Below are 144179 nucleotides of genomic sequence, written 5' to 3' on the forward strand. Positions count from 1 at the left end.
AATCTTAAAAAAAAAAAAGTATACTTGGTATCTTATCTTCATTTATGTAGAGGAATATAAAAAGATCTGTGACACCCCAAATCTGAGAATGGATCGGAGTGAAGAACAACTAAATTCTGTTCTTTGAAGAAAAATAACTTTGGAAAACATGGATCTCTGAGAAGGTGAACTTTTCCTTCTGGAGAAGTCTTTGGAAGAGTACAAGCAATTAGTGAGGAGCCACCAGAATCCTTGGGATAACTCAATTTTTGCATCCAGCCACACAGCCACTTGTAAAATTGCAATACTGCCATCTAGTGTTGCATCGTGAAAACAATCAACTTTTAGCCCTTTCACTGTAGGATTGTTTTAGAATTGACTGTCCAGCTAACTACAAGAGTTTGGCCTGTATTTTTTAATGTTATTTCAAGAAACATGTACTTCTAATGTTTGAAGTGGCTTTTCTAACTTTCTTTCATGTTTAAACTCAGGGATAGAATATTAGGAGAGGGTAGGATTCCACCTATGTCTCCTAAACTGTGTTTCTCTTGTGCCATGATGCAGATAGATTTAATGCAGCTGGGGGAAACCAAATAAGGCATCTTTCTTGCTTGGATTAAGTCTAATGTCTCTCTCTGTGGTTATTTTAAACAAATAATCCATTTGTTTTGGCTCAATTTTGCATTGTTAGAATAGTAGTGAAGACACAGAGCGATCCCTTGGGCCTGCCCCCAGTTCTCCCTGTTGTTAACATTCTGCGTCTCCTCTAGCTTCACTAGGGGCCTGACACCAGGGATAGAAAGCGTCAGGGCAGAGCACGGACTGTGCGACATCGGAAATGGAAGCCCAGGGCGAGCTGGCCATGCCAGCAGACGTTCCATCCGGAAGACTAGCACTAGCAATGTAAGTTTTCTCAATAGATTTGTGAGTGAAGAAGCTTTCCATCATAAAATCCTGTCTGGTAGGAGGTTAGATTCAAGGCAGTTCCAGAAAGGAAGCATGTCAGGACATTTTCCTTCCTGAAAAGGAGAACCAAAGACGAGGACAGGGAGGGAGAGACGTGAGGACAGGACAGGGATGGAGAGACGTGCAGCATGCACGGAGCGGAACGGAGCGAGGAGCAGAGCAGCTTCAATGAGTCAGAGGCTCGCCCACCATCGGAGGGCTTGGTGATGAATCAGTGACAGGTGGAGAGAAATTCAAGTAGCTCTGAAGAACTGATGTTTAATCCCAGCAGAAACAAAACACTGCCTGTCAGCCTAGGGGCCCACGTAGCTTATTTCTGAACCTCATGTCATCAAAGTAATGCAAATACCAAATTTGTTGAAACAGAAAAGGCATGATTATGTTGGATGCATTGAGGAAGTAGTGGAAGAGAGAGTAAACTGTATCATCCAGCCATAGACTAAGAAGTCAGTTTTCTACGATTAAAAAATTATGTAAGAAGTAGTAGTAGTCTCCCAATATTTTAACAACATGGTGGTAAATATTGCAGCAGTTGAAGTGATAATCTCTCAGGGGAATGGACCAGAGATTGGTAATAGTTGACAAAGAGAAGATTCTAGTAGGATTATATAACTTTGTGAAAGTCCATGTGTTACAGGCATGGGGAAGAGATCACCTTAGTTAACACCTAAGCTTATGCAATTCTGTTAATCAAGGGGCAGTGGGAAAAGGAAGTGCAGTTGCTCACCTTGGACAAAGTGCTTGGATTCTTATCAAGGCTGTGGCCAGTCAAGTGGGATCCTTTAATCTGGCTCCCTTCTCATTTGCATATATATATTTGCCACCTGAGAGATCACTTATTGTCTGCCCAATTGCCTGGCTCCTCTGTCTTAAGGCCACAGGGCTGTGCACGCTGAGAGCTCCACTTGGCAGCTTCAGAAACCAACCATGGCTTTTCCTGCAGGCTTCGGCTGGGGGGCTGCCACTGCAGCTTATCAAATAGAAGGTAAGAACAGTGCCCACCTTGGCTTCCCCAGGGCTGGAAGGGGTCCCTTCTGGTGGGTGCTGGATGCCTGAGAGGTGGCAGGAGGAGGCTGCAGACAAGATGGGGAAAGGTTGGAGAGGCCATAATGGTATACATGAAAGAGTCACCCTTTTAAACAGGATTGGCCCATGTTTGCTTGTCTGTTTCCTTAAGCACATAGGTCATGGAGTGTGGGGGAGAAGGTCCAGAGGACCAGCTGTGGCCATATTTTCATTTAGTCTAAGGTTCTGGGAGACCTGTTCCTTTTTTTTTTTTTTTTGTAATAAGCTTCCTGGAAAAAATTCTCCCAGCTCCCCTCAAAAGGAGAGTAAGTTCTCCTAGTGGTTGTAGAAATATTGAGTGGATAAAATCATTCAGGGGGCCCTTCATTCATTAAGGAAACTGCCCCCTTTTTTCTTCTAGCAGGCACAAAGCCAAGTGTAATCTCATAGAGGTCACCTCACGCCCAGGGTCAGGGGAGCAATGGGAAATGGTGACGTGCAGGCTGCTGGGCTCAGGGCGCTGTTCCTCCCACGTGTGCCTCCACGGTGCTCCCTGACCTCAGTTTCTTCATGTGTGAAATGGGAAGTTGGCGTTTATAAATTCAAAAAATAAATTTATATGGGATTAGGGACTGTTAAAATGTGCCATGCCTGTCTGGATAAATGAGTGATGAAACCTGGAGTTAAACAAAGCCAAATGAGACTTCCAGAGTACTGTCGCCACGTCCCACCAACCGGGAGGCTTCAACAACAGAGAGGTGTTCTTTCAGAGTTTGGGGGCATTGAAAAAGGAAGCAACTCTCTAACAAAATCACCTGGAATATGGAGGGCCCTGAACTCTCTGTGGCTGGTGTGCTTCTAAGAGGAGGGAACTTTGACACAGCTAGAGATAGAATGTCAAGTGTTAACGAAGGCTGAGAATGGCACCTGCAAACAATGAACTCCAATCTGAGGTGCTTTTTGATTGCACTTCTAGAAATCGAATACTCCAACCAAATCTAACAAACCAGTTAATGCAGTAATTCTTTCAGTCAGTGCTACGGGGTCAGGAGGATGTTATGATAAGGGGTCAAGTGCTAGTGGCCATTCTAGATTCTATGATCAAGGTGGCTATCTGTGAATCTAAGGCTTGAAAAATGTGCAGGAGAGAGCCATCGGAAGAGCAGTGATCTTTCTAGGCAGGAGACAGCACAAGTTGATCCCAGAGTAACTCATGCTGCTGAGTAGTCCAGTGTCTCCTGATGCTTGCCAGGCCTGAACACATAGGAATGAGGAGTTGCTGTTACAGCAGTTGCCATGACCGGTCTGTGGAAACTACTGCAGAAGGAGGATTACACATATATGATTGGTGATACGGGACTCTTAAATGAACTCTTTAGAACAACCTGGCTAGCAAGGATTCCATGTTACTTTATCATTAAGAATATTTTCTCTCATCTCCCAGAGAGTTCTCATTAGATTAGGGTGACAGATTGAGTCAGTGGGCCATCCGGGAAAGAAAAATCCCAGAGCTGACCCTCGTTAGCTTTGTTCTCAAGGAGCAGTCACTAGACCATCCCGGAGCACATGGGGCAGGCACCGGAGCTGAGACAGCTGACTCAGCTCTGGAAGCAGCAGAGCTGGACTCTAGAGCAAAGTCCCTTAGACTCTTAGCTCCTAGCTTAGTGGCTTTAGGACATGCACTCAACTTCTTCATGCCTTATGTTAAAAGAAAAGCTTTAGAAGAACTTTGTATGGCAGTTGAGTCATGGAAAGACTCATGAATTGAGCAGTGAGGAGAGCTCCATTTGGCACTTGATGGGCAGGCAGCTTTCACAGCCAGAAAGGGGAAGTGACATACAGAAATAGGCTGATTGTTCCGACTCGGTGTTTATCTTGTTGGGAAACAGCTTAACAGCTTGCAGTCTGTGATTGGCTAAAAGCTTGCCTGCTTTAACTGAGACTCGGTTACTTGTTCCAAAAATAGCCTGTCAAGTTGCTGTTTGCTTAGATATTAGGTTACAGATGCTGCTTTAGGCAAAAAATTAACATTCCTCATCTGCAAGATGGGAATAATTATAGAATCTACTGTATCGCATAGCTATGAGGTTTACAGTAGATGATACATCTTAAGTGCTTAGTAACTGTGGTATTCGTATTTGGGAGATGGCAGAATGATTACTGAGAATACATCATTATGGAACAGGGAACTTAGAGTCAATAGACAGCCAGTTTTATGAGACGTTAATGTGGGTGTCACTTACCAGCTTCCACTCTGTTCTCCCAGGACCTGGAGCCACATAACTGGTACAGCCTGCTCTCTTCTCCACAGGCAGCCTCAGAGTTGCAGCACCTTTGCTGTTTGCCTTGAACTAGCTTAGTCCCAAGCTCTTCTGTACTGCAATCAATCTGGGCTTAGGTTAAGAACTCTCTGACTTTTAACCTGCCATTGTGCTATTAACTGTCAGAAGCTTCTAGGGCTGGTGAATTGATCCAACGTACTGTGCCAACAGTCATGAACCTGTTGTCTTTATCAGCTCAGAGTCTGGGAGCTCCTACCTAACCTTTTCTGTTGGGTTTGGAGCCAAGTGCAAGCACTTATTAGCTAAAAAACTTTAAATGACTTATTTATATTTCAATTTCCTTACTTGCAAAAAAAAAATAGAAATGGCCATGCTTATTTTGTAGATTTGTCCCAGGGATTAAGGAGTTTAGCAGATGTAACTGGAACACAAAGGGAACTGGGATAGAGCACACCCCAAATACTGAAATACTAATACTAGAGTGGATACGATCCAATTCAAGCAGGGTTATAGTTTGCCATCCATGGTTTCATGTATCAGAAGTTGGGTCACCAACATGGCAGTTTCAGAGGTGCTGGAAGCTTTAGGAGGTATGGCCTAATAGAGGCTGCTGGGTCGTTTGGGGGTGTTTCTCTTAGGAGGACTGAATAGAGTTTTCAGAGAGCTCTGGCAGTTCTCCTAGGAAGCCTGTGGTGAAGGAGCCCTCTGGTCTCCTGTCTTGCTGTGTGCTCACTCCCCCTTACATGTGCTCCTGCCGTGATGTGATCACCAGAACCCAGCACGTGTCAGTGCTGTGTTGTTGAATCTCCAGGGCTGTGAACTGACGGAAACGCTTTTCATTATAAAGTAGCTGGTTTCAGGCAATGCATTGCAGGCCCTGAAAAGGGAATGCTACAAACATGAAAGCCTTTATTTTTCTTTCTCTCTTCTGCTTTCTCTTCTTGAGAAGCAGGGCCACATCATCTGCCCCCATTTAGTGGGAATTGTCCTTTTTTTAACTGTTGCAAATTAGAACGTATTCCTTTTTTGCACATGATTTCATTGATCTTGTGTGGGGAGGGCCCTATTTGAAAGGCATGATGACAGGAGCATAGGCAAGATGGAATAGCAGGGAAGTCAGAAAACCAGCGAGTAAGGATGCCAGCCTGCTCTTTTATAACAACTCCTGCTCGTGGGAGCTAACTGTTGCTCCAGGAGAACTACCTTCATCACATCTGAGAGCCTCCAAAGACATAATCACTTAGCAGCAGGCTCCATCTCCTAGAGATTCCACTATCTCAACACCATCTCCACATTGAGGATCAAACCTCTACATGAATGCTGAAAGGACTAGCCATATCCAAACCATATCTTGACTCTTTGTTTGCCCATATACTTTTTAAAAGATTTATTTATTTTTAGTGGAAAGACAGATTTACAGAAAGAAGGCAAAACAGAAAGACCCTCCATCCACTGGTTCACTCCCCCAAGTGGTTGCAACAGCTGGAACTAAGTCTATCCAAAGCCAGGAACCAGGACCTAAGAGCTTATTCTGGATCTCCCACACAGGTGCAGGGCCTCAAGGCTTTTGGGCCATCCTAGGCTGCGAGCAGGGAACTGGAATGGAAGTGGAGCAACTGGGACTAAAACTGTCATCTATATGGGATCCTAGCACTTGCAAATGGGGGTTAGCCAATTGAGCCACCACACTGGACCTCAGTTGTACATATTTAAAGTTTATTTTACTCATTTGAAAAGCTGTCAGAGAGATGGAGGGAATCAAAGAAAGAGACCTTCCATCTGCTGCTTTATTCCCAAATGGCTGCAGCAGCCAGGGCTGATCCAGGCCGAAGCTGTGGACTGGAATTCTCCCTGGGTAGCAGGAGCTCTTGTACTTGGCCAATCTTCTGCTGCTTTCCCAGGCACATTAGCAAGAAGCTATTTTAGAAGTGGAGCAACTGGGACTTGAACCAGTGCTCTAATATGGGATGGCAGCATTACAAGAGGTGGCCTAACGTGCTGCATTGCAATGCTGGTTCCTTGATTGCCTGTGTTACCAGATGCTTCCTTCTCCCTCCTTTTTGTTTTTAATCTGTAATTATTATTCTCTTAAATTGTAGTTATTTGTATATATTTGAAAGACAGAGTGCTAGGAGGGGTGGAGGAGACAGGCTGGACTGGTCTCTCATCTGCTGGTTTATTCCCCAATTGCCAAAACAGGCAGGGCTGGACCAGGTCTGCCACGTGGCTAGCAGGAACCTGTGTTCCTGCGGTATTGCCTGCTGCCTCCAGCGATGCACGGGTGGGAATCCAGACCAGAGTCAGAAGAGCCAGAAATAAAGCCAGCACTCTGATATGGGATGTAGTTGTCCTGAGTGGAGACCAGCTGTGCCACCAGCTCCTTCCCCTGCTTGCCATTCTTCCTACTACACTTTCTGCCCCTCCTCTGGGCACTTCACTTTTTATGACTTTAAAGAAGAGTTTAATGTTTATTATATAAGAGTTAGCTGTGTGGCGCCTTGAGCTTTTTGGAGGAAAACACAATATAAATCTAATAAACAAATAATAAATACATGGTATAAGCAGGAAGAAAATTACGTGTTTTAGTTGAGTTGTAAAGAACATTATAAAAGCTATAAACTATATTTGTTAGACTAAGAGGCGGTGAAGAAAATGCACACAGTCATCACGAATATGAGTGTTTTCAAGAAGCAAAAAAGTCTCACGATTTTTAACCCTTTGTGAGTCTTTGTCCTCTGTTTTGTTTCACTGGGGAGAGAGTACAGTACAAGAGCAGCAGATCTCTCAGTGGCATTTTGTTTACTTTCCCAGCAGGCCATAGGGGAGTGCTGAAAATGGCATTTAGGACCCAGTTCTACAGCTCTTATGGGCCTGCAACTCCCAGTATGATCAGGGTTGAATGGGTCCAAGAAAATCTCACGAATCCTAAGCAGAGTCTGTACTAGGCACCTAGTACTTCCTAGTGAGATCCGACTTTGTGGATGCTAAGGAGACAGAAACAGAGTTTGATGATTGCCACTGTGGACCTTGGGTATCACGCTCGATACCAGTATAAAATGTGATTGTGCTTTAACTTGGGCTTTATGTGGACAGAAATTGGGGGCTATCTCGGACTTTGGCCATTTCTTTTTTGCCTTGACCATATCAAAGGTGGACTCATATAGTTAGCAAAGTTGTAGTTATTTTTGCCGTTAAAAACATGGGAGCATGATCCAGTTAACTGTAACAGTTACTTTTAGGTCAAATTTATGGCAGCACTGTGCTGGCTGTTTCTTCTCTGGGCCTTTCTCGAAGCTCGGCTGTCAGTTGCAGCCTGAGCCTGTGGTGTGTCGCATGTACCTGCCGTGGATGCTGGGAAAGGTTCCTTGTTGATCCCTTCCTGCCTAACCCCAGTCTAATTCAGCGGTGCGTTTTGATCCCTTTTCTTCTGACAACAGCCTTGGATTAAACATCCCAGTTTACAATGTCATCTTTTGATTGCCCTTCCTACTTTTGTAGAATGTGATTGTTTAGGTATAACATGCCTCACGTTTAGGAAGAAGAAAGATAAACTGGCTCACAGTGTGGAAAGAGGAGGAAAAGTGACTATTTACTCATGAAATCTCTCATAGCTTACACTAAGTATGACAGAACCACCCTAATATTTTGCTCCCAATATCAAATTTGAGATTCATAAGACTCTCAATCAACGTGTACCACGTTTAAATTTTACCATGAAATTAATGATGTGGACATTATTGAAGCAACAACAACACAGGCTTAAGAGTGATATTCAAATACTCCCCTAAGTGACGCACTATCTGAACTCACCAGTCAGATGTCAACTACATATAGCTGACATGGACTGGGCAGTCAGAAATGGATGCATAAGCAACCAGTAGGGCCCTATCTCCAATGCTGACTGACTTTCAGCCTTGGTCTTACAGTGGAACACAAGAAGTCCTGGGTTATACAAAGGGCTTTTTGTGAGCTACTAGAGAACTACTTCCAGGAGCACGTAACTCCCTCAAGTCTTCACATTTCTCACCTGAAACATTTTTAATCCTGTCCTCTCTTAAAAACAAAACAAAACAAAACAAACAAACAAACAAACAAAAAAACCAAAACAGAACTTTTTTTTTCTATTGAATGAATGTGCTTCATTAGTTCTGGGTTAATTTCCTCAACTTTTTCTTCCAAGTTGCTGAACTCCAGCTGTGTTAAACCTAGCTGCGTTATATTTTTCAACCCTTCCCTAGCAAAGTTTCAGGCATAAAGTCCTTAAATACTTATATTTGAAGATGTTGTGTTTTATTGTCTAGATGTTATCACTCTTCAAATATCTTTAAGAATTTTAATTAAAAATAATGAAGTTCTCAGAGCTGGTGTTGTGGCACAATAGTTAAGCCATTACCTATGGTGTATTCTGGTTCAATTCCTAGTTGCTCTGTTTCTGACCAAAATCCTCAAAATGTACCTGGGAAAACAGTGTCTTCAACTTTATGCCGAGTGCTGGTCTCTTCTCTCTGTATCTGAGTATACACATTCTCTGTTTTCCCTATTGTCTCAGTGAACTTCACAGTCACTCAAGACTGGTGTCTGCTGCTGTATTGGTATATTGAGTTATTCATTGATGAGGATTTCTGTGTTTATTGGTGTAGTCATTCATATTAGTAAATTTCTGAAAAGAGTGAAGCTTATCACATATGTTTAAAATATTCTTTTTGTATTATGAAAGTAATATAATTGTGGAATACTTTAAGAAGTTTCAAACAGGGACATATTAAAATAAAAAAATCAGCCATCTAGGTTGTTAAAATATTTGAGTACCAGTGTTCAGTGTTTCTGCACACGAGTAAAGTCACATGTGCTCTCTGTCACACACACACACAGTGTTCACTCTCACAGGAGTGCTCTATAAATAGTTTGTTTCCTTAAAACATTTATATATGTCTAGATGAGAGATAACAGGTCTGCATCTTTTCTCCCCTGTGTCCTTTCTCCCTTAACAGTGTTTCTGCAATTGCACATGGAAAGCAAAATGTAAGTCATTGTATTTAACACAGAGAAACAAGAAAAATAATTGTTTCGATTAGAGCATGTTTGATACATTAGCCCATACATGTACATGTTCTTTATAATCAACCCTAAGCTGACCACTTACGATAGAACATTTGATGGCCATTGTACAGTGGTCATGCTAAATTGGTTGTGATGCTGGCATTTCGTGTTGGAGTGTTATGTCAAATCTTGGCTTCTCTGAATTTGATCCAACTCTGCTAATGTGTCTGTGAAGGCAGCAGGTGGCTGGGCCTGCCACCCTTGTGGGAGACTATGATGGGGTTCCTGGCTCCTGACTTCTACCTGTTCCAGGCCTGGCTCATATGGCCATTTGGTGAGTGAACCAACAGATGGAAATCTTTCTCTGTCTCTACCTCTTTCTGTGGGTAGTCCTGCCCTTTAAGTAAATAAAAGAGAATAGCTTTTTCCTGCCTTTTCATTTATATAAAGGGAACAAGTTCCATGTATTTTATAAATAAAATTTTAAGAACATATTGATACTTTCCACTCTACCCCCTTCCTCCTTCCTCATCCTCCTCCTTTATTCCTTTCTTATTTCTCTTTACATTTTTACAATTACATATTTTCAGTTTACTTTATAATAGTATGCTTAACCATCCATTAAATAAAAAATTCAACAAGCTAGTAGAAAACGCTCCATTTCTCAGGAGTGCAGACAATGGCTATAAGCAGTAACAAAATCTCAAAAATGTCAGTTTTGCTTGTATAAGCTGCACATTGCTTTGTACTCTGTATATTGGTTACCATGAATCCGGGGAAAAATCATGATTATGTTTTTGAGACTAACTTAGGTTAAAATAAAAGTGATAGGCTATTTGGTTGTTTGGATGATGGTATGAACATCACACGGGGAAAATAAAAATGCCTGGAGCTCTTCTGGGCCTGCTCATGTGCTAGAGGTTCAGTTCCAAGCGTGGTCACTGATACACAGAATCAAGTGATTTGTTCCAAACTGGGAGGCCGACATTGGACCTAGTGGTTAAAATGCCAGCTGGGACAGTTGAACCCCCACCACAGGACCTTGGTTGGAGTCCTGGCTCTGTTCACCATTCCAGCTTTCTGCTAATCCACACCATGGGAAGTTCCTGCCTAATAAAAGAGTCCTAGATTGTATTCCTGGCTCCTGACTTCAACGCAACCCTACTCATTGCAGTTATTTGGAGAGTGAATGAATGAATGGATAGGAGCCCTTTTTGTTTCCTCATATTCATAATTTTAAAAAATCAGACTGTTGCAGAAAGAGCCAAGCTAGAAACACAATTCATGCCAAATGCTTATTTTTTCTCTTTTGTTTAAGCAATTCTTCTAAATCTCCTATACTCCTCTGTTCACCGTAATTGCCTTTCCTTTTCTTCTGAAGGATGTTGTCTATCTCTTCTTTTCTCTCTTTTTTCCTCATTTCTTCTTCAAGTCTATGTCTCTCTTCATTCTCCTCCAATCTATGCCACATGTTGCAGCTAGGTAGGGTGGTCTTCTCCAGTCTTTCATTCGTTCAGCTCTTGAGAGAGAGCCTCAAAATCTGGGACATCAGCCTGATGGAGTGCTGATGTCAGCATTCTCCAGTTTTGCGACTTTGGGAGCCATCTCAGCTCTGTAGGCCTTTGTTTCTTCATTGGTAAGATGGGAGCCATATCAGTGCTCTTGCCAGGGTTACTGTATTAGAAATACCTATGGATAGCGTATACTTAGAAGAGTACATGGCAGGCTGTTTATGTTCAAAATGGTCTAATGATTACTTGAGTTTAATATATTCTTAGCATCTATATGGTAATTTCTAAACTTCTTGTGAGACAAAATTTATAATTTCATCTCCAATTACAGCCCTAGTTTGATCCACTGCTATTTTCTCTATTTGTATCTTCTTTAGTGACCAAAAGGAAGCATATGTATACATTCCATGGTTTTTAGGTCTCCATCTTTGCACATACTGTTACCTTTGCTTGAAAGCACATCTGATTAAGACTACTAAAGGACAAAGATTGAGACTCGCTGTTATCCAGAGTGGAGCTTGCTCCATTCATGCCTCCCACCTCTTTTTTCTTTTTTCTTTATGCTACGATTTTTCCAAAGGTGTTATTGTGAACTTGGTAGTGGCAGTGTGGGGCTGAGTGTTCATGGGGCAAAGGAAATCTCTCCACCAAGTAAGTGTCTAACGTACATTACAATCTATTCTGGTAGTAAGTCCTTGAAGCCACGTGGATCATACTTTTTAACCGAGGACTGTTCGAAGTGACATCCTCGTCTAAAGATGATTATACCTTGAGGAGTGTTGATGTGAACATTATTGTTTTGTGTTTGCACTTTGGAAGGTGTGGGTGCTTTCCCTTCCAGTAGATGGGTGTTCCTTTTTCTGGAGGTGAACAGATCTCTTCTGGCTTTAGATCATTCTCAAGGTGTCTGCTCTTGCTTTCATTAGTGTAGATAATCACAGCTTGATTGTAAAGTATGCCTGGGCCAAATACAAGGGCTTTTAAATTTGTCTGCTGCTTTAGATAATTCAGGCCACTGATCCCTTTTTCTTAGCACGGATAATGGAGAGTGGACTGGGTTAAAGAATGCTAAGCAGACCCAATTGACAAAATAAATGAGATTTTGAAAATCCCTTTCATTTAAATAATAGAAAAATTGGTTTTAGCTTAATCTGAAAGAACTTTAAAAATATTTGAAACTGTAAATGTGTTTCATTTTAGATTGCTACAAGAGGAAAGCATTTCCCATGATGCATTCATTTGAAGCATGCTACATGTATACTAATTACAATGTGTACTTAAAAGAGGGGAAAATTGAAAATACAGACAAGAGGTCAGAGAATTTCAAATTCAATGCCAAATATTCTTTTAACAACCTATTTATGTTTTAACTAGATGCCAAAGGGTGAGAGCCACTTTAAATTCTGAGAATCTCTTGTGAGTGGAGATGGCAGTCGTTGTCTCTGATGAACACCATCATGCAGAGAAAATTTTTGAATGTGTTTCAACTAGATCCTGATTCCTGGGAATATCTAACTTCATTCACTTCTCACTTTCATCTTTCTCCATCCATCCCATGCTGGTAGAAATGGACATACCTGCCTCTTGACTGGGAATTTAGAAGGCGTTTTCCAAAGGAATCATTATGTAAATCTAGAGGTAGGGTAGGAGTCACTGAAAACCTTTCAGGTAGGCAGTGAGATAGCAGGGTCAGCCTGGGAATTTGGACCATAGGCAAGAGGCAATGGTAAGTTTCTGGGCAGGTGACACACAAACAAGGTTTTTAAAAATACTATCTGTTTTTACATTGAGAATTGTGAGACTAACATATAAAGTGTCTCACAATGCCTATAAAGCATTTAAATAGAGTCTTAGAGACTTTGGGAACCAGTGTATTATTTACTATAAAGACAATAATCTTCCGTGGAGATGCTGTAGTCCATGTCACAGATGCATACTTGGGGATTTTTGAAAAAGCAACATTTTTTCCTGATGGTCCATTACTTCATACATATCCTAAACTACCATCCAGGTCTGGATTGTGGACGCAGGTTAGAGACAGAGTATGGGACACTGAATGTTTTCACAAGAGGAGCTTTGTTCATTACCTCTTAATGTTTGCATGAAGAACAGGATATGGTGATGGATTTACTGCCGACTATAGTGTGTTCTTTCGTTCCCCAACAAGTTGAAAACTTGGTAATTGTGGGAAATGTTTGGTGTAGGCAGGCTGATGAGAGGTTCAGAGGATATTATACACTGAGGCCAGATGTCTGTACAGAATAGTCTTAGTTCTCTGACCATGGCTCAGATCAAGGCCACTGACAACCACAACCACAGCTGTGACAAGGTCAGCTTTGCTGTTGACGGGTTGCTTTTCTTTTGGAGAGAAATGATCCAAGAAGATCCAGAAAAGTTTCCACGTTGTATTTGGAGACCTGTATTCTCTAGCATAACATGAATAATTAAATGCCCTTTATTTGAATTACTGCTGTGGACCAACTTAACCGGAAGAGCCCAAAAGAACCTGAATGTTCCCATCTGGAATTGCCATTCTCAATGAACCAAAGGATGGCTAGTAAACCTTTAGGAAGCTTCTAGTCTAGCATCTTTTACATGTATTTTAGTGGGACAGAACTGGGTTTTCAGGGGTCTCTCACCCTGGATTCTAATAAATAAGACTCCAGCTACAACTTCTCTGATTGAAAGAGAATAGTATGACCATGCTTACCTACTCAGCATCACCTTCCTTGGTTCTGCTCCATTCTTTGTTCCCCTGGGAAAGAATTTTTTAAGCATTAATATAGTTTTGCTATTGTAAAAGGTCTGCAGGGGTTGACTTGGGATCAGTGTTGCATGTTCAGTAGTGACAGAGGGAGAACAAGTGGATGGCATTAATGCCACAGGAAACACAGACTCAGGGTCTTAGGACTGGGGCAGACAGTTTGAAATTTCAGGGGTCAGAGGTGATGCTTTTATGAGTTGTTCCCTTTAGGAAAGGAGTTCCCAAAGTGCAAGATTTATGAAAACATTTAGAGACTTAGCTTTTTAGCAAGCTAGAGGTAATGGTTTTAGTTGAGTTGGGGAAAGAAAATGGATCACTCCAGTATTTACAAAATTGAAACATAAATATTTTGCCACACAGTTATTGCTCAGATCTCATCCAAATTCCAGGAAGAGAGGAAGTTTAATCATGGAACTCATTAATAAGTCAGACTGCAGTCCTGTGGTAGCTATCTTTCCTCAGAACAAAGGGCTTTGTGTAGACAACATGTTTTGGGGTGATGCCTGATAATGTGTCTTAATGTGTCATTACAAAATAGCACATTCCTCTGTTAGGATGCATACTCTGTTGCTGACTAAACACTCCTTTATACTGCCAATTGGCAAATGGTAGAACCATTTGTACACTTGATCTTAGCCAAAAGGCCGAGAAGCGATAGAACCATTTGTAGCTTCTCCAATAACATTTAACATGAGGAGGCTGGAAGACTGCAATTGGAATTGTCTTGAGACAACTGGTAGAATCCTGCCAAGACTGAAGACTGACCCAATGGTTCCGGGGAGATTTTGAGGAAAATCAATTCATTTCTGAGTCAAAGAACCTCAAATTATTCTAAATGGCATTGCTACCATAAGAAAGCTCTGTTTCTTGAATGAGAAAACTGCTATACGTTCCAAGCCAATGCTCTTCAAAGAATGCTTATGGGATATAAATCTTTTTAAGTACATTTCACTGCTCAAATTGTTTCACTTAGGAAAGCTATTGGTTTCTTATTAAGTGATCTATTTAATAGTGTCGATGAGTTCTAAAATTGGAAACTGAGTATTGTTGTTTTGGGTATTTAATGGTTCCATTGTCTAATTATTTGGCATTGACTCATTTTATTGACCTTTGTTTTTTCTAATGACCTGAAAAAATCCTTCCAAAGTATTCTGAGTTGATGAAGTGGCCTTTGGTATATGTGACACAAGTCTGGGAAACACTTCATTCGAATATATGAACTGGCAGTATTGGAATGACTGGATTAGGCCCATATAACCAAGTGAATTGGATAAGTGCAAGCTTTAGAGTAATTAAACAGCTTAACTAAAAATGGATTCTTTGCCAAAATTGTCTTAACTTTTTACAGTTATTATTTTGGGTTAACAACTACCATATAATAAGATACATAGAAAGAGACTTGGAGAATTATTATGTGAAATATAAGTATAGAAAGGCAATATAAATGAGTGGTTATTATAGTTAGCACTTCTATATGCTACTGGCATAGGAAAACCAACATTTAAATTTGAAAAGGATGTGCCTTCTTTTTATTTCTTATCCTTTTAAAGAAATTTTTAAGCTGAGTAATACCTATCATTTAGAGTTTATTGGAAGTAAAATATGAAATAATTTAGGTAATCTCAGCACAATGTTTTATATTTAAAAAAACTCAATACATGTAAAACCTTATCATCATAATTTCCATCACCAGCACCATCATCATTATCAATGTCTTTATCATCATTATCACCACCATTTTTGTAATCGTGGCTATCTGGTGGTATATTATTTGTATCCTTTGAGAAAGAGTTACTAATGTGGTATTGAACATGCAGGAAGTTTGTGGGAGGAAATAAATGCTCAAGAAAGAAAATGGGAGGGGAGCCAAAAGGGGCTGGAATACACGTCTGACAAGTGAAGAGAGAGGAAGAGAGGAAAGCAAGCAAGCAAGTGTGAATGAAATTTGGCCTTCTGTCTAGTTCAGAAAGAAGTTTGACAAGATCCTCTAGGAGTTCTTGACTCAAAATCACCCATCAGAAAAGTCCCACTTTTTTCAGGAAGAGGATTGCCTTCTAGCTTTGTCACACTCAGTTCTGTGTTGGAATGGCCCAGAGAAGTGTGGCCTCAGCAGAAACTCCGGTGTGTTTTCAGGGTTCATTGCTGGGATCTTGATCATGTCCATTCTCTGAGACTGGAAATATGCAAAATGTAGTCTTGCAGTTGTTACAGACAGAATTGTGGTTACCCTAGTAAATCTTCCCATTTTGGGGGTACTTTTAGAATTTCCTATGTTCATTGTATACATCATTAACATTTGGGAAAAGTTGGTTAAATAAGTAAGTTCAAGTTTTAATTTTTCTTTGAGTAACATGACATATCTGAAACTTGCCCAAATCTCATAGTTATTGCCCAACTTTGCCTTTTGCATGGATATTCTGGTAAGCCTGTGCTGTTGGTTCCATTGGACCTTTCCATGAAAAGTTTTGTCTTTTTGTTCCAACTTTAATTTCTACTTAGAGACCTGATTTGATGAGAGTGTAAAAGTTTAAGTGTTTGTAACAGGATTCAATTAAAATAGGTCATTCTTGGGGCTCAGAAAATGGTAACTGGCCTTGGGCAAATTGGAACAAAAGTTATAAAATTCAATTGGATGCATCACAACATTTAACATCTTTAAGGAAGACATTTTGCCTAATAGATTCAATTTAGAAATATTTAGTGTAGGTCATCAGCTTAAGCACCTAACAATGTGTTTGTTTGTTTGTACCTCCCTTTAGTTATAACGAGGATCAGGGCACCTGCACTCTGATTTACAAAATAAACAATTTGTGTTGGGACCTTGAAGAAAGTCAATTAGTTTCTGTGACTTTACCAGTAGGTTAAAAAGGAGATTGTAATATTGGTGAATAATGTGCTTAGCGATGTTTGCATAAAAGATGCTTTGTCATTGTAAAGTATTATTGAATATTTATGGTCTACCACACTGAGCCAAATGGCCCAGAGGAAAAACAGTCAGATTTATGTAAACCCTGTTTAGTGTCCCAGATACTTCAGGATGGGTGCTCTATATATGAATAAATAAATAAATGATCTAAACATTATTTTAAATTTTGAAGGTACATCAATATTATCTGGGGTGTTAGCCAATGTGCCTGACCTATGACATTGAAATGGAATGTCTGCCTCTGGGTAACTATTTCAATCTCATAAATACATTTTTAAGTTGGAGGCATTGATAGCAAGTAATGTTTTCTGTCTGCAAATAATGGTAAATTACATCTTTACCTAAAACCTACAGGAAATGATTGTCTCTCATCCACAGGGTGGCTTTGAGAATTCCTAGGCTGAAATTGCATATCTTATACTTCTTTTCCCCTTTTCATTTTTCAAAATTGTTTTATTTGCAGTAATTTTCTATAACTTTATTTTTAAAATCTGAGCTTCAAAGAGATAATAACAATAGAAATTTTTTTCCATGAACACCTCTCAAGGATTTAATGGATCTTACTGGGCCATGTAATGCAGATAGATGTCTTGGAATGTAAACAGGTGATCGGAGATAAGAGGCACAGAAGCAATTTGTTTGGATTGGGTCACTGCTTAATCCGAATAGGTTCAGCAAAAAAATTCATGAAACGTGACAGTGGGCCAAAATGATCTTGCTGTGACATTCGAGATTCCTCTACCTCTTCTTGTTAACCATTTCAAGGATAACAAATCATGAAGGACATTCAGGCTGAATGAGGCCCATTCTGCAAAATGCATAACTGTTTGCAGGACATGGAGGATTCTTCCCCTTCAGGCAACAGATTATGACTCAATTATATCTCATGTTGTGCTTTTAATTTCTCTTATCCATTGATTCTGAACAGCGTGTTTGCAAAAGACAAAAGCTATGTCAGAGTTCCGTTATCACATAGCCTGACTTTAAATGCGTTTGGATATATGGCACAGATCTAAATATAGTGCAAGTCTAAGTGAGATATTTGAAAGCATAAAAATCACATGTAGGGTCTGGTGCCATGGCCTAACAGCTAAAGTGCTTGCCTTGAATGTGCCAGGATACCCTATGGGTGCCGGTTCTAATCCTGGCAGCTCTGCTTCCCATCCAGCTCTCTGCTTGTGGCCTGGGAAAGCAGTAGAGGATGGCCCAAAGTCTTGGGACCCTGCACCCACATGGGAGATCTGGAGGAAAGTTCCTGGTTCCTGGCTTCGGATCAGTGCAGCACAGACTGTTGCACTCACTTGGGGAGTGAATCAACGGATGGAAGATCTCCCTCTCTGTCTCTCCTCCTCTTTGTATATCTGACTTTGTAATAAAAATAAATAAATCTTTAAAAAAAGATCACAGGTAGAAAAACTGGCCACCTGACAATGGCAGGACTAATAACAATAACAGCTGCTTTTTTTTTTTCCCTAACAACTACTTTTTGGCAGTCACCAGAGTAGACATTTTATATACATAGTTGCAAAATTTTTGCAAGGTGAGTATAATTCTTCCCTTTCTACAGAGCAGAACATAGGTTCAAAGAAGTGAAGTTGTCTAGGGAGAATTAATGTATGGGACTGGTAGGCTTTTTTCCTAATTATAGGAGAAAAAGAAACACCTTACATTCTTGCTTCAGCAAGTCAGGAATTCTTGCCTCATTAGGTGATGGGTTCAGAATTCTTTGGGATGCTAATACCTGCGTGTGACCCATCTCTCTTCAGTTCTTCTCTCTTGTGGGGAAATAAGAATTAGGATTTAAAACCCAGAGTTGTGCATCATGGTACTCCATGAATAATTGTTGAAATGGCAAAGGAACAATTCAACTGCCCCCAAAGCCTGTGATTTTCATTAGACATAGAAACGTGTCATTAACACATTTTCAAGAATGCCACAGTGATATACGTATTGTAGAAAACATGCATCACAGCAGAGTTGTCGTGCCAACCCCAGTCTAGCTGCCCAAATTAGAAATAGATCGTAAGAGTCAGTTTGGGGGGGATTAATTTGCATTGTACACTGAAAATCTGTGATTGATAAGACTGGAAATTGAGCTATGTTTATAGAAGTCTGTACTTGATTTGCTTTAGGAATCAGGCCATGTAAGGTTCCTGAATAGCAGTTTCCTAAGGAGGGAGCATTTCACATTTCACATGATGCTACAAGATGCGACAGATCAGTACCACTTCTGAGTTTCCATGTCTGTGACATGAAAAGGTTAAAGGACTTAGGTGTTGCAAAAGGTGCTTCTCCCAGGCTAGAGGGATTTGAATGTAGGACGCTTTTTGCATTTTAAATATTGCTGTTTGATCCTTTGTCCCGTAGTTACATAAATAAGGGAATAATAATAATATTTTTTAAAGGGAATCACAGAAAAAAAATGCCACTGAGAAAAACACTTGCTGCCTTTGGGGACACCTCTTCTGCTACATTTGGTTGCAGCGCCATTCCTCCAGCCCAGGCTATGGGACAGGGTGGATACCCTTTTTCAGTTGAGGAGGCCCAGGGATATGTGGGTGGAAGCGTCAGTGCTGCACCCTTGCAGCCAGAGCCGTGGCTGGTTCTTAGAGACTAGTACTGGGGTGCTCAGTGAGGGCAGCTAGTTTTAACTGCATTAGCAATATATTCAATAGGTATTCTCAACATAAGTAGGAAGATAGGTATGGTCATTTGCATTTTACAGATGACAAAACTAAGGCACATGAAGTGGAGTTGGAGTCGATTCTCTCTGTCATGGAGATAGTAACCCAAAGAAAATCCTAAGATAATTATAGAAATATTAATTAAAAGACTATGAAGTGATAATTAAGATGATACTTTGGATTGGGGATTTGGCAGAGCAGATAAGACACCACTTGAGATAGGGCATGCGTGAGTTCAAGTCCTAGCCCTGCTTGTAACTTTAGCTTCCTGTCTGTTAATGTGTACCCCAGGAGGCAGCAGTTGGTGGTAGTTTGCTGGTTGGGTCTTCATGATGGAAGAAGTTTCCAGCTCCTGAGGTTCACCTGGTCAGCCCAGGCTGTTGCGGACATTTGGAGATTGAAACAGTAGATGCAAAGTCTTTGTGTTTCCTTTCTCCATCTCTACATTTCAAATAAATAAAAATAACCTAAAAATGTGCATGTGTGTGTCACAAAGCTAAGGCTTTTCCAGCTATATACATTTTAGTTTCATGATTTGCTAGCTCTTATAACATTCTCCAAATCCTTGAAGTTAAGGAAACCTCAGATTTCTCTTACAAGAGGATGTTAAAATCAATGATAGTTTGAAGCACATAAAATGCTCAACAAGGTGGCTGCCATTATGTGGACTCGGTACGTGTAAGCTGCTAATATTGCAATGTTTTCACACGCTATCATCCCATCCTTCCCTGTGAAGGCTCCGATGCACATGGTAGATATGGAAGCAAAGGCAAGAGTAGAGTCATACAGTGTTGGATGGATAGCCAGAAGACTGGAGGCTTTCCCATAAAGACAGAAGAAACTATTCTTCACTAGATCCTATGACCCAATGCATAAATGACTGCATGCAAAGAGAACTACCTTGAAGAGAAAAGAACTATTGCACTAGAATATCAGAGGGGAAAGTGGCTAAGACTGAAGTAAATGCTGATGGAGTTTGAGAAGTCTTTATGACTAAGGAGATTATGACTATCAGAAAATAAACATTGACAAGTGCAGAGTTGGAGTCCAGAAGGTCAATCCAGAAACGGAGTTCAAGTTTCTCCTTTCACTGCTTACTCCGATAGAGATTGTGACCTCTTGGAATTGCCACATCACAAGTTAAAGTATAATTATATTCGGTTACGTATTACACTAGCACATACTGCAAGCTACATTCCCGAGCAGTGTTCACAGAGGTAACTGATTTTTTTTCCCAGTGCGCCCCAACACTTGCTTAATGTGCCTTCTCTCCTTCAGAGGAAACACAGGTGGGATCTGCTTTGCGGGTAGCCTCAAATCCTAGCAAGTACTGAATAATTTGTCCAAATTCACTCTTTTTTCTCCTGCCCTGGGCTCTGGGAAGTCAACCTATGGAAGGGGCTTCCATGGATTCTGCTGTGTGGCCTTGATCTTGGCAGAAGCGTTATCAAGTGCTAGTCGCAGAGAGCGGGAGGAGAGAGCTGTCATTGCACTTACTCTCTGTTTTCATCCCCCCGTGCTGCAGTGGACGGACCACATACACAGGCTGCAGGCTGCAGTCCTTGGCAAACTGCTACTCCCTCCGGGTTCTGGAGGCCAATTCTGCCTCTTGGCTCTTTCTGGACACTCATGGCTTCCTGCTGTGGCAAGCCCCAGGTACCTCACCATCCCAGTGGCTTTACCCAAACTCTGCTCACAATTCTAAATCGTCTTCTTTTTTTGTTTAAATTAAATCCTCCTTAATTACACAAGTTTGAGTGCTGTTTGCTTCCTGCTAAGACCCGGGTTGACACATATAGGCACTTGATGTTTCAAAATATATACTTTATATATATAAATATATATATTTAGAAAATTAAACTGTGAAAATAGTGTAACTTTGGAATCAGTTTTAGGGTTAAGTTTTTCTTACTTGTGTGACAGGAGGCAGTGAGGTCATTTTTCTTTCCTTCCCTGCTCGTTTATTTAATGAGTGCTACCCATGGCTTCTGGTGCAGATGAAGGCATGATAGTGGCACAGACAACCTTTGAAGAAACTTCACACTCTGAGTTGATCAGATTTCTTTCTCTGATGTTCTTTTTAGTGGGGTTGAAGGGGGAGATCTTAGCGATTTACCTACAGATGATGCTCATCACTTCTGTCCAAATAGAGTCTGGAGTTTTACCTCCAGGCTGATAAAATTTCTAGTGGGCTGAGCAATGGTCCTAGAAAGACACGTGGAGTCCTGACGCCTGTGAATGTGACCTAATTTGGAACTGCGACTTGCACAGATGCAATTACGGTTCTTGAGATGAAATAATTCCAGATGTTGGCTGGATGCTAAATTTCTTGATGATTGTCTTTAGGGGAGATACAGGAGGACACAAAGGGAAGGATAGGTGACCATGGAGGCAGAAATGAGAGTGATGCATGTGGATAGGAAAAGTCTGCACTGTAGGACTGTGTGAGAATAAATTTTGTTTGTTACAGCATCTCTAAAAATGAATAAAAAAATTCTTCTGCCTTTTAAGCATCCTTGGTCATACCTGCTGCATCACCTTTGCTTTCTTCCTGCCCCAGAAACACAAGCACATCTTTTTCTCAGTCCTGGAGCCTTGAGGGCAGAGCCGGGGGCAAGCACATCCTGCTGAAGTTTTGGTTCACTTCGTTTTCCTCTCATTTTCTTTGTTTCTTTTTTCATTTTCTCTTAGGTTCTAGATTCTCATAGTGGAAGTCAAACCTACAGCAGGGGAGTCTGACTTGCTCGTTTGAGTGCTGTGTTAGTCTTCTGGGGCTGCCATGGGATGAGCCTACAGAAAGGCAACAGTAGTTTATTTTCTCACCTTTGTGGAGGCCCGGGCATCCACACTGGAGCTGTTGGCAGCTTTGTTGTCTCCTGAGGCTTGCAGATGGTTGCCTTCTCACTGTCCTCAGATGCTCTTTTCCCTTCGCATACATCCATGGAATTGCTTTCTCTTCTTACAAGGACACCAGTCTTACTGTTTTATTTATTTATTTTTTCCAGTCTTATTCTTTTACAGCCCTGTTAAAAGCCCCAGTTTAACTTAATTGCATCGTAAAAGTTCCTTCTACAAATATATTTATATTCCAAGCATGGGGGTTAGGACTTCAATATGCACATTTCAGAATCACACAATTCTATTTGCAATAGTGTATGCAAGGTGAGTAATTATCTTGCAGCTTCTACAAGGCATGAGACTCACACCACATAGCTAGTTCTCTTCTTCAAGGAAAACATCTCTTGAAAATTCTCATTAATCCCCACTCCGCTGATACATTTATACCCTTGAGGTGCAGGGCGTTCAGCAGTTGTGATCATGGTCTTATGATATTTTGATTGTGTGCAATTTGGTCTAGCATCCAAAACTTCATTTTTTATGTTGTTGTAGTTGACATCACATTTGACATCTGCTGTAGGTGTCATATTAGTAGTGTAAATTATGTATGTATACATGTCATAATTTTATATATATGTATATATTTCCACAGTCAATATTTAGCACTTTTTAGTATTGTTCACGTTAGTGACATTTTTTATTTAATCTCAGCATAATTCTCAAAACTTCAATTTCAAACCCATTAAAGAATTGTTAAGTGTGTCCAATGTCGTAGTTGAACAGGCTAATCTTCCACCTGTAGGGGTTGGCATCCAATAGGAGTGCTGATTCGTGTCCTGGCTGCTTCACTTTCCATCCAGTTCCCTGCTTGTAACCTGGGAAAGCAGCAGAGCATGGCCTTGACCTGGTTCCTAGGGCTCCTACGTACATGTAGCAGGCCATATGAAGCTTGTTGCCCTTGGCTTTGGGTCAGCTCAGCTCCAGCCATTGTAGTCGCTTGGGAGTGAACCAGTGCATGGAGGTCCTGTAGTCACTGGGCCTATACCTTTTTGAATCTTCCAGTCTTCTGAACTGTTAGCTACTTAAATAATTCCAGAACTCCTAAAAATTTTTACAATAAATGCTTTAATTTAAGAAAAATCCATTTTAACAAATTTAGTTGCATTAGAATGTTGATTTTCAAGTGTTTGCTTTTTCTTAAGGCAGGGACACATGCTTCCTTTAAAATAATTCTGCCTTTTTTTTCTCTGTTTAATGTAACAATCAGGATTAAAATAATTCCAAGGGAAGGATAAACTGGAGTAGGATATTGATGGCGTTATTTTCCCTTCCTTCTCTGGTTTACTTTTTCTTTTCTTTTTCTCTCATTCCTCCCTCCCTCATTGCCTTCCTTCTTTGTCCTCTTTTATGTTTAATCACCAGACAATGTAGCATATATGAACTCCAATAGTTGTGAATATTTCAAGGGTGTTTTAGAAAAAAAATTTTGTTACTCAATTTCTGCCTCTCCTGCTCCTTAATATGTGAATGTGAATATATGTACCCACATGCATACAGCTTGTTACATGCGTAGACCCAGATGTATGTACCATAGAGAATATGTTTTAATCTGTGTTCATCGAGTTCCCTTTTTCTGTGGCTGCATTGTGGCACAGCACATTAAGCATCAAGTGTGAGACAGGCATCCAGTATGGGTGCCGGTTAGTGTCTCAGCTGCTTCACTTCCAACCCAACTCTGCTAATGGCCTGGAAAAAGCAGCAAATGTTGTCCAGATGTTTGGGTCCCGGTCACCCATGTTGGAGACCTGGAAAAAGCTCCCGTCTTCTGGCTCGCCCAGCCCTGGCCATTGTACACATGTGGGGAGTGAACCAGTAAGCGGAAGATCTCTCCCTCTCTCTGTGTAGTAATTTTTGACATATAAATAAAAAATTAAATCTTCCCAGATTCTTTTTTCTTAGTTTCTGAAAGAATCTCTCACTGTATTAGTGGAATTTTTAATACATTCCTACATTTATGTTAGTGTTGAATCTTAATTTTCATCCCTGTATTTTACATGTGTGAAATTTCATGATTATTTTGATGAATATGGAAATACTACACTTTGTACCATTTCATGCTTTTTTTTGTTTATTTTGAAGCAGTATTGCTATATTTCCTTTCTATTTGTTAGCATTTACACGGTAAATATTTTTTTCCTAGTAACCATTACCTTTTTTCAAATAAGAATATTTGATGACATAAATTTTATTAACAATGAATAATTTTCCTCCATGTTATTAATGTGATAGTTTACTTTTGCTTTCCCCTCTCATTTTTTTTTGTTTTTTGTTTTTTCTTTCGTCCTTATATTGAAACTTATTCTTCTGTCCCTCTAATGCAGTGTTGGTCGGTCGAGGTACTATCGACAATTGGCCTGGCCATCTCCTGTTTGCACTGGCCACTTATAAATGGGTCCTGCCACCTGACATCAGCAATAACCCAGTATGGGGCAACCCAGAGGACACACGCACACTCCCCCTCGTGTCCTAGTGTTCTTGTTGTAAATCACTGCTCTCTCGTGTGGCGTTGAAGTCTAGAATCAATCTTTCTATGCTTATTTTTTTCCAACTTAGTTTTTAGTGTTTTCTTTGTGGTATATATGCATTGTTTAAAAGCTGAAACAGCATACTTTAAGAGTTAGTTATACATCTCAGCAAAAATAAGTCTTCTGTGTCACTCCTTTTAGCTTCTTATTCCTTTAGGCCAATGCTTTTGAGTTTTTCCACTATCTTTTTTCTTGTGGTTATTGCTATGATCCTAAGGAACATGTGTTTATAGCTTTTATTTGATTTTCTAGTTGAATATATGTCATACGGACTTCCTTTTTATTACATGAGTTTTTTTCAACCTGCTTATCATATAATAGTCACGCAGTAGGCTTTCTTGTCTCCATTGTCCTAATTTGACTATTGAACTACTTTTGTTTAAACTGCTACTCAGTTTTTATGTCATTTAATGTAAATATTCATTTCAACTCAACCACAAATGTGTTACAGTTACCTCTTTTGGTAACCTTTGCTTCTCCTGGGATTTGATAGTTCTCTGCTGTTATTCTTGGCTCCTCATGTATGGAATCCTTCACTAATTCATTCCCATACTATCTGTCAGAAATGTAAATTGCTTCTCAAGAAGTTTAAACACATCAGATACTTTATGAATTTGTTCCCTTTTCTGTTTTTCTTCCTCTTACTTCCCCTCCTCTTTTCTCTGCCTCCTCCTCTCTCCTCCTCCTCTGGAATCTTCCATTTTACTGTCACACGATAATCAGATGTGCTTCCATGGACATGGTGGTTTTTCCTGTGGCTTTGAACCCTGGTCCTTTCCAGATTAGCTCACGAGCAGAGCACTGCTTTTAGTTTGCTGCAATCTCCAATGTTCATGCAGGGCCTAATGCACTTGATAACTTTCAGCTGTTTTGATTTTCAAGGGAAAATGTGCAGATAGGTTCCTGTACACAATGCACCTTTCCTGGATTTATGTTTTCACCTGGATGTGATTTATTTGTGGAGAGGAGTGAGGTGTACTTGGACCTGTAACCTTTTAAAGCGCATTGCCATGGCAATAGTGACAGTGGTGCAATGTCACTTGTCATGATACCTGTGAAGTTAGGAAGCTGAAAGCCCTGCAAACCAGTTCTATGTGAGTGTTCAAATGAAAATATTCTTAATTGATGTGTTGTCTGTTTGTGAACTGTAGTAACAACAGTAGGCCACAGAGGAGGAAAACAAACAACTAAATAACAACTGATTATATTTTATATAAATATTTTAAGTACTTATTGCATTAAATCTCAAGGGAGAGAAAAGAAATAGCACTTGTTGAGTATATACTTTCTTCCATGTTTATTGCACAGCATTTTTCCTCTGGTAAATTCAATTTTTATCAGAAGCTGATTAAATAAAGGTTTTCCTGTTGCTTTCCATACAGAGAAGTCATGTGGCTCATTAAGAGGAGGAGTCAGGACATCAGGTCGTTAAGCCAGTTCTAACATTGAGAGGCTACTCTTTCCATATGCCTTGAAATGTTGGAATTATTTGATATTTGGTGGATATTTGGTGTTTCTTGTGACTTAGTAGGATGAGGATTTCAAAGAAAATTTAATTTTTTTCCAGATCATCAAAAAGTAAAATACAGAATCTCAAAATTTCTTGCCCAAAATATTGTGATGTTCCAAAATGATATCTGGAGTTCTAGTTCTTTCTCTCAACGAGCACCCTCAAAGCTACCACTGAATTATGCATTTGCCTCCCTGTTTATTAAAAGTAATAAGCTTTAAACTTACTAAGCGATTGTGAACTCTTAACTATCTTTGAATGCCTGTCCTGCAATTCCTGTAATATTTTTTCTTGAGTAGGTCTATCTGACTCTCAATAATAGAACCAATTTTTGGGTATTTAATTATTCATTTTCCAATAATGTTTTCATATGATCTCAATCCAATTCTTGCCTTATTTGTATGACACTAACTAGAGTTTGAGATCCTCAAGAGAAAATGGATATATATGTTATTTGTGAAATGTATACGTTGAGTCAAATGTTAGTTCTTCCATTTTTGTTTGTTTAAGATTCACCTGTGTTGTAAATAACAACGCTCAAGGGGTTTAATCCATTGGTGATAATAATGTTTTGCTATTTAAAGATATGAGCTATGTGGTAGTGGAAAAGTTACTTAATTTTCACATGGCTTACTTTACTTTCATATTTGTTTGAACAACAATAGTGCATCTTCTAAGTGTTGTTATGAAAAAAGCATTATTGTTGAAGTTAGCTGTTGGGATATGACTGACTTGGAACTAGTGTTCGATAAGGAGCCTTTACTATAATGCACTTTAAAATCAGTGTTTGTTTTTTTTTTTAAGATTACCTCCCTAGATTTCTGCCCATGAGAATGCACTAAAATAAAATTTTCACTGATCAATTCCATGCTTTTCTTTGTCATTTTTCCACATGAGAAAATATGGAATATGGCTAAATACACTTTTTAAAAAATATTTTGGAATTATACAAACGGAAGTATATCATTGACCTTTGCTATAGTTTACAATTTTAAACTCATTACTCTGTTAGACCTATCTTCAGACCATAGAAGGTCTCCCCAAGAGGCCACTGAACTTATCTGGACAATAAGACGCTGAACTTTATGCTAGGCAGGTGTTTGCAAGCAATGAATCTCAACTGAACTTGAACTATGGTTATGCAACAAGGTGGAGGAATCCACCATGGGGGGAGGGGTATGGGAGGGGTGGGGGGGATCCCCAGCGCCTATAAAACTGTACTACATAATATAATGTAAGCAACAATAAAAAAAAAAAATTCTGCATTTATTGTTTTTATGAGGATTTTGACCCATGATCTCTCCTTTGGGAATTTTGGTTCTGCGTCTGTTAGACTGACTGAAGTTGTAGTGGAGCTGATCTCTTCCCGCCCCACATTACACGTTGGTGAATTTCAATTGCTATGTCTTTAAGCATACCAGCCTTTCCCTCTGCAGTGTTTAATTTGCTATATAATCTTTTCCAGTGTATTATTCATGTTAGGTATTCCAGTATTTTCCTGTCCGTGTTAATTTTTTAAACTATCTGTTATGTCTACCTAAAATATTCCATCTTTTCTCTAGTGTATTGAGCTTGTAGAATGCAGATATAAAAAGGGCTTTAATGTCTTTGATTGTAATTCTAATACCTCACCCATTTTAGGATTGGTTCCAGTCATTGGTATTTTGGAGTTGTATTTTGCTACATTGTTGGAATGGAATATTTTTGTATTCCTAAAAGCATTCTCAAACTCCATTCTGGAATGCATGTGAGTTATGTATAAAGGGCTTGATGCTTTAGGTTTTATTTCTAAGATTTGTTAGGCATGACCAGAACCTAAAGAACCTTCCTCACTAGAGGCAAACCATTCTGTTTACTCAATTCCTCTTGAGGAATGAAATTTTTCAAAGGAAGCTGCAGTACATATTTTCATATCACTTAATGTGAAATTCAAAGTAGATTATAATGTGGGGAAAAATGGATAGTATGATGTAAGAGGTAATCGTTAAAGATGGCATTAATAAATGTTTATATACTGATTAATATGACATCTATTTTTAAATGTGTGTATCAATAAAATTTTGTATTTTTCTGTAATAAGTTCATATACTTTATTATACATTTATTATGTAATATTCTATTGCTATAGTAAATGTGATATTTTATGATTATTACTGTCTGGAGGATGCATGGTTTTTAATATTCATTTTATAGCAAGTGATTATTCAATTATATTGATTATCCTGATCAATTCTTTTGGATCTTTTTCATAGGCAATCTCTAGGTAATGATGGCTTATTTCTGTTTTGCTGGGCCTTATTCTGTTGATTTAGTTGCTATTTCTGTGTTTTAGGAACTCTCATCTCCTTTTTCTTGTGCCAATGAAAACCATAATAGGATAGCACCTTACAGCTAACATGATAACTACTGTGGAAAAACAAACAAAAAAACCCAGAAACTAAACGTTGACATGTTGTTAAATAGGAAAAATATTTGTGCCCTGCTTGTGAAAGAATGAAGTGCTGCTGCTGTGTACATCATGAAAGTTGCAGCATTAGTCACCATAATTTGGGAATAAGCAAGTGTCCATGATGAAAGAAGCAAAAAGAAAATGTGGCGGAGACTATGGTGGTATACTATTCCACCTTAAGAAAGAACAAAATTTTGAAGTGTGCTGTAACAGGAATGAAACTGAGACATTACGTGAAATTAATGAGTTCTCTTAAAGACAAATACCATAGTAATTCCAATTATATGAGATGCCTAGAGTGCTATAATTCATAAACATATGAAGTGGGAATGGTGGCTGCCAGGGACCAGAGAGATGGAGGATGGGTGTGCATTGTTTCATTCTTACAATTCCGATTTTGAGATGAAAATGATCTTAGAAACAGAAGCTGTTGGCATCATGTTAGTGGGAAAATACTTAGTATCATGGAACAGATCCCTTGCACGTCATGATGATGGTAAACTTTATGTTACGTGTGCTTCCACTGCAATTAGAAAAGTATTCTTGGCACTTAAAGGAGCAAGAGGAAAAGTGCACAGCTTGAATGAGTAAGCTTGGGTGGGATACAACTGAAACAAGATGGGTAGACTAGAAAAGGGTTGGGGCTGAGTGACAAGTATGTGGACTTCATTGTTCTAGTCTACTTCTGTGCATGTTGAAAATTCTGTAACACATAAAAAAATTAAGAGCAGCAAGTAATGGTTACATTTATACCTCAATTTAACTGGCCTTCCGTATACCTAGATAGCTGGTAAACGTTTCTGAGTGTGTCTGGGAAGACATTCTTGGCAGTTTAGCATTTGACTTAGTGAACCAAGGAAAGCAGGCCACCCTTAGCCATGTGGTAGGTGTTGGCCAATCCACGGATAGCCAGAGGACAACAAAAAAGTGAGGAGGAGCAAGTTGCTCTAGTTGAGATGGGCCATGCATTTCTTTGCCCTCTGATCTTGTTGCTCTTGGTTTTTAGGCTTTCATATGCAGATTGAATTATGCCTCCACCTTATTGGATTTCTTAGTTTTGCAGCATATACTTGGCAGGTGCTAGGATTTCCTGATCTTTGGAACTGAACAAGCCAATTCAAATAAAATATACACAGAGAGTAGCATGGACATCAATTGGCTCTTGTATCTTTCAGAGTCATTATTCCTAAGAACAGCATGGTCCAGTATAAGCCCTTTGCACTTTAACATCTGCTGGCTCTGGCTAAGAACAACCATACTAACTTGTTGTGTTCACATGCTAACTGCCCAGTCTTAGGCAACTTACAGACACTTATGTGGTGAAGTGAGCTTGTTCTGGCTCATGAGAGCCTACTATTCGGCTTTGGGCAATTTTATGAACTTATTCAACTGGCCATTGTTAAAAATTAAGTAACAAAAAGTTACAGATAAATAGTTTATATTACAAATTTAAATACTTAAAGGCATTATGTTAACAAACATTATTTTGCCACTCCTTACTATTATCTACATCCTTGAAGCTATTTACTATGGCGGGATGCTTTGTGGCTCATCTTTGCTCTCTGATCTCTGCTCTCAATGAACCACATGAATTCCCATTGTTGACTATAATGGGAATATTAACACTACAGAATTTGAAAAGTGCTATCAGTCATGGTTTGATTTATCTTTAAAAATTATTTACTTAACCCAAACACTGAGTGACAGAGGGAGAGTGTGAAAGACAATGAGAATGAGTGAGCCAGGCAGATTAGCCATCTGCTGCTGAGATTAGCCACATCAGCCAGATCTCGGCCAGGCTGAAGCCAGGAGCCAATAACTCCATCCTGGCCTCACACATGGGCGGCAGGGGCCCAAGCGTTGGGGCCATTATCTGCTTCCTTCCCAGGTGCAGTAGCAGGAACTTGTATCAGAAGTGGAGCTGCTGATACGTGAACCAAAACCTCAATATGGGATGCTGGCATCACAGGCATTGGTCATGATTTAATTTATTATTGTTATGTTGTTGTTGTGCAGATCTAGGAAAGTGATAGAGAAAATGCTGGGTCCAAGACTACATCATATCTACATTTGTTACTTGATGGGATACACAAATGATTAAGCAAATATTCTCACACTACTTAAAATCTGTTATGCAATTGAGCTAAGAAGTAGCTCATGTCATTAGTTTAAAAAAAATTTAGTGTATCTTCTTTTCCTTTAATTTATTTCTTAATTCAAGCAAAATTAACAACTAATAGCCATTGGAGAACTACACACTTCTGTCAGAATGTAATAGTAGGTTAGTTACTGATACAAGAGTCTGAGAAACATCAAAGACATTGTACAAGAATCAGTTGATTATATAGCCTTGATTATAAAGAGTGCAGAATACTTTATTATTTATATATTGTGAACTATAATCCTTTAATCAGTAAATTTTTTAAGTAAATGTTTTGTATACATGAGAAGACTTAAGACATGAGACTGACATGTAAATTTATCTTAATTCAAAAGCATTTTGAACTCTGCTTAGTTTCTTCCTGTTATACATTTCCAGGAGCTTTTTGAGGATTCATTCACATAACCCAGTAAATATCTGCTGGTAAACCATAACTTAAACTCTTTGAGATTAAGCTTCTTAACTTACTGAATCAATTATTAACATATATTGGTACTATAAATGAAGTAATGAAGTTAGATGTCAGTATTTATATTTTAATATTTCTATCTGTTCTTTTCTAAGATTAAATACTCATGTTCGTTTACGCTTATTCCTCTGAATCACCTGTGGAGACATGAGATGAAAGTCATCAGAGTGTTTAAAATGTTTCATTCTCTGTAACAACAAGGCTCCAACATGCAACACATTTCAATATTCATGACTTCTAAGAAAATTAAATGTGTAATATTTAGCTCTGTCTGTTGATGTCTACTTGCTTGTAGGTACTTACTACCTCTCCATCAATGGCTACTTTTGCTCTTGACAGAGAGGCCTCTTCTTTGCAGCCTCTTTCCTCCTATTGCTGCTTATCTCCCACATGTCCTCTTGTTGGATTGGAGACCTCCCTCGTCCTCTTAGAACTGAGTGTAAAACAGAAGTAAGACCACGAACTTCCTGTAACTGATTTTTTTCCTGCTCTTCTGTAACTGTAACCCCTTTCCTTATATCAGAAAAAATGGAAAATAACATGCAAAACTATCTCTCATGACGTTTTTTTCTAATTTAAAGAATGAACTAGAAGAGATCCTTGTCCTGGGTGTTACTTCTCATTCTCCCCCAGTGTAACTCAGCTAAACCTATCATTCCCAAGCAAGTAGTTAGACTCTTGTATCACGTGTGTACGTTCTAAAAAGATAGGGGTTGTCTTATATGTTTTAAATGCACAAAACATAGCAAATGTACCATAGGAGTTCTTTGGACTAAATTGGTAGACTGTATATTTTAGAACAACTTTAGGGTTATAGAAAAATTGAACAGCAGGAGACTTTTGCTGATTCCAGCCCATCTTTGATGAATGTCCTTCCCTGGTTTCTGGAAAGACAAAAACCTTTGCACTGTTATCTTGCAGTATTAGCCAAACTCCCCAAGAAGTGAGACATACCAAGTTATGCCCTGGGGTTAGCATGGTGCCTGACAGATGACATTAACAGAAGTATGAATGAATGAATGAATGAATGAATGAATATTGATAGAAATATCATTTCAGCAATAGTAAAAACCAGTCTTTTTCCAAGATTAATTGGGCATCAATCTCTGGTGTCTGATAACAGAAAACCAGTTCAAGTGTCAAGGGTCAGGGTGAATGCCCCAACTCTCTGTCAAACACAAGGACAAGGCTTTTAATAGGTCATGGCCATCGAAAGGGAGTGTTTTCAACTCAGACTTTCCTAAGCTGAGGCCTGCCTCTGTTTACCAGCTGGGAGATCTTCAGATAACGAACCGTGAAAACCTGCTATGCTTCAGCACTATGCCATAATTTTTCATTTGCCGCTACTCAGCTTTAAGGATCAAGGACAACTAAACACACAACCTGCTCATGCATGTTATTTTAAAGGCATATTTTAAAGTTATAAATATGGTACACTGAGTTAATGAGGTATGTTCTTTCGGTGACAAATATTTACATTCCACATATGCCTCTTGATGTCAAGAGTGTAACCATTTCATTTTCTCTCTTTTCTCAGGGGGCTGGGATGCAGATGGAAAAGGCCCTTGTGTCTGGGACACATTCACCCATCAGGGAGGAGACAGAGTTTTCAAGAACCAGACTGGCGATGTAGCTTGTAACAGCTACACTCTGTGGGAGGAAGATTTGAAATGTATCAAACAGCTTGGATTGACTCATTACCGCTTCTCTCTTTCCTGGTCACGTCTGTTACCTGATGGGACGACAGGTTTCATCAACCAGAAAGGCAAGTATTTCTTAAAAATAGAAGGTTGCAGCTTTAATTCAAGGTTATTGCTGCAGTCTGGCATAATTAATCCAGGATGCTATTCTGCAGTGTAGCTTTGAAATTGCAAGTTTTTAGAGTGATTTTAGGATGAATTCTTTGAAATGGCTTTGCATTAGCCTTTGCAGGCATATTTTGCTTTTTCATGGCTGTGGAGATCTTTCTGCGGTTGTGGGGGTAGCTGGGCGGGATGGAGATTGGCATGTTTTACTTATGGAAAATACCATCTGAGTGTTAGCCTGAAGGTGAATTTCTAGAAGTTGTTGTAGTATCAAACTGTTTTCAGTTGTGTAACCCTGTGCTGGCTTGCAGACATCCCTGGAGAACTTCAGATGATTTTGAGCAGTTCAGTTTGCACGGGATTAGTGGAACTAATTCCCTAGCATAAGGCTTACTGCTAGGTCCCTGGAGTCCACTTACTTAAGTACCAGCTATATCACTTATCATTTATATAAACATATCTTGGGCATTTCTGAATGCCTCAGTCTCTCTATAAGTAGAAAGAAATGCCGTGACTTTTGAGAATTTTGGAAGATTAACATAATATATTTATTATATGTTTAACATAGTATCTAACAGATTATAAGTATACAATAACTTATTATTCTCTTTCTTTTAAAGTGATTGATTTATTCATTTGTAAAGCAAAGCAACAGAGAGGCAGAGATTTTCCATTCACTGGTTTACTCTCCAGATGGCATATCAGCCAGGGTTGGGCCAAGCTGAAGCCAGTAGCCAGGAACTTCATCCGGGTCCCCCACGTGGATGGCACGAACCCAAAGACTTGGGATATCTTGTGCTGACTCCCTAGGCGTGTTGGCAGGAATATCCACTGGAAATACAGAGTAGCTGAGGTTTGAAGTAGGTCCCCATATAGAAGAAATGGGCACTGCAAGGAGTGGGTTAACCCACTGCACCTCCTTATTAGCCTCTGATTATTATTCTATTATGTCTTGTAATTACAAGGACTATTGACCAGGCTGTTACTTACTGGGCATTTTAAACACACCTTCTTTAAGCCTCACTATCAATAGTCAGAGTATTATGGATATATTTTACTTACGTATCTGTCCACATCCACCTATTTGGTAAATGGTGGATCTGAAATTTAAATCTAAGGTCCAAATAGCCCATTCCATATAGCAAGGTTGTAAACTATGACCTGAGGGCTGAATCTGGCCTACCACCTGTTTATTGGAACACAGCCATATCCATTTATTACACTCATCTAGGGCCCTTCCTCCCAGTGTCACTGCACAAGTGGGTAGCTGGAATACAGACCATATGGCCTACAAAGCCTAAAATACTTACTATATGGTCCTTCACAGGAAAAGTTTGGCAATCTCTCCGCTGCAACATACGGCTTCTTAAGGAAAAATAACCTCTGAAGAAAGGTTTTTACCTAATTCACAGGATCAGGGCTAGGTGAGCTGGTGAGGTGCCAAAGGTGTATGTCTGAGGTGTGTAAGTACCTTCGATGGCCTGTCTCCTCTCTCAAAAGCAGAATGGGCATGCCCTGAGCTGAGGCGGAGGGGGCACTGCCCTGAGCTGAGGCGGAGGGGGCACTCCCTTGAGCTGAGGCGGAGGGGGCATTCCCATGAGCTGGGGCAGAGGGGGCACTGCCCTGAGCTGAGGCGGAGGGGGCACTCCCGTGGGCTGAGGCGGAGGGGGCACTCCTGTGAGCTGAGGCGGAGGGGGCATTCCCATGGGCTGGGGCGGAGGGGGCACTGCCCTGAGCTGAGGTGGAGGGGGCACTCCCGTGAGCTGAGGCGGAGCGGGCACTCCTGTGAGCTGAGGAGGAGGTCACCCGCATGTTCATAGTCTCTGTGCTCTAAGAGACTTCACTGATACAGAGGAAAGTTATGTAATTGACATGTGTACCAGCCTGTTCCAGTCATTCCTACTGGGTTTTTGTAGTTGCAAGGATTGTTTTTCATGAGGTGGGGTGGCATTGTGGAGTTAAGTGACAATGAAAGTACAGGTCCTGGGCTCACAGGTTCCCTAGCCTTCCAGTAGCCTCCCCCCCTCAGCAGTGCAGCATCAGCGGGTCTGTTGCTTGATTCTGAAGACATTAATTTGCTGTGATTACTCCTGATCGAATGCTTACTTCTTTCCTGCCACTGGCCACTTTATTTTTTTTTTAAAGATGTGTTTATTTTTATTGTAAAGTTAGATATACAGAGAGGAGGAGAAGCAGAGAGGAAGATCTTCCGTACACTGATTCATACCCCAAGTGACCACAACAGCCGATCCAGAGCCGGAGACAAGAGCGGGTGCAGGGTCCCAAGGCTTTCCCAGGTCACAAAAAGGGAGCTGGATGGGAAGTGGAACTGCTGGGATTAGAACCAGCGCCCATGTGGGATCCCGGCACGTGCAATGCAAGCACTTTAGCTGCTAGGCCATGCCGCCGGGCCCTTGCCACTTTATTTTTAAAACAGGATGTGATTTGCTCTCCATTTTAAAATTGAATTCTTCTCACCTAAACATACCTACCTTACTCTTCTTTCTCTGGTAACAACATCTCCCAAGATTTAGAAAAGTAAAAATGCTTTGATTTATTCATTTTTAAAGTTTTAATTCTTATTTGGTTGCCAAATTTGGCCTGTTGTACAGATGTTTTAGCTCTTTCCCTCTTAGCCATACTCACAAAGGACTTTTTGATTTGCCCTTGATTGTGGATCCACCTTCTCTCTCTGCTTTTTCAGTTGTGTCTATAAAATACCATCACAGCGATTTTCCCGAAGCTTGGCCCAAGTTATATTGGTTTAGATCATCTGCTAAAAGCAAAGCAAGATAAAAAGAAATTAGCCATTTAAAGCTTTCATATTGTATGCTGACTCACCCTTGAGGTTCTGCAGGCTGCACTTCTCCCATTCATCTGACTTGTGTAGTTTCTCCAGGCAATCCCCTATGTATAAAGCTGCTGTTAATTAAACATACATATTTTCACTTACGTAAGAATTTGCTTAAGCCTCGCCTCTTGCCTCTAAGGGTCTTTCCTTAACACCTGGCTCTGCTAGGTTCCCATTCAGGCCTGGTATAAATGATTACTCATCTTTAAAGCTTTTGTTTATTGCAACCCCAAAGAAATCCACTCCCCGCCCCCCGCCCTTTTGTTTCCCTATCTTTTCCTGTTACTCTTAATACAGCGCTTGTTTTGAGAGCACTTGGAGTTTAATTCAATTCAAACAAAATGGTTCATACTAAGTAGCTTTAGCAGAGGTATAAAAGAGAAATTTTTTAAATTGCTTATAGTCTATAACTGTCTAGCTCAGCCCTGCAAACTAGTCTATTAGCTTACAGGGAAAGAAGCAGTAAGTATTTTGGGAATTTGATGGTGTTAGATCTCAAAATATTCCTCAGACATCACCCTACATGCAGTGTCTGCAGCTTGTTGCACTCAGTGTTTCTTTGGTTTTGTTAGTTTGATGCTCACAGCAGTGCTACAAATGGCAGGCTTCTCTAAGCAGAAGGAGTCAATAGGAACTTGGGATATAAGGCTAGGTATACATTTTCTAAAATCACAGAATTAGTTATGAAAGACTTCAGCTTAAGTCTGTCTGACCTAACAGGCCTAATGAACTAGACTATTATCTAGTCTAATGCTCACTTCCAAGTTCGCCTAGTAATTTATCTCTCTGTGCTATAATTTCCTTGTTGGTAACATTAAATGGAGCCCCACCACATCACTAGAGCTCTTCTGAATATCCTAGGAGTTTAGGGTTTTCACTGAATTTTCACTTAGACGGTTAACAATGACAAAATACTCTTGTAATATGGGTCCACAATCCCTTACGTAAAATTCTAAATTCCAAAGGCACTTACGTGGATTTGTGTGAAACGAAAGTGTTAGGAAAAGGTGACCTGAATCAGTGTCTTTTTTTTTTTTGGCAATTTTTTTTTTTCAGTTTATTCTACTTGCTGAGAACATTTGTATATTTTACTGTTGAACTATTACGAGGTATTGGCCTAGATCCACTGGAATTGTTCTCCTAGGTATGGCACATGTTCTGTGTTTCCATTCCAAAACCTCCAAGTCTGAACACGTTTGCCTCTGAGATTTTCAGATAAAGAATTATGGACATGTACTGCTGTGTCAACATGCCGTGCTTCTGGAAACCAATTTAAGATATAAAGAGGTCCTGAGAGCAAACTGTGGATCGGCCACCCAAGAGCAGGAGAGCAGAAAAACTCCTCGGTGGAGGTGGCGGCCTCGGTGACTGGGAGAATCACTGAGGAGCGGGGAAATCACTCACGCGACCCTCACGAGGTGACCACGTGTCTTGCACGGCGATCCTTGTGCGTGGTCCCCGCTGTTGTAAAGCCCTCACTGATGAATGCAGTGGACTCTTCCTGAATAACATGGCACTCCAAGTTCTTCGAGGAGATGGAATTTCAATAAGCAGTTGCTCACTCTTGTGCAGTGATCTGTTGAAGCAATGGAAACTGTTTTAACCCAGAAAGGGCATCATTTGTTTTTCTTTTATTTAAACATTTTCTCAAAGAGCATGTGAAGAATTAGAAACTCCCATCATTGGCTTTTGCAATGAACCCCTTTTGTATTTGTGCTTGACTCTCATTTTATAGGATATTCAGAGCACTGTAAAATTCTATGTCCCAATGTGGGGAGACTGTTTTACAAAACGGCATTGTTATACATACTCTTTGTTTTTCAAAAGCCAAGTTTTCAATCTTTAAAAAAAGAAGGGATTGAGCTGGTCACCAAAATTATGAAATCATGTATTGTGGCATTTCTGAAATGGTCAAGCACATTTTTTTTTATCTGTCATGGAAGTAAATTTCAGATGCGTGGTAGAAAACTGAAGAATCAGAAATTAAAAAATAAATCATTACACAGAATTTCCTCTTCAGTTGAAAGTTTAAGATGTGAACAAAGGGATGGGCATTTGATGCAGTGGGTAAAACCCTGCTTGAAGTGCCCAGATTTCAGATGGGAATAGCTGGCTTTAGGTCCCAGCTCTGCTTCCCATTCCTGCCTCTTGTTGATACTTGCAAGCAGTAGGTTGTGACCTAAGTATTTGAACTCCTGTGACACATGTGGGAAAAGAAGATTAAATTCTTGACATCTGGTTTTTGGTCTTAACTTTGGCTATTGCAGGCATGTGGGAATATGTAAACCAGTCAATGGAAGATCTGTCTGCCTGTCCATTTTTTTTCCTTGTCATTAGGCATCGCAAAGTTTTTTAAAAGACAAATGGCAAAAATTCTATAAAAATAAGTAAAAATATGTGTGTAGTAAATAAGCAATTTACTTATTTCTCTGGTAGGTACCATAATAGGTTGAATAATGGCTACCCATGTCCCTCCCTCTTTGAATTCCTAGAGATTGTGATTATATAAGTTTACAGAGTAAAACTGATTTTCCAGATGTGGTTAAATTAACAGTTTCCTGGGACCAGTTCAGTGGTGTAGTAAATTAATCCTCTACTTATGGTGCCAGCATCCCATATGGGCAGCAGTTTATATACTGTCTGCTTCCACTTCCAATCAAGCTCCCTTGTATTGGCCTGGGAAAGCAGTGGAGAATGGCCCAAGGCCTTGAGCCTTTTAACCCATGTTGGAGAACCGGAAGAGACTCCTGCCTCCCAGGTTTGATTTAGGCCAGCGGTGGCCATTGCAACCATTTGGGAAGTGAGCCAACAGAAAGAGGGTCTCTCTCTCTTTCTCTCTCTCTCTCTCTCTTAACTCTTTCAAGTGAAGTGAAATAAATCTTTTAAGGAAGTTAAGGATTTGAAATGAAGAGATTCTCCTACCTTCTTTTGGTGGTCACATTGTCATAACATGGGTGCAAATACGAAGGAGGCAGGAGGATCAGAATCAGAGAGAAGCAATGTGAGGGTTGAGCAGAGGTCAGAGAGGAGGCCTGAAGATGGATGTGCAAGAAGGCACTGTGAAGAAGGCAATGCAGGAGGCGTCTGTCACTAGAAAAAGACAAGGTCATCAATTCTGCTTGAGAAGTTCAGGAAGGAATATAGGGTTGGTCACCTCCAGATTTGAGCTCACTAAAATCTGTGACTGTAGAATAATAAACTTATGGTGAGGTCTACTGCTAGACTTATGACATTTTGTTAGAGCAGTCATAACAAACTAACACAGGCAGTTTAGAAAGATGACCTTGGGTACTTAAAGACACTGGTGATGTAAATCTCAAAAGGAATAAACCCAGGGGAATGCTTGTGTACTTGACACTCAGCAAACACTTGATTAAAATGACCATCATGTCTGCAAGTTTCACGCATGTCCTCTTTTAAGGAAATTTGGCCTTTTTTTTTTCTTTCTTTTTTTTTTTTTTTGCGTTCTTTTCCCTCTACAGCTGATTGTTCAACAGGAAGTCTTTGTTCCCTGAGACCTCATTGGAAATGAGTTTTCCTAGTTCTTTTCTTCTCGCAAAGACGTTTGCAATTGACACCCTGTGACAACGAATTGGTTGATGGGTGGCATTGGGGCTTAGAAGCAGCTGAGGTAGATAGAATGGACAGTTTGAAACTATGGAAAATCAGAAATAAAACCAGTTCTTAAAGAAAGGGAGAAGGCATGGAATATATATGTAAAAGAACTGGGAGAAGAGATATCAATTTTTTTCCTAAGAAGTTAAGGTTCTTCTTTGCTTTCAAGTTTTGATTTGGAGCTGCAGTTGTTACCTGTAATAAAAGATGGGACATTTCACTTTCATTTCAAATGATGACCATTGTGTTCCTGCCCATCACCCAACTGTCTTCAATGATGCTTTCTCTTTGCTTGAATCTGAGATTGATTTATCAACTTCTTTTTACTATATCCCAAATGCCCTTAATTCAAACATACCTCAAATTTTCAAGGCTGAATAAATAGAAACAGGCTTGATTCGAAAAGATGGGGCATACATTTGGCCTGTGGTTAAGGCTTGGTTGATCTCTGCCTCTTGCTCCTGCTTCCAACTTCCTGCTAATGGGGACCCTAGGAGGCAGCAATGGTGGCTCAAGTAGTTGTGCTCCTATTACATGGGAACAAGGATCTTGTTTCCTATTCCCAACCCTTGGCTTCTGTCTCAGCCCATCCCTACCTGTTACAGGTCTGTAGGGAGAAATCAACAGATGTGAGCTTTCTGTCCTTCTCAATAAAAGAAGAAACTCTATGAAGACTGCTGTAGAAACGCCGTCTTTAAGAGAATCAATCCCACCCTAAATACCTAGTGGGAGATCACAATCCAAATGACTGCTCAGTGTTTCTAGATGTCCACATTGCTGGCCATTTAAAACTATAAATCTATTCAGAAAATTTGAGAATTAGTTATCACTGAATTGCTCTAGTCTGATAACAACGTACATTAGCTTTGACAATATCTCTAATTTCGTCTGTCAAACATCCCTGAAAGAGATGTCACAGGATCTCAAGCTGTTGGAATGTGCCAAAATCTGTTCTTCAAAATCCACCCTGCTGCCACGTGGAAAAGTTTCATTTCAGCATCTAACAAACAGAACAAACCAGAAGTCAAGTACTTGGTTATGGGATATTAACTATTAGTTATGCAATGTTCTGTTACAGACCATGATGAGGAGAGAAAATTTATCTTAAAATTAACTAATGATTATCCTGTCATTTGAACTAAATCCAAAGAGCTAAACAAGAAACGAACAAGTAAAATCTGACACTGTGAAAAGGTTTGAGTAAGTGATTGTAAAGGATAGTCAAAATAGTTATGAATTTCTGGTTCAGAAATGAGAACATAAGAGAAGTGGTCCAGTATGTTATGGTGGGGACAGCTCTGAGTTGTTACTGAACAGACTGCCACTTGATGATGTGGAAGCTTTGAATCTGGTTCCCCTTATGTTTAATGGGAAAAAAATGCTCATTTCTTGGGTTCAGTGGTAGGGTTAAACAAAACATGTGACATCTGCTAGTGTAGTACAAGACTGTAGTCAACTGAAGGTAATATGTCTTATGTTTAAACCCAGTGAAATGTTGGTTTTGGAACCTTCACACATATTAATGTTAAACCTTCTCCAATTCAGGTACAGGAGGTTTAATTATTGACTGTGACACCATCTTGTCTTATTGGAGCACTAGTTCAGGTCCTGGCTGTTCCACGTCCAGTTCAGTTCCTTGCAATGTGCCTGAGAAAACTGCAGAAGATGGCTCAATACCCAGATGGAGGTCCCAGCCACTGGATACCAGCTTTTAGGAAGTTTAACAGTGATTGGAAGATACCTCTGTCTACCCATCACACCCTTTTCAAATAAATGAAATAAGTGAAATAAATCTTAAGATTATTCCATCATACCATCTAAGGACTTCTTATGTACAAATTACAAAATGTGGGCATCCAGGGGATGCAATATTGCAATGCTCTCAGTAAAAAAAAAAAAAATTTGATATCTCCTGCTTGCTAGTATCACAAATGATCACAACCTTAGTTGCTTGAACCAACGTATTTGTTGCTGTAGAGTTCAGTAGGTCAGAGTCTGACTCGGTTCTCCTCAAGGGGGAAAAATAAGTGTCTGCAGTTACAATTCGTCCAGAAGATTCTCTGGAAAAGCTGCTTCTTGGGTTATTCAGCTGGTTGGTAGAATTTGGTTCCTGTGGTTGCATGACTGAGATCCTTATCCCTTGGTGCCTATCAGCAGAGGCCCATTTTCAGCTTTCAGAGACATTCTACATTCCTTGGCTTGTGTTCCCTTCCTTGTCCTCAAAAACAGCAATGATGCGTTAAGCCCTTCTTAAGTTACCACCCCTCAATTTCTTCTTGTTAAATCTTTCCTAACCACTTTGCTTTCTTACTGCTGAACTTTTAAGGACTCATTTTAATAGTCGGGGAAAATCGTCCCATTTCAAAGTACTTACCTTAATTGCATGTGTGGAGTTCCATTTGTCCTGTAATAACACATTCATTCCTAGACATCCATGGGAGAAGGAAAAGCTGTAATGGCTGCCAGAGTGAGAACTATCATTCAAATATCTCTTCAAGTTTTGGAGTTATATTATATGCTAGCTTGCAAAATGAAGAAGCTGTTGTTTTTAAGTACCCTTTTAAATAGAAAACATAATTGTGTTTAATTTGGCTTCTGTTTACCCTGTTCCCTTCTTCCCATTCTTTCTCTTCTGATAAGTTGTGCTTTCTCTGCTTACAGACCTTTCAGCTTTTTGAAAGTTCCAACCTCTTCTAAGAGAAGGAATATTCAAACAGTGGCCAGGTCAAATAAGACTCTGACCTACATAATAAGCCCAGGCAGCTAACCTCTGCAAGCCAGCAGAATAGTCAGAATGTGATCTAAAGTACCAGCTGCTCCATAGTTTTCTCCTGTTTCCCCTGCTTCCACCTCAAGACAAATCAGAGGAAGCCAACCATGTCCCCCGAAGCAATTGCACAGGCGGTCTCACTTCTAATTACCCTGTCTCCATCTTCCCAGCCAATAGGCCCCAATCAGAGCATACCTGAAATCTCCTTTTTCAGGTTCTAAAATGCTTTCTCTTGTCTGACTACCTGTGTAGAATCTGCCATGCAATATGTGATGGTGGCTGACTTCCTTAGTGTAGCAAATTCTAAATAAGCATCCAGTTTCTCCTGTTTGGGGGGCGTGGAGCTCTTGATTCCCATATCTCCTTTGGTCTTTTCATTCTTTTTCTCAATTCCTGACTTACTCTTTCCTCCTTGCCTTTTATGGATTACTTGTATTTATCTTTTAGTGAATCAGTTTAGATGTTCATTAATGACATCAGCAACGAAGATTCTTTTTGCTGGAATGATTGCTAGTTTGTACCGAGTCCTTCCTAAATGCCAAGAGCTTTGCTGAGCATGCTCCATTTATCAATTCATTAAACAGTTGTGACAATTCATTGAAGTAAGTTTCTAGTATTACCCACATTTCACAGATGGGGGAAGATAATTCAGAGGGTTCAAGTAGCATTTCCAAGGTCACAGAGTTCGTGGCTGAAGGTACTGTGTTGCAATATAGGTTTTACCATAGTTCACTGATAAATCCATTATACTCTGTAACTTTCAGAATGAGTTTTCAAATGCCCTGGGTTTTATGCAGACTCAGGATTCTCTCATTATGGGGAGTGCATTAATATAATCGTTTATGAATTTATCTGTAGCCTCTCTTAATAATCTTGAAGACAGATGCGTTGCCTACTAGGGTAACAGGTGGGTACAGCACTCTAGTCACTGGAAAATCTATGTCTCATATTGGAATTGCTGGGGTTGAGTCCTGGCTCTCTGACTGAGCTTTCTACTAGTGCATAGCGAACATGGTAGCACTGAAGGCTCAAGTAACTGTGTCCCAGTCACTCATAATGGGAAACCTGAAATGGGTTTCTGGATCCTGGCTTCAGCCTGGCTCACCATCCCTCGTTGCTATGGGCATTGGAAGTGAATCAACAAGTGAATACAAAAAAAATTTTTTTTCTGGTTTTTAAATATATAAGTAAAAATCTATGAAAATATTTTTGCTTATGCTCACATTTCCTTCCTAGCTTTTCTATCAACATGAATTTAATGAATGTACAAGTGAATGATCAAATGAAGTACAGTCTGAATTATTATTTTTTAGAAGTTATTTGTTTTCTCAACTGTGTTTATTTTAGAGACAGGTTAGAGAGAGAGAGAGGAAGAAAAAGAGAGAGAGTGTGTGCTTCCATACACTTAATAATAAGATCCTGGTAGTCACTAATATCAGCTTTTCTTCATAAATTTCTAAAGTGAATCATTGTTAGGTCAAACACAATATCTTCTCAGCATTGGGTTTGTTCAAAATAATCTTCAAGTTAGTAACATTCATCTGAAGTCTAACAGTCCTGAAACACTCCTCTCTTGCATATGTGCAGCTGTGTAGAGTCAGCCCAGAGCCAGGAATGGCTATGCATTATTGCAGTCTTGGCAATAGCATCAGGTGCCCTTAACACCACGCGACTATGGACTACTGAACTTGGAACACACTGGGACAGAGGGAGAGATCTTTTCCACAGGTGTTTCCAGACTATGAGAATAACACGTCTGAAAAAGCATTGAGAGAGTCATCTGGATTAAGTCTTTTATTGCATAGGGCCTTACATTCATTCAACAAGTATTTACCATCTAATAAATATTGGGCATTCTTCCAGGATTGGAAATCCAGAAATGTACTGGATATATTACACTTGTTATCATGGAGTTAGTATCCTAGAATACTAATTGAAAAGATATAACTGAGTTTACAAAAATAAAATAATTTCAAAATAAGAGTGCCTATAATGCAAAGTTAGGGTGCTAGCATTGTTGCATAGGGGGGCTACACATTTTCCTGTGACACCAGCATCTCATATGGGTGCCAGTTGAATCCCAGCTGCTCCTCTTTGGACCCAGCTTCCTGTGAGTGTACCTGAAAGAACAGTGGAAGATTTCCCAGGCCCTTTGGAACCTGTATTCATGTAGAAGACAGCTGGAAGTTCCAGGCTCTTGGCTTCGACCTTCCCAGCCTTGACTGTTACAGCTATTTGAAGAGTGATTAGCAGACAGAAATGTCTGTCTTCTATTTCTCTTCTGCTCTGTGTAACTCTACCTCTAAGATAAATAAAAATTTTAAAAAATCAACCTTTACAAAAGTACAGCTAGGTGATGGAGGCTTGCCTAAATGGACTCATTTTAGGTGAGTTTCAAATCATGTTACTTTGTCACTCTCAATCTTGTTTGAAATTCTAGTTCCTCTCTTTTTTTTAATGAACATTATTTATTTACTTGAAATTCAGATTATATATAGAGAGGGAGAGATAGAGAGAGATCTTTTATCCACTGGGTTCATGTTCCAGTTGTCTCTAACAGCCAGCTGTCTCTTTATCAAATCAAAGCCAGAAGCTAGGCGCTTCATTGAGGTCGGTCACATGGATAACAGAGGCCAAATTTCTTGGGCCATCTTCTGCTGCTTTTTCCAAGCCATTAGCAAGGTGTGGGATTGAAGTAGAGCATCTCAGGTGTGAACTTGTGCCCATGTAGGATGCCAGAATCACAGGTGATGGCTTTATGTGCTAGGCCTCAGCGCCAAGCCATCTTCCATTAAGTGTTGCTGGGAAGTAACATACTTTAGTTTGAATAAAATTCATTTAAAATTGCTTCTGATTCTTTCCCTTTGACAATGTATTATAAATGGTCTGAGAATAACTTTTCCCTTTTTTCTTTTCTTTTAGGAGTTGACTATTACAACAAGATCATTGATGATTTGTTGAAAAATAAGATTATACCCATGGTGACACTCTTCCACTTTGATATGCCTCAAGCTTTGGAAGACAAAGGAGGTTGGCTGTCAGAAGCAACCATTGATGTCTTTGACCAATATGCTCGCTTTTGCTTCAGTACGTTTGGGGATCGAGTAAAGCATTGGATCACCATGAATGAGCCTAATGTTTTTGCCATTCTAGCTTATGACTTGGGTTTCTTTCCTCCTGCAGTACCCCACGTTGGGACTGGAGGTTATCAGGCAGCTCATAACTTGATTAAGGCTCATGCCAGAGCCTGGCACAGCTATAATTCTTTATTCAGGAAAGAGCAGAAAGGCCTGGTGTCCCTGTCATTTTTCACTGTCTGGTTGGAACCAGCAGATCCCAACTCAGCATCTGACAAGCAAGCTTCAGAGAGAGCCCTTGCTTTTGAGCTGGGTGTATTCGCTAAACCCATATTCATTGATGGTGATTATCCTGAAGTTGTCAAGTCCCAGATAGCATCCATGAGTAAAAGGCAAGGTTACCCATCATCCAGGCTTCCTGAATTTACAGAAGAAGAGAAGAAAATGATCAAAGGCACTGCTGATTTCTTTGCTGTGCAGTATTATACAACTCGCTTGATCAAGCACAAGGAGAACAAGGAGGGAGAACTAGGCTTGCTTCAGGATGCGGAGATCGACTACTCTACGGATCCTTCTTGGAAAGGAGAGAATTGGGTCTTTGTGGTACCATGGGGTCTGCGTAAGCTACTGAAACATGTGAAGGTAACTTCATGGTTGAGTGCAAATACAGTTACATGAGGGTGGCAAAACACACATAGGGATTTGTGTATATGGGACTTTAAAGATGAATTTTAGATAACAGTGTATATGTATGTTCACTTAGAAAAACCAGGTTCGGACTTGAGTGAGAGGAAAGCAGTCTAAAAAATCGTGGTCTGAGTTAGGACTTACTGTTTAAGTCAGATATAGGTGGGAGAACAGGTTAAGCTTATATTTCATGCTCATGTCAGCATTGTTGCTATGCAAAGGTATTTTAAGGAATTGGGTAACAAGAGCCTCTCTGGGACTCAGCAAGAGTGGATGGTGTCCAGCTAAAATTAAAATTTTAAGTTACATCTTTCTGGACCCCCTCTTATAAGACAGAGAGTGTAGGTGTCTACAGGACCAATGGGTTAAAGAGCAGTGACAGTTGAAAGATGCTGATGGAAGAAAGATATTTCTGTCTTCTCATTATAATGACAGTCATTTGACTGTCTTCATGGATATTTACACAGCTTTGCTTTTCCATTGTTAGTCACAGAAGGTCAGTGCATGGGAAATTAAGTCAATAGGGTCACTGCAATTTGATGGAGACTAGTTTGGGGTTGTGATTTAGAGAAGATAGGGGTAAGTCACCTGATTTGATGAGCTTTTCCTTTTTTCCCCCAAACATCTGTTTTGTTTTAGGATACGTATAATAACCCTGTAATTTACATCACTGAGAATGGATTCCCGCAGTGTGACCCCCCATCTATTGATGACACTCAGCGCTGGGAGTGTTTCAGACAGACGTTTCAGGAACTGAGCAAAGGTACACTTTGAAATGATGAAAGATCAATTGTACAAGCTTAATATAATTTTCTCTTGTGTCCATTTGCATTCAGCAAAGACCAATGAATTTTAAGGCTGAAATTCATGTAAATCAGTGTAAAGCCATGTAATTAGGACAGGAGCGAAATCTGTTTAGGAAAGAGAAGTGTGAGGGTTTTAGCCCAGCTTCAACCGTTTTGAAATCACATCAAGTAAAAAGTAACCGTCTCTGTTATTCTGACTCAAGGGTGAAGCTGACAAGGGTAGAAGGAGTGGTGGCTGTTGGATGAGAACATGAGTTATTACAAAAAGATTAACTCTGATCAACTATAGCATGCTTATTTGCATATGTTAATGTCCTGTCTACCAAGACCTGAACTGAAAGGGCCTTTAAAGGACCCGATTCTGTATTTGTAGAATCAACTTGAACACGGTGTGAGTCTTCTGTCCGTGTTTGTCTCATTTAAGCTGTAACTGAGCAGTCCTTTTCCTTTCTTGCCTGCGACACAGAATGTGTGAACTGTATTTCCAGACAATATTGCTGTTATGATAACACTTTTCACTCCACAGAACGCTTTTCAGACTGAGAATGAATGTGAAGGAATCAACCCTACGTTGTAACACACGTTTCTAGACCGGTAGCTCTCCCGCTTCCTTTAGCCAACTCTTGGAACATCAATGCTCACTAAATTTAATTTTTCCTCTCTCTCTGCGAATTATAGGGTGACAGCAAAATCCAGTGTGAAATGAGATTTGCAATTTTCTCTTTTTTTCCTGTGATAGTGACTCTGATCTTTTATCATTGGAATTGAAAAGTCCTGGGATTATTCTCGCCTCAATTATTCAGTCTTAAACTAGAAGCAGCCAGAAAGAATTCTGGAATGGGAAGAAATTCACACACTCTTCCCAAACCTTGAGATCTTTTGACTGAATCCTTCACTTAATAAGGAGCAGGTGGACTCCCACAGTTTCCCCCAAGAAAAGTAATTCTTTTGTATTACACACAGACTGGATTCTTGTTTAGTGGAGACTCTCCTTCTGAGAGAGATGTCTAGTGTTCTAGTTCCTGCCCGTGTTTTCCGGTGTGTGGATCCTGTTCATTGTCGGTCCGCAAATGTTCTCAAGCACAGGGCAGCCGGTCACCACCAGGCAGCCTTATGGGTGGATACAGGAAGCACAAATGACGTGTCTACAAGTCTTCCGTGTTTTGTGGGGAAGAGAGGAAAATAGAAATTGGCTTTTCATTCTCAACTTGGTGCTCTTTAGTGCTAATCACGCGAGGGTGTTTTCTTGAGTTTTTGAAATAGTTTCGAATACAGATGCTCCTTGGCTTAACAACAGGCTAATGTCCCACTTATCCTGACTCAAAAATGCCTTAACTCCTCCCAGCTTACTAAGGATCGCAGCTTACAACAGTCTGCTGTGCGGAGCAAGTGGCTTCCCCTGGGGGGTCCATGGCTCATGCCCTAGCGAGGGACAAGCCCAAAATTCAAAATTTGAAGTAGAGCTTCTACAATCTGTATCACTTTAATGCTGTTATAAAGTTGAAAATTGTAAATTGTATCATAAAACACCAGGGATCATCTGTACTTTATTCCGTTTCTTAGAGGTTTTAAAAAATAAGATCTGTTTATATGAGGGTAGATTTGTGGAATGTGAGAAAGGAGAGGAAAGAAGAGGAGCTGGTTCATTCTGCAAATATATGCAGTGGCCACAGCCAGTCCTGGCTGAAGCAGGGCCTCAAGCACTCGAACCATTTTCTGCTGCTTCTCTTGGTGGGAAGAAGGGAGCTGGATCAGTATTGGAGCCTTTGCGACTTGAGCTGGTGCTTGTTTGGGATGTTGGTATTTGGTATTACAGTGGTTTTTTTAACCCACTGCACAACAATGAAGGCCTCAGGTTCTTGGATCTGCAATGCTAAAAATTCAGTGGTGGCTTCATACACCAAGATGATTGAAAGGCAGAAAACTAGCCAAGAAGAGTGGAAAATGTAAGATACATGTTTCTCAGCAACAGGAGGGTAGACAGGTTAGCAAACAAAATTCTATTTTCAATTGGTTGAATTTCTATTGTACCTTTAAAGTGCTTGGTGGAAACTAATTGATACACATCTAAAGCATTATTCTTATCATCTATCTTCTGAACCTTAAAAATAGAGGATCTTCGTTATGGGCACATACTACTGCTTCTATTATACTTTTCAATCAAATATAGCCATTTAAAATGTGGAAAAATATCGACATTTGGCCAAAATTCTATTTATCAATGTATCTATTCTGAATTGGGTATTGTGATAGCAAAGAGCTATCATATATTCATGTATTCTCTTAGTCAACCCTGCTTATTTCTTCTGTTGTGAAATTCTCTCTCATAACCAATCCCTTCCCACTTTTCCCCCCATGTAAAACCCTTTTCTATCAACATGCATACCACAGAGATCCAAGCATGGTGTAAAGCACTGCTTCTTATGGCTGACTGTCTAGTCTAGATGTAGGGCATGAGGTTGGCCAGTCACCGTTCTATCCCAGCATTCAGAACTTGGATCAGTTAACTCTTCTCTTTGCCTGGGTAGAAGGGAATGTAATTGTGTGACTCATTTTCTGCTTAGCAGTAGAGAGAGGGGAGATACTCATGCATATATGGAAGTGGGGACAGGAACAAGAAGACCATCTAGATGGCATCTGAGTGTTTGCTTCCAGTTCTCCCTCACGGGGTCAGTATTGTGGTATAGGATTAGGTGTCTGCCTGTGACACTGGATGTGGGCACTGGTTTGTGCCCAAGTTGCTCCAGTTTTGATTCAGAGTTTCCCAGTTACTGGCCTCACATCCAGTTGCATCCATATTCTTCAGGGACATTTCTTCCATTTACAGTAAAGCATCCTTTTGCTTATCTTTATGCTGATTGGGATTTTATCACTTATACAGAAAGTTTAAATTGATACCATCTTCTCATTTCATTCTCAACACTCGATAGCGATAGGAAGACATTACTTGCTTTGAGTTGGTGAAGTCATTCGCCTGAGTACAAAATTACTAAAGAATATTTTCTGAAGCAAGGCAAAATACATTTATTATGATGATAACAAATTATTTTGGTGTTCACTGTGTATGACCTGTGAATTCAGGGCTTTTGCAGTCAAAGTACTTGCTTGGGCTATGACACAGAAATGTTCTTTAGGTTTAGTGCTCTGGTCATCTTTGAAAGTGCCTCTTACTGACTCTGAAGGAGCCAACAGGTATGACCTTAGACAATGCCAAGACACCTGTATCCCACTTCTCTTCAGGAGAGTGGGGGCTAAGCTCACTGATTTCCTAAGGCTTTTCTGGGGAACCCTAATGGTGCTAGCTGGCAAGAAGTGTAGCAGTGAGAAACGCCATGGAGCAATTAAATATTGTATCCTCCAAGGAAGGTGATTGTGGAAGAGCTGCAGGTGCGAGCTCACCACAACCTGGGGAGTCAGGTGCTTGATGGCTCTGAGATTCCCACAGATGAAGCCTTCCCTCCAACATCACACATACAGACAGGCACATAATGACACTATAGTTGGATCAATGGCGTCTGCCTGGAAGGCTTACTGATCTCGCCAGGTAAAATCCCACAGTAATTAATTGAGCAGTAAAAAATAAGCTAATGTTTCTGCTTCCTTTTGGGAAAGAAAGAAAAAAAAAAACAGAAAAAGGAGGAAAACGTCATTTTAAGAAAGAAAAGTCAGCTAGTGTCTCTTTTTAATAGTGGCATTGTTTAATTGTATTTAAACCCTCCTTACATTGGCTCAATTTTAATTACAGAAGAACAACACTAGGAATGTGAAATAACATAATTTGGCTCGCAGTTCACCTTTTCTAATGATTCAGTTGGGGTCGTTGACATATTGCTCAGCTTCTCTAAACCTTGGTTGGGTTGTGAAAACGCAGATAGCTCTCTCTGACTGAGTTGTCTTAGATTCTATTGGACGAGTCACTGCGTAAAAGCCCGTCAGCGGTAGTCTGGTACAGTTAGCTTTTTAACCAATAGTAGCTGTCATTATTGTTCTAGAATGTGCCTCAGTGAAAATTTGTTTATTTCCTCCAAGTTATTTTCCTTTTTATAAAAAAAATGCCATTCCCAGGCTTTTTTCTCCAGGGTATAGCAGAATATGTTCCCTTGTTCCCTCTATCATTGTTTTTAAGGGACCTGAATCGAAGTTGTAACATCAGCCCAGTGGCTATTTGCTGTCTGAGCCTCTGGAGGAGACACAGCAACTCCAATCAATGTTTCCATTGGGGAGGTTAGCAGATTCGGTGAAAAATCAAATTGTTGACAGCAGAAACAGCTTTCAAGGAACCAAGCATTTTTCTGCCACTTGCATTTTTTGTATAAATTTGGGATTCAGTGGCATTCAAACTGGTAAGTTTTTTTTCCCACATAATATGATACTTCATTATATTTATAACATTTATACCAGTCCTTGACACTCCAAGGCCTGTGGGCAAGTTTGCGTTCACCTGTCAGCAAATGGATACCTGTATCATGGGGTTTTTAGGAAGATGAAGAAGTTTGTGAAGTCAGGGGAAGTGGCTTCCTAGATGTAGTAGTCTGCCCAGGACCCAGCTTCTCCTTAACAGAGATTCCAGCCTGAGCTCGAACTAGTATGTACACACACACACACACACACACACACACACACACACTCCTCCCCCACCATGGTCAGCTTCAGTTTAGCACATGATTTTTCATCAGTCTGGAATTCCACACTTTTTGCCTTCTTCTGCCTCAGTCCTGCTATTTATGAGTGTAGAAGGATAAATTTAAGGACGTAGATTGCAGACCTTGCTGTGTCACTTCAAAGCTCAATAGTTCTGGGAAATTGCTTATACAGATGAGGCTCAGTCATGCCATCTCTAGAACGGGGATAATAAGAGTATTTGTGTCCTGTTGGATGATGGAAAATGAACAAGCCAATGGTTAGGAGGCCTAAACATAGTTTGGGCATTTCACAAAGGATTCTGTAAGTGATGGTTAAATTTTGGGGTGTTCCATGAATTCCTTGAAGACTGCCGATGTATATTTTTCAGTTCCCAACCTATCAGAAACTAATGCTCTCCAAATGTTCATTGAATTTGTGTCTATCAGAGGAGGATTGGTTCATAGAAAATGAGAAATAAATGATTACATGAGTAGGAGCTGTATTTTCTTTCCCTAAAGAAATATGTACTCTACACAGGGGGAAAAAAAAAGCAGCAGCCGCCTTCTGGAAAGTTTTTTGAGGCAGCCCAACTTTCCAGTGAGATCCATGCCTGAGTGAGCACAGCGGGAGATGATCGCAGAGCTGGATTGTTAATGACCAGCTTTAGGCTTTTAATGACAAAACCCCTCAGCAAGATGTCATCGAAGTTATTGAAGACTTCACTGGAAGTGTTGAAGCTGATACATTGTAACAAGAAGGTTATAAATCTTGCAGCTTGGATATACCACCAAGACAAGATGCTGAGCACAGAATCACCCTGCTGTTGTCTGTCAGCATCTCCCTCCCCCTTCCTGTGGAGAGCCAGTAGAGGAGAAATACATCCATTTCCCAAACTAGTTCAGACCTGGCAGCCACCTGCCTATGCCAATTTCAGATCACAGAGGCCCATTTAACTGGACAAAATGTGTTAAGCACCTGTGTTTATCTAAATGTGCATAGAAAATCTGTAAGAATTAAGGAAAGATCTCAAAAGTTAATACACTGACCTTTGAGCAACACTAGCCAATTAAAAATCCATTGGAAACTCAAAGAGAGCCTCAGAGATTTGCATGAGGAGTCCCACTTCACGAATATTGTTTTATTCCTTCTCAAGAGAGAGACTCGTCATCTTGGCCTTGGGAAATGGTTCATCTTAGAGCTTACCAAGGATCTACATGACATACACTTGTCCGGCTTTGTGTGCATGTGGGATTGGACTGACTTGATAGTACTGCCAAGGCTGGTACCAGCTACATTGGATCCTGTTATCAAAGGAAGAGCCAGGTCAGAGCAGAGAACACAGAAGGAGTTCAAGGCTTTGCCCAAGAATGGCCAGTGTGCTAGTATTTGTTTTAATTGACAATTAAAAATTAAATCTAATTGTTAGCTATATTCTGGGATGGCTAAATTGAACTCAATAGTACATGTTACTTCACATAACATTTTTGAAGGTACTTAAATATTTTTCCTTACATCTTATTTCCAAGAATATAATATTTTCAAGAACATGATATAGTAACCATGCTATATAAAAATGTTCTTGAACTTGTTTCTTATAATTTTGTATACTTTGTTCACATCTCTGCCAGACCTCCCATACACCAGCCATACGAACCTTCATTCTACTTTGTACCTCTGTAAGATCCAATTTTTAAGATTTCATGTGTAAGTGATGCCACGCTATAGTTGTCTTTTTGTGCCTTGCTTATTCGCGTAACATAATGTCCTTTGAGGTCCCCCATGTAGTCACAGTTGATAGTATTTTCCTCCTTTGTAAGGCAGAATTGTCTGTGTACATTTTCCTTATTCATTCATCTCTCAATAGATATCTCAGGTATTATGATTACTGAACATGGAAATACAGCCATCTCTTCAACATAATGACTGATTGGATTTTCACTGTCCACTGGTGGGATTTTTTTATGGTCATTCTATTTGCCAAATTTCAAAAAGTGATGAAGAAGATAATTCCAGCATTTGTGTTTGATTAACCCACACACTTAGACCACCTGTAAGATGAAATGGATAAAGTCAGCAGAGAAAACCAGATGACCTTCCTCCTTTACTCTATGGCAAACTTACTACTTCCTCTCCCTTCTCTGTTTCTGAAGCCTGGAGACTAGAAAGTGTGGCAGTAGGAAATCTGCAGGGTTCAGGGTCTAGGGTCTGGAGAGGAGTCCCTAGGCTGTCATGGTTGCCTTTAGGTGGCCTTGAGGACTCTTGACGTCAGCCAGCCTCCTCTCCTCTAAAATCGGACTACTCTTTATTAATTGCTATTTTGCCTAAATCAAAGTTGTGAAAATGAAATGAGGCTATGTTTGTCTTTGTGATTTAAATGATGTAAAAAGTTAGCTATTATTCTCATGTTTGATGTTTGTCCTTTACACTTCTGTTTTGGAACATCTCTCACTCTACTAAGATATGTCATCCGGATCTTAGTTTTCTTCACTGCTGAGGGAAGTGGTTGGGGCCAAGATGTGTAAGCTAGAGTTCACAGATCCCGTGCTTAGCTTCCTGTTCATATCGCACTGCTTCTTACTGCAATCAGGCCAGAGTTTAAAGAACATGTATTATTGTTAGTAGAGTGCTCAATAAAACTAAAAAACACGTACACATTCACATTTTTTTTTTACAATTTTTATTTCAATCATAAACATTTGCATATCCATGGGATAGCAGATAATGTTGGTGTGCAGGTATATGCATGCAATGCTTTGGTCAGGTTTCACATGTCCATCTCCTCAAATGTTTACTGCTTTCTCGTAGTGCAATATTCAAAGTTATCTTTTAAGAGTCTTTTCAAAAAGAAAAGTGTATAAAGTACATTACTGTTATCTGTAGAATCTCTCCTGTGAATGGAGAAACCCTAAGAACTAATAGTACAGCTGTAACCCATTAGTACCCGTTAGTCAACATATTCCCCTCTCTCCCTCACACCTACTTTTTCCAACCTCTGGTAACCACCATCCACCTTTTACATCTGTGAGAGCAACATTATTATATTTTACATCTGAGTGAGATCAGCTGTGTATGTCTGTTTCTGCTTTCTTTCACCTAATGACCTTGAGTTCCATCCATATTGCTGCAAGAGATAAAAGTTTGTCTTTTATTTTTTTAACATGCATATATTCTTAGGGAACTGGTTACATGCAGTTGCCCTTATGAGAAAGCAGATCAATAATATAAGCAAGCACTTATTTTTCTGCCCTCTAATTGGACACCATTCTTCATTCTCTGACTTAGCCTTGTTATACCCATGCTATCTTGAGATGCAGGACATCCTCTTTGGCTTGTTTTTAATTCATTTTCAACTGCTCTGTGAGGTAATTTCTTCAGGTCCTCCACAGTCCCAGGCCCAGTGAATTTAAGAAATACTGCAAATCTATTTTTTTCTGCTAATTCAGATAATTGCATATTGGAATAATATAACTTATGTAAGATAATTCAGATATTCCATAAAATCTTCTTGGTAATTTTTGTGTGACATAGCAGCAAACAGAAACTCAGTTTTATTTTTGTGATTCTAGAAGAGACCTGTAACTTAAAGAAGAAATCTTTTCGAATATTCAAGTGGACTGAATGGAAACTAGGAAAAAGGGAAACTATAAGACATATTTAACCAGGATTTAAAAGAATTGTTGTAGGAGAGAGCCCTGTTTGGATATTTAGATGACTGTTGGAATTGAAGAAAGGTGAATTTATGTATTTTGCCCCAGAGGATAGATGAAGTGGCCCTTGAACATCTGTCTACCTGTGCGCTAATGTTCTGATCTCCGAAATATTCTGATTTTCGCCTGGCCTCTGAGTTACCGTGAGTGAAAGGGCACAGCTTCACAGTGAGGGTAGCAGATCTGATCTTAATTTGATTGGCAGGGGTTTCCCAGACAAAAGAGTTAAGGACTCTGGTGGACCCTCGAGGGCTTGTGGAAAGATTGGAGAGAGATTAAGTGCCAGGTATTAACCATTCCTGCTCAAGGAAACTAACATGCCTTTTCCACTGCTTGTAATGAGATTTTCTGCATTAAACATTAATATGTTGACATTATGTTTTGCAAATGAAAATCTTGAGTTTGTCAGTAGGGATAAACTTGGGGTGCAGCCCAAAGAAATAAATTTCTGGACTTAGAGTGCTGACTGTCATGCCCTAGGTGGTAGTGATCCCACCCTTGGGTGGCTACTTTCACTCTTTCTTTACTTTTTCATGACTTCAGGACTGCCCATGCTGCCTAACTGCTCCACTGTGAAGTAAAGATTGCTTCTACCAACTTGCCTAGATTCATAATTGTATGAATTACTGGTTAACTGGATTCTGTCTTCCCCCCCATTAGTGAATCTGATACCACATTGAACACAGCAATATTATGTACATAAACAGAAAAATCTGTGCTGCAACTACTTCACGGTATTTCTGCCTTACTGCATGCTTGTTGCAATTAAGTATTTGTTGAGTAAGACAGTTCAATAGATTGAACATGAGTGACACTTTGATTCTTAAAGATGATACCCATTAGAATCCCTGAAAAGAAGGACGAAATCCATTTTCGGGAGAAAATGGAAGTTATTAAAAGGTATAAGCACTTGTGGGCAGAAACAGCATACATAAAGATTTCAGTCACTGTTTTTTGAAAGACAGATTTCCAACTGGAATGAAATGCTGGAGTTTTGAGCTGTGTCCTTAGTTTTCAGTAAATGCTCAGTAAGTGTTTAATGAGTGATATCGAGACTGAGCCTAGGTGAGCAGGGGAGCTGAATTGCTTCTGGGAATTTCAATAAGAAATTGGATTTCTATCACCATTGTACTTCATTTATAAAGAAATGGTGAATTGTGTTTGTATGAGAAAAATTCTTGGGGATTGTTATCATACATGGATTTTTGCCCTTCGGGTTAGTACATTTGTTTTTGAGGTGACAATAATTTTCCAGGATTCCTGAACTCTCTTTGTTATAATTATTTTCTAATTCTATGTGGCTTTGTTTCTTCATTCAGAAAAGGGTGAACTATTTGATATATTGGGATCTTGCCAGCTGAAGAATTCCGTTACCACCCCCCCACCCGAACAGTCTTCCTACAGAGGTTGTGTTGTGGTTCACATCTTATGAGAACTCTTGACAATTTCTCAAGCTCTAAAATTAACTCCAAGGAATTATAATTAATGATCTCAAAAAAAAAAACTTTCTTCATTCTCCTTTTCCAGCTACTTAATTTGAATTTTAACAGCTTTGTTATATGAACATAAAATTAGATCTTGCTTGTCAGTACACAATTTCTTACGATACTGATTCAAGTTCGAAATCACCTTTTTTTGACCTTCAGTCTATGTGCTTTCTACTCACACGTTGCAAATGAGCTTGTGCTCACTCTTCTTACTTTGAGCAAGCTATCATTTGGAGTTCACAGAGCTAGTAGGGCATCTCAGAGTCACATTTAATATACTTGATATTGAGAGCATTAAACTTCAGAGAGGAAGTTGGGTGAACAAATTACTGGGTAGTATTGGTGTAAAACCCCCAGTGGCCCAACTCTGATGCAGTCACCAGTACTGAAACATTTCAAAACATAGTGATAGCATATACATCAAGTTGTAGGGCAATTAAGTATAATTTCTCAAACTTTGCCACACATGCATAATATAATTCGGTGAACAGAGCAGTAATTTTAACTTTCCTTAACTTTGACTTGAGTGTGACATCTTTGTCTCAGGTGAGATCCTGAATTAAGAAAGATCTAGTTACATTATTTTCACAACTGCCACTACCATGATCCTGTGTAGAAACCTCACATTGGGAATGCTTGGTAGGTCTTCCTACCTGCCTACGCTCCTTCTTCCTTCTTTCCTTCCTTCTTGCCCTCTCCTTCCTTCTCTCTTTCTCCCTCCCTTCTTTCTTCCCTTTCCCCCCCCTTTGTTTCATACCCCTTTCCTTCCTTTTATTTTTCTCTTTCCCCCTGTTTCCCTCCCCTTCCCCTCCTCCTTTTCCTGCTCCTCTTCCTCCTCCCCTTCTTCTTTTTCTTCCTCTTTCTCCTCGTATTATTTCTTTCTCTCTTCTTCTTTTCTTCTTTTGTTCTCTGTTATGCGCTTTCTTTTTTAAGATTGTGCTTTCTAAGCACAAAATACATTCCAAACAGAGCTGTCTATTCCAACTTACTGTTATAGAGCATTTTCTTCAAAAATAATGAAATCATCAGTGTAGACTAAAGATGAAAGTAGTCTGTTTTGGATTAGAAAGTGAGTCTTCAGAGTTACCTGGAAGTGCTAGTGGTGGAAGAGAGACACCAATGCCTTTGCACAGGCTCATCAGCCATGAGACAGTTTCCTGTGTGTAAATGAGATGAGCTAATGAAATCATGTCATGATCTGAGGCTGCTCTGTGCTATTCTGAAGTTCTTCTATGTACTCCTCTTTGCTTGTGAAAGTCCATTGTAAGGTAGCTTCTTCCTTTAAAGATAAATGACAGCATGTTGCATGAATAAAAAACATTGGAACTCTAGAGAATTTTAATTGGTCTTAGTGTGACACAGGGAACAAGAAACCAGAAACGATTCCTTTGAAAGCAATGGTGACCTGGGAAGTAAAGTGTAGGTAATGGAAGTAGGATGGAAGGAGGAACATATGGTACCTCCTGATGAAATGGTTCCTTTTCTCTCTTGAGAACAGGTAGAATTTATTCCTTTAATATATTTAAGTGTAACCAAAAATCTTTTTATAAAGATTCATTTATTTTTGTTAGAAAGACATATTTTGTTGAGAGAAGGAGAGACAAAGATCTTCCATCCACTGATTTACTCCCCAGATAGCCGGAACTGTGCCAATCTGAAGTCAGGAGCCAGGAACTGCTTCCAGGTTTCACATGTGGATGGAAGTTCCCAAGACCACAAGTAGGGAGCTGGATGAGAAGGGGAGCAGCTGGGACACAAATTACAACACAACTACATTTTATAGTTAGAAATGAGAATAATACAAAAATTAGCTTTTCCTCCAAAACATGAGCAAATGGATCTATTTTAGATATATACATGTATGAGTAGGTGATTTTTTATGTGGTTGGATCATAATGCTTTAATTTCTAACAAGCGTTTTTCTTCTACAGATGTTCAGGGTATGTGTTGATCTCTTGAATAAACAGCTGGCCTTTTTACTATTTAAAGAAGCTTCAAAAATATTTCATGGCCAGATTTTGCTGCCCTCATGGGTGTACATATGATAGCAAAGTCAAGGATGGCTTGGGAAGAGCTTTCAGTGCTTCTAGGGCAACAAAGAGCACGACCCCTTGATTGTGTGTAAGTTTAGAACATAGAGTTGGAGACTGTTGTGAATACTTTTTCTTTATGAAATTTGCTCATTTCACATACAGAAATAGTGTGTGCCTTATGGAGAGATCTGTGTTTAAAACTTGGTCCTGACATTCTTCCATGCTAAGAGCCTTGGCCAGGTTGTTCTACATCTATGAATATCAGTGTATCATTTCTGAACATTTGTTCTGGGGGAGAATTAAGGACAAACTTAATATCCTCAAGAAATGCTTAGCACATAAATCTTCTAAATGATAACTATTGCAGCAAATTCTTTGTTACCTAGCATCTATTAACCAGGATTTCAGAAACACTGTGACTTCCTGCATAGTCATCAAGCACTGATAATTTATGCGTTGCTTGATGACCCTGAAATGCATTCTGAATAATTTGAGAAAGATTAAATTATAATCAGTTTAGTTTCAGTGTTAAGTGTATTTTAATTTATTCTCATTCCTTAAAAATTTATCTTTCTGCATGTGTAACAATTAACAAAAAATATTTGATTAGCTGGAACACTACACTTCCTGACTATCTGACTGATAAAGTGCTTATTGTATATTTTTGGAACCTAACCTCTATGCTGTGGATAAAGTGGGCATCTCCAAATGGATGTCACACATCCATTCCAAGAGCCAAGAAGTTGATTCACTGGTTGGTGGACCTTCTAGATTTAATGTTTAAACAACCAGGAACACAGACTCAGTCTATTCAAGGTTCTCCTGGCATGTTATTTTGGACAGATATAGACAAGGTTCTAGTATTGGTTTTCCCTTCTTATTCGAAACAGATGAGTAACTACATCTTCCAGCCCTGAGGTTGTCTGTTCTTTTCCTATGAATTTCTACAAATATATGTCTTCATTGACATTAGTGATCAAACTGTCTTGATATTTTATCCACCTTTACTCTTACATGGTTGTTCTTTAGACTTCTTTTTCTCTGTTTTTGTTTGTTTTTTGCTTTTTTTTTAGAGTGCATTATTTTTCTGATGAGAACTTCCCCTTGCCATTTCTCACTTTTTGGTTCTTCTTTCCACTTTTATGTTTTTCCCATTTGTCTCCTCCATCTTGTCAATCCCACACACTGCTTTAAAAGGTGCTTTAGCATCCAATTTGTGTTAAAAACCAAATCCCTTAAAAACTTATTAATACTGTTTCATTGTGAACTCATTTTTCTTGGTACATTTCCAGGCAAGTGTTTGGATTTTTTTTTGTTTGTAGTTCCATTGATAAACATAGAAGATCTTAATAAAGTTCATGAAAAACATAGTGATTAGGAAAGAAAAACCCACTCAAAGTTTTGTTTGCACTGAAATAAATATATCTTTTAATTTCCATTTTCGACAAAGCTTTTTGAAGTGTCCTGATAGTATCCGTTGCTATTCATTGGTCTCCACTTGTCTCCTTCATCCTGCCATTCCTTTCTGATGTCCCTTTTTGAAGCTGCCAATCTTCTCTGGTCAGACCTTAAAGATACCAGGTAACATTTCCAACACTTATGTGGGATTGTTAAAGAGAGGCTTTATAGGGGAAGCAGGAGCAAAGGCGAAAATTAGCTGTGAAGAGTTAATTTTGCCCTGGAAGTCCAAGCAACTCTCGCTTTGGTAGGATTCAGCTGCTGAGCGTATGTGGAAGCCTGTCCTGGTGATGACTGCATGAGAACAACCTGGGAGCCCGGGTGCCTGACCAGGAAGCAACAATCCACATTCTACTCTCAATTTGTCATTTCTGAGACTGACCTCACTGGGTAGTTGAAGTTGTTCAGCTAAGTTATCATGGTGTATAATTGCTCCCTAAAGTGATTTTTCTCATTTTATGTTAATATCTACTAAAAGTCAGTAACTCAGTTTTGTAGTTAGCACTATTATCTCACAGTTGCAAACTTGTATCTGTCCAACCGCTGCAAGTATGTTTCGTGTTTCACTATCTGTATTTACATTAAGGTGTTCTTTCAAATTACCTGGGTACCTTGATTTTTAACTTGAATGGGTTTGGATGGTTGATTACAATGCTTTATTGAATATGCTTTTAAAATAAAATGTGACATTTTTATAAATATAGAAAATGGTTGCCAGGTAGAACAAATAAATTTACATTAATATAAAATATTACAATTTAGAAGATTCATGAGATTAAAGTTAAAATTTGTATGGTAGGTTTCTCTCATTGATGCTTGATCAGTCACAGAAATACCATGTTAAACATGTATCTTGGGCATTAGCTGCAGGGTATTTGTAAAGGGTCTTTAACTTTTGAGAGTTCCAATGCTGGATTCCCTTGTAAATAATATTCTTAGTAATTTTATACTTTCCTTTTACTCAATGGAGATTTTCTTTTTAAAAACTCTTTAATGTTTCTATTTTTTAAATTATTTTGGTTCACAGAAGCAGTGTGAAATCTTTGTTACTTAGATTAATGAAAGACAGGACAGTCAGGAAAACCCAGTTATAGCTGGTGGAGGTATTAATTTTGTCAATTATTGAAGATGGTCCATTTCATTACATCCATGCTGTTGATAAAAAGGAATATCAGCTAGTCAGCCAGGAGCATGGTAGAAAAGGGGAAAGGCACAAGTGTCCTAGCTGGAGTTACTGACGCAAAGCTTGAAGACTGATCATAGCCTCTTGGTGTACTCGCCAAGAAAGACTCACTCAACTCCAGCTGTCAGGTTGCCCTTGGAGCAGCCGTGTGTGTCATGGGGCTGTCTGTGGGGACTCTGTTAGCCTGTACCAAGGGAGAACCGGGAGGCAGGGCTTCAGGGCACCTCAGCCTCACTGGTTGCATGTATTAGGAAACCAGGAAAAATATCCACTTGAAAAGAGGACTGTTGCTAAAAAAAGAAAAATTGGAGAACCGTTGAATAATAGGGAACTCATTATCAGAGCGGAAGAAACACAGGGACTCCTTCGGGAAAAGGAAACTGAACTTTTTCTTTTCCTTAGAAAAAAAAAATTTGAAATATACAAAAGGTTCTAGGAGCCCATATACCTATGGCCTAAATTTGACAAACCTTAGTGTTTCCTCACATGTATTTTACATTAAGAAAGCATTAGAATTCAATATAAATTGATATCATTGCAAGAAATTGAAATGCAGACACAGTTTTTCATGACATGCATTGTTGTGAACTTTCTAAAAATCACCCTGAATCCAATGGTGCATTAGATGCATACTTGCCTACATATTTTATATGCATATCTTCAATCTATTTATGTGTTGTTTTCTCATTTTACTATTTAGATCAAGGTGGTGTGTGGCACGTATCTGTTTTCAAAATTATATCCTTTGAGATTTGCTTTTTTTCTCTAGTTTTTTTCTTTCCATTGGAGTTACAATATTTTTAGTTTATTACATTTTACATTTTAAAATTACTATTTTTAAATTTTAAATTATTAATTTTTTTGAAAAGAGTTACATAGGTGAGAGAGAGAGTTTCACTTGCTGGTTCACTTCCCAGATGCCCCACTCGAGCTCCAGGCTCTTGGCTCTCACCTGCTGCTTTGCTAGGCTCTTTGGTAAAGATCCGAATGGGAAGTGAGCAGATGGGTCTTGCATCAGCAACCCCATATAAGATGCCAATGCTAGTGGTACAGGCCGTGTCCTAATAGTCTGCACCACAACAATCCCAGAGTGACAGTATTGTGGTATTTGAGTAGATCATATATGTTCATTCTGCTGGTAAATATTTGGTGATTTTGCATTTTTTAAAAAATTTGCATTGGTGCTACACTGAATCTTAACAGCATTTCTTTCATGAGACTTTATGAAGAACCCTGCTGTGAACCCACAGGATGCCTTTGTAACTTTGAACAAGACTCCTCGTCCTGAAAACATTTGATGTGCTCCCCAAAATGATTCAAACAGCAGGAGTCTGCAATGACATCCTATCAAGAGATTTTTCTAAAGTGGTGCTAAGTAAAACCTGCATAATCATGAGCATTATATGTAGGGGTGCTATGAAACAACACAGGGCGGGCCCGGTGGCGTGGCCTAGTGGTTAAAGTCCTCACATTGAACTTGCCAGTATCCCATATGGTTGCCGGTTCTAATCCCTGTGGCCCTGCTTCCCATCCAGCTCCCTGCTTATGGCCTGGGAAAGCAATTGAGGATGGCCCAAGGCTTTAGGATCCTGCACCCTTGTGGGAGACCTGGAAGACGTTCCTGGCTTCCAGCTGTTGTGCTCACTTGGGGAGTGAATCAGTAGATGGAAGATCTTCCTCGCTGTTTGTCCTCATCTCTATGTATCTGACTTTGTAATAAAAATAAATAAATCTTTAAAAAAAAAAAAGAAAGGACACAGGGTTTGGAGGGTTGGTTTAACAAGTGAGAGACTGATCTCAGCAAAATATTTGTGCTTTGTCTTTACCTTGGGTGTTTTTTTAAGCTAAAGCCAGTGGCGGAGAAAATGTGCCTTCACCTATCAAAAAATTCTCCATGTTGTAAATGGAGAATATAAGGAGGATGAAAAATCTTTTCATTTTTTTTTTTTTAATTTCCAGTTCTCGGAAGTAGTGGTAGGGCCAGCTGACATGATGTGGGGCTCTATCCACCAGTTTCCCTTTTCTTATTCCACCATATTCCTTTCAAGAATCCTAACTTCGAGTTCTTTCTGTGTGGACATGCATAAATTGAGGCTATTATTGGTCTTTACAATGTATTACAGAAAAAAAGTGCTTGGGGAAAGGCATGGATGTCCTTGCCCTTGGGGAGGAAGACTGAATGGCGTCCAGGGCTTCGCAGCCCACAGCATCTAGTGGTGCAAGGTCTGCTTCACTTAGAAGCAGCTCCTTGGATTCCTCTAGTCGTCAGCAGGCAGCTTTGCCAAAGGAGGGATACCACCGCACGGCATGCAGGACAGCCTCGTCTGTGCCGAATGCAAGATGGATAGAGGCAAAATTGTATCCTTCATTGTGAATTTTGAAAGCATATTATTTGCTTTGCCAAGCCCTTATAATTAGCTGTTACACAAAACAGTCTAGTAAGAATTCTCTAGCTGCCTAAAGTCTCCTGTCTTCTTGACCTTGTCCAACACAATATTTTAATCAATGATTTGGGCGAAGGTTGCGGAAAAGCAGTTCAGATTTGCATTTGACAACATTTGCAGATGTCAAAACGCTTATTAGAAGAGAGCTAAAACATGCAAGCTGCTGCTTTTATTATAATCTGTGCATTTTCATCAAATAGATCTTAGTTTAAATTTCACTTTCTCATAGAGCTTTTCAAGAGGATGTAAGTATGGACCCCATTTTCATTCCATTTGCACTCATCTTCTTTCATTTGAAGTGAAACATGCATGTGTTTACTGGTTCTCTGATGTGTCTCTATAGATTATAAACTCTAGGAAGAAGTGAGTCTTACATCCCTCTTATTGTTTGGCAGCCAGGGCCTGGGAGCTTTCCTAGCAGGTAGCAGGCCATTTATGTTCACATTTGTAGCTGTCCTCAGAAGGCAGCGTCTTGAATCCACTTGTGGAAGGAGAACACGTCTTTGTTGACATTCCTTCAGAACTAGCAGGTAGCACACTCAACAGACTTATTCTGTATTGTTGTGGAGCATAGAACTCAGGCCAGTGGGGGTTCCACACAAGACAAAGATTTCTAACAATTAAAGAGGCCATGTAAGGGAATGAATATCCTCAGGAGATCATTAGGCACCTGCCGATAGATGATGTGGAAGCAGATGCTGGGTGTCCATCCGTCAGAGATGCTGAGGGGCCATCTGCTCCATGGGGTTGGGTCATTCTACTGGAGTGTGCAGTCACCTGATACCTACTGACTACCCAAGCGAGGTGTGGTGTACTTCTGTGTGGATCCAGAAATACAGAAGGCACAGCTGCTGTCTGACTAGCTTCACTTCCAATCTTAAATTCTGCAAATCTCAGGTAGTTTTAGCCAAAACCTGGATGAAATTCTCACAAATTCCGCATTAGAGCAGTTTCCACTAATGATTTCACATCACTTTCAAACTAATGGTAATTCTTTACCTTTGAGCTAGCACAGAGAATATGATGCACATTGGCACTTTGTCACCACGTCTCCCTTTTCCCCTGTTTCAGCTTTGTGTCATTAAAGATTACAGCACATAAAAAGATAGTTTCTTCTCTTCGGTTCATTTTTTCCCCTTGTCTTGAAAGTTAATGACTTTTGAGCTCAAGACAATGTATGTTGGCTTTGCTTAGTCAAACTCTGTCAAGGTAAATATTTTTGTATATGAATTGCATCTCTGTTTTTCTCACTGATGACTAAAGCATGAATTATAAAGTAGAGAATTTGTGGAAATATAGGTAAGCACAGTTAATTTTTTAAAGTCAAGACTTTCCCAATCAGTCTGTCATGAACTGTTTGACTTGGAAGGATTCCGTACCAAACAGAACATTAATAAATAAATATCTGATTGGAAGTTTTAGAGGTAAATCTGAAAATCATATTTTGAGTCTAGCATTTTGGTTTGAATCCTTGAAACCTTGTCAAAAATATGACCTTGACTGCTGCATGGGTAAGTCCTGTTTGTCTTTCCCATGCTTCAGTAACAAGAGTGTTGGAGTCCCACTAATGCATGCAACACCTCCTGGAGCTCGCTGATCCACATGCTGTCACAGTAACCTTGATCCTGAGTGGGCAGCTGTCTAAGATATGTAATGTTTGTTTACATAATCATACTGACAAGTATACAAAATACTTGAGTACCTCTCTTTTAATTAAAATTTTATTTTTGGAACAGTTGAAGTTCATCATTTTGTATGTATATAATGCGAACAAATTGCATGCATTTGTGTATACAAATTTAAGAGCATACTACTTCCTATATTACTCTCCCTTTTGCCCATTCTGTGCTATGTAGTCTGGTGACTTAGTTTTTCCTCTATTGGCTGAAGTTTCCTTGTGAATATCCACATTTTGTTCTGAAATTAATCCAAGCTAAGCTTATGCTCCTTACTTTAATTCAGATTATTCTGAGGACAGAATGCAATAGAGCTGAGTCTGTGATGAAAACAGCTTTCCCTAGCCATAGCTTTTAGTTGCTGAGTGATATCTAGTAGGGCCAAGAGTGTCTACGTAGCATGGCATGCAGTTATGTAAGCAGAATCTTAGCTGCAAGGGCAATCACTATTGCAAGCTGGTGATATTAGGGTGCAAGTCTGTACCTCCTAGCTGGAGAGAAAGCATTATCCTTCTACTGCTGTTTTGAGTTCTGTTCTCTGCATTATGTCAAACAAAGATTTGCAGCATTGTTTTTTTTTTTTGCAGCATTGTTTCTTAATCTTGACTCACATTGGAATCATCTAGGAAGACTCGGGACATAATGACACCTTGTTGCATCCCCAGTGATTCTAATTTAAATACATTGGGTACTTTCTGGGTTTGGGAGATTTTGCAAGCATCCCTGAGACTCTAATGTGCAATAATGCTGATATTTTAATAGCTTTAAAGATCTAATGTTGAGCAGAAATCTAAAAACTTCTATACTCTTATTTATGGAGTGTTGCTTGCATAAAACCCAGATTGTCTATGGATCTGATATTCAAAGTAAACATCAAACAAATGGTCAATTTCTAAGAGGTATTTCACCTTAGTGTTCTTATTCCTATTGGGTAATTATGAAATGATAGATGATTTGTTATCCCAGGCTTCGGGAAGAGTAAAAGGCAGGTATATTGTTTTCGTAGCCTTTCTGAAATGCGTTCTTATAAGTTCTAAAATTCTGGTGTTGCGATGCAGCTTGTTAGTCTACCACTTGGAATGCGTGCATCCCATATTGGAGGGGCCTTGCTCAAGTTCCAACTCATCTGCATCCTACCCAGCATTCCTGTAAATGCATCCCGAGAAGTAGCAGTTGATGACCAACTAGGGCCCTGCCATCCATGAAAACCCACATAGAGTTTTAGGCTTCTGGATATGGCCTCGCCCCCAGTCTTAGCTGCTGTGCTCTTTTGGGGTATGAATCAGTGAAATGAAAATCCCTCCCTCCTTCCTTGCTTCCTTGCACCCCTCTGTTTCCCCTCCCTTTGTTTCTATACTTCAATTAGGTGAAAATAAAATAAATGAATAATATAAAGATTCTCAGGAAAAACAAAAAGATTTAATGTAAGAGAAGCGACATTAAAGACATAAAATGATTTAGCAAGTCCAATATCGTGTGTGCAAGACTGAGTTCCTTTTCCTCATACTACTCCTCTTACCTCTTTTCTTTCCTCAAATTAAAGGTTTTTTTTCCCATTCCTTCTGGACGTTAGTGTCCTAGATAAGTCTGCGGATAGAATGGATTTTGTTTCTTTGATGGTGGTTAAACATCTATTGTTTATCCCTGAAATATAAACAAATGACTTTTGTCTTTTCATTCATGTAGCCTGTAAGAAAGTCATTTGCAACAGTAATTTCAGGAAAATTTGATTCTATTATGTCTTAAATAATTAGGCTTGCTCATCTGTGACAGAATCTCAGAATCTATTTTTAACATATGTGGTTTTTTTCACTTAAATTTAGGTTTTTTTTAACCCTTCCATGAGATTTTTGGACATACTCGGCATTTTCTAATTTTCAGCTATGCCTGATTTTCTGATTTCTGTCCATGTCATTATTCTTGATTTAGTAATTTATGTTCTTCATGTATCCTTTCCTGGTTTTATTATTTTTTACTTTAGTTTTATAAATTCCACCAATATAGACACACTTTTGAGATGAAAGAATGGAAATTTCCCAAAGCATGTATACTTTGATTTCAGTAAGTCTCAGTTAAAATGCAGTATTGCGTGTATTTGCAGGAGTGTTTTTTAAAAATGAATTCACTTTTAACAGAGCAGTGTCATTGCGCTGGGGAGGAGTCCAGCCTGAGATGCTCGCGGCGCTGGTCTCCATGCTCCCTGTGGTCTTCCTTACTTCCTGTCTACACTTACCGATCTCTAACGGTTAACCAGAGACCTCAAGTTTTCCAGCAATCAGAACAAATATTTCATGATTTCTAGAATTAATGTAATATTACTTGCTGTATATTTTTGAACATTCTATAGCAATATGGAAATTGGGAGAATTAAATTCTTATGTTCGCACCAACACCTTATTTAAAGTCATGATAAATCTTTGGAGAATACATTTTGATTTAGCTTTGGTTTATGTCCTTAGGATATAGTTCTAGAGGGAAAATTACTCAGTTAAAGGTATATACTTCTAAAAGGTTTTAGATATCTATTTGTTCAAGTTTTTTAAAACACATTTTCATTAACTTTTGTTAGTATAACTAAAACTGAGTGCTTTTTTTTTTTTCTAAAGATTTATTTGTTTTTACTGGAAAGAGGAGGAAAGACAAAGAGGAAGATCTTCCATCTGTTGGTTAATTCTGCAAGTGGCCCCAATGGCCAGAGCTGCACCAATCCAGAGTCAGGAGGCGGGAGCTTCTTCCGGGTCTCTCCTGTGGGTACAAAGACCCAAGGCTTTGGGCTATCCTCAGGTGCTTTCCCAGGCCACAAGTAGGGAACTGGATGGGAAGCAGGGCTGCTGGGATTAGAACCCAAATGGGATCCTGGGTATGCAAGATGAAGACTTTAGCCACTAGGCTACCGTACCAGGCCCCTGAGTGTTCTTTTTAAGGCACACACATACACGTAGCATGTATTTTTGTAATTTGTAATGATAAAAGCTTTTCCTATATCTTTGTGTTATTTTGATTTAAATTCAGCTTACTTACAAAGAAGACTACTTACTAGTGAGTTGAATTTTTTCTGAGGTGTCTGTTCATGTTCTATCGCCATTTTTTGAGTTTTTTCATTAGTATGTTCTTTAAGAAACCAGCAACTATTATTAAAAACACATGCAATTTCTACCAGCAATCCCCAGGAAATACTTTAGGCATAGTGATGATTCTGATATGTGGTGCAAACTCTTTCATGTTTGTAAATGTTGAAACCACTCACTATAATTTTGGCTGTGGTTTTATTTATTTTTGAATATGACAATGAGATGTTAAAATTTTGTTATGCTGTTATCATATCAAGGCATCCAAAAGAGGATGAAGTGAGAGAAAAGAGCTTATGTTTCTTTTTTCAAAAAATTAATATAAAGAGGACCGATTTCTTGCATTTCATAAATACAATTCTAAGAAAATAATCACATTTCTTTTCTTGTGTTTTTTCTCCATCAACCCTTCTTCCTTGTTTCTTTCTAATTTTTGCAAAAACATGATTTCAATCCAATCTATAATCACAGGCTCACCGAACCAATTCCATGCTGTTTAACAAGCAATAAGTATAAAGACCACAATTCTAGAGGAGTGTAAGGACTAAAAGCAAAAATCAAATTATGGCACATTGATAGTTCCATAAAGCTCACATTAAAAACCAAAGTTTTTGTTAAAGTGACAAGCATCTGCAGCTGCATAGGACTGTGACATGGTTCCTTTATTGACTCCGTAATTAATTGAGTGACCATGATGAATGGAAACACTACATGTTACCTCATTAAAAACAATATTTTTTTCATCATTCCTGAACTGTAGGCCAAATTTCGCTTTAATCTTATAGACATATCCTGAATAGAAAATAAATATAAATATGTTATCCTTTTCTGTCTGTGCATGATCTATGGGGTCTCTCTGGGCCAAAATAGATTCATATGATTTTTGCAATTGTGACAAATGTGAGGTGTAATGATACAAACTAGAATTTGGAATAATAAAGACTATGGAAATTAAAGCTTCTGCTAGCGTTCCAGTCATGCTATTTGTTTTCCCCTTACTTTTTAGTCACTGATTCATTTATTTCACTATTCAAGATGTGGAATTACATTTTTATTTTTATTTCCCTTACTTATCATATGATGATGCCTTTATTTCCTTGGTAGGCTTTGCTTTTCCTCACATACCCTCCTGTGTTCACTGCTATTCCTTTACTCCTGCTTCTCTTCTGGCTCCAAAATGGGCAAACTATAAGACCCGTGGCTCAATTCAGCTTGGTTTGGAACAGCTTTGTATAAATAAGAGAATTATGTTATATGCTATTCAATCTTAAGGAAGAAAAATGATTGTCACCTTAGTGAAAAGAAGCATCGCCATGTTTTAAAATTATAGGCTTTTAGAGCTGGAAGGAGCCATGGAAATCATTGAGTCTGTCTTTCCTGGTTTATGAATTAAAAGTGATCATGCAATCATTCTGTCGTGAGTAAACTGCTCTCGGCACTCTTGGGCCTGCATCATATATCCCACCTGTCATATGTCCTCAGATGAAGTTTAGTCAAAGCATTTTATCCTTGAAATGCAATAAATATTTGTTCTCTATTTGGTGAAGGGAATATATTGATTAAGGCCTCAACTGTGTTTTAAAATTTAATTCACTTCACAATAACTTTTACTCCAAAAAGAAAATGTAGGACCATGGCTTCTGGTGGTTCTAATAATATTTTTGGTGGTCCTGGTGCTCCACTGTGATGCAGTAAAAAAGCCTTCCTCTTAAGAATTTTAAGTTTTATTTTTCACTATAAATATATGATTCTAATCGAGTCATTTGACTTCTCTGAGATTCTGTTACCATCTGTGAAATAGGAACTCATTGAGTTCTCGAATTCCATGATGTGCTTTGAATCCAGGCTACTGTGTAGGAAGAAGTCCTGGCAGCTGGACATACAATGGTTTCTTTGATATTCCTAACCAAAGTGGAGGCAGATCCCTCATGGTAAAGTTGACCCTGATGATCTGATTCTCTGGTACAAATTTGGGTATGCAATGTAACACCCACGAAATTGTTTGGTTAGGTGCCACCAAGGCAAACACTGATGGTCCTGGAATTCAATAACTTAATAGTTTTGATTTTTAAATTGATAATTCTGTATGGCCCATGGGGAAATAAAAGATTCTCACCCCTGGAAGGAGTGAGCATACCTGTGGTATTTGGAGTACCCAGCCAGATTTGGACATTGCTTTTTGGAGGGCATTGTCATAGCCAACTGTTGGGCACCAACTAATAGCATTGTAGCCTAGTACCCAGCTACGCTCAGCTATGCTACCATGGCTATTTCTTCTTGGGAGCACAAAATATTGTACTATCTATGTAGGGCATGTAATCCTTGCATGTGCTGCATACACAGTGACAAGCTGCCCAATTTCCTGTCTTCATGGTGGCCTCCTAGCCTTAGATGCAGCCACACTTTCACTTTGGTTCTAGTCAGGTCTGTCCTCCACTGAGATAACCTGGGCTGCTCGAGAGATCCCTGCAGTGTCTGCTTTATCTACTTCGTAGGTGGGTGATGCATTGGTCTCTCACTGAGTTCTGGACATGGCTTTGTCCCGCTGTGCTGTGATCACATCATACTGCAAAATCCGCTCTACTCTATATTTTGGCAGTAACAAAGCACATTATTTGCCAGGCCCTACATTCCCATGGCATGAGATTTCCTTAGACCTAAATGCTTGGGGAGGATACAGGAAAGGGATGGAGGCAATGGAGGGAAGTCTGAGGGGAGTGGCTACTTCCAAAGCCTGATAATTTGTCTTTGCTTTGTCCTTGCTGGGCTCAGCCCTGGAGGAGGGATGCTTTGTGTTCAGTAACATTCCCACTTGCATGGGATTCTCTTTTTGCAGATCTTGGGTATTTTCTCCCCTCAGGGAAAAGTGGATTCTCCAGAGTATAATGAATTATCTATTTGGCTAATTAGCTAGGACATAACAAAATTCCCAAGAGGATCACCCCATCTGAGAATTGCTATAATGTATGCTTGTTTTTGCAGAGTCAATCTCTGCTCATTTTGTAGCCTGTCATCCTACAGCTTGTGCCCCACAGAGAAGACAAAATTGTCAGATAGGCAAAACTTCTTGTTCTTTACCTTTCTCTCCTTGATGTGCTTGTAACTTCTGGTCTCGTGGGGGACATACAGACTTGATTCCTTGCATTTGGCTGCTGTACTAGTAGTGGCCAGTGCAGAAGATGTTGTAGCCAGGCTTCCAGAATTCACTGTGACTGACACCCTCTGAACATTCTCCTTTCCAGGCAATCAGTAAGTCTACCAAGGTCTTGGGAAAGTAGCGGATGCTTAAAGCAGTTTTGTGCCTTACTCTGCACTAGTAGACATCTTTTTCCTCTTCAAACTGCATTTCAATTTTTCCTTTTGATTCGTTCACTTTGTCCCCATTTCTGCCACCTACTTTTGCAAGAATGAAGTTAAACCCTCAGCTCCAGAGAAAGGTCCTGAATATTTCAAGTCAGTCATAGAACCCCATTTCGGAGACACTGTGATTGGGCATGCGAAGGGTTGCAGTCCATGCAGAGGTGATGAGAGGCAGGAAGACATTGCTGCTGTTTCCTCAAAGTTATGTTTCCTTGCTTCCATGGGAACTTTCTTATGTGGTGTGGAAAGGAGAAAAAAATTCTGGCGGCTGTGGGGTGGTGGTGGGTAGCACATGCTGCAGCTTTGGGGAGCATTGAAATAATTGTGAACGTGAAGCAAATACTATGCAAGTCAGAACAGAGACATAGGAAAACTGGACTCCTGGTTAGATTGTCCCTCTGAGCTGCTGAGCCACTCTTTGAGCCAGAATGACACTGGACTTTTAGCTACCAAGCTAAGTCAATTTTCTATGGTCTACGTATCTGATGTTCTTAAAAGAGAGAGTTTGAGAAGATACTCAGATATCATTTTCAGGAGTGTAGTGAAATAAAGCAAAAAAAATTCCTCCTTATTGGTGACATTATTCATATATTATAGCCATCTTTGTAGTATCCCTGTATTCATATTATTATATGTGCATCAAATATATTGTTGACTTTGATCTCAAGGAAGGAATTGTATACAGTGCATCTCCATAAGAACCGACACACAAATATACCTAGTAAGAAAGGGAAAAGTAATTGACTTGCCACTCATTTATTATTATTATTATTTGTAAAATGTGGGTAGGCACAGACGCTACTCATGGTGATTAAGGAGGAGCAGCAGGAGACGAAACCAGAAATGATGAAACAGAACTTATGGCAGCAATGGAGGTGAGGAGTGTAGCTACACATGGCTTCTAGTCAGGGACATTTGGGGTAAGAAAGCTGTCAGAAAAATCTCTTTGGTCAGCTTTACCTGTGTCTCTTTGGGATAAGCAGAGGCTCTGGCCTCTTTTGTGGATTTTATGTCCCAGAGGTACACCATTCAAACCCTCTATAACCCATGCACTCATGATAGGCTTATTCTTTAATCTTCAAAAGCTCCAGAGCTTAAGTTGTTTTGAGGATGAAGGGAGGATCCAAGTTCTATTTTGCCCACCAGTGAGATTAAAAACAAAAGTAGTCTTACCTCTTTAAGACTGCATTTCCTGATTTTGCATATGAGGATGATATAGTTGCAGAAGACAGGTTTGTGGTTCCCAAAGGCTAGGTGGAATGGAGAATAAGAAGTGTTTGCTTAATGGATATAGATTTTTCTTCTGTGGTGGCAAAGACAATTGGGAACCAGACAGAAGAATATTGTAAAATTATAGCATGCGTGTTCACTTTAAAAATGCTTCCATTTGAGTTGTAAGATTTTCACCTCAATAGAGAAATAGAGATAATACGAGTGCACACCTAACAGTGTTCCCATGAGATTTACAGATGTTTACTGCACATGTGGCTGATAGTTAACACATGGTAACCAAAGAATGCAAATCTCCTTTTCCTCCTTCTCCGACCTCTTCATCTTTCTCTATTGTTATGGTTGTAACCATTTCTCCATTCATTCTAGGAAAAACCCTTTCTCAGGAAACAATGATTTCTTACATTCACTGTCACTGGGAGAGGATCCTTGGAGATGTGATGAGATAGGTTGGGACTTCTAAGTACTGACTCCGGAGGCCCTATATGCATACAGCAGGCAGCAAAGAGACATGCCACATGCTTGAACTAGAGAGCAAAGGGAATCCAACTGTGCTTGAACCAGTGATCCTGGGAGTCATACATATAGTGATTGCAGAGGGAAGGGCATGGAAGAGGGATGTGGCCAGCAGGTGATACTCCACAGGTTCCTTCATGTCATTTTCTTATTTCCTCCTCAGTCAGCTGGGATTTGATTGGGTATATAGCAAACACTTAACAAATACTTGTAGATTAGTTATTTTACACTTGTTTAATGCTTTCCTTTGAGGTACTTTCAGTTGAGATTACTTCCACAAATCACTTAATGCAAGATAAAATACTATATATATCTGTCCGTTTTCTCTAAGACTGTTTTCTAAGCGTTCTATGTGCTTGGTTCATGGACTGGGTGTTCAGTTGCTGGAAAAATAGAAATCACCCCATTAGTCATGCTCTGCAAATTTCACATTTTATATTCCAAGTTCTGGGGTAGGTGATATTTAAAACTTTATTGTTATTATTTTGCTCGCTATTGTATCACAACTTGTATATTGCTTGTGGATATTTTGTGATCTCAGATCTGAGAAAAATGGTGATGTTCTGTTTGTTATCACTTTGAACAAAACACAACAAGACCTTAAAGAGGGAAACAAAGCTTAATTAGCACATTGGTGATTTATATTACCCAGTGTGAGATCTCCACTGGTACCAAAGGAGGAATCAAAATGAAAGGCATCATTTGTATTTTTTTTTTTTACTCAAAATTCACAACCTTATTTCCATGTCTTTAATGTGCACAACTGAAAATGTAACATCATTGTCTCAGTGTTGTCACATCTCACAGCATCAAGCGAAGGAACTCGGCTGCTTATTGATTAGTCTCCCAGGACGAGGTCCTCTTTATCACTTAATGTGCGGCTTATTCCTTGATCTATATAATATAAAAACTCTTAAATATTTTAGAGTTTCAAAACTTGAAGGGACTGCCGACATTTTCTAATCATACCTTTACTGTATATTGATTGAGAAAACGCAACTAAGGATACGAAGAAAGTTTTCAACCAATTTATACTGCACTCAACAGATTAAAAACAAATCTGCTCTTGAAAATACAAATTATTTCCACCTGGAAGTTTTGATACTCTGCTTTCTCTGCCTGGAATGTCCTTGTTCTAGATACTTCAAAAAATTCATGGGCAATGGAATTAATTGATGACTTTATTGTGCAAAATTTTTGAAGTCCATACATGGTTTTTCTCAATAAGCATTTTCCATTTGAAGATAATTTGCATAAGATTCAAAACAAAGATTTATTTAGTGTTCTTAATTTAAAAGGCAGAGTGACAGAAGGAGGGACAGGAAAAGGAGGTTCATTCTTCAAGTCGCTTGTAGGCCAGGGCAAAGCCGGGAGGCAGAAGTCCATCTGGAACTCTCCCATAGGTGATCGGAGCCCTGGCACTTGAGCCATCTCCTGCTACCTGCCTAGGCTCATTAGCAGAAAACCGGATTGAAAGCAAAGCAGGACTTCAACCACGCACTGTAGTATGTGGTGTGGCTTTGCCAAAAAGTGTCTTAATTGCTAGACCACAATCAATGCCCGATGATGTAACAGTGTTAAGCATTTTCCGTGTCTGTAAGGCGTAACCAGGTCTCTTCCCAGATACTGAGAGGGACTCACGGGCATTGGACATGTGCATTTACTTCTTCTCAGCCAGTGAGGCTAATTTTTCTGTTCCACATTTTTACTCCTACACACGAAGCATAGAGGCTATACAGCCAGCCTGGCGAAGTGCTGGGTTCTCTTTTTGCTCTGCAGCGCATGACCGAAGCATCTTTTCCCATTCCATCCTCCTCAGTGTGTGTTTCTCTGCAGACTCGGTTCCTTTCTGCCTCATCTGTATTGTTCACCTGCTCAGTAACTTGCAGATGAGACTGTTGTGGCCCATGATTGGAAGACTGATCCCGTCTGTGTCTTTCGCATGTGAGTAGTGGCAGCTGTGCAGGCTGCTAATTTAGGAACACGATTTCGCTGGTGTGAATCATGTACTTAGTGTTCACACGAAGGCTTACTCGAGGCGTTCAGTTTGCATCTGCAGAGCTGTGTGCAGTTTTGGGCTTTGAAGGCCATTAAAAATGGCTTCTCTCCCCTTAGTCAAGGAGATTTGCCGAGGTGATTTTGCAATTAGTCTTTGAAGCCGAAGCTGATGACAGGAAACCAAGGGACATGACTTTCTCCAGAATCATCACTCACCATTATTTTCAGACTTTCATTCTTGGCATAGAATTTTAGTTGTACTTTTGCCTAAAATCAATACATTTAAATTTGTTTTGGGTCTAGTAGGGTTTTATATATATATATATATATATTTTTTTTTTCGCTTTAATTCATGTGCTGTGGGAGGAAAAGACTTGAAGGCTAGGTAGACATAATGTTTGTATTGAGTACATTTCTAGTAAAACAAAGAAAAGAAAAACAAAATAAAAGCCAGACTCGGAATTGGAAAGTTTCTTTAGAGCTAGAATTAACTTGTCTTGAACATGATAAATATCATACTTCTCAAAGGTTTTTTTTATAGAATTGATTTTTTCCCTGTGTTTCTAGTGGTTTAATTTGATTGGCATAGCCAACTATTGCTATATGATGTAGGAGAAATTATTTTTAATGCACAGGACTGTAGGTGTAAATTTTATTTGTGTTAATACTGTTGAATAAACTGCATTTATGTACTGGGTTTATTTCTGGCTACTGTGCTACTACATAATTTGATTGTCCGGTTTTCAGACATGGATTTAAATCTCTATGCAGCTGGGAATTAACTATAGTCAGGTTGCATTTTCTTCTGTTGCTGAGATCAGGAAAATGGCTACAGAGGAACTTCTTATCTTTCATAAAGCACTCATGCCTGTCTGCAGAGGGGCACGAGTTTGGCAGTGCACTCAAGGCGTTGCTCGGGACATCCACTCTCTGTGACGGAGTGCTTGGAGTGGAGTCTCAGCTCCACACGTGATCAAGCTTTCTACTTCTGTGCATCCTGGGAGGCAGCAGGTGTGAGCTCAGGACGGCTCCCTGATAACCTCCCGGGAGATCTGGGTTGAGTGACCAGGCACTCATCCACTTCCTGGCCACTCCTTGCTACTGAAGGCATTCAGAGGATGGGAAATCTTTTTGTTTGTCATGGTCTCTTTCTACCTTTCAAATGAAATGAAATGAATGAAAGAAGAATTTTCATAGAAACTTGATTATAAAGAATGACTTAACCCTCTCCTCAGGACTGCTCTGGGGCAGGTCAGAAGGCGTAGTGCTCTGAGTTTCCCATATAATTGCTCTAGATACTTACTGAAGTGATATTTACATTTTTTTTTCTTTAAACAAATCAACTTGTTTTGTTTTCTGTAGATGAGGGCACAACTCATGGAACAATGTGTGATTGTGTAAAGGGAGTCACCGGCTCCCTTGTCTTCTTCTGACAGAAGAGAATGAGATGAGATGTGTCTCTCCAGATACCGAACGCCAGGCTCCGCTCATGCAACTTCGTGCCTCATCACTTATTTCATTGGTTTTGTTTTTTATTCACGAAACCGAAGATTTTCTTTGTTTAATTATCTTTGATATTTAAAATACAACGCATGGAGCCACCACAGTAACAACCGAATCCTAAGCATTCCCACAGTGTTTTGGAAGGCTGGCTTTTCTGGGACTGGACACCAGACAGGAGGCCTCTGGGTCCCCTGCGCAAAGCAGTGCTGTGAGGAACACACATAGAAGGGCTGCGTGTTTGGGCCCAAGCAAACAGTGCACACAGCAATGCCATAGTGTACTTGTATCATGCATGTTTGATATTTTAAAGAAATTAGTCAGACTTGGGTATTTCATTACAGCAGCATGAATTTACTAAGATATCGCATGCCTTGTCTATGTTTAATTTGACACCAAAACATGGTTGGAACTTGCAATGGTTACAGTTTTTCGATCTCAGGGAATTATATGTTGATAGTTGGTAACAATTTTGCGGCCAGCGTTGAGTTGAGTTGATTTTTGTCAAAAATGACATAAATTCACTCAGGCATATGAGTGAATAGAGGGGCACTGGAGGGGCACCAAATTACATGGGATGCACCATCAGGGAGAGAAATAGGATCAAGTAGATATGATAATTATGCTGAATGCATATTCAGGGCTTAAGTAGATGAGAAGCTACTGTCATGAAGTTTGTTGTATCATTGTTGTTTTGCTACTGTTTTCATTAGATGATGTTATGGAAGGAAGATGGGATTGGGAGAGTTCGTGTTGTTTCTTTCTTCCACTACTTTTGGGAACTTGAGCAAGTTGCTTGCTTTCCAAACTCCATGAACTCATGCCAGTTGAGAGACACACTCATCTCCTAGGAGGTGTTAAAAGAAATAACGAAATCATTTTATCTGTGAATTTCTTTTTTAAAACTGGAAAACCGCATATTCATTATCACTGTTCATTCCTCAAATCTGGTCTTTCCATTGAAATCTCTTTCTTATTAACCTATTTGACACAGTGGTAAAACCAGAGTTGCTTAAGCTCTTCTTCCCAATTAGATAACTCTTCAGATATGATAATCATCTCTAGGATGGGATCCCTTTCTCTTGTCTCATTGTAATTGCCTTAATGTAAGGCTTTCACCGCCTCCAGTCTGGCCTCCTGGCCTCCAGTCTTGTCTGTTGATAGAATGATTGTTCTAAGCACAAATTCAATCTTCTAATCCCCTTATTTAAAACTCTAATGGTCTCTGCCTGGTTGCAATATAAAAAAGCAGTTTCTTGGCACGGCAGGCAAGGGCATCCATGATGTGGCTTTTATGCACTCTGCCGGGTCACTCTTGCTCTGCCTTTCTCCGTGCCTGTGTCATACCAAGTGCTGTAGGGTGCCCAGCTGTTGGGATCTGCATGAGATTCCTGTCTGATTTGTGGACTGAATCATAAAAATGGCCTCTCCAAGCACATTGGCTTCATCCAATGTGTTGAAGGCAGGAATAGAACATAGGAGCTGAATAAAGGAGAATTTTCTCTCTGTTTTACCATCTTTGAATGAAGACCTTTATCTTTACCTGCCTGCCCGCTGCAAAATTTGGGATTTCTCGGCTTCTAAAATCGATGAGCTGATTCTGCATACTAAATCTTTCTCTTGTTTTTTTTTTCTTTCTTTGTATGCATCTCTTTTCAAATTTTTTTTCTTATGTATTGGAGAGCGGAACATGCCTGCATACATGGAGCTCACATCTGCTGGTTCACACACTAAATGCCTGCAAGAGCCTGGAACTTCATCTGGCTGTGCTATGTGTGGGGCAGGAACCTGGGAACCCATGACCTACTACCTTCTAGTCTGCATTGTAAGAAGCTGGATTCCCAGGTCCACCATGGTAGCTCAGTGGCTGAAGTCCTTGCCTTGCATGCTCCGGGATCCCATGTGGGCACCGGTTCTGCTTCCCATCCAACTCCCTGCTTGTGGCCTGGGAAGCTATGCTTTCCTAAAGATTTTGGGACCCTGCACCAGCCTTGAAGACCTGGAGGAGGCTCCAGGATCCTGGCTTCGGATGGGTTCAGCTCCAGTCGTTGTGACTGCTTGGGGAGTGAATTGTCAGCTGGAAGATCTTCCTCTCTGTTTCTCCTTCTTTCTGTATATCTGACTTTCCAATAAAAATAAATAAAATGTTTTTTTTTTTTTAAAGAAGCTGGAGTTCCACTTTCTGTGTCTTTAACATAGATCTCTTCTTGGCACGAGAGAAGTCTGAACAACAGAATATTCCTGGCTCTTACTTGTGCATTCTTGCCTTCTACCCTTGTCAGCTTTTTCCTATTGTGGAGGTTATTCCTGCTTTACCTACTCTAACATAGCCTTCTGCTGGCATTGCCACTCACCCAGCCACCACCATCCACCCTGCATTTGAGAGCTTGCTTCCTCTTTGCCCTCAGGCATGCATTAATAGCTTATTACAACATATCACAGGAGAAACCCTTAAAGACTGGGTTTGCATCCTAGTTTTTTAAATGTATTGCCAGTAGCTGGGAACCAAAATAATATGTGTTGGTTGAATGAAAGAACAAATATTATACTTAAAGAAATTAAGGTTGGGCCCGGCGCGGTGGTGCAAGTGGTTAAGGTCCTCGCCTTGCATGCCCAGGATCCCATATGGGCACCGGTTCTATCCCGGCAGCCCCCCTTCCCTTCCAGCTCCCTGCTTGTGGCCCAGGAAAGCAGTAGAGGACGGCCCAAAGCTTTGGGACCCTGCACCCGTGTGGGAGACCCAGAAGAGGCTCCTGGCTTCGGATTGGCATAGTGTCAGCCGTTGCACTCACTTGGGGAGTGAATCATGGGACGGAAGCTCTTCCCCTCTGTCTCTCCTCTCTGTATATCCGCCTTTCCAATAAAAAAAAAATAATAATAAAAATAAATCTTTAAAAAAAAAGAAATTAAGGTGAGATAATTATTCTTCAAGAAATTTCTCCAAGTTGTTAATCCACTGCTCTGTAGAAAAGACAATACTTGAAATCTTTTACCAAATACACAGTTTATTGCAAATGATAGAGCATCGCTTTGCCTCATTTTTCTTCTTAAGTGGGAATAATAACAACATCAACCTTTTGGGATTGTTGGAAAGAATAAATGAAATATTCATATAACACTTGAAGCAGTGCTTGGTGCCTGTAACACCGACTGCATGTGAATTTGTCCTGTCTTATTCACTTTGAAATAAGGCATATCTCCCTCAAATATTCAAGAAAGTGGCTATTAGAGGGGATCAGTGAAAGTTTGAAGGAAGCGGGGGCGGGGCTTGTAAGTTTCCCAACTCCTGCGGAGTAGCTTGTGATAGAGTGGATCTATTCCAATTCAAAGCCAGCATTGATAAGATAAATTAATGACATGTAAAGGTTCGAAGTCTTGGCATGACTGGGGCAACCCTCTGTTGATGACATACTTCCATTGCCCGATGGCTTTCTCTCCCCTGCAAGTCTGTGCAGTGAAATAGAAAGTGTTCAGTCCCTGTGCCCTGTGTATGTCAACTACTCTCCCCCATGTGCTTGTCACTGACAACATCATCAGTACTGCCAGTAAGTGGCAGTTACTTCTTTACTGTATCTTCATGTCTGCCATGTAATTGTTAAAAACTTGATTTGCAATGATTGAGTCTACATTCCTCATTTTGAAGACCAAATAGGTTATAATCTTTTGATGATACATTTCAAGTACTCTTTGAAAGTTGAACCATGGGGTCAAGGTGAATAAGACAACATCATAGCAGGCCAGGCTCAGCCACTGTGTCATTGTGCATGATGGTTATGCTGACGTTTCTTATATAAAATCCATTTCTAAAATCTCAGTACTTATAAACTGTACTATTTGTGTAAATTTAGAAATGTTAGCAAAGAACCCTGAAAAGATTCTCATGTCATGTCATCCATTTCCAACAATTCATTTCACCAAGTGGACAGTCTCAGACACCTGTGGCTGTTGGCCCGAGCTGAGTAGAACAGAGGTATGTTGGGGCTTCCACATGCCTCACCCTATACAGGGCTTGGGAGATTCCAATGAAATACACAGAAAACCACATCTAAGAACTTGGAAAAGGACATGGAAACATGGAATTAAAAGATCAGCTTGATTTGGTATAAAATATTTTTAAATCCATGCTTAGTGGTTTCTTCTTTTTTCATAATACATAGTTTCCACGAACTTTTTGAGAAGCTCTCTTGGCTCTAAATCATTCACAGCACTGTCTTTACTTGCCAGTAAAACCTTACACATCTTAGAAGTTTCTATTCAGACATCTGTCTCTCGCAGTGTGCTCTCTGACCTCCTCAGGAGAATCACAACATCCATTCTATTGTCAGGGCAGTGTGTTCTATAACCCACGTCCCTCTGCAGGCCCCAACCAGTGCAGTTTTCGGTCTACTTCCTCATGATCCTGTCTGTGAACTCCCTGAGGACACGAACTGCACAACTGGCCTCTCAGTCTTCACAGTAGGAGCAAGTCTGGCACACAGTAGTTGCTCAATGAATATTAGCTGAACGACTAATGAACAAGGCGTGCTTCTCAAACACTGGCCAGGAAAAGGAGTTATGGGCTCGCTTTGGAAAGACTCCTACGTCCATCCACCCTGCCACAACCTCACAGTTGTGTGAAGGCCAGCCTAAAGTCACATCAACCATTCTCCTGTCTTAGCAGGGCCCTCTGACTGAACTGCTTCTGTCTTTCCAGACTGACTGGGAGCAACATTGCTGAAGTCCCCAAGGTGGAGAAGGAGAGATAATTCATGGCCCTCACTCTCAGAGCTATGAAAGTTTTATTTTCTAAATAAGTATTGATCACAGTTTACAAAATACTGTAAACCTGTATAATTAAAATGAATGAGACCAGTCATCACTGGACAGTGCGTGGCAAAGTACAAGAGAAGACATATTCTTCAGGTGCTTGTGGTGTTATAATTGCACTTGCTTGGAAAGCTTATTAAAAACCTTGCAGGTGCGATGTTTCATCACAGACTAGTGAACCTTTGAAAGATATGCATAATAAACAAAGTTTGAAATATGTTTTTATTCCAGGCCATATGGTCCTGTCTGGAGCTTTCCTGAATCTTTGGGTCAGTTCATTGTTGAAAGATAGGCTTGCAAGGACCCACCTCTCGGCGCAGCTGTCAGAGCCCTATCAGAATGAATCTGCTTTTGCCTGATTATTTATTTTATGTGGCTCTGGAATGAGCCCAGCCTCGCTCAGTAGCTGAAATGTGCTGAGCAAAGTCTCTCCCCTGAACAGCTTGTGGCCGTATCACCAGGCAGTGTCCTTCCTTGTCCTTAAAAGGCAGACGAGCGAGACTTGTGCATTAGGCCAGGACAGGCGGTCTGGGTGAGGCATGCCCACCTGGGCTTGAACTTGGTGCCAGCAAAATATACACGGTCACATTTTAAAGAGGTGTCATGGTTCTCCTTAACTCTGTTACTAGCTTTCCTGAATCTCCCGACTCCTCGCCGTTCCACTGGCTTTCCTTCCTAAGTATCAGTAGCCATTCTGCGAACTGTCTACTCCTGTGATGTTGATAATGTGTTCGCTATCTTACCTATTTATGTAAATCTGGTCACTATGCAACTGTCCCTCAGCAACCTCTGTGCTGAGATTTGGGAGTGTAGCATCCCAAGTCCTCAGCCAGCTCAGCACCCAGAGTGGAAGGCTGTCACGGAACACATGATTGGCTCCGAGTTTTTCATCTGTTACAACAAGCAAGCCAGAATATTAAGTGAATGTGTGTAGCAGCAGTACCCAGATGTGGATTTGGATTTATCATTCCCAAATGACAGCTATCCTGATAGGAACAGTAGTATTTATGATATTTATACAGTAATAAGATGCAAGTGGGTTTAAAGGAGGACCAGAAAAAAGAAGTTGAGAAAAACGTGTTAGGATTAGTCTAGTAATTCAGGGTTCAGCTTAACAGTTACAATCTGAAAATCAATTTTTAAAGATTTATTTATTCATTTTTATCGTAAAGTCAGATTTATAGAGAAGCAGAGACAGAAAGATCTTCTATCAGCTGGTTCTCTCCCCAAGTGGTCATAACAGCCAGAGCTGAGACAATCCAAAGCCAGGAGCCGGGAGCCACCTCCAGGTCTCCCATGCAGGCGCAAGGCCCCACGGCTTTGAGCTGTCCTCTGCTGCTTTCCCAGGCCACAGGTAGGGAGCTGGATAGGAAGTGCAGCAGCCAGAATACAAATTAGCATCCATATGAGATCCCAGTGCATGCAAGGTGAAGACTTTAGCCACTATGCTATAGCACTGGGCCCCTGAAAATAAGTTCTTTAGGTAAACTGCATGTTTTCTTTCATCCCTATATTCAGTGTTGCTTTTTCTTTTTTAAAAAGTATACCCATGGGAGTTCTTGCTACTCCTAGACTGGTGGGACCAGAACTTAGCCTTTAACCCAAGTATGAAAATATAGAACTCTGATATTTCTCCCAAGGGAACAAGTACTTCCTAAGCACTATTCCTAGGTGGCTGTGTTGGGTAGAGATAGGCTATTTCTCTATAGAAGTAGATTAATATTTTTACAGACAAAAATTCTATCTATTTCAAGGTGTATCTCTTGATCAAGAGATAAGATCATACGATGGAAGATGCCTTCGTCAGGCGCTCTAGTTGGTACCCTAAGGGACTCTTGCAACCAAAATCTCACCAGGCAAGTTTAGTGCTGTGCCCAAATAGGGGGAAGGGAGCACCATCTGAATCTAGAATGTTCAGAGTTCACAGATCCAGGGGAAACCCTCAAGATGACTGCCCTGGAGAAACATCAGAAGTCAGTGTCATCAGCCAGTGCAATTGTTGAGAATACCTCCCATGGGAAGCCAGGGGAAACTGGTGGGAAAACCCTGTCCTGAATGAATGGAAACACGAGTAGTTTATTATTCAGATTCAGATGCTGGGTGAAAAATTCGGAATCCATAGCCACTGAATCCATAGTCCATTCGGAATCCATATCCATTGTTCAGCCTGCAGATGCTGTGAGTCCAAAGCCCACAACGAAACAGTGACAGCAGAGTCTCATTTAGATGTGGTTGGACAACTCATGCAGCCAGCCTAACTTCCTTCTTCCCCACCTCACATGTCTCGTTCCCTCTTCTAAATGCTTCCTAGGGAGGCATTTGGAAGAGAACAGACTAAGTCCTTATTTGTCTTCATGGGACTTTCAGTTTTATAGGACAGATAGACAATAGAAAAATGAGTAAATACATAAATAAGATATTTTCATGTAATGATTTAAACCACAAAAAGTAGTATGTGATGACATGAGAGAGAATGAGGTGATTGAGAATAAAATGTTTGAGATTAATAAAAAGGTGTGAATCTGAGTCAGGACTTGGAAAGAGCCATCGGTGATGACTGGGAGCAAAGATCTAAGCTGATGGAGAAGTCGGTGTAAAGGCACAAGCTCAGCATATTTCAAGGAAAAAGAAAATTCCAGCGTACTGGCTCATAGAGGACAGAAACATGGAGGAGACTGAGCAGGGGTCTGACCATGTTGGTTCCTACATACCCCAGCAGGATTTCTGTTCTCAGGGTACTCATGGTTCAGGTGCTTCTCCTACATCCACTCACTTTGTGGTGGCCATGTGGTCCAGCTGTGTGCTTCCCGTAGTGGCTTTGCCTCTCGAGTGTCACGTACAGTGCTTGCATCCTTGGTTTACAATCTTATTGTAACATCCCTATGGAAAGGTCATGTGCCTTGCAGTCATATATAACCTCAGCTTCCATTCCTGGTATTGTTTTATAGGAGGGGTGGCTTTTACAAAATTATATCCACAGAAAGTATCTCTTGTGTTTTTTGTGTTTTTATCATTGGGATATATGAGGCATTTATGGCTGCTTATTGGTGTCATTGGATTTGCTTATTCCTGAGTGTTGGGGTGTTATAAGGCCTCTTTTCTTCAAATTCTGTTCCTCAGCCGTGATTTCAATTATTCTATGCAGAATTTACATGGTCATGTCACAAAATACTTTGAGCTCTGTGCCTTCTTCCTAAAAACTTTCCAGTTCTTTGAAGGTCCTAGAAAGCACAGGAAAGTCATCGAAAACAAGGCTTGATTTATTAACTTCCGTACCACTCTTCTGACACATGTCTATATCCAGTGTTTTGTATCTAAAAGATTGACAATGCGATCCGTTAACTGGTGCTGACTTTGCTTGCTCATCTCTTTCAGCCCCGATAGGCCAGTGAATTGTGAAAAGCCTGTTGATTTCCCGGGTCTGATGGTTCTGACTCTGTCCTTCTTCCCTTATGCCACCCAGAGCTGGCGCCCCCTGGAGTCCTCGTGATTTACTGCAATTGCTGTCAAAGATTTGATTTCTTCATACACCCAAATCTATTCGTCATGGAGGTTATGGTACCCTTTCAAACATGAAAATTACCTTAGGTCTTTCCATGCTTAAAAATCATTAGTGATTTTTCATATTTGGATAAAGCTAAAAAATCTGTGACATTTTTGTAAGGAGTGCCTCTCCTGGGTTTGTGAGTTTCCCTGTTACTTTCTGTGATTTCCATCATGTTGTCCTTATCATGTACCCTGCACATAGTGTAAAATTTCAAACATCTGAGCTCCCGCACATGCCCTGTTGTTTCTTCTTGTATTGCTTTTGTCCATCTTCATTGTGTGCCCCGGATATATGTCACGCTTTCTGGCTGGCTAATGTTTGTTGAATATGCTTGTTCCTCTGGAGAAATGTCCAGACTTTAGAGTTCTGTTGAGCTAACCTACAGGTTGAGAGTTCCTGCCTTTCTCTGGACCAGTGTCACAGACATTGATTAGACTTATCCATGTGAGTGCAAAATTCAAAGGTGAACAGCTTTGGAAATTTAGAACCCAAGGGCTGGTGAGAAAGGCTGCAGATACCCACTGTTAACAAAAACTAAGAAAACAGATTTATTTGAAAAGAGATGTACTGTGTGAGAGAGAGAGGGAGAGATACATACGTGGATAGGCTGCTAGGGATTGACTGGTTCACCCTCCAGCTGTTCCCAACAAACAGAACTGGGCTAGGCTGGAGCCAGCAGGCTTGGACTCCATGGGGGCTTTGCATGTGGGTGGCATGCTTCTTTCCCAGATGCTTGGGAAGGGAACTAGATCAAAAGTTGAGCAGCTAGGACTTGAACTGAGGGTTGCTGTTGTTGTAGGCAGAAGCTTAACCCTCTGTACTACATGCTGACATGCACTTTTTAAGGATTACAGTATCTGTGTGGTGTCATTTTTGGTACAGAAAAAAACCAAGGTTCTAATGACTGCCGACATTAGAAGAAAGATGAATTTTGGCAGCAACATGTAGTAAGGGCGTAGTGCTCGCTGGTTGTTTGCGGCTGAGGCCCCTTCTTCTGACAGCCAGTCCCACGGTTTAATTTTGTGTACCTTTGAGGTGCTTTGAGGCGTGCTCATTTCCTCAGTCTGAACCCTTTGCTACTTTATTGGTCAATGTCGGCCTTTGTTACTTAGAGCTCAGAAAGAACCCTAGGCTCTTGTTGTCCTTGGGCCCAGGTTATATATAGTCCACTGCGGAAAACTCCCCTATAATCCCATTTGCCCCACCTTTGCTGATCAGGAGACATCTTCCCACTACAGTGTACGGTCAAGACGCAGAATGGTGTAGCGTAGTGACTCAGCAGGAACCCTGCTTATCTTGACTTAATTTGATGCATGGATTTTTCCAACGTTACCTAACTTCTGTGTATCGATTCTCTTATCTGTAAATCAGGGCCAATCATAACATCTAACTCCTAGATTGATCATAAAGATTAAATGGTTATTGCCCGCATGGAACCCTTGGACTGGACCCACATGCCCAAAAAATGTTGGCAGATGCATTGTTCTTCCTCTCAGTTCCTACTTGCTTCCTTTCATTCTACTTTTCAGGCTATCCTTCGGCACTTACAGGGTGATGATCAGAGATATGCCTTCCACATAGGCTGTAATCTCTATCCAAGAGGAGCTGTTTGTTTTGTTCGTTGTTATGTCCCCGGTTCCTAGCACAGTGTATGTTTAAACAAACACAGGGTGAGTATTGTAGGATTTCAGGGACTTTTGACAGATGCCTTCTTTATTCCCGGCACACCAAAGCAGGGGTACTTCGGGCTGTGTTCCTGGCAGCGTCTTGTTGTTTTCCCTGATGATCTTCCATGACCCACAGCTGACCCATTGTCACAGCGCACAACCCTGTCCCAGATGCAGCCCTTTCCCCTGCCTGCCCTGATTTTTCTGGTTCTCAGCACGGAGCATTTAGTGCTGACTCTACACCCTCCAAAAGCCGTCTGGAGCCAGATGGGAGGAAGAGATAAAACAGATTTCATTCATTGCCCTCCCAGACTCTGAGTGAAATCCCAGCAACAACAATAGCAATGACAAAGTCATGCATATTGAGTGTTTACTATAAAAGAGACATTATTCATGGAGCTTTATATGTATTTGTTTAATGCTCACCAACAATCCAGCAAAGAAGATTCTACTGCCCTCATTTTGCAGGGGAGAAAGTTAAGGTGAGAACGGAAGGGAAAGAGGGAAGGAAGGCAACTTTCAGGGTTAGGAGAGAGCTGGCCTTCCTGAGAAGAATTTTAATTCCCATAAGACCTTGTCTGCTGGAGCAGAAGTAACTGTAAAAGTAATATTGATGGAGAAATTATAGAAGATGGCATGGAAGTGTACCGATTCTCAGAGCAACTTTACAATTGAAGTATTTCATTTGTTCCCTTTCAATGGCTGGCTACTTACAATCTCTTCCCAAGCCCAGATTCCTGTAAGTAGTAAAAATGGTACACGTAATTAAGGAACCTGTGGAGCTCATTTCTGGCTAATTGGCACTTTCCTATGAAATATTTAAAAATGAGCTTTTGGTTGTTAAAAACTCCCTTTGAGGAGAATTCTAGTTGCCACCAGGAGCCCCCATCTGCACTGGGGCCTTCTGTGCTGAAAGGATTTGGGCATCTTCACAGATGCTGTCCAGCCACCAGTATTCAGCTGGAGTTAAGGGGCTTACGGTGCATTTTCTATGTTTAGATCTTCCTGATGTTTTTATTTTGGTTTTCTGAAGAGAGGAGAAAACAGCCGGTGTGCCACTTCTCTTATGGGAACTGCAATACAGCTAAAGATGTTCTCCAAATGGAATGTTCCTGTGCCTTCCAACCAAACGTGGAGAAGTACATTTCCAAAGTTAGCATGGGGGCAATTGCCAGAAAATCAGCTTCCGACTGTGTCCCTGCAAGGCCTTCTCTCGCCTGCCTTGACAGACTCAGAGAGAAGCTCATTAGCCCCCAGAAACATCAGGTGGGTGGTTTGGGACTTGCAGCCCAGTGGGTGACCACTGTAAAAGAGCATGCTGCATTATTTCCCTGTGGCTTCCATAACAAATTACTGGAAACCTGGGGACTTAAAACAATGAAGAGGGGGGCTCTGTCACAGTGGTGAAGGCCAGGAGTCCAACATTCCAGTGTTAGCAGGATCAGTTGATTCTAGAAGCTTTGGGGGAGAAATTCTTCCATGTTTTTCTACTCATGTCTGGTGGCTAGTGAGAATTCTCGTTGATCTCTGGCATGTAGCCGATGCATCCCTCCAAGCTCCGTCACCTTCTTCCTTGTGTGTCCTCCGCTTCTCGTTAAGGACAATGTTTTGTATTTAGGCTCAATATTATCTTTGGCCATAAGAAAACCAGTATTATGTCACCAAATAAGGTTTCATTCACAGGTTTTCAAGTCCTCTCCGTTGAGAGGACTTCTTCTGATCCACCAGGCATGAAGTTAGCCTTCAGCTAAGCTGTGGCCTGAGTATGCAGCAGCCCCATGGTGCCTTGATGTTCATCCATGTATGCAAGTGGCACAGCCCGGACTCTTTATATGTATGTTCAGCTGTATCATTAAGCACAGAACTCCTGGCCTACCACTATTAGAGAAGGAATGAGGGTGATCCTCCAACATTAAAGATGTGTCTGAGGTTGGAAATTATACATCATCTCTCACAGCTTATCCTCAGCTTCTGTGTCTCAAATTTGATTGGGTGTAAAATCATTCAGGGACCTGAAGCAGATACTCTGGGTCCCAGTCTGCATTAGATTCTGTGTACTCCCATAACAAAACCCTGTAGCTGTCCAGCTTAAACAGAGACTTGCTTTTCTGAAAGTCCCTGGTCAGGCTGTCAGGTGGTTTGGCTTCACCTGTGGCCTCTCATTGCCCTGCAGATAATTACCTCTTTGCTACAACCACACACCATCTTTCTTCTGTCCACAAGCAGCCCTAATTCATTTTCTCTCTCTCACACACACACTACTACTACTTTTTCTTCTTCCTCTTCATCCTCCTCCTCTCCTGTTCCTCTCTCTCCTTCCCCTCCCTCCTCCCCACACCTTCTCCTCCTCCCCTTCTTCTCTTCTTTCCTCCTTTTCTTTCTTTCTCTCTCCCTTCCTTTCTGTTTATTTTCTTCTTGTTCTTATTCATCTTCCCTTCTTTTTTCTTCTCCTTCTTCTTATCCTTCTCTCTCTCTCTCTCTTTGTCTCTTCATCTCTCTCTGTATCTCTGTCGTCTCCCCACTCTTTCTCTGCAGGGGCCAGATAGTAAAAAGCAATAGAAATCCATCATGAGCTGTGGGCAGTGCCATCTCATTTCATCTTTACCATAGGCCCCGGAAGGCAAAAGGAGCATTTCTAGAATGTTTCTGTAGCTTACTTTGCAGAGAAGTAAGAGGTGCCTTTCAGCGAGCAACAGTTGCAACTGATTTACAGTACAAGCCTGTAGTGACTCCTTTCCCAAGTATATCACATTGGGTTTTGGAGATCCCTAAACTTGAAAAAAAAATTTCCATGTTTGTTAAGGAATACATAATTGTTACCTATGATTACATTTTGAAATATCTGCAATAATAACTGGAGGTGCCTCCCTTCAAAAAGAAATTGCATGTGCACCTGCCAGGCACTTGGGGTACTACCAGAATGGGAACACTTGAGTTCAAGATCCACACTCAACATTGTTGAACCACCATGTGACTTAAGATGTTCCAATGACTCTTTAGTTCCTGGCTCTCTCACTATTAACTCAAATGATTGGTCTTTTGCAGGTGTTACTTTTCTGTGCCTAAGGGTTCTTGCTAGATTTCACATTTAGTATGCCTTTTGTTTGACATATTCTTCACCCTAGGTGTGTTTCTCCTTGTCAACTTGCCTAATATTGGAAAAGGCCACAGAAAATTAAGTGCTGTGTCAGTGGGTATCAAGTCCACGTTTCACATTTGCCCTCATAATTCTCTTCTAAATTGTCAGCTATCTATTGTCTTGAGGAAGATTTATTTTCTTAAAAGTATGTTATACTTTGTACTTATTTTTATTAGGGGATTTGCTCAAATAATGAAACTGACCATTACCTGATTGCAGAAACCTAGAGCATTTATTTTTTCCTCTGTTTCATTCCTGGGGTTTCTCTTCTATGAGCCAGGTGCCCCTTGCACTGTCCTGAATCGTTTCGCAGATTCTTGTCTTAGCAGCATGGGAGTGTGGATACATGGCTTGTCTGAATCTTGCCGCATTCATGAGTCCTCCATTGTCTCAAACAAAGGCTGAGTCTAGGGATTGTGGAAGAGGTTTCACATTGGTGTTGAGCTTTGAAATGTGACAAACAGAGCAGACAGGGTTCATAAGCCAGAACGCGAGAGAAGCACTATGAAAGGAGGAGTTTCTTTTCTTTCTTTCCTTTTTCAAATAATAAATTAATCTTATTTTTTATGATGTTTACATACTTGAGGTATGCATGCCCATGTGGACCACCAGTTATGGTGGGGAGGGTAGCAGCGTGGCTCTGCAGGGGCTGGACTGGGCAGGGCCAGATCAAAGCAAAGCACACTAACATTTTCAGGAGCCAGAACAAGGTGCAAGCTGGTTGAGCCAGGCTAGGCTATCACACCTACTGCTTTGCATGAAAGTCAGGGATGGGGACAGGCTGGGCAGGGCTAGGCTGTAGCACCCACCAGCAAGAGTTGGGACTGGGGGCAGGCTAGGCCAGTCAGACGACAGCATCTGATGGCAAAAGCCAAGCTGGGTGATGGATTATGCTGGGCTGGGTCAGAGCAACCATTGGCATGCACAAGATCTGTGGCTGGGAGTGAGCTTGATCAGGGAGTTAAGGTGACACCCCGGCAGAAGAGCTGGAATATGGGTGAGTTTCTGAAGTAAATGCATGTTGTGAAAATTTTGACTTTGTCTCCATTGTGATGTGGCCCTTGTTCTCAGATCTCGGGAGGTAATCTTTGTTACCCTCAGTAAGAATATTTTTGCTTAGAGAGGTGGCTGCTCATCCCAGGAAGGCCAACTGGAGGATCTGCAATGGCTGCTTTGTGTCACCAGGTGTCACATGGCAAGGGACATGTACTTGTTCATTGTTCACATAGGCAGTCAGTTCATCGGAATGTAATATCGCCCCCAGGAGTGATGTTAGACCCTGATGCCCAGGTGTGCTTTTTGTGGCTGCCAATGTGTGCCATCCCATGTCAACACCAGAAGTGAAATGCATTCCAATTTCAAAGGTAGAAACCAAAGCTAAGCTTATGCTTGAAACCTCTCTGACCCTGTTTTTGGCATTTCTTTAGTTGAGTCCTATCTCGGTCTTTGCCTATAGTAAACTATCCTTACAGGTATAGAAGATTACCATGAGTTTTCTAAGAAATTATCAAGATTCAGCATGATGTTAGAAACTGCTTGAACTTGCAGTTGGTATGGTCTTATAATTGAGAATGTGTCTTCAGTAGTTTCAGTTTGGTGGTGTGTATATGTGTGCGTGTGCAGAGTACTACACCAGCATGCATTTTGATCACTAGAACAACCTGACAGTTATTAACATCCCAATAAGCTTAGCTCTTTTTGTCCTTGTATTTTTGCATCCAGCCTACTGACTGTGAAGCCCTTTCCATTGGCCTTATAATCTATAATCTGAGACTCTAGAATGATGTCATTTTATTCCAGCGTACTGTGCATCCAGCTAAAGCTCCTGTTGGTCTGTGTTTATTTGGCCTCTGATTCTGGTTTAAGACAGAAAGTGAAGTCACATTAGCGTTTTTTTTCTCTACCAAGACTTGAGACCTTATAAATCATGGTGACAAGAAATGTGATGATGTTGCCGTACGTTCCTGAGGAGATTGGAAGAGGAGAGGCGTGCAGGTTCCAGTGTGGTTTTGTAATTTTTCCCAGGGGTGGCACGGTGAGAAGGATTCCAGCAGCCTAGTTGCTCAGCCCTAACTAGGTAATTCTCTACTTGAATGTTCCTGCAATGAAAAGGCACAGACATCTACCAGTGTCATTCAGGCAGTATAGCATTTGCTATGGAACTCCTGGCAGTTAACAGTGAAATTGTCAAGATTTCCTTTTTGTTCCTTTCCAGGCAGGCAGGGCTCCGGTTTTTAATCCCCTGGTTTTGCACATGAATCAATTCTTTTCTGTGTGATCAGTGGGGTTGTATTTGTTTTCAGAAACTATCTGACTGTACACCTGGCAGACTTCCTCATGAGGTAGTTCTGCAAACAAAAAAGAAAATACGCAGTCACACACGCCCAAGTTGAATCACAAGGCAATGGAAACAGTTGCTTTGGGGTGACTATTTAACCTTGACTGTTGTGATGCTTATATGTATGGCCTCCTGGAATTCAAGGCTAGGTTTTTGTAAGTTAGAAAAGCAGCTTCACCTTGATAGAGAGTGGAAGACACATGATCAACAAGGTAGACAGGCAGGGAAAAAACACAGATTGACACTGAAGAAGAATTAAGACGCACCCTGTGTTGTGGTATAGCTTGCAAAGCTGCCACCCAAGATACTGGAATCCAGTGAAGGCAAGGTTTGTATCTTGGTTGCCCTCCTTCTGAGCCAGCGTCTTGATAATAGCCTGGGAAAAGAAGCAGAAGATGGCCCAAATACGTGGGTTTCTGTCACCCATGTGGGAGACCCGGATGAAGCTGATGGTCCCTGACTCTGGCCTGGCCCAGCTCTGACCATCGCAGCCATCCAGAGAATGAACCAGCAGGTGGAAGCTAGCTTACTTTACTGAACTGTTCCTCTCTCTGTAACTTTGACTTTCAAGTAAATAAATTAAAGAAAAAAAAATTTTAAGAAGAAGAGTGGAACTTACTATGCTGGGCATTTATCTAGAGGCATCATTTTGGTTGAAAGCAATTGTCAATATAATTAAGGTCTGGTTTATCACATGAATGTTCATTTCCACACTGCTTACTTAGGATATGAATAACTTGTAAAGCAAACTTGTGTTTTCACTTAATTTTTGCACTGAAAGTATTTGTCCTTCCCATAGATTAGGTTTACTTCTTATAGATCTAAAAAGGACATGTTCAATGCAAAGAGTTATATAACCTCAGAATTTTGCAAAACATAAAATAGGAAGAAAAATGAGATCAACTCATGGATGGAAATGATGGAAGGCAGCATATAGCACTTTGTCACTTTGACATATCAACTCCCAAATCTGTGGATGGGCTCTTGGGTAACCCATAAAAAGTGATATAGAAAATTTATTTGGGCACATATGGGTTTGGGAAGAGATGATCGTTGCTTTGGCTCTTTTCTTTATAGATTTATTATTTTATTGGAAAGACAGAGTTATAGAGAGAAGGAGAGACAAAGAGAAAGAACTCCTATCTTCTGGTTCACTCCCCAAATGACCACAACAGCCAGAGCCAGGAGCCAGGAGTTTCCTCCGGGTCTCCCATGTGGGTGCAGGTTCCCAAGGCTTTGAGTCGTCTTCCTCCGATTTCCCAGGCCTCAAACAGGGTGCTGGATGGGACACAGAGCAGCCAGGACACCAATCCATGGGGAGGGTTAGCCAATTGAACCATTGCACCTGGCCCCATTGCTTTGGCTCTTGAAGTACTTAGAGGTCATTCTTTTTGATGTGGGGCAGAAGGAATTTGCTATCTCTGATTCAATGGAATTAAGAGGTGAAATGGGCGCCGGTTTGTGACCCACTAGCCCCACTTCTCATCCAGCTCCCTGTCTGTGGCCTGGGAAAGCAGTCGAGGATGGCACAAAGCCCTGGGACCCTGCATCCACATGGGAGACCCAGAAGAAGTTCCTGGCTTCTGTCTTTGGATCAACTCAGCTCTGGTCATTGTGGCCACTTATGGAGTGCATCAGCATACATGGAAGATCTTCCTCTGTCTTTCTCTCTGTATATCTGACTTTCAAAAATAAATAAATAAATAAATAAATAAATCTTGAAAGCAAAAAATATGTAAATCCTCATGAGTGAGATCCATGCCCTTCTAAAAAAGATACACAAAGGAGATGTTACTCCTTCTTCCATGTGAAGAAGAGAACATGGTCACCTCTAATGAAAGATGCAACTGCTCTAAAGATATCAAATGTGTTGCCATTTGAAGTCAATGCCTGTTGTTGACAAGGACCCTGTGTGTGAAGTTTTGCTGTTACAGCAACTCAAGCCGACTCACATGGGATGCCACTGTGCTTTTGTCCCTGCACAGTGTGGCATATTTACTGCCTGAGGTTTGTGCTGAACCTTCCAGGGAGATTCTGTTTCCAGAATCACAAAAGCTGTCTCAGTTTGGCCATGGACATGCATGCTAAACACTGGGGCTTCCCCTAACATGATATATCCATTCTTCCAATCCACCAGGGACATTCTAGACAGTGTCTTCGCTTAGTAAACTAAGTACTAGTGGAGAACTTGTGTGTATGAGGGGGGTGTCTGAAAATTGGGAGTTACTAAAAAAATGCACATCAGATGCATTCGAGCAGAAAACTAGAAAAAGAAATTCTTTTACAATTAGTAAATAGAAATGATGGATATTTATAGTTTAAAGCATGATGCTTTGATTTGTTTGTACTCTAAGGGATCCATTAAGCTAATTAACACAAGCATTACCTTACATTTTGTTTTTTTGTGGAAAAGAGAAAAACTAAACAGGTCTCATCCTCTGCCCTGTTGAGTGGAGAAGGAGGCCTCACCACATACCAGTTGATCCGTCTGTGTTCCCAGGAAACTGTCCCAGAAATGCTAACTTTTCTTCTCTCTCTTTTTAAAATTCCAGCTATCCAAATTGACAAAGTCAATCTTCAAATATACTGTGCCTGGTCTCTTTTGGATAATTTTGAATGGAATGATGGATACCGCGTACGGTTTGGCCTCTACCACGTTGATTTTGAAGACCCGGCTAGACCCCGAGTCCCCTACAAATCAGCCAAGGAGTATGCCAAGGTCATTCGAAACAATGGCCTGGAAGAAAAGCCATAGGAAGGATGGCTGCCAGCTGCCAGCTGCCACCAGAAGAGGCTCCTGCTGTTTGAACGGAGAGCTGCTCCGCTCAGAAAACCCTGGTTTGCCTCTGTCATCTCAGTGGCCACTCTTCCCAGCAAATCTGTTGTTATAAAATCTGAATCTGTAGTAGTTGGCCATGTACTTTGTGAGAGTCTGTACTTGTATTTTGATCAGTGAGGCTTTTTAAAAAGTAGAATGTTATGACTGTATTGATTTCTTTTAAATTAAAAATCAGACTTGGAAAATTCAACTTAGAAATTTTTCTAGGAGAGGAAGTACAAAAATACTTGTAATTCTCAACTATAACAACAAACTACAAGTACTGCAGGAATACTTGCTTAGGAATCTGCTTCTCATTACATAAACTATGTTGGTTGACAAATTGTGACATGATTCATCATTTTTCTAGTGCTGAATCAACAGTAAAAATCCAAGGTTAAAAATTAATTGTGTGATTTAGTTATGTATTTCTTTCAACAAATTAATTCATTGACAACCTTTTTAATGTAATGTAGTTGTCCATGCATGAGGCCTACATTTACCTATGGTTGAACAGGTGCATCTTATTATTGGCTAATGAAGCTTTTAAAAGAAATAAAGGAAGTTAGACTTTCACCAAAAAGGTGTTTGAGAGTTGATGTTCAGCAAGAAAAAAAATTCCAATAAGAAATTGGGCATTATTTCTGTGTTTGGACATTTCTTTAAATTTTAGGTACATAAGAAGATTTAAAAACACACAGATTGGTTGGCCAACAGGAGTGTCTATCAAGATGGGGTCGGGATAACCTTTGTTGAAATATCTGGTGTGTGTGGAGCTTGCAAGAATGGGAAGTTCTGCCCTGCCTCCCCACTAGGGTCAGTAACAGGTAGAATGTTCCCTCTGGACTTGGTGTCTGTCTCCAGCAAATTCTCCCAGTAGTTGACTTGGGACCCTCACAGCCCTATGTCAATAGCATTGACTAGAAAACCATGTTTGCAATGGGCTTAACACTAGAAGGTTAAATATTCTGCCCATTTTGCACAGTGAGAGCCTGAGGCCTTTAGGTCATGTCAGTCTATTAGTCCGTCCTTCCTGGACAGCAGCCCTGTGTTCTGTCCAGCCCACAGCAGATGGGGGGCTTTGAAATCCTGACAAGGGGGGAAAAGGAGCAGTGCGCAGGAGGACGTGGGAAGGTGGTTGTCTGTATTCTCACTACGCTTCTCCCACGATGTTGCACATGCTTCGGCATTCTTGTAAGGCTCTGGCTGTGAGCAGACGCTATGTCATTTTTTCTTTTATACACTGTGGTCGATTTCTGGATCGTTTTCATGTTCATAATCAGGGGATTATTTACAGCGAAGAACACTCTCTTGGTAACTTTGAACAAAGTGAAAAAGAATTGGTCATAGTAGTTCAATAAATGTGAGTGCACTGGGGAAAATTATATGAAGATTAAGATAGTATGCACAGGAAATTCCATTACATCTTTGCCACTGGTTTGTTATTTTTATTGTTCAGTGAGACATTATCTCACAATTTGTGTTCATTTAAGAAGCACATTTCCAAATCTTATTTCATTCCTCTCCTATCTAGCCTGTCTTTTTCATTTTTACCATGTATCTTACTTACAATTGATGTGCCCTCTTGCATTATCTTGCAAGACAACTGACTTTTCCTTTTAATTAGGATGCTGCTTTGAGTATTACTCTTCCTACAGGGTATCATTACAAGCTTTACAACAATACAAATGAGCACTGTATTTTTGTTACCAAAACTCAAAAATGAGCATTCATCTTACACATAAAACAATCTGTCACATTTGTCCTAGCAGGTGAAATAAGCATTTTAGCCGCTGGTGCCTGAGCGTTCACATTGTTCTCTGGTTTTCTGCTGGTTTTAAAGGCCAGCTCTTGGTCCCAGAGATGGATCACACGAGCCGTATCCTTGTAATTAATTCTGTGAATTTGTATCGCCAGGAGGTTCAGGTGAAAGAAACAGAAGAAAATGCCAGCAGCCAACACCCTCACAGCCCCTTCTGCATGTCAGTTAGTGCTATTTCTAATTGCTTGGATTAGCATTTGAGGAAAAGATTGATTGGCTTTTGCCTTTCAAAGAAGAGGAGCTCAAATTTTTTTCAACAGAAAAACAGAATTTGTTAATTATGCCTTAAAAAAATCTAGAGACTGTATTTAGACATCATGGAGGTCAGCTGAGATGTGCAAAGCACAGATCGGTGTCTGTTTTATCAAATGTGAAATCACAACGATGGGTTGGATCTTCTCGTTTTTCTTGCTCTACTCTTCTCTTGACCATGTTTTTGAGAGTGTGAGCACATGCCGTTTAGATCTTGGGAATCACTTTTAAGAAAATGGTATTAGTTTTTTGGAATGGTTTTTAATCTTAGGGCAAGTCATTACAGAATTGCAAAAAATGCCTAATCTGAGAGCAGGCCACTTCCCTTTTTGATGTGTAGGGCTGTAGTTTATAACTCCTGAGGGTACCAGGAGGAATTGTCCAGCTAAGCTGTTTATTGATCAGGAAAGTGCAAGTTCTCATTAAGAAACCTGTAAACTAAGAAGTTGGCAACCTTGGCATTGGCAATGGGGTGCTGGTCCATTTTTTATATGTTCTGGGAATTCGTGCTTGGCCTGGACCTTTAATCATTTTGGAAACCAGAGAATAGTGAAAGCATTTGTAATAAATTGACAAAATCTTCAAACATCCAAAATGCAAATTTACATGATAATCCTTAAACACCATTTCTAGTACTCAGTGCTGGGCAGAAAGAGAGTAAATTTCTGAGCGGTATTACAGAGAGAGCAGCGTGTCAATCAAATCTGACGAAATTAATATTGTTTAGTCGCCAGCAGCACACCTCACTTGAGGTCACAGATTCTTCGCTGATACAGAAGTTTAGGCTCTAGCTGTTCTAAGATGGATAAGGTGCAGAATGTAAAGTATGATGAGCTTAAAGAATGAAAAGTGCGGGAAGTTTTGACGTAGTTGCCTTAAGATGAGTTTCAGAAATGCAGGTGTGCACAGGAAGGGAGAACAAACTTCTTACATGACAGTAGCAGGTCAGAAGGAAGGCGTGGTGGAAGTCCCCAGGTTAGAATTGTAGGGAAGGTCTATTCCCACTAGGGCAAGTTGAGGGGTACTTCTTGCGGGGAGCAAGCGGGGCCAGTTTCCCAGGCTTCCTTGCTGTCTGAATGATGACTAGTTTAGGGTATCTTTTCTGAGTGGCTGTGGCATCTCTGACACAAACGAAGTGGCACTATCGTGAGTGCAGGCTCCTAAGCCAGTTGACCTTGGCTGCAGATCTAGCTCTGATGCTTCTTCACCAACTGACAAGCAACTTGCTGAGGTTTCTAGTGCCTCACTCTTCTCCTCTGTCCAATGGGTGCTGCTTTCCTCATCAGGCTGTTGGGAGAATTCAGTTAGCCAGCGGATAGAGATATATCAAGGTTCTGGAACACAGCAAGTTATGGGAAGACATTATTTGTAACCCAGAATCTATTCACTGCAAGCCTCTAATGATTTATGAAGTACAGTTTGGCTTTTCCTCGGTTGTGCCTTTTCTGGTTTCTGCAGTTTTATTGCCAAGGTGACTGTTCTGCCAAGCTGGGATTCACTAGTTGCCCGTCTGCCTCACCCACCTCAATGGCAAAGGATTCCCCTATTACTACTTCTGGTTGGAGTAGTACAGATATGTTTCTTCTTGATAATGTTTTCACATATTTTTCATATTGAGCTAATGTTTCATTATCAGGAAGACATTTTTAAACACAAACTCCAACATGTAAAGTGATTCAGTGAATGCTTGGGTAAAGGAAATGGCTATGAAAAAAACAAACGCTTAAGGAAGTGATTAAATATTCAACAGAAATTGGCCAATATATACTTTGCTGTATCTAGGTTGCACATGATGACAACAAATATTTGAAAATACATGTTCAGTTTCAGGTATTTTTAAACTGATGGCTACCTCTAGTCTACAAGCACTAGTTGATGCATCTGTCTTCAAGATGATGTCTTTTTGGCCAGTATTTTCCAACTCCTTCCTGCAATTACTTTCAGACACTGATAGTCCTCTTCTTAACCTCTCTTTTATTTACCCAACTTGTTTAGAGGTCATTCTTACATGACAATATGTGGTATTTATCTTTTGTTTCGTTCCTGGCTTGTTTCGCTTCACTTGGTGCCCTGCAGACTCATCCGTATTGTCCTAAATAAAACTGTTAAAGACTGAATGTGTGTGTATATGCCCTGTTTTTTCTTTATCCTTTTATATGTTGTTGGACAATTAGGCTGACATTGTATCTTGATTATTGTGAATAATGCTGTGATGGATATTGGAGGGAAGACAAGTCTTTGGGCTACTTACTCTACTTCTTTTGGATCAATGCCCAGAAATGGGATTTGGGGGTCATATTGTGGTCCCAGCTTTAACTTTTGAGGAGCTCTGTGACATTTTCCATGAGAGCTGTCATCATTTGCATTCCCATCTTTATTGTACAAAGGTTTCTTTTCTTTATATCCTCATCAGCATTTATTTTCCTAGTCTTTTTGGAAAAGACCCATTCTTTCAGGTTTAAGGTTGTACATACAAGGTTTAAAATATTTATGTTTCATTTACTTCAGCAGAGAGATAGTTGGTCTCCTGTACTCGTCCTGTGTTAGAGATGTGCTAATTGATGCATAGAGGAGATAACTAAATTGTGTAAGCTATAGTGTTTACAAATGTCAGGTAGTGAGCAAATCCATAAAGCTTGTCAGTAGGCATAAATATATGTGTGCTTTATATTCTTTCCCAATAAAGCTGTGGCAGAATCAGGCATGGCATGTTGTTTTCTACTTGCTATAATTTTCCATGGGGCGTTCTCTGATATGCAAACTTCCTGTAGGTCCTTCCACAGCCCTTCAGTAGAAGATGCTCTTTATCTCTAACAGCCCCTTCCTAGCTAGCTTTTTTTTTAGAGTGAAACGTGTAATTTGTTCACTTCCTAAGACTGCCATTGTCCACACCAAACATCACTTCCTTTGCCTCTGCACTTACACAGACATTTTTGTGTTTGATTTCTGTCTTCTAATAAGCTTGTTATACTTTTCAGCAGTAATATTGTCCTCAATCAAAAACTCCTTCGTGATAAAATTTTGCAGTATTACTCAGCAGTTGAAATATGTGATGGGTAAACACGTGAATAGTGTCAAATAAACAGGGTTTGCACCTGTACATGTTGTGGAGCATATGACCCTAAATAACTTACATCATTGATTTGTTTTTGTTTTTTTTTGACATTTGTAAAGTTATATAAAAGTAAAACTATTTTATAGAACTCTAGAACTGAGATGATATACATATATATATATATATATATAATTTGGAATATTATCCAGTAAACAGACATTGTAATTCACTTCATAAGGTAACTATTGTTAGTAGTATTATATACTCACTTTAGTGAAAACACTCTAATATTGGGAAAGTAGTTTCAGACAGTCAATTCTTGCTACATACCACCTTATCTGAAAGAAAGCAATGATTATTCCTTCCCTCTGAAACAAAACAACCGTTTCGTTGAAAACAGCTCATCCATTCTTCAATGAAGTTTCTTTCTTTGATGGACTAGAGTTCTAATCTAGAGCTAAATGCCTTGATTACTTTTCCAAATCTACTTTGACTGCCTAATGGTGATAAACTTACAAGTCTACTGCCTGTTGGATGATATCAGAATTGTCCTGCATAAATAGAATTTTGTGGTGGGTTCTATGGGCCTTTTCTGTATTCTGAGTTCTTGCTGTACAGAACTAAAAACATTGTTCTATCACTTGTACAGCAGTGAACTAGACTGCCGGAGAAATCACAGTGTGTTCCTTGTTTTCCTGCAATTCTCTTTCCTCACCCATGCCTCAGTGTAAACTACAGTGCACAGTTTTTATTACTTTAATACACTGCATTGATTTGCGTGCAATATGGAGCTGTTGGAAGGTTTGGCTGAGAATGAATTTTTTTCTCTTCTGTTTCATTTCTTTATAGTGGATTGCATCCTGGAAACTCTTCTGCATTCTCTACCTTCTGATCATGCTATTGTAATTCTGCCCCATGGCAAACTTCTCCTTATTGACTCTAAATTACATTTAATCCTGTTAGGATCGCCTCTTCCTCCCCTTTATTGAAAGGCATGTGTGTTGATGGCGTTGACAGGAATCCAGAAACTGAGATGCCCAGCTAGAGGAAAAAAATCTTGGAGCTCTCTGATGCTTGTCGTTTTCATGCTGGGTCCAGCTGTGTAGCCTCTTGAAGCATGCAGAGGAGGGGTTCTAGGTGCAGCTAATGGTGGCTTCCGGGTGGTACAGGGGGCTTTCTACCTCAAGAAACTAATCTTTTGAGCCCAGTGGACAAAGAATCAGAGCCCATTTTGAGCTAAGACAGTATAATTCTATTAGTGACAAAACCCTTGCAGGGGGAAGTTGCCGGTGTTAAAATCTGTGCACAAATTAAAATAACAGGGCTAAGGGGGGACTATGTCTAGAAAAGGCTTTGTTACTCTAGTGGATAATAATATTCTTGTCACATTAGGATTGTGGGACCCAAAAATACAGATTTTTTTAGTGCATATAGTGCTTCTTTTCTCAACTTTATCCTGTGCAAGCAATCTGCTTTGGGGGCTTATTTGATGAATTTGAATGCTGTGCCAAAAAACACTATTGTTGCTTATCAAGAAAGTGTAGGAAATCAGGTCTGTATATCATTGCTGTGTGCTGACATCTCATAAGATTGATGTCATCTCAAAGCTCCATTTTGGTTAAATGCATTGCCTGTGTAGGTTCTCTGTAATTTGCATGAGATTTTTTTGTGGCAACAAGTCCCGTTAATATTGCTGTTTCGATATTGGCTTTAAATTTGCTTAAATACATACCTCAGTCTAGAATAGACTCATTAGAAAGAGGCAAATCCACAAAAAGCTGGCAACACAAATGCTGTCCATTTTCTAGAGTAACAGAATTCCAATGTCCTGAGGACTAGAACTGCCGAACAGCTAAGGCCACATATTGGAGTCCTATCTGAAAGCAGACATTCCTCACTCATCGAATGGGCAGAAGCTCAAGCTTAAAGCTAATGCTACATTTCCCTAATTCCATGGCAAAGACAACACAAGCAATAGATCATCAAGTATTTGAAAATTGGTCTGTGTGAGTAAATAAGGACACAGCTCATAATGCTATAACAGGATAATGGCAAAAGCATTTATTATACACATTATAATGGAACAGGCATTTCTTTGAGCTTTAGCAATGGACTGTGCATTTAGTACCAGCACACTATCTCTCTCATTACCTACAGCACAATAAAGATAGCATTCAACTGTGTCATTTCTTCTTGCCCTTCCTCCCTTGATATTTTCTGCTCCCTTTTCTTACCTTCATATGCTCTTCCTCTTTCTCCATCCGCTCATTTGCCACTTAACCACCCACTCACTCACTCACTGACTCCGTTATTCCATCACATTTTTAAAGAACACATCTTGTCTCAGGCATTGTCATGGCACTGGGTCTAGACTTTGAAAAAGACATACTTAACTTTGATCCTCAGAAAATTTACAGGTTATGTGGAAGTGGTGCCTGTGTATTCCCTGTGAAGACCAAGTTCATGCTTCAGGCACCAGCAAATGAGGAACCAGTCTGCTCTTTTCCTTTTGAAATTAAATTTTAGAACATCAGTGAGATGGATATTGAGAAGGTCCTGATTATCTTCTCCTTACCGCCACACACAAGAAACTTGCAAATGGTATATTAACAACCACATTTCAACCAAAATTATTAAAGAAGGTGACCACAGGGCAGGGTTCCACTCTATGCCACCTGCTGACCTCAAACTTCTGAGTGGCCGATGCATGTTCCCTTCTTTGCAGCTGTTGAACCCTTCTGTTAGGACTGACCTTAAGTAATGCTCTGACTGAGTGATTGACACCTCAGAGCTGAATGTTTGTCCTTCTGGTGCTGCATTTGAGGCAGTTCTGTGCCTGTCCATATCCTCAGGTCCTGTGCACCCCTTGCCATCAGAAGCTCCTAGTCAAGGCAAATAGAGCTGCTTTGCCGACAACCCCTCTCCCTGAAGGATGCAGAGGCTCTGCTGACCTGTGTAATTCATATTTTCTGCTGTTGAACAAATGCAATGCCTTTCCCCCAGGAGGTCAGCGCTTTGGTCAAGTTCTGTTCCCTGAAACTCCGGATGTGCAGTCACTCTTCTCTGACTTCCTATACCTGAACGAGCACCCACTTGTCTGGGCTGTTGAGGGACTCTCATCTGAGGAGCACAGCTACTCTGACCGGTGCCTGCAACCCTGGGCCATGCCAAAGCAGCATCCTGTCATTCCTAGGTCCTGACTGCAGCTACAGCTCAGGGTCTAGACTTGCTCTGAATCCTGTCATCCAAAAACCTGGAGTCACCACTTCTGGGGCAGCATTGGACTAATATCCACATTATAGGAGTTGTTCTTAAAGAAATGATGAAAGTGTTGGAGAAAGCCCTTATATGTAACTAACAAGCTTCAATATAAATGGGCTACATTCTTCAACCACAAGATATACAGTGGCTGAATGGTCAAAAAATAGGATCCAACTTCATGCATTCTACCTGAAACCCAATCAAGCTTTACCAGTACATTGTAGCCTGAAAGTAGAGGGATAGAAGATAGTTCATGTGAATTATTACAAAAATACAGCAGAGGTGGTTATAATGTGATAAAGTAAGCTTCACATCGGAAACTTTAGTCAGAGACAAAGAAGGCCATTATTTAATGATAACGTTGTCAGTTCTTCAAGAAGCCACTACCACTGTAAATATATGATGATATATTAAACATCACAGCATCTATAGTTCTAAAGCAAATATTGGATATTCAGGTATAAATGGCAATGCCATATAAATTGGGAACATTAATATGCACTTTCAAAACCACAGACAGATCAACTAGATTGAGAAAGAATAAGGAAGTGCTTGACTTGAATTGCGTTTTTTATCAGCTCAGTCAATAGATATGAGCTTCCATCCCACAGCAGCAGAACACACGTTTCTCCAGCACACATGGAATAGTCTACAGTATACGCCACATGTTAGGCCACAAAACAAATTGAAGAAGATGAAAATCTTATCTAGTATCACTTTAGAACCTAATGGTAAGAAACTAGAGATAAATAACAATAGTGAGCTTGCAGAATTGACAACTATGTGGAAATTAAACAACACTCTCCTTAACACATAGTGGGTCCAAGTAAAAGAAAAAAGAGAAATTCGTGAGGGACACACTATTGAAACCTATCAAAGGTAACAACAGCAATTCTGAGAGGTAAGTTTATAGAAGCAAAAAAAAAAAAACTCTAACATTATAATTGAAGAAAATAGAACAGATCAAACTCAAAATTGACAGAAGGAAGGGAATTTTAAAAATTAGAATAGAAATAAGTCAAATAGCAAACAAGACAATCCAAAGAATCAACCAATTAAGAGCTGTGTTTTGATAAACTAAGTGAAACCGAAATGCTTTCAGATAATCTAATAAAAAAGAGACCTTTGGGTATGAGATTATTACTTGAATCAGTAAATTGAGTCAATCTGAGTGGACTTCATGCCGTCTATTTAAAGCATTTACAGCATAAAAGAGTGGTATTTTTTCTTTACTTGATTGTCTTCAATCTGGGACACTGATCTCAGCCTTTTTATTCACATTTAATTTTTTACTATTGGCTTTTTCGTACCATTGACTGTCTTGGAACTGAAATTCTTATAAAATTGTAAAAACCAAATTTTCTTTGTGTGTGTGTGTGTGTGTGTGTGTGTGTGTGTGTGTGTGTGTGTGTTTGTGTGTCTATGTAGTGGGATAAGGGAACAGGAATGAAAGTCTGTACATGAGTATACACTCCAGTTTGTTTGATTTCTCTGAAGCACTTTGACCAACACAATAAGCTTTTAATCTTTTTTTTTCTGTAACCTATAACATTATATTGTCTACTATAATTAGGCACAGTTATTTTAAAAAATAAAAAGCAAATTTAGCATATGCTATCAGGAGCAAAGCCTTGAAACCGTCATGATGAGTAAAATAAAAATCCTATTTAATTTCTTAAACTTATTTTAAAGTTTTATTTATTTTTTTTTAAATTTCAAAATCCATCTGGTGTTGAAGAAGACACCATTATCTTGTCAGAGCTTAGAGCCTCTAAAGTCTTAATAGAGAACATGTGGGGAACAAGCAATTAGGCAGTGACATTGAACAAGTAATTAGAAATGTGATGAGTACTGTAAAGAAGAAATACAGAGTGCTTCACAGCACAGACAGGAGGACCTTAACTTCCCTTCTCTTTTCTGTCTGAAATCCAAGACAAACATTTAAAGCCAGAGCAGAAGAGAGTGGTTGAAAGGGTAGGTGTTTACAATGCCTGGAGTGGGTGAGGTGGGGGGAGGTACTCATTTTGGCTGGACAAAAACACCATCTGTGTACACGGGAAGGAATCGAAAGCCCCCAAGAAATGATGTGGATACAAACAGATGTTTTGTCCTACAAAAATTGAATAGCTAGATGATCTTTATTTCAAGAAGTAAAAATATTTTTTTCTATTTTCCAATACTAGAATTACAGGAAAGAGAATCTACAAGTAATGGCCATGGCATCTACATGTGTTGGTCTTCGTAACTAGAAAGTTTTGTGGAGCCTTGAAACACAAACTATTTCAGGGCTAGATTTGCGTCACCATGAATCAGAAATATATTGGATGGTCCTTGGGAATGTTGACATAAAATTGTACATCAATTATAGGATCATCTTGTTATTCAGTCTCCTGGAGGGCTTGTTTTTGACTCAAGTGGCCTGATATGGGCCTTGAGGATTCACTTTTCTAGTAAGTTTTCAGGTGCTCCTACACCTGCTGTTGCTTTCTTTGAGAGCAGTTAGTGTACGTTACCAAGTGATCTGGTCTTAATTGTAGGGTTATAGAAAAAGATTGGCATAAGAATCAGAAGACTTGAGTAGAGCTTCCAGTTCCACTGTTTAAATGCCTTGATAATCTTAATCTTGCCTTTGAAGTTCTCCAAATATTTACCCTCAGGTCAAGAATGTTATTATACATGTTTTGGTAGTATTATCCAAGGATGAAAGGAAACAATATATCTGAAGGCATTTCATAAGCTAGAAAAATGGAATTGAAATCTTTTTTTTTTAAGCTGCCCTAATTATGTCTAAATAAGGTGTCTACCATGCAATTGACTGAGGATGGAGGAGCTGCAGGAAAAAAGCCCTGTCCTCCAACAGACAGGATACAAGAATCAAGTAGCAAGTACAGTTCAACTGCTGCAGATCACACAGTAGGAACAATTTGTTGTAAAGTAACGCCGGTATATTTGAAAGTTTCTGTTATATTCAGTAATCATTTCTTTATTTTCTTATTGCAAATCAGATCTGTAAATTTCATCAGTCTGTTAGAAATCTTGGTGGATGGGTTTAACTTTGTGGCTAACCGTGGTTGAGTCTCCTTCAAGAGTGACAGAATGTCAAGAATGAACGGAAAAGTTGAAGTACTGAATGCAAACAGGAAGCTATTTCAGGCTATGTAGTGCAACTCCTTGTCATTTGTACTTTTTTTTGTACATATTTCATTGCCCTGATTCTTTTATATAAATGTATTAAGGGTTAAAACATTAACCTTAATCTGAAAAGCTTCCTATCCGTATTAGTTAAATATGTGGCACTATATTTTATTGACCTACAATAATACCATGTGCCTCATCTTTCGTGCTATCTGAGCCCTGGTAAACGGGACACATTCCAAGAGATACAGGTGACTCTGAGCTTGATGAAAATTTCAACATCAATGTGTCCTCAAAGCAAATCTGTGACATGTTCTGGAAGAAGAGCAAAATTGAGAGTATCTTCCATGGTGTTTCCAGACATCCTTTATTTGGCTATTAAGCTGTTCATAGAGTATATCACTTTTAAGCAGTGATAGAAAATTAATGAGAAAGGTACGTTCTGTCCAGTAACATTGACAAAGAAAACATTGCTGCCTGTAAGTTACCCTCATGATGTTTGTTCTGAGCCATAGGTCTAGACCATGCAATTTGCTATGTTGCCTTTAAGACTGTACTTGAAATATGGTCTTCTGCAAGCTTTGCAGGTACATGTTTACCTCTGCTTTAATAATTATGGCTGCAACATCTCCCATAGGAGGCTGAATTGTTCCATAGCATTTCCAAGGCAGAATAATAGATGAAAGAACAAAAACATATTAAAAATAGTCTGGGACTGAAGGACTAAGAAGAGACCGTTGAAGGCAGACTTCAGCTCTCAGAAGAATGACTTGTGAGCAGTCAGAACTGCAAGTCCGATTAAGTAGCTTGGACTCCAGAATCCAGACATTTAGGGTCACCTTTTTTTCCCCAATTCCCTAATCTGGGACAAATATAGTTGTAGATCTTCAGATTCTTCCTTTACAAAATTAGCTTAAACATACTTTCTCACATAGGCACTAGAGAACGAAGGCTTTGTCCTTACATTAAGAAATGCTGTGTTGAAAGCCTGCTATGTGAAAGACCCTGGAGTTGTCTGTTATTGGCTGCATGCTCAGCAGGTGGTTAACCCTTCCCTGTACTTGTTGAATGACTTACAGGAAAACTTCCCATTTTCTTCCTTTTTGAAAATAGTACAGTGCCAATCTCCTCCTTTATTCACATCTCCATAACCCTTTTAAAATATGTACAATTTTTGAATGTGGAGAGCCATTACAAATAAATGGTAAAATTTCTTCCAAGACATTCCATGACATATAATTTCCTGGGGACATACTTGATTAAAATTTGACATAAGAAATGTTTTATTTTTTTACAGGTTGTAATATATGCAAAGGACTGTGACACTGTTTCTATCTCAGCTTGTATTCTTGATATTTGGATCTTTTGATTTGGGTATTTTTCCCCCCCAATGAAATATTATGTGCTATAATGTAGCGGCTAATAAGAACTGATACAGTGACTTTAAATTGAATTTCATTAAAAAATAAGAGCATAAAATGTCTCCCTAATAGTCTTAATTAGCAAAAATGGAAGATCATACTATTTCCATATTAATGCACTACTTAGATAATTGGGGTAAAATGAAATATATGATGAGAAAAATACGAAGCCTAGAAGCTAAAATAAAAATAAGCTACAACCTTCCAATTTCCGGGGTTTTGTTTTGTTTTGTGTGTGTGTGTGTGTGTGTGTGTGTGTGTGTGTGTGTGTGTGTGTGTGCTGGACCAGGAGGGCTCCCCAGGTGTCAAGGCCTAGCTAGCATCTTGATGTAATTAGTCATTTTCACATATACAAGTCAGTGTTGTCCGCACCCCTTGTTTAGCCGTTCTGGAATAGGCATTGTTCTGAATCTTACTGCTTCAGAATAACTGCCACTTGTCCTCCTGATTAGGGCATTGTATGAAAGCAGTGCATTCACGGCAGAGTCCTCACTAATCTCTCTTCTTTCATCCAGCCTCTACCGGTTTCTCGGAGAGCTCTGCCTTTGCATTTTTAATTGAATGTTCCAAAAAGTTGATATTCATGTATTCTGCTTGCCTGAAATTTTAGCTCATACCTCTTTCTGAAGGTCTTATCTTTCTCTTTTATATTTCATTCTGGTTGGTGAGTGAAATTAAGCTCAGTTCCCTAATTGGGAGCCACAGGAGGCACTACATGATGAGAGCTGTACCAGAACTCAGGAGCCAGCCAGTATTCCGAACAGAAGGGCGCCATTTTGTAAAACCAGAGAACACGCTACTGGGCATTTTTCAGAATTGTCAATCAGGATAGAATGGACACTAATTGCTTCTCCTACAGCTGTTAACATTTTTCTTTTGTAGTCAAATGACTTTTAAGACAGGAACAAAATTTCTAAGACATCTGAAAATTTTTATACAAACTTAAGCAATGCCATCTTAGGGGACATCTGTGATAAGTTGTCCCTTATCCCAGATTTTGTCTGAGCATAAACTGAAGTCAATATTTCTGGACAAATATAATATTTTAGAGAGATCAGGTTCACTTCAGAGCATATAGTGATCAGGTAAATGGAACTGTCCTGTGTACATAATTTTGGGCAGTATTTGTGTTAGGATGTTATATGTTGCTCTAGAACAGTGTTATCCAAAGTTCACATGGGCATAATCTACCTCTCCACGAAGCAATTCAGTGAGATATGGGAGCAAGCTATTAGACTGCTCGGTATACTTTCTCAAATCAAAGATTTTAAAAATACATAATGAACTGATGCAACTCAATAGTGAGATGCAATCTGCTTTAGAAATGTATAAAGAATTTATTGTTATCCAAATTGAAATAAAGATGACCAGCCGGTATATGCTAAATGGTCAACATCAGTGATGAAAAGAGCATTGTAAGGCCATAAGGTACTGTATCATCAAGAGTCATTTAGATTGGTTCTATATTTTGACTATTGTAAATAATCTTGCAATAAATGTAGGAGTACATACACTTCTTGGCTTCCTTTATGCAGACACCCAGAGGTAGGATCATTGGTACAGGGATTCATTTTTTGAGAAATCTCCACACTATTTTCTGCAGAGACTTTACTGAGGTATATCTCCACTGACAATGTGCGTGGTTTTCCTATTTGCTACATCCTTGCCAACACTTATCCCTAGCCTTTTCCAAATAGTCTGCTGGCCAGGGCTGTGTTTATGCTGAAAGTGAAAGTAGGGGAGGATCTGTCTCTGACCCACCTTGTTGTGGACAGAATTCAGTTCTTTGGAGTCTGTTGAAATGCACACCTCTGTTTTCTCACTGGCTGTGGGCTGGAGGCCTTTCCCTTTCCTTATCACATCACTATGGTAGCTCAGAAAAGGGCAGGTGGCTGTGAAAGCATTCCTTTGAGAAGCCAAAGTCTTTTTAAAATATAGACATATATATATATGACCCTGCCTCAGAGGCGGTACTAAAATATTTTTTGTCTGGCAAAGAGTGTTGCTTCTTCTGCTTAGAAGAATTGAATAGAAATAAGTCTGTAGATTAGTGTAGAATAGAACGGAACAGGAAAGCCATTAAATGCAGCTCATGCTCAATGAGAATAGATCACAGGAGGGTGTCGATGGACAGAGGGATCACCGATCGTTTCTCAGGGATCACATCAGCATGAAAGTTTTGAAATCCATGAATAGTTTTTTTTTTTCATAATAATCATCTTCTGTGAACTTCGTGAGGACTATTGATTGTTAGGACAGGCATCTTGTTAGTTCAAGAAAGATAAAGATGACTGAGTTAGCATCTTCAAAACGTGCATTAATTTTTCCAAAGCTCTGAACTTAAGCATTATGATTTCTCACAAAGGAGACATTTGGAAATGACTTACTGAATGAGTGTTGATTAAAAAAACACAACCCTTTGAACCATGTGGACATATGAACCTAGAATGACATTTCTCTCGTGTGTGTGTGTGTGTGTACACATGAGTAAAAGTAACAATGCAATCAGCTATGCCAACGTTGCCATAAATCTAGATTTTTCTGAGCAATCCAACCAAATTTATCACTATTACAAATTAATAAGATTAAACTTTGTGCCTCTGAAATTCTGAGATTTATATTAAGCCTGCCACTTTAAAAATAAACCTTGTGGATTCAAGCTGATGTCTTTCCACTAGATGGTTTGATATCACTCTGGCTTTCATCTTTGCATAATAGAGTATTATCTGGTTACAACACATAATTCAATTAACACTATCCTTTCAATTTCTCCCTCCTTTGTTGAAATGCTTAAATTTATTCCTCTTTTATCCTTGCCTCTCCTTTTTCAGTCCTGGAAACTACTGTCATTAATCTACATCTTTCGAGGTTATCATTTTGCTTTAGCTAGGAAACGTTTCGTTCTTATCAACATCCACAGAGCATCATAAGGGCTGTTCTTCTTTATATTGAGTATTGCCATCAACATTTCACCCTTATATATTTTTAATCTCAGTCAAGAATGTTGTATCATCTTCATTCTGGTCAGATAAAATAAATATTCCCCTAGAAATGTAAATGATCCTGTAAGCCAGATGAATTTAGAAGGTTTCACATTCAGTGTTGAAAAAAGACCTTTATCCTTAAATCAGACAATATGGAAACAAACGGAATGTTCTATACTAGCATATTTTTAGATGCAATTTTGTTTCCGCTCTTCAGAAAGGAAAAATGGCATCTGCGATTTCAGGTTAACTCTGGAATATGAGATCCTTTTGCTCCTTACACAAAAGGCATGTCTGGGGTACCAGGGGAAGCTCTCCAGCCTGTTCCTCTCTGCCCCTGACTGGTATATCAGGAAGCAAAGGGTGCCCCAAGGCAGCTTGGGAAATGGAACTTTAACTGGGATGAATTGAATCTGAAATGATATCTGGTCCAATCCTATTGTTCTTATGTTGGGGAAGCTGAGTATGCAGGACACTGGTGTGTAAAGGAGTCCTGAATTTCTTTTTTAAAAATATTATTTATGTATTTTTTATTGGAAAGTCAGATTTACAGAGAGGAAGATCTTCTATCCACTGGTTCACTACCCAAGTGGCTGCAATGGCTGGAGCTGAGCCGATATGAAGCCAGAACCCAGGAACTTCTTCTGGGTCTCCCCTGTTGGTGCAAACGTCCCAAGGTCTGGGGTCATTCTCCACTGCTTTCCCAGGCCACAATGATGGAGCTGGATGAAAAGGGGAGTAACTGGGACACACAGCAGCACCCATATGGGATCCCAGTGCTTGCAAGGTGCTTTGCACTGGCTGGTAAACTGAATGCAGAGCTTCCTGACACAATTAGTGTTCTCTGTACTTCATCACATCTTGGTGCCTGCTCCAAGTTTTGCTAAAGTAATGAAGTAAGGCCTTCCAGAACAAATTACACTACTTAGGGACAGGTGTCCATTAGGAACTACCAAGAATATCAACGCAAAGCAGACCTTGAAATGATGACATGTTTAGAATCCTGAATAATTACAAGCTTGTAAACCATGGGAAAGGTGAAGCTATGAGCCCAGGTGCATCACGGTGTTGAAATTACTGGTTACATTAAAACATAATAAAGTCTGCAGAAAAAGAAAGCACAAAAAAAAAGGTAGATTTTTTGAAAGATTTAACACCCGTTGGTGCTTCTGCTGAGCGGCCTAATCTATCCTCGTTTTAATTGCATTTTAGGGAGGTTTTTAAATGTTTTGGAAACTTTAAAGAGAAACAGCAATTTCTATTTAAAGTGATCTGAATGGTACCTTCTGGTTTTTTTTTTCATTTATTATTAAAGATGTGAGAGAAAATTTCAGTGCCAGGATAGAGAACAAAAGATGTGAAGATCAGTAATAAGAGAAATAGAAACTTATTCAGATTACTACGAGCGCTGTAACTTCCATTTAGATTAGGTCTCCATGAAAATTGTAAACATGCAACTTACATTGCAGTCTTGGTTTCTCCCTTCATACCTGTGTTCTGCCCCTTACGCATTCTTTAGCTCTGTGACCTCCAGCCGGGTACCTTTCCTATCAGGTTAATTAGTACTTTAAGGTTTACTCAACGGTCATCTCTGCTCAGCTGCCGGTCAAAAACTTGACTGTAAGTAGAAGTGACTGTACAGTACCAACATTGAGTGTGTCCCAAAACAGTTCCTCCATTCACAAAACAAGTGTATCAACTAGCCAAGGAGGACTAGAACCCAAGACTTTGGCTCCTGTTTTCCTGGGACCTGGCTCCTCTTGGGTTTCCCCAGGATATCGTCATTTGGACACTGAATGGGAAATGTGGGACTCTTCAGTTCACTAACAGTAAGTAGCATCACGCTTCCTAGATGGAAGCTTATCAAGGAATTCCTGTAACTTGAGGGGTAGAGTTGAAGGAGGGACCCTGGGGATGGCATTGTGGTCTTCACCCTGCCTGGCTGCCCTTCTCCTGGGGGCAAAATGGACACTCTTTGTTTAGTTTTTCTCAGTCAGCCCTGATTTATTTTCCCTTTGCCTTTATAATTGTGTTTCTCTGTACAGAATGCCACTCTGCTGCTTTTCTGCTTGGCTAATTACTTCAAGGTTCAGGTTGGGATCCAGATGAAAAAGTTGTATATCCCTTGCCTATTTTCCAGGTTGTAACAGTCCCTGAAACAAATTGTATGCAGCTCCATGTACCTACAAAATTACCTTAAAGTACTGCAAATGATTGCATTAAAATATAACCCTTTAGCCCTGAGAGAAGACTGTACAAATATTCAAAAGAGATTGCTTGTGGTTAGCAGGCAGTACAGTGCAAGCCAGCTCTTGTTTTTTAAATGTTATGCCCAGAAGAGATCTTTGAAATTTTATAAACAGATGGATTCTTTTTGCTTGATTCACTAATGTTTCACAATTAACTAATTAACAGGTTTATTGCCAAAATTAGCAATAAAAAGTGTTCGGGAGCTTTCACCAAAGCAGTCTTTTGCAATTACATAGACACCAAAACAATTTGCATGATAGTTTGAGGCTAAACATTGCTCAAATCTGAATTTCACCTGCTGTTTTCAAATAAAAGTTGACAAATACAAAAATGAACCCTGTAGATTTCCATGCGCCTTTCATATACACGAGCCTCTGCCTTAATTAATAATAATTACAGGTAGCACAAACGAGAGTTAGAAGGCCTAAATGGACCCAGATTGCTTTCAAGTGTGCAAAATTGCTTAGCAAACATAGTTTTGAAGGACTAGCAGGAACTGTTATTATGTGAAGTCCATCTGCAGTTCTTTAGCTGTAGGACCTTAAATGACTTATTCATGCTTATTTCTTGTGATTTCCTACTCTGAGTCAGGTCAGTCCTTGGCTTAGAAGTCATTATTTGAGGGCTATTGTGGCATCGTAATGCAAGCCCCTGTAGTACTCAACTCCAGCACTTTCCTGAGCAAGCCACACTGGATGCCGAGTTGGCCTGGTGTGCCCAGCAAGCTTCTTCAGGACTTAATCTGGGCACTTACCTGTTGGCTGACTGACTCTCTGAGACACTTGCTTCTGTTTAGGAGGAGGTGGGAGGCTCTCCATTTGGAGTTCTTTTACCGAGCTGTAAATGACTTCAGGTGAAGACTCTGCTGTTTTTCTTTATATTTCTAGGCTCACGGAATACTAAGAGAGGGAGGGAGGGAAGACTTGTTTTGTTTAATGTCGACATCCTGAATTGAGCCGGATCCCTCTGCCTGAAGCCCTTGAATTCATTTCTTCATTTACCTTTCAGACCCTTGGAAGTTTACACCAACCATTTCCTCCTGTGTTTTCCGGAGCCTTGTTTAGCTCTTGGTTTTCTGAGGCCTGAAAAGCCTGCTTCATCAATTAGGTCATAAGCTTCCTAAATTCTCTGGTGTCGGGGAGCCTTAGTCCTCCGGATGCTTAGAGACCTGAGACCTGACATCTTCGCACTGTGAGCATCCCTTGCTCATATTCTCAGCACTTGCTAAACTGTCCTGAAGACACCTTGGTACTTACCCTTGGTATACACTCTCTGTATATGATCTATCAATTAAATATTCCTCTACTTGATGCAATTCAATCTGCTCTTATGACATTATTGGTTTATTAAATTGACTGTTTTTGTGTTTCTACTCTGTCATGATCCAGAAATTATACACAGTTGGATCCAAGTTGATTATCACCTCCTAACCTTGGGCTGTGACCTGAACTGTGAAGTAAATGCAGAGAATATTCCTTTATTTGCTAAATTCCAGGATGCAATTCAGTTGGTGCATATTTCTGGAAGCCTTTCCTGACTTACACGAGTTGGGTGTTAATCATTTGCACTTCTGAAGCACCACTGTGCAGCCCTTCATCACAGCACTTGACTGGATTTTGTGTATCTCCCCTTCAACTCCCCTCGGTTTAGGCTTCCGCATTGACAGATTATGGGGACCTGGAAGATTATGACAGTTTTTTCTTCTGTGTGGTATTCCTCTTCTAACTCATCCCCCCGATGAGGTTGGAACTTCATGATGTATTTAACTCTCAGCCTCATCTCCACTCATTCTAGGAGCTCTGCATCTTTCAAGACTTCATTACCCATTACCTGTATGCCACCTTCTACTTGGGATGCAATCTTTCCTTTCATTCGTCTCTACGTATTTCTTCACTTAGAAGTATCCTGTCTGCCCTTCAGGATTCAACTGAACTCTTACCTCCTGCTTGCTGTTTCTGCAGCACTTATGCATACTCTACCACATAGCCATCAGTTTCCTGACCCCTCAGCAATCATCATTATCCTGCGTTTTTTTCTCTCTCTATGATAAAATGGGGTGTGCCAAATGTGACAATTTGGATGGACACATTCTAGGATATTTTCGCTTGTGGATTTCTCACCAATTTAATGTCAATATTTCAGCTTAACTGCTAGTCATTTTGCATATCATTTGTGAAAATGCAAATGACTCTTGGTAGAATATTCATAGACCACATTTTTCAGAGCTCTACATTAGAAAACCCGCTGTATTAATTCTAGAAGCTGAAGATATCTTGCTGTCATCATTCTAATCTGTTTTTTTTCTTTCTTTTTAAAGAATTCCATTCTTTGGCTTTTGTACTTTCCTGTAGTTAATTTTGGCATTAACATTGTCTTTGACATTGTATTAGTCATAATGCTTTAATTTTTTCACATATTGTGTGGAGAATTAGGTACACAACTTTCTACTGATAATACTAATACTGATAGTGGCAGCTTTAATGCTCAAAGTCCTTGCATATTTTATTAAATGTGTACCATTATTTCAACCTACATCCTTCAGGGAGCTGAGTAGGCACTATTCAAGGAACTTTAGAAGAATAAAGCCTTATTAACTATTATATCTTTTGTCAAACAATAATCTGATGCTCTGCTTATCACAGAGGAAGAGATGCAGCCCCCGAGGAATGAGCACTGAAGTATTCATGCAGCTAACAGTCTACTGTTCAACACTGCAGGCATTGTTGGAGATGGACCCATATCCGAGACTCAGGGACATTCTACACAGTCAGACCAAGAGCTGAAATTTTCCTAAGATTTCTTTCCTCTGCTGGCCTCCCCAGGTGAGCACATTCACACAGATTCACCTCTGTGGGGGCGGGGGGGGCCCTCTTAGTGTCTCTGCTGAATCACAGTGCTTCTCTGGAATGACTGATGTCCTGCTTTTCTTCATTCTTTTCCTTCCCTCCGTAGCATGGGCTGACAACCCGTGCTGGCTGACACTCCCGGCATTGGAACATCTAGAAACGCTAGACGATGCTTTCTAAAAGCCTGTTTGTGTCTTTGATTTTTAAATGAAATACATCATTTGTACAACACTTGAAACTATGATTCCTTTTAAGAACAGTAACAGAATAAATTTCTGGATACCCCACATTCAGATTAAAACAGAAACCCACATCCTCCTTATCCTTAACTCCTTTAGCAGCCTGCTTTCTCTTCAGGGTAATTATCTTGAAAGTACTCTCTAAATTTACTTTATAGTTTTTATGTGTACACTTCAAACATATAGTGCTTCATTTTACTGCTCTTTAATCTATATGTAAGTAAAACGATATTATATATATTCCTCTGAGACATACTTATTTTGCTAAACATTATTTTTTCTCTTCTAATATTTTTCCTTTTATATGTTTCAGAATTATATGCCCACTATATTTTCTTTTGTCACCCTAAACTTTTAGCACACTTAATTAGTATCAATAATTTATAAAACTAATATTATACTGGATATTCAAGGACCTAATTACTTTAACCATGACCACCCTTTCTTCGAATATATATTTTGTTGCTACTCTGTATTTTAATTGTTTTGTTGCTGCTCTGTATTTTAGTTATTTTCCATTTATCTCCTGACAATTTGGAATTTTTACAGCTATTTTTGATCGTCAATATTGATTTAGATTAACTTCCATATTTTGCATTTACTCCCCTTATTCTTCTACCTCAGAGAGTGTGTCTGAGATCACCTCCCTCTGTTTAAAGCACACCCACCTGGTTATGCTCCAGGGAGGACCTGTGCTGAGTTGAGCTTCTTATGTCCTGTTTTTTTTTTTTTTGGTCTGAAAATATTTTTACTTTCCTTTTTGAATAATAGTTCCCATTTTTTCCTCCTCATTATTTTGAAGATATTATTCCAACCATATCTGTCTTTCATTCTTGCTATCCCTGAATCACTAATGTCTAATTTCCATTCCTTTATGAGCAATAATATTTTTGAAAATGATTTGTTTGAGAAACAGAAACACACACACACACACACACACATATACACACACAAACAGTGATAGGGGCTGAAAGAGAGAAAGAAAGAGGAAGTCTCCTGTGTTAATTGCCCAGATGCCCTGCAAGTCTGGGCCTGGATCAGAGCTAGGATCTGGCACAGCTGACCTGGTGCTCTACATGAACAGCACGAACCCAGTTCCTTGAGACATCATCTCCGCCTTGCTGGTTATGCCCTGGCAGGAAGTCGGGATCAGGAGCTAGAGATGAACATCAAATCCAGGTATTATTTTCCAGGGCCTGGGTGTCTTAACTGGAAGGTTAACACTTGCTTCCCAACGATCTCCAAAGAACTTACTCTGGTGTTCTTTGGGATGGTTGCGCTGATTCACATGTAGAAATGTTTTTGTCTCCTTGAAATCGGTCTCAATTTCTAGTTCTGAAAATTCATGTGGTGAAGCAGTTGCAGGAAATTCTTGACAGCTCTTTGCTTATCCACCACCATATCCCGATTCTGTATTATCTCTGTGTTGAGGAGACAGTCCAGGCACATGATTAGATGAGCTTTTCAGATAATTACGGTAGGGTTAGCTGACTGGTTCATGAACAAGGGAAAGTATGTAGGAAGATTGCTTGCCTCTTTCAGATTTGATGAGTACATACATGGAGTTTGTAAGTTATCAGCCATGTGTGACTAGAAGAGTTAGAATGTGCATGGATTCATAGGAAGTGGTGGACAAGTAATCTGGAATGAGAAAGATTGCAAGGATACTGACAGAACACTCCAAGATACACGCCTGCAGTATGCAAGTGGAAATGAGTACTAATTGCAAAAGTTTGTAACATGTATTAATGTGTGCCATGTGTCATTTTTCCTGTAAAAGGTAGGGAATAACCAAATATTCAAAGTGATTTGGCTGATTTACATGAGTCAAGTTTCTGTTAATGACTTTTCTACTCTTTGTGTAATAGACACATACAGGTCATCTATGAACTCAATAATGTGAGCTTGCATTTACCAAACCGATATAGCATCGCCACGGCTGATTATTCAACTGAGTAATAACAGACCCCAATGATGAGCTTCTGATACAGCACCATTCCAATGAGGCACTTTGCTGGTAAATTGACAACACCGAGCCCTTCCTACAGATAATTCTTACAGAAGCAGGTACGCATCTTGTCTCCACATTTTCATTTTCTTGATGTAGAACTTCAATCAGCACCACTATCAAAGTGCTTAAAGATCATTGATTCACTTGATCTGTCCATGTAATATGACCTTAGGCCTTGTGTTGTATTGTGGTTGATGGAAACATTGAATATTAGTAGAAATGATTGAAACATTTAAATGGTTTAGAGATCATTTGCAGAGGAGGCAATTATTTTCCTACTTTGTTCTTCTAAGTTTTCCAGAAGAAGTCCATCAAAATTATGAATAAATTATTTCAAACATAGGCTAAGAAATACAGGCTAATGGGTGATCAAGGATGTGTGTTATCTAGATCTCTTTTAGTAAAACGATTAGTCCCATGTGGCTCTATTAGCACAGATCCTTTAGATAATAACCTCATCACATAATTCAGTGACTTCAGGTAGCCATTTCCATTATATCACAGCCTTCCAGGGGTGGCTCCTATTCCTGTGTGATTAAAGCAGACAGCCACTTAAATACCAAGTCATTGTGGCCCATGACGTGACAACTCTTGCATAATTTAGTGCCTGAGTTACCTGTGGGGAAGATGGAAGTTACCATAGACCTGCTTCGTGCTTCACTTTCTCCATGAGTTAAATTCTGTTGCCTTCCCTTCCCTTTCATAGATGTTAATCCCAAGGTCATTCCTTAATGAACATCCTGTATGTTAAACTCCATGTTGAAATTTCTTTTTTGGAGAACTCGACCTGTGACAATGTGATGAAAATATAATTTGTTAAAGAGATAGAGCCACTCTGTAAGCATGCTAAAGAAAATGTAGCAGTGCTAAAATTTTACACACCTTTGGAATTGGAAAGGCCAAAAGAGCTGAAATGGTAATTAGCAAAACTTAATAGTAAATAAAATGATACAGTCCAAAATCACATTAAGAGTGTGACCATTTATTGTCCCAGATATTCTTAAAGTATCTTGCATTAAAATATGTAAAGTATGCGATTAAAAAAATAAATTATATATGAAAACAGTGTCTCTGGGAGTACTTGTGTTGAAAGTGCTTCTATGTGTAACTGAGTAAAAACAGAGATCAGAATTTACAAAGTTTTTAGGAAAGTTTTACTGACAAAGAAAATTTGAACTTTGATTTAAAAAAACCAGATGATTTTAACCTGTAAAACAATGGGGCATAAAATCAGTTTTGAATTTTATGAAGATTCCCGCAATGATTGATTCCCAAACTCCATTTCACGTGTGGCCAAGAAGGATAACTAAAAACTAGCAACTTTATACAGGCCTTAGGAGTCACAAAAACAATGAGCAAGGAGTCTTCAGAAAAGGAAAATTAGGCTGAAATCAGCAGAATTCTCACTTTAGAAAAGAGCAAGCAAAATGTTTTAGCCCAGGAGATTTCAGATTTCCTTCCAAAAGGTAATTTAATAAAAATACTTTGCTTTTGTTCCAGCACTGTAACTTGGATGGAATGGCGGAATAATGATACATTTTTATTTCATAGATCGCAGAAACAGGAAAAGTTGTATCTTAAGACACTAATGTGGGTGACACTCAAAATTTCTGGATTTGACTGAAAATAGTGGCTAATGTGAGGTAGGATTGTGACTGAATGTGTTTTGTGTGTAGGTGAGTTGAACTGAATGATAAACAGAGACAGAGAACCTGCTGTGCTTTCAACGTGATATTTTAGTTTCTGAAACCACCTAGCTTTCTCTTCTGATTAGCAGCAATCACAAGTGCCACTTGTTGAGCTGGAGGATCCCTGTTATGACAAGGAGAAAATTTCCCTACATAGTTGTATGTTCCATATGGATTGAAAGAGGTATTGGTCTTATATTTTGCTTGAAGGTTATGTTATGTCAGAGAAAATATATGATATTTGCCCTTTCGAGATTGACATACTTCACTGAGCAAAAATGTCTCTATTAGGGACCATTTGGTTGCAAATGGCAGATTTTCATTCTTCTTAATGGCTGAATAGTATTCCATGGAGTAGATGTACCACAATTCTTTACCCACTCCTCTTTGGACATGGATCTAGCTTGTTTCCATGTCTTTGCTATTATTCTTTTTTATTTTACTTCTTTTTATTATAATAATTTTATGATATAGTTCCATAGGTCCTGAGTTTTCCCCTCCCCTCCCCAATTCCCTCCTTCCTCACTGAATTCCCCTATATTGTTACTAAGGCATAGTTCTTCATACACAATCAAATGTCCATTATTGCAGGCATGGACAATGGCAGAGAGTCCAGCATCCTATTATCAAGAAATAGTAAACAGTTTAATTGGGGGTCCATCTTCATCTAAAAGTGGAGATGCATATTGCATTGTATCCTCACATCTGGATGTGATAGTCTCCATTACACGTTTGATTGATAAGTTTAAGACATTTATATTCAGGGTTAATACAAACAGGTGGCATTTTGGTCCTGTCATTTTAGCAATGGGTTGTTCATTCAGTCTTCTGTTGTCATTTTACTGAGATGTTCTTTACATTTGCTTTGGTTTTGGTGGATGCTATTCCTTTTCTCTGTCAAGAGAACATCTTGAAGTATACTTTGTAGGGCAGGTTTGGAGAAGCATATTCTTTTAACTTTTCTTTACTGTGGAAAGATTTTATTTCATTTTCAAAGACAAAGGAATGTTTTGCTGGGTACGTTATCCTGGGTTGACAATTTTTTGCTTTTAGATTCTGGAAAATGTCACCTCATTCTCTTCTTGCCTGCAAAATTTCTTGTGACAGTTCTCCTGTGAGTTTAATTGGCATTCCTTTATATGTCAGTTGATTTTTTTCATGTGCACATTTAAGGATCTTTTCCTTATGTTTGATTGAAGAGAGCTTCATTGCCATGTGTCATGGTGAAGATCACTTCTGGTGAAGCCTGTTGGGAGTTCTGTGCCCTTCCTGGATGTTGTTTCCCAAATCTTTCTGTAAATGAGGGAGACTTTTCCTTATTATTTCATTAAATACATTTGTAAACCCAGCTTCTCTTTCTGCACTTTCTGGGATTCCCATAACTCTTATATTTTGCCTTTTAAAAGTGTCTTTCAATTCTGGAATACTTTTTTTGGCCTGATTCAGCTCTGCTTCAGTTTTTTGTTTGTTTCACCCTGGTGACAAGAAATATCTTCTGATTTTGAGATTCTTTCTTCTGCTTCCTTCATTCTATTTTGGAGATACTCCACTGTACTCTTAATTTGCTCCACTGTATTCTTCGTTTCTGATATATCGGCTTTTCTTTGATTCATTTCCAGTGTGACATATTCCTTGAATTCCTTGAATGCCCGCTTCAGGTGTTTCTCATTGCTGATAAGAAATTTTATAACAGGTGTTTTGAATTCTGTCGCTCCAATTTTCTCGATGTCTTCCTCAGTGAACTCTGAGGTTGGCAAAGAGTTTTGTTCCTTTGCAGGGGAGTTTTCAGTAATATTCATTGTGCTTCTGTCTCTTCTTTTGCTCTTGGTCATTGTACTTCTGGTTATCAGATTCCTCTCCTTGGGGAAGGCTTCTAAGCTATGTCACCCACAGGTCTATAGTTCAATTTTACTTATTGCAGTTGATACACGGCTCTTTGCAGTCACTTCTGCCACAACCTCCAGCGAGTTCCAGGTCTGGATTCTTACATTAGATTTCCACCATGGGCTGCATACACCCAGCTCCTGGCTCACCACTCTCCACCTTCTGTGATACCATGCTGAGGTTGCACCATTGTCTGTACAATCTTTCTCCCACTTCTGCTTGGATCAGGTCCCAGGATTAGAGAGACACCAGGTATCCTATATAGCTATGTGGTTGGTGGTGCTGATCTCACTGGAAGCTATTGGCTATTTTGATCCATACAATGCCATAGTCAGTATTTTTTTTTCCTGTGGGACCAGTGCAATGCACTGAGCTCAGTGGGTTCTCGCCAAGCTCTGCATGCACAGTCTTAAATTATGTGCCACACTATAAGAAATGGCGTCTGATGTGCCACTACTAGAGTTCTTGATCTGCTGGCCATCAGGTCTGGGTGGACCTGTCTTGGGTGGAACCTGTAGGATGCCACGTTGTTGCAGTTCACTAAGTCAGAAATGAGTTCACTCCAAGGTTTGTGCATGTGCAATCCTGCCCCATAGCCCTTGCCTCCTTAAATAAAATGATACCCAATACAGCTCTAGGAGGTGGACTGGGCTATGAAATCCACCCTGTTCTCTCACCACCTATCTGGGACTTGCCACTCTGTCTCTGCTCCTTGTCAATTCAAACAGACCAGCAGGATAGGCAGTTTTTTGTCTGGATTCATCTCTGGAGCTCCCGGTAAACATCCCTTCCCACCCTGTTGCTGATGGAGTTCTGGCTGCTGGTGGAGTTCAGATCGCTTCTTGCGGAATGCTGCTGGAGTATCAGTCACCACAACATCACTCAATTGTGTTTGGTGCTTTCCTGTGTCTATCAGTCTGCAGGTACCCCTCTGCTGTTCTTCTGTCCTTTTCTATTTTCTGGAATGTGCCTTCTCTGCTTCCCACTGGCTGATACTTCTCCATCTGTTTAAATGTGTCCTTATCCTATTCTGCCATCTTGATTCTCTTGTTTTTGCTATTATAAACTGAGTTGCTACAAATATAGGACTATAGATCCCTCTCTCATATGCAGATCTCACATTTCCTTTGGATATATTCCTAGCAATGGAATAGCTGGGTCATACAGCAGGTTTATTTTCAGTTTCTTAAGCACTCTCCATACTGATTTCCATAGTGGTTGTACTAGCCTACACTCCCACCAACAGTGAAGGAGGGTACTTTTCTCCCCACGCCAGCAGCAATATTAGTTTTGTAATACACTCTGTTTCTGGAACTTCAATCAGGTTTACACCAGATGTTGTACCTTTAAGACTCCATGTTTCTTTTCTGTCACTCTTTGGTATCTACCAAAGGTAATTTATTTAGATTTATCCATTTACTAACACTTGTCATTTGTCTTTGATTTGCTATTAATTTAGCCACTGTGCATTCAATTTCAATTTTTTTCAGATATTTGGTTATAGTTTAGGATTTTCCCAAATCTTCTAGGTTAATTTAATACTCTATTTGTGTATTTGAACTTCCTGGTTTACTTTTTAAACACACTGAGCATGTATATTTCATAATATGCATTAGATTATTGCTATCACTAAATATTTTCAATTCTTAAATTGAAATCTCTTTTCTTTTTGCTCATTTTCAATTTTATATTTCCCATTGTGTTTTGAAATTTTTCCCATGATATGCTCATTTTCCTAACACTTCATCTTTGGGAATTTATTGAGGCCAATATTGCTGGATTTCTTCAAACTACATTTGTAATTGTTAAAGCTGTGTGTGAGTCAGCATTATCATCTTGGTATCTTAACTTTGGGATTTTGTTATTCAAAGCCAAAGAATGGACTTGTATTATAAATCTTTATAATGACTGCTTACTGGTAACAAATTCTCTAATAAGATCTCTTTTTCTTTTTTCACTCATTTCTCTTTTTTTTAACCTTGAAGGTGTATTCTTGTGGAATAAGCCTTCTGGAGATGGTCTTTCTAGGATCAATCTTTTTTAGAATTTAGATTTTAAGTCTGGTTACACGAATCCTTCATAATCTGAGAACAAAAACCAAACCACTCTGTGTTTTATCAGAAACTTCTGATGTAATCAGGGATTGGCAGGCATTCTCTTATCTCTAATAGTTCCTATGTGCAGCTTGGTTCCTATGAATTGCTTCCTTTTGTGTCAGTTAGCAACGCTTTTTAGAATATGGGCTAGACATACATTACACAACATTTAGTTGCTTCAGTTATAAGGTGGCTGAGACCTATCTAGTTTATCATAGTGATGAAATGGCTGTCATCTCAGGCTGCCTTCCACATCTCCATTCATCCACATACATCTCTTCTAGCCCAATGCATGCTTGTAAAATCAGCAGTGCTGTCAAATTTGCTTATGATTGGTTTTTTTTTTGGTATATAACTAATAATTTGTAGAAAAGTTATCTTGATTAAGCAAATGAGTGAGATATATTTTTATGAAAAAATGATGGCCACTCTTGGTAGAGACAAGTTGTTTAACTCACAAAATAAAATAAAATTAGCCCTGATGAAATTCACAATGAGATTAGTAAGTCTGTGTTCTCACCATACTTAATAATTCTAAATTATTTCAGCTCCGTAAAGAAGCTTAAATGAAACTTGATTCTGTATTATAGGAATGGTTTATGAAAAAAAGATCCAAGAAGGCCAAAAAGAGGATGGTGAGAACTTTATTTTTTTTTTTTAATATTGTACTTATATCCAATTAGTAGCGAAAAAAGTATTGTCACATGCAGAGGTTTTAATGCAGTTTGACTATATGCTTTGAGGTTCCTAGGATAGTGTTTTTGTTTCCAGTGTGATGGTACTGGAAGGTGGTAGAATGTGGGAGAACTGGTGTCTGGTAGAAGATAGTTAAGTCATTGGGGATCCTGCCCTTGGACGTTCTTAATGTAGCTGTCATAGAAACAGCAAACCTGAGCTGTGAGTACCTCTTGCTTTCTTTCTTACCTAGGGCTGCTTTCCTCCTCTTTCAAGTGCTCCTGTCATGATGCAATCCAACAGAGGTTGTAACCAGACACTCTCTCCAGAAGCTGAATGGAAGGGGCTTCCTGACCCTGGATTTTAACCCTCTAGACATTTTGAGCTAAACTGACTCTTTTCTTTTAAAGTATTCAGTCTCGTGCATTTTGTTATAGTAACAGAAAATGTGACAATGTGTGCATGTGATCTTTATGATTCTTTAATAAAACACATTTTTAAAATGATTTTTCTTAAAGTGGGAGTTATAGAAAGAGGGAAAAAAGAGCAAAAACAAAACCATAAGAGATCTTCCTTCCGCTCATTCCTTCCCCAGATTCCAGGCCCAAACCAGGAGCCAGGAATTTCTTCTGGGTCTCCCATGTGGGTGGCAGGGGCCGAGGTGCTTCAGCCATTTTTTTGGCATTAAGCAGGTACTTGATCAGAGGTAAAGCAGCCAGGCTGCAAATTGGTAATCATATAATGAAGGATGGTGTTTTCACATGCAGTTGCTTTGCCTGCTACACCACAATATTGATCCTTAAACCTTTCTTTCTTTCTTTCTTTTTTTTTTTTTAACAATCCTGGCCACGGAGAACAACAACAAAAAAAAGGCTTCTAGTAATCTTTAATACATATGTGCATTTTAGTTCACTGATCTGAAACTATGTGGATAACTCAGTTTTAAAGTGTTAATTTTGTTGTAGTTTTGAATGTAAGGAACAGGAGCCAGCTCAGCCTTGTCCACCAGACAACTTTTCATAGGATGTTTTACATATGTTTTCTTGAACAATTTAAAATTAGTTTCTCTTTAATCAGTTCCTGCCCTTGTTTGAAAAAAACTTTTCCTATTTCTTACCTTCATCGTAGATTTTATCTTTTCTTATTGAGTCTTTCCCCATTCTAGGACTTTGATGTTGTGCCAATATTTTCATAGCCAAAATCAATAATGGCTCTTTTCACTCCACAAAGGCAACTTTCATACTTGGAGAATTTTGTCTTTAACTTTTTGTTTATTACTGTTATATGTTATCTATTTTGTGTGATTGTAATTTGCTCATCTCTTCCATACCTATCTTATTGAAAGCCTCAAAACAATACTGTCAGAAAACTTTTATAATTTTCATTGCATAGATAAGAAAAGAGACAAGCAGCAAAGTTTACCTGCCCAAGGGCATAAGCTGAAAGTGGTTGAATTTAGACTTGTAGTCAGAGTCACCTGACTCTTGAGCCTTGGCTTTCTTAGTACAACACCCACTGTCATTTGCTTTCTTTGGACCCACAGGAGCCTAATCCAGGTATGTCTGGCTCTGAACTTCCAGCATTTTCCAATTTCTTTCAAAACCAAAGTGAATGCAGGTCAGAAGATCCACTTTCATTAACATACTTTGGAGAAGACAAGGCAAAAATGTTTCTTGTAAAATGATAGCTTTAGTTCACATGTTTAGTTTTCCTTCTTATGATCACAAGAATGTTAGTGACAGAATGATAGTCCTTGTCTCTTGTTGTCTGTAAATCTCCCATATCTCCCAGTGTGACTGGCATGTTGTAAACATCCATGTTGACCATGTTAAGTAACTTGCTTTGTCATCTTGTTCCAATCCAGAATCTCCTCGAGACTTTCCTAACTTTCATTTGCTCTATCGAGAGCCTACTAAGACAACTTGGCCTATATTTTAGGATTTATATCATTCAGACTCAGAAAATTCTGAAAAGTTTTGCTGTTTGTCAAGATATGATAACCAAAAGAGTAAATACTGGAAATTAAAGAAATGCAAGTGGAAATTAAAGTGGTATCTTACCTCCCAGGGTATCAAGAATTGAAAGAAGATTATGATACAGTTATCTCTTGGTGCCAGTGAAGAAACTCGTTCCAGGGACCTTCAAGGATACTAAAATTTGAGAATGCTCAAATCTCTTATTTAAAATGGTCTGGTCCTTTCACAGAGCCTATACAATTCTTTCTGTCTCCTTTAAATCTATCTAGATGGCTTATGATATGTAATACAATGCTATGTAAATAGCTGCTTTATAATATTGCTTTAAGGCATAATAATAGAAAAATAAATGTACAAGATATTTGAAGATTTACATTTCACCCCAATATTTTTAATCCATGAAAATATGAAATGGTGGGTACTGTGAGGCAGGTGTGCTCAATGCTGGCAAGGCAACAATGAAAGGAAAAGATTTATATATTGCTACTTGAACCATTACGTGTACGACCATTTTTCAAAAGGAATTTGTCAATGTGATGGTCACAAACTTGGAAGATTCTAACTGTGGTCTCATTAATTTTGATCCCTAGGAGAGAAAAAAATTTTCCATGCAATGTCAATCATCATAGCGTGATTCATAATATTACAAGCAATAAGTCAACTAAAGCCTAGAAATGTTAAAATCTTTTTACATAATCTATGATAATTCATGTTGGTACAGTACCACAAATTTATTAAATTATGTTTGAGTAATTTGTGATAATGTCCCCCAAATACCATTTTTCTCAGGCTCAAATGTCATAAAGTAGATCTGGGCTGAAGGTGTGTGTACAGGTGGTTTCTTCAGGAACAAACCTGGAGCAGGTGTGCAGAACACAATTGAAGACAGGAGGGCTTTGGTGTGGTCCATGGATGGCAGAGAAGTGGTATACAAGACCCTCATAAAAGGGGAAAGCAATCACCCCTGTCTCCTGCCTCTCACTGGTCAAGAGTGGCCTCCAGGTTGTGCACGGGCTCCCACGAGGATCTCTGTATGTAGAATCAGAGAAGCCTTCAGACTGCAAACTGAAGTCTGCATGAGGTCCCCTCCCACTGTGCCTGTGTGAAGCCCATCAAAGCCTGTGGGGGACCACTGCTCCTGCAGTGCTTGGAGTTACTGGAAGATTGAGGGAACTGTGGAGTGATGGATGGTCCACTAACTGCAAGATGCCTTCATTGCATTGTTGCAGCTTTGTAAGAGAAAAGTTAGAGTTGGAGAAACAAGCGGATGCATTTAATAATCAGAATGCTGGATAGGTCCCAGGTTCTGTGAGAATCAAAATGTAAAACAGAAGCTCTTTTTTCCTTTTAGGAGCACACTTTCTAGGGCAGGCAGGGGTAGGAAGTGGTGACAGTAAACAGATAAGCAAAGCAATTGAAGACTGTGATTAGTGGCAGGGTAGAGATGTTCAGAAATAAACCAGCAGTATAGCAATGCTTAAGAAAGGTCAGTCAAAAATATTTCAAATGTTATTAGTGTTCTCCGGATATTAGAGCTTATTCTAGGAGAGTAAAGCATTTTCTGGTTTTTCTATAATGGGCCTAAATGTCTCTTAATAAGCAGAGAAACTACGTAATACTGCTACTAAAATTACTGAAAGAAAGGCTAGCATTTGGTAAAGGTGCTGAGCACAATCTCTGTGTCTTATATTGGAGAGCTTAGATTCGCTGCCTGTCTTTGACTTCCGAGAGCCTGGCTTCCTGCTAACACGCGCCTGGGGAGGCAGGAGACACTGGATTCAGAAGGCGGGCCCCTCTGCCTGGGTGGGAAGCTTCAGCTGTTTCCAGCATCAGCCTTTTCTAGCCTTGGTCATTGTGGGTATTTGGGAACCAATCAGAAGATGTGAGGTCTATTTTCTCTTTCTGTAGCTTTTTCTGTCTCTTTTGCTGCCAAATATATCAATAAATGTGAGCAAGGAAAATAATTATTAAAAGAAAATAAAAAGATTCCTCATTATCCAAGTGGCCTGTGGAAATGACTCCATGGCCTAGTGTGCATCTAACATTCCTTCTGTGTCAGTTTGGGCTTAGTTCCTGCATGCGTGTGTATGTGTAAGTAAATTCCTGAAAGCAGACAATTGCAATATTGCCTTGCTGCCCTTAGCAAGGACTTGGCCAGCCAGTACTTTTCAAATATAACCTCTCCCATTTGCCACTTGCTAACAGGGCCGGTGATCCATGAAGTTGATTCTTTTTTTGGGTTTTGGTGTCTGAGTGCTTAAATTAATGGTTTGAGAGTAAAGTCTATTACTCTACATAGCACAGCCAGCAATTGCTTAAATTCAGGGTAAACTATAGATAGATTTATGCTTTCAGTTTTCAAGGTGCCTACTTAGCACCGTGATTGGCAACCCAACTTTGCTTCCCTATTACAAAGTGTTGCCAGGAACACAAATCTATAAGTGACTCTGTTGCTTGCCATCTGCTCCGTACTCAGTGTCTCCAAATGGCCCCAAAAGGTGGTGGCTGTCTGAGCCCTCCAACTTTGGAATTGTATTAAATACAAATCTGAATTTTCTATTTGGCTGACCTCTAAAGCACGGCAGAGGAGACCTGCGCAGACATCAAGTGCCTGGCAAAGGAACCTTCGGGGACACTAGTCGCTCCCTTCCCGGATGCCAGTGTGACCAATTCAGCAATTGTGTCTTTCCCAGGGATAAAATGAATACTGTATCAGTGAAGCTGGAATGATCCGAGAGTCAGTGAGGAGGAAGGTGCTGACCTTGGAGAGGTTAAAGAACGCCTTACGAATAGCTATCCAGAACATAATGAAAGACATTTTAACATCATAAGCCTTGAAGAATGCAAACCGTGATTGCTGCACGCTGGGAAGTGAAAGATATTGCTTTTATGGCTGTAGAGCTTATGGTCAGAGTGATATGCCATATTAGAAATGTGACAGTTTTGTAATAATTTTTTATTCTTGCTTATTGTGATAATTTTCATTTGCAGCTTTTTACCTTTGAATATCCTGAATTGCATTAAGCCTGTCTCACTCTCTTATGAGCCCTGAAATACTAGAGACTGGGGTTTTAATCTGAGGAATTATAGCCATGGCTACAGAACAAGCAGATAATGCTGTTTACAGTGCTGATTATAAGGGACTAAAAGTTTTGAGTGAGTTTGTTTTCCAGTTAATAAAAGTAATAGAGCCCTGAGTGAAATACTGCCTCTTCTTTCTGTTTTTTTATCGTCACTATTTCTTCTTCTTCTGTCCTGTTACCTCTCCCTGTTGCTCTGCCCTCTTCAGTAGCTTTCTATTTTGGTTATGGCAGCAGAAGGCAGAATTCCTTTCGTCAAATAATCTGCCCTGCTCTGCATTTTACATATCCTCTTCCCTGCCATGCCATTTATGTCATTTTTATTAAGCAACCCAAGGTAGAATTGCAGTAGATGTCATCGTCTTTCAGTATTTGTTACTCTCTGATGAGGTAAAATACAGTGACAAGGTTCAGGAACTCAGGAACCATGACTAGTTCCAACACCACAGGAAGAAGACTGAGCGTTTGTTTGGTGGAGGCAGAGTGGTAGTACTTCATGTAGGAGGGGCTTTCCAAGTGTTTGTCAAAACTGGATTTTAAAGATAACTTTATTGGGGCTGATGCCATGGCCTGATATGCTGAGCTTCTGTTTCCCATATGGGCACTGGTTTGTGTCCTGGTTGCTTCACTTCTGATCTAGCTGCCTGCATGTGGATTGGGAAGGCAGAAGGGGATGGCCCAGGTGCTCGGGCTCCTTCACCTACGTGGAAGATCTGGAAGAAGCTCCAGGATCCTGGCTCTGGATCAACCAGAATTTTTCCAGATTTTTTTTTTTTGGCCAGATTTTTCCATTACCCTTTTGTTTTTCCTTTTTATTTTTATTATTATTTTATGACACAGTTCCATAGGCTCTGAGATTTTCCCTACTCCCTTCCCCAAGCCTCTTCTCCCCCATTGGATTCCCCTATATTATTACAGTAGTCTAGTCCTTCATAAACAGTTGTAAGTGTATGCTCACATTGTAGCATATGGACAGTGGCAGAGAGTCCAGTATCCAATTGCCAAGACATATTTAACAGTTCCATTTGTTTTGGAAGTAGAGCTGAGTACTGCATTGTATGTGTTATCCTTTTATCCTAGGATATTTCCTAGTTGATGATATTCCTGCTTATGAAAAAGTTAAAATTTAGTTGTGAGGTTAAGCAATTAAAATGAGATCAGTTCAAAATTTATTGTGTACTCATTTTGTGCTGTGCAAGATACAAAATAATATTGAATTTATGATCAAGCCAGGATCCAAATGACTAGTCACTATTTACTTATAAATTCCTGGAAATACCACCAGCAATGGTTATGAGCCTATTTATGCAAAATTTTATGAAGGAATGGGAGCTATTCAGCATTTTTGATTTGTTTTAACCTTCCAAAACATTTTCCCCAAATGTAAAGCCACAAGGAAGTTGATACAGATTCGGTCATCAATTAATGAAACACTTGATGGCCACATCTCAGGGGACTACACCTGACCATCTGTTGATGACTGGCAGCTTGTTCTCCCTTTTTCTAAGAACCTGTGATTCTATGAAAGTTTATAAATTGAGTGTTCATAAATGAGGAGATTTCTGAACTGGATAAAAATATTTAAAGCAATATTCTGTCCTCTGGAATAAAGAATCTCATCAAGAAAGCAATGTATGACATGAACAACTACATAGATATTATAGTTATGAATGATCACATTTCCAAGATTTTCTTCTGATTATTCTGTAAGTTTATTGTAAACTGGCTTCTGATAATCCCAAATTTGTGGTTTGATTTCCACAATTTTAGCTATCTGTGGTCAACCACAATGTGAAGCTATTGAATAGAAAATTCCAGACATAATCAAATCATACATTTTAGGTAACTTTCATTGCAGCATATTGTTATAATTGCTCAATTTTATGAGTTATCATTGTTAGTCTCTTATTATGCCTCATTTATCATTTAAACTATCATAGAATTATGGCTGTAAGAAAATGATATATGAGACTATTTGAAAGCTTGTGAAACTGGAATTAAAAGATAAGTTTATCTTTTGTGCAAAAGATTCTGGAAATCTATGAATAGGTTTCTTTTTTCATAATATGTACTTTCTGTGATTGTTTGAAAGACGTCTTAGATGTGTGAGTTTTAAAGTTCTTTGCACCAAACACTAAAATTATCTATTATTTTTGTTGTTTATTTTGTTTTGCTCCTGGAGAACCTAGAAAACTGTATCATGTAAAGGGGACTGCTCAATTATTCTTGCAGGTGGCTTTCCTCACGGCAGATGGGGCGCTGTTCTGCTCCTTTTTCTCCTCTTGGTACAGATGTGCATCCCATCCTTTTCTTGATGAACTTGATGGACCGTCTGTCCTTGGAGACCCTCAGCAGCTCCATGGAATGGCGCTCACAGTACAACGCCACATACTTCCCAGGTAATGTCCTGCAGGAAGTTGGTGTGCTTGATGAGGTGCCAATATTGGCTTCAGCTTGTTCATGTACTTGGTCATCTGGTATCCTTTGTTTGGGCAATTGCCATTGGGTGGAACAGGGTGTGGCTTTCCAATGGCTGCAAGGGCAGAATAAGAAATTGTTTTTTAGTGACACTTTCCAGGAACTTTTTGGAGTCTTCACATACACAAGCTTTGATGTTATCTGGTTTCAGGCATGAACTAGTAGGATGGGGAACTGACCTAGAATGTATCCTTCACTATATCAATAACGAGGAGTGTTCTAAAGTAAGAAGGCCAATAAGTGTGCATGGACATCCCCCTGTGCTCAGAGCAGAATCATCTGCAGAGACAGGCAAGAGAATGAGTGTTTGTTGCGCCTTAAATGATAGGTAAGGTGGATTGGGTGAGAGGACAGGTCAGTCATTCCATCTTCATGTTCATAGAGGTGATCAAGTTTGCCACAGCAGGAGCAAACCTTGCCCTGTCCTTCACCATCCAGCCATGTGGTGCTCATATGACTGTCAGATCTCTGCTTGCTCCTGGAAACTGTGCTGTTGTTACAGGAGTCCACTTGCTCACTTGCTTTCTGTTATATAGAGAAGTGCTTGTGATAGGGTCATTTGTAAACATGGAGATTCACCAAGTGTGTGCTTCTGGCAGCCTGGAAGCTGCCAGCAATGGTGGTAGCATCTGGCAAGTCTTTCTGCATCACAGCGTGCTGGAGGATGTCACACAAGGAAGAGCAGACTGGTCAACTAGTTTCCTATTCCCTTTTCGTAAAGCCATTGATGCTACCATGGATTCCTTAACCTCACAATAGCATCCAGCCCCAAGTATTCTCAAAAGGTCCCACCTGCAAATACTGTTAGCTTATATGAATTTATGGATTAAGTTTCCAACACATAAGTCTTTGAGAGATACATTCAAAGCATAGCAACCCTTAAAGGGGATAACAGGGTCTGTGTGTAATTTGTTTTCATACAGTAAGCAGATCGAGACCTAGCCTGACAATTTGAAACATGAGTTTCTTTCCCCTTCTTAACCTCTGGCTGGGTGGCTTCCTCAGGTCAGCACCTCCTCCAAGTATTTGCCTCCCATTCTTGTCTTCTTCTCGCCTGTTTCTTTCTAATTCTTCCCTTTATCTTTCATCCCTTGCCCTCTTCCTTCCCTGAAAATTGAAGTTAAGAAGGTTATATTTATAGCAAGAAGGAAGAAGTTTAAGGACAAGTTTAGGTTTCCAGAAAAAGTCTAATTAGCTCTGATTCTATTATCTAATAGAGTAAAATGGCATGGGGAGTGTGGTGCTGCTATTAATTTTGCAACTTTTCTTTTTAATATTTATTTATTTTTGTTGCAAAGTCAGATACACAGAGAGGAGAGACAAAGAGGAAGATCTTTCATCTGATGATTCACTTCCCAAGTGACCACAATGGTTAGAGCTGAGCTGATCCAAACACATGAGCCAGGAAATTCCTCCAGGTCTCCCTTGTGGGTGCAGGGTCCCAAGGCTTTGGGTCATCCTTAGCTTCTTTCCCAGGCCACAGGCAGGGAGCTGGATGGGAAGTGAGGCTGCCTGGATTAGAACTGGCACCCATATGGGATCCTGGCATGTTTAAGGTGAGGACTTCTAGGCATCAGGCTGCCACACTGGGCCCAAATTTTTCAACTTTTAGATTCCAAATATTTTACTTCTTTTTTTTGTACGAGGAGACGTGGGTTACATTTGAGACTTTTCAAGTCATTTACTATCAGATATTATTCTAGTTCCTAGTTTCATTGCAGCGTATTTAATAGTAGAGTTTGTTGTGAGAGAAAGCACTTCACATTTATCTTTGCTATATCAGTAATTTTGGAAATACCATGGGACTTGACTATAACAATTGGGTTGGCCTTAAGAGAGCTTAAATGGTCATCATTTTGTTGACATTTTATCTCTAGTGTATTTGACAATTCATCTAAGTGACTAAGGTGTGATTCTTCTGAGAGCTCCGATGATTCTCAGTCCCAGGACTGGACTGTCTGGGGGTGGATGTGTGTGTTTGTTCACAGAAGCCCCCTTCGAGTTAGCATGGCAGTGTCACTATGATTTATACAGCATCTAACTGTTAATGTGGACACTCTCCGTTTTGATTGATGTTGTAATGGCTTGTAAGGACAAATGTTCAGAATTTAAAGTTGGAAGAGCAGACAGCAGCCAAGCTACACCCAGAACAGTTTTTCGCTAATTGTGCTCTGTGATACACCTGTTTGAGAATTTACAATGGTGCATGTTAAAAACAACATTTACTTTAAAATATATTTTTAAATTTTATTTTTGTTTTCTTATTGGAAAGGCAGATTTACAGAGAGGAGAGACAGAGAGAAAGATTCTCCATCCGCAGGCTCTCGCTCCCCGAGTGGCTCCAATGGCTAGAGCTGAGCTGATCTGAAGCCAGGATGTAGGAGCTTCTTGTGGTTCTCCCATAAGGGTGCAGGGTTCCAAGATTTGGGTCATCTCTACTGCTTTCCCAGGCCACAGGCAGGGAGGTGAAAAGGAATTGGAGCAGCTGGGACACAAACCTGCACCCATACGGGATCCTGGCAATTGCAAAGCAAGAATTTAACCACTGGGCTTCTCTGCTGGGACCAATTTATTTATTTTAATTTAGATCTTTTATGTGCATATTTTGGAAAAGGTGTAAGAATCTACACTTTAAATGTGCTCGTTGTGTAATCACCATACTACTCAAGTTTAAAGGAAGAATGTTCTTAGGCTGCAATCTGTGTTAAGCCTGTGTAAGGAAATGAGCGGCACCTTGAGATCATGCACAATTGTTTAAACCCCAGACCGAATGCCCCAGGCCATGTTTTGTGATATGGAATCTGTCTAGTTTCATTAGAACATTCTTTCAATAACTTTCTTCATAACATCCATAGTGGCTTTTATATGTCTGTATTTCTATTTGCCTAAGGGTGATGGCATTTGATGTTAACAGTTTTAATAAATTTTCCAATCACTAATTCTTTAAACTCAACATATTTAAAGGCAAGCTCTTGTTGTAAAGTACAATGGGTAGCAATTTATGCATTAGAAATAACCGCAGAGTATACAACTTCTATAACAAATATTTAAGTAAATTAGAAAGACTTTAAGATATTTTGATAAGTCATGAAATGGCTTGGTGCATTGATCTAAATTCTTGACCAATGTTTCATTTTCCAATGAGTGGCTGCTTCATTTGACAGGAAAATGCCAGATAGGTTTTAGTTTTCCATTATGTTTTGTGTCACCATTATCAGAATCGATTTGAAGCCATAGCTAAGAGCTAAGCTAACATTTGATGCAGTTTGGCCAAGATAATAAGATGTCTGCTCTCTGTAATGTTGATTCTTGAGCATATTGAAAATTGTTTCACAGCACTTTCCATCACCCTGCTCTACTTGTATTCATACGGAAATGCAGTGCTTTAGAAACTAATGTGCAGATGAGCAGTAATTTTCAATAACCATGCTTTACTAACTGATACAATATATATCAACGACTCAGCACAGAACCTCACACAAGGTAGAATTGAATTAAGGAGCAGTTACAACATTTTTTTTTCCCTGAAAGTTAATTAACTATTCCCAACTTTGCATGACAAGGCTCCAATTCAAAAAGAGGCAAATAATCACTTTCAGAGGAGAATTTCAAGCCCTAAACTAGCCACATGAAAATCGCAGGAGGTGAATCAGAATGTCCGAAAGGACTGTTGACTATCGGCATTGCCAGCCTATGCCTTCCTTTCTCTCAAAGTTCACCTTCCACAGTCTGCAGAGGGCTCTGCTTGCTGGCCAAATGTGCCTGGGGGAATGGCAGGTGTTCCAAGCCAACCACATGGCTTAGGACACTTGACCAAGAAATCTTTTCTTAAAGTTACTTATATTTCAGCTATCCTGGTGCTTGAAATCAAAAGCATCGTTACCTGACAACTCAACACAGTTTGCTTTCCTTTCAAGTATAAGCTCTATGAGTGCAGGTACTAATTTGAATTCTGGGCAAATTACGGTGACATCAACCTCGTGAAAGTTTATTTCTCTTTCAGCAAACATCTTAGTTGCTACAGTGGTTCTGTGATTTTTTTTAAAAGGGGGGCTTCTTTATTTATTTGAAAGGAAGAACATCGATGAGAGAACAGGAGAGACAGAAAGTGAGAGCAAGTGTGAGAGAGAAAGCAAGAGATCTTCCAGCCATTGATTCACTTCCCCAATTTTGCAGCAGCGAGGCTGGGTCAGGCTGGAGCTAGCAGCCAGCAGAAATTCCACCTGGATCTCCAGCCTGGGTGATAGGAGCCCAAGGAATTGAGCCTTCGTCTGCTTCTCTCCTAGGCACATTAGCAGGGAGCTGGATCAGAAGTGTAGCAGCAGGGACTTACGTACGATGTCTGAGTTGCCTGCAGTGTGTTAGTTTGCATATTCTGCCACAACATTAACCGAAGCTGTGCACTCAGCCCACATGAGCAGTCTTTATTACTATTATTTGTCCTTTTGCTCTGCTCTTCCCAACTGTTAAGCCCAGATGACTCCCTACCATGTCTGCATCTAGCCAGCAGGAAGGAGGACAGGAAGTCCATTCCTTACAAGCTGCATACAATTGCTGGTCTCAGTATATTCCTGGTTAAAGCATGGCTGCTGGCTACCAGGTCTAGAATTGCTGAAAAATACAGTCTTTATTTTTCTAAAAGTTTCATTCTTACATTTGAAAGAGAAGATAGATTTCGGGAGCAAATAACATTTTCAATCATGTACTAATTGAGTAAAAGAATAAGTGAGTATTAATAACTGGGCCAAGTAGATTGGAAAGAGCAAAAATTGGCTTTGTTTTCCACGTAGGCATTGTGTTAAGAGCTTTTGCAAGATTTTCTCATTCACTCATCACAATAAACTTACTGCCTAGAGAGTGTTATTAGTTCATGCTGTACAGAAGGACAAAGCTTGAGGAGTTTAAGTAAGTTTTCCAAGCCCACCCATCCCTTACTGATAGAAATTGTATTTACATTAAAGTTCATGCATCCATGCTTTCTTTGAGATGTGTCTGGCTCACTTCCAACTCTCCTAGCCCCAAATGCCTTGCTGTGATTTCATGTTCTGTGTGAGGTTCAATACCACTTCAAATTTTGCTTGTGAGTTCCAAGAGTTTATTTTATTTTTATTTTATTTATTTTTATTTTATTTTTTTTAAATTGCTGGCCTGTTTTCCAGTTCTGCTTCTCATGAGTTTTACTCTCTGTTCTGTGTCTTGGTAGCTCCAGTCCCCAACTGGTGCACACCTCTTTCTATTTTTGACCATGCCACGACCAGGTGTTAAGTATTTTCTCCCTCTTTATCCCCCTTTGTGATACTGGGGCTGGTACTCTGCAATCAACTTTCTTTCTTTGCTTACTGCTCCCTGTTCAGTCCTTAGAGGAGATGCTTGGAAGGCAATTGTGAGCAAAGTTACAAGGGGAAAAAGAATGTAGCCATTCTTGCTTTTCCTAATTGGTCAGCAACACTCAGGAGATGTCCTTCACTGTAGCAACTAAGTCTTCGAAGATGCTAACCAGGCTTTCCCAGTCTCACCGCGTTCTCTCACAGAGAATAATTCTATCTTAGAAGCGCATGTTTCAGTCTTACCAGGTCTTCTGTCAGGCTTTAATGACACCAACACTGCCATTAGTTTTCTCTGTCCTAGTTTGGCAGCTTCTACCTGTTGCAACCTCTGACTCCATTATACTGGTAGTTCCCAGGTCATCTCTAAGTTCTCTTTCATGACTTGATAGAAGGTCCTAGTTGCTTGAGTCAGTTTGAGTTAACTTTCACTGATCAGTAATACCAGAATACTCCAGAAAGTATGTGAAGTGTGGATTTTAGAGATAAATCTGAGTCCAAAAACATTGCGAAATCCATGAGTACTCAGTCTTCAAAACGATCTTACAAATCACTATTATGAAAAACAAAAAAAAATTTGTGTTTTTTTCTAACCAAAATAAACTTTAAGAATCCATTGTTTCTTGAATTTTTTGAAGTGTTTTCCTGTGATAACTTGATTTTATTTCCCTAGATAGTTTCATGTTTCCGTTTTTTTGAACATTGCGTAGACCATCTTTGATGGAGTGCACGATCCCATTTCTGCACCTTTGCTCCGTGTGCGGGCACATCCTGGGGATGCAGTGGGTACTTGATAAACATTGGACATATTTGTCCAGAAGTTGATGAGCTCAGAAACACTTCATAAGCATGTCTTTTGCTCAAGGATCTCTCTGATGAAGGAAAAGAGCATGCCAGACCCCATCCAGTCAACAGAAGGGAAACTAGGATTGAGCAAGGAGGTATCCAAGCTTTTAGGTCAGACTGTGGCAAAGACAAAAATTCTTGGATTGGTTTCTCTTTGATCCCCTAGACCTGCAAGGACAAAAATGACCTTTGGACAATAGGGTTCTTTCTTTTCTCTGACACTTCTTATTGATAAGTAAAACCCTTTCTGTTCCTGGCCTGCTATGTTGGCATTTTTCCACATACAATTCAATTCAGAAAAAGAAAATAAAAGTGAGATCAAGGGCTCATATAATTTCACTTCTCAGGGGGAGGGAAAGCCTCTTCTAGCCTCCCTGCTTCCCAGGAGCTAGCCAAGCTATCCTGCCTCTGTTGCCAAGGATGAGCTGGAATCAGGGGCGAGGATTTGGTTTGTCTTTCTGCAGTCACTAATGATCCCAGGGGTGACTTGGGCAGCCAAAGTAAATAACACATGAAAGCACTGAAAGACAAGAGGGAGCTGTGGGAGAGCCACCAAAGACATGGGGTAGCACACGGATGCCCTTGCAGCTTGCAGCAAATTCAAGCCCTGTGTTTTGTTCAAAGTCCCTGTTTGGATCCTGATGGCCAAAAGCCCAGGTGTGAAGCTTTAACCAGGTGATGTTCCCTCCCAGGTGTCTGGCACCGGGGATACCAGGTCTTGGCAATAGATTGATTGCATCTCCAAATCTAGTATGTAAATCAGTCTGTTTTTATTTCTTCTATGTTTTGATCATGCCCCACCGGGGGAGGCAGGGAGGGCTGATTGATATAATAAGTGGATTTGTAGATTTAATGATATTTAATATTTTGAGTGACTGCATTTTTCAAAGCATTTGGGATCTTCAAGGACATGCTACATGTTTGAAATGGGATGTCTAGGACTGCCACAGCATAATTGACTGTGAAATAAGCCCCATGGAAAGGACAATTACTCCTGGGGCCTCCTATGTTAGTCATCTCTGGTCACAGTGAGAAGGGAGGGTTCTGCTCAGTTTAGTCAGGAGTGAAAGTTTACTTCTCAGCATGGACTGGTGCCTGCATTATAAACTCACCACCTGGAACTGCACACGCACAGGCACAGCCCAGGCAATCAACTAGTAGTAACTCACAATGTGAACAGCTGTTAATGGACAATCTGCCCCATCCATCCACCCATCCATCCACCCATCCATCCACCCATCTATCCATTCTAAAATTAAATAACTGCTCAAAAACAGCTGAGAACCCACGGTGTGCCACATAAACATAGTACTAGAAATAAAGTGGCACAGAGGGTCTGAAAGGATAAGAATAAGGTGAGTAACAAACAGCAGGGTGGGAATGTAAGAGAGAGGTGGAAATGAGAGAAATTAACATTTATTAAGATACTTTACACTAAAATTACACCTCTTATGAATCCTCTTTTTTTTTTTAGTAAGAAAAATTTTACGTAAAAGAAGCATTTTATAAGAGGAATGTCAAGTCTGCTTTACAAAAGATGAGACCGGACTTTTGTGCAGTAAAGTGCCTGGTGTCTGGTAGGAGCTACACCTGGGATTCAGTCCCGTTCAACTGCGTGCATTGTTGCCACCCTGCAGGTTCCTAGCAGGGAAGCTGAGGATGCCACATGAAGGGACTGAGACTTTGTCTCTCACTGTCACCAATCTTGAAATTTTAATGTGGCAATTTCTGCTACTTTTAATAGAGGAAACCTATCTTTTGTCTTAACTAAGGGTAGACTCAAAGAACTATTCATCAGGTTTAAGCAAAAGGTGCCTGTTGAACTCACATCAAGTTAAATGAAAATGTACAGCGACAGTTCACCAAGACCCCAAGCTGAGGCACCATCTTGAACAATCTCCACAGAAATGTAAACTATTGCGTGACCTAAAACTGCAGCTGATAGTTGAAATGCCACATTAATTCAGGAAATTCCATGGATGCCTGCAGAATGCAGCAAGCTGCAGTGTAAGATGACAACCGTAGGCAGCCCTTCTGAGCTGAGGGAGCTTTTTGCTTATCAGCATTGCATTGTTCCCTGCTGGTAAGAGCCCTTCTCAATAGTAAAGCAGTTTTCCTAACACACATACCCCACACACAATGCCTGGTTGGAAAAATATTTCAAAAATACTTTTGTTCCCAATGTAGTGTCTGATTAATACTTAGTTCACGATATAAAGTAACTTCTTTTTTTCTGTTGATGTTGTTTATGCTGCATTTTCTGTTTTCAGGCTCTGGTTGAATTATCTGTTTAATGGCTATCTGGTAAAATTTCCCAAACCACACTTTAATATTATAATAGTTTACCTAGATATTAGGTTTGAATTGCTGACAACTCTACCTTTTTTTGTTTTGATGATGGAAATTAACAGGCTGGAAGTTTCATTTCCCACATTTCATTCTAGAAGGTTTCTAGATTCTAATCCGATTCCACTCACGAGTACTTGGGGGTAGTGTTTGGAAACTGTCTGAGAAGCAAAAGCGAGTGCATGAAGACATGGCATCTCTGTGGCAGCATTCCTAGTCCACAAATGGCTGTCCAGGCACCTGCAGGAAGTCAGGGTTTGTATACTGAAGAAGTGACCACTTCCATGGTTTGTAAAAAAAAAATGATACAGTTCCACAGGCTCAGGGACTTCCCCTTCCACACTCCCCATTTATCCTCCTTCCCACCTCCCCCTGTATTATCACAATATATAGTATAGTATAGTATAGTATAGTATAGTATAGTATAGTATAGTATAGTATAGTATACTTTCTCAGCAAGTCACATGTCCGTCATTCTTCTCTTTAGGTATATTATGGTATTGTAGGTGTAGATGATGGTGGAGAGTCCAACATCCTTTTGTCAAGATATATTTAGCAGTTTCATTGAAAGCCCATTTTTTTCTGGGCGATTAGATGCATACTGCAATATATCTTCACCTGATGAGATAGTATCTATTATACAGTTCTTTTAGATGAATTTATGTATAGCCATGTTTACCTGTGTATCTTTTGATCTTGTATTTTGCATAAAGGTTGCCTTGTATCAAAGAAGTGATGTTTTTCCTGTTGGGATTGGCTTGTTTCATTGCGCATGATGGTCTCTATTAGGAACCATTTTACTGCAAATGGTAGAATTTCATTCTTTTTAATGGCTAAGTAGTACTCCTTAGACAGATGTACCACAGATTCTTTATCTACTCCTTTTTGATGGGCATATGGGTTATTTCCATGCCATAATTATTGTAGATTGTGCTGCTATAAACACAGGATTACAGGTCAGTTTCTCATATGCAAATTTCATTCCCTTTGGATATATTCCCAGAAGTGGAATAGCTGGAACATATGGTAGATGATTTTTCAGTTCCCTTAGCCCTGTCCACACTGCTTTCCATAGTGGCTATACTAGCCTACACTGACACCAACAGTGAAGTAGTGTATTTTATCCCTACATCCTTGGCAGCAGTTGTTATTAGATTTCTGAATGTAGACTAATTTCACTGGAGTTGGGTAAAACCCTCAATGTAGTTTTTATTTGCATTTCCCTGATAGCCAGAGAGCCTGAACCTTTTTTCACCTTTCTATTAACCATTTTGATTTTTTTTAATGCCTGCTCATTTCCTTTACCAGTTTCTTCACATTTTTTTTCTGCTGTTGAGTTTCTGATACTCTCTTTAAATTCTGTATATTAGTCCCCTTTCTGTTTTTTAGTGTGTAAAGATTTTCTCCCATTCTGATGGTTGCTTCTTCCCAACAACATTCTTTTCAGAAATAGAAAAGATGGCAAAAAAAAAAATCATCTGAAAACACAAGAGACCCTAAATAGCCAAAGTTATCCTGAAGAATAACAATAATGCTGGAGGAATCAAACTTTCAGACCTCAAGACATATTACAGGGCAGTGATCATCAAAACAGTCTGCAACTGGTACAGAAACAGAAGATCAATGAACAGAATAGAAACCCACGAAGTTATCCCACACATGTACAACCAAATACTCTTCAATAAGAGAACTGAAAATAACCCAGGGAAAAAGGTGGGGCTCTTCAACAAATGTGTGGGACAATTGGATAACAGAAGTAAGACATGAGATTCCCACCTGTCACATTTTAAAAAACAAAACAAAGCAAAAAAAAAAAAAGCTCTAAATCTCTAAATGGATCAAGGATCTAAATCTCTACCAAGAAATCATCAAGCTATTTGAGGAAAATACAGAATGTGCTCCACAAGATCTAGGCGTTGGTATGGATATCTTAGGAAAGTCTTCAAAAAAATAGGCAATCAAAGCCAAAATAAAGAAATGGAACTGCATCAAACTAAGAAGCTTCTGTGCAGCAATGGAGACTATCAACAAAGTGAGGAAGTGATCACTTCTTGATCCTGGAAGAGTCCCGATGTTCTCACACACAGCAGCTCTCCTGGTGGCTGTGGTATACATAGATACAGATGATGATCATGGAGGATCAACCTAGAATTCACTTTTCCTGCAGTTCCAAGAATCCCTTGGGGGCTCCAATTTCCTGCGTTAGATCTCTCAGAACTAAAGCACCTGGCATATGGTTTCTTTTCTGAATGAAGCCCTGCTTGATACTGGAGACTGGGAAGGCAGATTGGGGTCACTTCTTTTGGCCACAAAATGTCTCCAGGTAACTAAGCTTTTATTCTTCATATTAAAACAGCTATTTTTTGATTTTCAATTCATGATTCCCCAGTTCCATGCTTGTACTCATTTGCTTGGAACGATTTTTGAGACTTCCTTCAAATCTCAGTGTCAATATCACCTACCTATAAGTTTTTTTCATAATCTTAGAGACAAGGGAGATGTTTCTATTCTCAATGCAGTTTTTTGTTTGTTTGTTTGTTTGTTTAAAAATGTTTACTGTATCTATTTGAAAAGCAGAGTGACAGAGAGAATGAGAGGGAGATAGGAAGAGAGAAGTATACTTTCCATTTGCTGATTCACTCTCCCTGGTGGCTGCAGAGCTGGAGGCTAATCCAGGGCTGATCCAGGATCCTGGGAGTCTATCTGGGTCTTCCACACATGTGGTAAAGCCTAAGATATTTGGACCATCTTCTGTTTTACCAGGGAATTGAGCTAGAATCAGAGCAGCTGAGACTTAAAATGCCCTTCCATTTAGGATGCCAGCACTGCAGGTGACTGCTTAAGCCATTTCATCACAATGCTGACCCTAGATGTATTTCTTCAGAAATTTGATTCCAGAATGGTCTAGGAATTTGAAGACGAATGGCACCCCTCAGTCTGAAAGTGGAGGGTGGTGGGCTTTCAGGCTTGTGTGAAAGACTGATGGAAATTTAGCACATTCATGCGAAGAGGTTGACAATGTTGGTTCTAACATGCTTTGATATGACTTGTGTGGGTGAGGTTTTAGGTGTAGTAAAGCTCCACGTGACAGTTCTTGATGCAGTGGCAGGAATGCTGTCAGTTCTACTTTGT

At 39.8% G+C, this 144179-nt stretch overlaps 1 protein-coding gene across 1 annotated transcript; it reads left to right on the plus strand.

Moving 5' to 3' along the window:
- The first annotated feature begins 1868 nt into the window (after positions 1-1868).
- LOC121146583 (cytosolic beta-glucosidase) lies at positions 1869-95373 on the plus strand. The gene is made up of 5 exons (XM_040966083.1): positions 1869-1930; positions 32707-32934; positions 45133-45929; positions 46614-46737; positions 95113-95373. Exons 1-5 carry the CDS (start codon positions 1873-1875, stop codon positions 95313-95315), a joined length of 1410 nt encoding a protein of 469 aa, XP_040822017.1. The 5' UTR covers positions 1869-1872; the 3' UTR covers positions 95316-95373.
- Positions 95374-144179: the final 48806 nt, after the last annotated feature.

The sequence above is a fragment of the Ochotona curzoniae genome, unplaced genomic scaffold, assembly GCF_017591425.1.
Source record: "Ochotona curzoniae isolate NIBS_2020 unplaced genomic scaffold, NIBS_Ocur_1.0 scaffold_4505, whole genome shotgun sequence".
NCBI lineage: Eukaryota > Metazoa > Chordata > Mammalia > Lagomorpha > Ochotonidae > Ochotona > Ochotona curzoniae.

Excerpts from the sequence above, each read along its gene's own strand:
- LOC121146583 (XM_040966083.1), top strand. The coding sequence starts at position 1,873 with ATGGCTTTTCCTGCAGGCTTCGGCTGGGGGGCTGCCACTGCAGCTTAT. Across the intron at positions 1,931-32,706 it reads TGCAGCTTATCAAATAGAAG|GGGGCTGGGATGCAGATGGA; the intron begins GTAAGAACAGTG and ends CTCTTTTCTCAG. Across the intron at positions 45,930-46,613 it reads AGCTACTGAAACATGTGAAG|GATACGTATAATAACCCTGT; the intron begins GTAACTTCATGG and ends GTTTTGTTTTAG.